Source organism: Rhea americana, unplaced genomic scaffold (genome assembly GCF_003343005.1).
Source record: "Rhea americana isolate MKP2758 unplaced genomic scaffold, rheAme1 scaffold_183, whole genome shotgun sequence".
NCBI classification, from domain to species: Eukaryota; Metazoa; Chordata; class Aves; order Rheiformes; family Rheidae; genus Rhea; species Rhea americana.
Window position 1 is genome coordinate 1,162,429 of NW_028185961.1, and position 144,179 is coordinate 1,306,607.

The window sequence follows — 144,179 nt, forward strand, 5'->3', positions numbered from 1 at the left end:
AGCAAAGTTGTGAGTTGAGTCCAGAAATTTAGCACACTAAGTTCATCTGATTTTTCAACCAAATTCCAAGACTCAAGTCTATCTTCAGCACAACCCCTTGCATGAAGCTCTGTTTTCCAAAGCAGTTATGTTATTTTAACTAGTAAAAACACTCTCTAATGTTTGACAAATTACTTCTGGCACATGTGTCAGCAAACTTGAGGCCAAGAACTAATTGGATAGGAAAGTCAAAAGTACACTTCACAAAAACTTGTGCTGCGGMGCATTATAGTCATTTTGAATCACAGTTGCTTAAACTGTTTCACAAAGGACAGCAAAAAGCTTTTAGAAGTGAAAAATTTCTGACATAACTAACTTGGATGCAGAYAGAAGTGATAAAAACTAATAGCAATTCAGGAGAAAGAACAATAATAGTAAAATGTCAAATAAGATATGTGCTTAAAAAAAAAAAGAACAGTCCCGCACAACCCCGTTTCATCCTTCTCCTTTGGCTAAGACCCAGCAATATACAGCCTAATTAAAGGCACCAGCAACRCAGTCAGGCCTGGAAGTTGCCTTGCAAGCTCCTTCTGGTAAAATGCTAAGTTGAAAAATGCCTTGGCTGAYTTTATTGGTGCTACTCTTAATTTTACATCTCCGTACAAGCTTTTCTCTTGGTGGCAACACCGTATTTCTTTCCCAACATCCCTCCCTCACCAGAATAAAGCAGCTGTACAGAAGGATGCTCTGCCCATGCCAATGCTCTCAGTGAGGCTGCTAGYAGTGAGCTCCAGACTAAAACTGCTTCTGTGCTGGGGGACAGACAGACGTCCTCCAGCACAGCAAATGTTTCAAGGCTGGATGCAGGCAAAGGCAGGAGATGAGCCGGGAGTCGGGTTCAAGAGAAAAGCATCTAGCACCATGAACCTGCCGTCAGAGCGACTCCCTCCAGGGACAGGCCAGTGGTGGCTTATGGTCCTCTGCACAGATCGTACATCCTGGCATCCCATTTGGAACACAAGAACCAAAGAGCCTGGAGTTAAGGGACGCTGCCAACCTCCACAAAAATCACACTTTGGAAAGTGATGCTCCAGCAGACAGGAGGCTGTTGGGGAGCAATGCCCACTCCCTGCTGCTACCCCAGTAGCTCCATCAGAAGTCAACAGTYCTTTCCGTGCTGCACAATGAGAAAATGGCACTTACTGCAGGCAGGCTGAGGTGTCCGAATCTTGGAAACGCAAAAATGATGCCTGCACAGATACTGTTGCCCTTTGCTTGAGCAACAGCAGAAGGCCAGACCTTTTCAGTTGCAGAAGGGAAATCAGTTTGGGGGAAAAAATCTCTATTAACACAGTTTGCTTCAAAGTCTTTTATACCAACCTCCTGCCACACACTTGCAGACATACACATGTAGAGGCAAGGAGCTCTCAGCATCAGGTGAGCGTGGGAGGCAGAGGGGAATGAAACACCGACCCCCAACCTGAGGAGCAGAGTCCAACCACASAGACAGCACCCATCGATGCACATCTAGATAGGTAGAAGAAAAACATGAGCAACTGCTGGCTTGCTTTAGAGACCGGACTAAAAGATGATATTGTGAGCAAATCCTCAAGGAGGCCTCAAAATACTGGAAATTTTTAGGAAAATGTGGTTGAGTCTACAAGTTCAGCCCTGGGGCTCCTGTTCTTCTTTTAAAAACTCCTCTGCTGTAAGAAATGCTGCTACTGCAGTATCAAAATAATGGAAGAAAGGTGGGAAAAGGAAAAAATCCCAGTGGTGCTACAGCTTTCAGCTTTTTTTATCAAGCTCCAGAGTACCTCTGTGGCGTGCTGTGCTGTGGGGTGGCTGAGGGACGGGGGACATGCAAGGAAAGTCCCAACAAAGTAACAAAATAATAACAAAAATGTTATATTAACTTAATGACTTTCACCCTGAAAATCTTCAATATTGAGGGGGGAAACTGCATAGAAGAATGATCCCTGCAAGTTAAGCACCTTTTTTGATGAAATGCAGCCACATTTTCATATACAAATCAATTATTTGGAACAAGAAATGAAGGCTGCTGTAGCCCCCAAGTAGAATATTTTATTCTGAATTGGTAGCTTTGAAAAGGTATGAAGGGTTACTCCAGCGACTTTTCCTATCACAGGACCTCCACATTTGTCATCTCACATCCRTGCTTCTGCCAAACGCCTCTTCAAATTGAGGAGTTCACAAATGTTTGCCAGCGTTCAGCCGAACAAGATGAATTCAGCAGTTTTATTTGCCTGTTTGGTGCACTATTAACCTGAGAACGATCCTTTCCAAATGTGGAGAGAGAAGGCTGATAGAGTCTATTCCTCACCCAGAGGTGATGCAACCCAGAAAGCTCCATAATTCAGTTCATCCTTTCTGAAGGTGCAAAGAAACAAGGTGTTTCACTGGCAGGCTGCTTTGGGCACAAGAGATTTGTTCACGTTTTGCTAAGAGAGGATTGTGGCGGTTTTTTGGCAACACTATCTGTTTTAAATAGCCATACTCACAGAGGAGTTATTTGAGGACTTTTTTTTTTTTAATATTTACACAGGGGAAACTTTGTGGCGAAGCCCTTCGCAAAACTCACCGATATAATTAGGGCTCCAATGATGCCCCAGTGACTTGTGCCTGAAAATAACTGCCAGACCTGGGAGCTGTCCTCCTTCTCTTGCAGGCACACGCRTCGCCACCCGACCTTCACTCTGACAGCCAACTTCTCCTCTTCCTTTCTTGACAGCCGATTCTATCTGCTTCCAGCTTCTCGGTGCATCACTGCCTCCCCTGAGATGCTGTCAGTCACATCCACATCATCTTATGACATTACTCTCTTCACGAGTGTGAAATCGAAGCACCTCCTCACGCCCCTTTCACCACCGTCTTCCTCTCGGGCAGCGTTATCYGCCAGCGCTGCAGGCAGGCCTCCACCCTGTCGGTGCTTCTGGCAGCTGCTTCATTTCTTTCTTTTCTATTTGCAGCTTCCACGTGCCTACACTCACTTTTACCATGTCTGGTGAAGTCACATTTACATTTAGAAGGCAATTCCATTTTGCATGCAAAAAAGTGTAATAAAATGTGCAACTTAATGCTCACTGTGAATGTGAAGTGGTTGCTTGCATCAAACACAAACTGAAGAATTTAAATTAAATCCAGTATCTCCCTATATATGCTATCCTTATGCTAACAGAGAGCGATTGTGTCTAATACAAGATTTATCAAAGTAAACTCGATTCATTTCAGGAAGCGACTCAGCCTATCTGAACTGATACGTTCTGCCAAATACACAGTGTATCAAAAACAAGCTCTTAGGACACTGAACATCCTGATGGCATTTACCGAAAATAATAAATCTTTTCAATCTTACTGATTGAAACTGACTTAATTCCAGCTTGGTCTTCAAATAAAACACTTGGATACAATAAAGTTCCCCRATGTCATCTTAATTATCCTATTTCTAATTCGGTGCTCTAAGGAGACATTCCATAACAATAAAATGTCTTCAAAATTCATACAAAACATGGTCAGGGTCAATCTACAAAGGCAGTAAAACAAGATAAAAACGTACTTGTATTTTCAATCTTGTAACGATAGCAAAATATCCTGAGCATGCTGACAGAGAAGTCAACTATGATCAAATGTAATGAAAGGCATACCGAGCTGAATTGTCCTATGGATAGTTCTGATAAGCAAATACCGCGTGGTATGTGCCCTCAAGAGCTAAAATGCATTCTGAATATTGTATGTATACCTACATATGTCTGGTGCAGTTTTACACGGGAAATAAAGCGGTCAGCAAGTGAGCTGCAGCCCCTTCTAATACATCAGACTTGTGACACTACACTGTTCCCCTCCACCTTCTTCACCGCAACGCAGCTAAATTCTGCAAGTTGACTCCAAATAAGGTAAAAAATTACACTGCACTTTCATGTTAAAAGTTATATTCCAGGCTTAGACCTATGTATTAAGCTCTTAATGGTTAAAAGAGGGGGCGCAAGACAATTCTCAGATTAGTATCTAACACCAGCTAGACGGGTGTAAATGCCCATTATGTCTTGAGCAACCTCTGAAGCTTTATAGCACTGTCAGCCRTGTCAGTCTGCACCACCACCACTGGACTTTTGGTGGCATTGCCTTCACCAGACAGGCAAATAAATAACAACCTTATTTTTAATCAGAAATCCACCCTAAGCTATTAAAGAACTCRAAGTTGAAGAAAACATACTGGTATTTGTACACCTAGCTCTTTTTAAAAACAGCTTCTTTAGCTTAAATCACACAAAGGAATCAGAACAAAGACTCCACTTGGGAAGATCAGCGCCAGGCAATGCCAGACTCGCAGCATATACATGGTCACGCAGTCCTCAAGGTCATTTACGCTCTGACATCTACACTTGCGGATATGGTTTTTCTAACCCTCTTTTCAGCAAATGTGCTCTGCATTTAGCCTATGAATATTCCTTGGCAGAAGCATCATCTCAACCACAAGTTACAGTGCCTTACAAAGTCCAACTGGAGGTGCGGTTTGGTTTGAGATCAAGGCACTCCCATGCACACTAGGTGTTTAAGATCCCACTGTAATCCATAGACACCCAGTCAATGCACCAGAGACCAATTCAGATGACAAACCAGTTGGGGTGGGATCCAGCTGCCCCTCCACGAGTACCTAGCACCATTCCGGATGCCTGAAGGAAGCCCCTTGGCCTTCAGCTGGTGCTCCAGAGCTGCAGAGGTCCTCCCTGAATCACATCATACCTGCCAGCTCCGTGCAGATGTTGCAGATACTGYAGGACATTCCAAACAGCACCAGACCACTATGCTTCAGCAACCAAATCGCCCCTTCAGTGCCTACTTTAGGGTCAGCTGAACTGCTCTATAGGTCTGCTGTCTGTAATGGGAACCGAGATACTTCAGTCTCATGTAGACACCTACTGTGACACCTGTAGTGTTGCCCCAGAGGTGAATCTCTCTATCTCATCATGGAGAGAAGTCCTGCTACTTCCCCGAGAAGGGGCATGGCATGAAAGAAACCAAGAGCACAGAGAGACTCCAGGAGGAACTGCCTAAAAACCACAGTAATTTTTTCTTTCTTGGAAGTTCAAAATGTGTTTTTCTTAGTTTCATTCTCTGAACAGATTGAAAGAGATGACAATATTCCCCTTGGCTACTGCCCTCAAAAATGAGATTGCCCTTGGAGACATGACATTGCCATTTTCAGAACAAGTTCTGATTAAAGGATGAGAGTACGATCCACGGAAAGAAAACGGTTTTCTAGCAGCACACAGCCATAGGCAATGACAACTTTTTGAGGCACCATTTAAGGCAGAACAGAGCACACAACATCTGTAAGCTGATTATAAATCCACTAGTGATCACTAAAGTTGATTAACACCAACCGTTCGACAGCAAAAAGATCTTGCAGTTTTGCAAGGCTGCCAAATCTAAGAGGCACACACATTTCGCAAAACATCTGGTGCTCAACCTTGAGAAACTCTTTGCAACCTCGTGGAAAGGGGTAGAGTGTTTTACAGAAGTGTTTGTATGCTGCATGCTGGAAAATGAGATGTCTGTAAATTCAGTTTTACCAGGTAAGCTACCTGGGATGGAAGTCCTGCACCTGAACACGTGTATTTGTAGACTCAAGGCTTTTCAGGGCCTTAGGAATCCAAAGGAGAGTTATGACTATTGGCCTGGGCATTTGCATTTCCAGTCTAGTTGTAGGATACATACAATTTCACAAAATCCCATTGAAAACACACCTTGAGAAAACTGCATGAACAGTTTCTACCTGAAATTGTTCCCTGTGGTACAACAGGCAAGAAAACCCTAGCTAGACACTTCTTTGTGCACCTCAACCAATTCTTTACTGAACTACAGCTTAGTTTTCAAGGGTCTCAAGGACATATTATGCAGAATTAAAGCTCAATTTCCTATGCAATAGGCTAAAGAGCAACAGTTCCCAGTCATTYTTCCTAACAGAAAAGAAGTCATATCATTTCTTCCCTAGACTTCACTACTTCAGTATTTGCAGTATGGAGGAAAGCAGTGGAAATAGCATTGGCAGCAGTACCCTGAATCACATTACTAGAGTGCACATACGCTGGCATTTTGCTTACAGGCTTCCCAACTTTACTGCAATTTATATGCAGCATTAAGATTTATATATATATATATATAAAAATATATATAAATACATGTATGCGCCAGGGCTGCCTGAAAGGTGCACTGTTGTCCTGTGTTGTTTTCTGTCCCTCRCAGAGGTATTTCTGCTGTGACCCCTCAGTGGGGAGCAGAGGTACTGTCTGTCCTCTGTCCTTCCCCGTGACACCATGTGTTTTAGGCAATTATAGGTCTGCCTAGGTAATAAACTTGGTGCACTTTATGCACTGTCACTGCTACACTTTGCCACTGAAATCCCAATATTTGTGCTATTCCTTCAATTTAGAGACATATCTTGACTGCTTTAATAGAAACCATCAAACACCACAGCTCTAGCAAGGAGACTTGGGAATGTTTAATTTGAAGCCAGCAGTTTGAGAGCCTTCCATCTCAGCAGCTATTTGGGGCTTCATTTTTTGAAAAGTGTGTGTTTGGACAAAAGCTGTCAAAGCAAGAGCAAGAGCTTTAAGTGTAATCTTATTCAAACAGCAGTACATATCAATTACAATCATATAGTCCACCCTGTCCTCCTGACACCGCGCAGACCTAAGTCACTCCTGGAGCAGAAAGTGTGTACAGACTCCCAATCACTGCAGCAAGCAGGATCAATGTCTAAAGAAACGGGTGAAGCAGCCAAATTCTCTCTGCTAGGAAAACATCTCAAGCTTTACTCAGATCATTGGATGTCTGAAGAGAACATACACAATGTACTGGAAGGGCAAGATGCATATTTCATAGCTTCACTAATTTTAAATATATGCAAGGAAGTAGCAGTTACTCCCACGTGACCTCGAGTCAGAGAGAAGTACTACACTGCTGAACATCATATTGGGGTGGTTTGGTCAGATTTATTCTTTCAGACACAGCTAAAGAAAATAGCTGGCGAGGGAGCACTCCAAGAACTGGGGCACGTTGGGCAGCGCCACATCAGTAGCAGTCAAACCCACCCAGGTGTTTGCTGGCACGCTGTGAACCACACTCGAACTGCAGACTTAACACATCCACAGGTTGCAAATAAAACACCCATCCACAAGTTTAATTAAGAGCAAGCAGCAACACCACTTGATTTTTCTGACTATCTTTGTGGCAGCCAGGAGCCACTTTTGCATTTCTGATTTTGGCACTCTGCCTTTGGATGGCCACACGCTGGACGGAGAAAGCTCTATTTCCCCCTGCCACCACAATCSCTGTTCTGCGCTTTGAAAAGAGATGTCAAGGATTTTTCATCTTTTTTGGGTCTTCCCCTCAACAAGGAAACTGAAAGGTACCACTTCCACCTAAGGAAGCAGCAGAGGCCTCCTCAGAGGACTTCCAGGGCATACTTCATCCACCGGGCCAGGAGGGGAGAGCTGAAACACATTTGTCAGAGATGACAGACTAGGCAAAGAAGGCGAAAAAATATATACTTTCGAGTCAGCTAGTGACAGGATAATTAGTTTCTAGGAGCCTTGTTGCTGCTGTTCTCCTCCTAGCGCTGGAGAATTAGCTCTCCTCTGCCGAATGCACGTTGTGAGCTATCAAGCCAGGAGCTGCAGGCTGCCTTTTGCCACCTCAGCCTAGCCTGCAGCAAAACAAAACACGTGAGCAGCCAAAAAAAGGTGGTAAATGCTGCCTGAGCTGCTGTCTCTAGGATCCAGGCAAGATCTGACCTGCTTTCCAGCCTGGGCCAGAGGAAYGTGCTCCCACCCAGAAGCACTGTGACATTGCAAATGAATTTCTTTGCTTGAAATGCTCCAGTGAAAAACATTTCAGGAGAGGAAGATAATGCAGAGACAGTTAACTTAGCAGAATTTTATTTTCAAAAYGATTTGTCTCTGGGAATGCATACACCTGGAAAAGAAGGACCATCAATTGCAAATGCACTTTTTACAGTTTAGTGCAACAGGAACGCAAACCCAGAAGTGATACTGCTGCCTCTCTTGGTCTTCAAAGGCCAGAGCAAACAGAACAGCACTGCAGCACTTGTTTGAAGCTTAGATACCCGGAAGGACTCCTTAATCAAAGAGGCTAAACAACAAATCTCTGAATACAGCTCCTGCTGTATGTATACACACCCCGATTTCAACTTGACTGAAGACAGAAAGAGACAGTTTCTTGAGGAGCCAGGGACATTCAATAAAAACACCGGAACTACATGTTTTGGAGACATGGGAAAGCATGTACCTAAGGCAGTACCTACATTTATACTACAAGAATTTGGGCAAGTCTCCTTAGTCCAAGGCTTTGGTTTCTCAAGCCGTGATCCGAGGGGATGCTAGTCATTTCCAGTTTAATGAAGGCTAATACACACATTGAGGAGGATAGTTCCTTTAAACACAGCTTGAAATATTTCCTGTTTAACCGTAACATACTATAGTTCCTTCTAACGGATTATATAAGCTTGTAACATCCTACTGCTGGAAAGCCACTGTATCTGCTTTTGTTTGCCAGCATATGCACAGAAATGCAAGCATTTATTTTCTGCAGTGGTCCTAATGTAATTGTGCTTTCCCCCAACATCTCACTATTTAAGCCAGAAGATTAAAAACATGTATGTTATAATACATCTTTCTCAGTATACGACATTCAAGGTAGGAAAACCGAAGCTGAAGAGAAAAGGTTGGTCAGAACAAGTTTCTAAACCATATCAGCCAAAAACAAAAGCTGCAAAGAAGAAATCTCTTGTCACCCAAGAGCTGCATTTGCTTCACAGGCTGCCACCGTAGCACCTCACCGTTCATCACTCCACTCGGCACAGGCTCACCAGCAGCCGAGCAGGAGACCTGAACGAAAAATCCAGGTTACCTCAGGAATGGGCGCTGTTAGCTTTCCTTAGCCTTGTCTTCTCAGCCACGGGTCAGTGCCTCACATCCGAGCTCACTCTCCTCCTCYGCAGACCCTGCCTGTACTCAGGCAGAGAAATTAGTCCCCATAGCACATGCTGACCTTTGGGTGGAGAGTACATATGTGGCCCACGTGGTCCGCTGTATGTTCATTTGGGATRCGAACACCTATAGCACAGGCTTTTTCATATAAATTCCTGTTGTAGGGCCACTGTGCCATTTCAAAAACGCATCAAGGAAGGAACGCCCCTTGAATGAATTGAAGGCTAAGGCGGAACCTAAGCAGGTTCCCGCTAGCAGAGCTGCTGTGCCCCCAGAGAAGGACCGCGTCCCACAGCCGCAGCCTAGCGCCACCCCTCTGCATTATGAATTACCCTTGGTGCCCATTTAAGACTTGCTACAGCTGAAGCATTTTTTGCTTTCGATATATTCAAAAAAGTCGTTCTGAGCAGCGTTTTCTACCACCTTTCCAAATACGCACTAAATAGTTATGGGCCACCTATATTTGTAAGTAGGTGTGTACACAGATACATGCACACATAGTATAACCATCACTAGAYGAGATTGAGATGTCTCCAGGTAAAGAGAACTGAGACTGTAATATAATCCAGTAAATTAAATCAAGTCTCTTCCAAGAGGCAGAAGGCACTGATCAGCCTTGAAGATTGCATTTAGTCCCTGTCAAAGATAATGAGATAGGAGATCCACGCAAAGGTCATCAAACGTCTGAAGCACTGGCTCTTGCTTCACATCTCCTAATAACAGATGCACGTTCACTTGATTTTCCTCCGGCAGATGTGCCGGCTGCTGAAGTTAATTGGTGGTGCKCGGAGTTTGTTTCTCTATTGACACAGTAACAGATACTAATGGACTCAATAYTGGGCGTGATGAGGATTAAAATCAGCCCTTAATAGACTTAATTYGCAGAGACTTTCGAACTTTGCTAGATGGCAAGCTATGTAATTTTCTAAGAATTTAAGTGAATGTCAAAAGTAAAATATGTCCTTCCTTGTAGTTCTTCATCTTTATATACAATTGGTATGATTAAGTGTGATTGCCTTTACAACATATAGGCAGGCAACACACTTAGATTTACAGAAATTACAGTCAGAGCTGACGAATCAGGAATGAAAATTACACTCCCCCCTTTTTTCCCCCAGATCCAGCTGGGCTCAAACAGAGCTTCAGCTCTGTGTGGTGCAGGTGCCAAATTCACAGCTCTGTGCTCCTTGGGCAACCTCCTGTATCCCTAGGACTTCCCAACAACATATGTTAGAGCAACCTGGAGCTTCACAGCTCCATCAAGTTTGGCTGAAATTGGCCAAATACTTCAAGAATTATCAGTCCCAATACACAGCACTACTGCACTTTGACCTTTTTCCCTAAGGAAAAAAATTATTAGGCTAAGAAACTGAACTGTTTCCTTCAAGAAATGAAGAAAAGGATTCAGCAGAAGGAAAAAACATAGAAAAAAAGTGACAATGATGAACGAGTCTCCCTCTTTCATGATCCTAGGCTGCACGGCAGGAAAAGTTTGGGGCAGTTCTAGCTTTCTTATTAACAGTGTCAAACCTGTTCATTTTTCTTAATGGAAAGTTAAACATTAAAATGGCTTTTGGACAGAAGAATGCTACTGCATGGCAGGCACAAGGGGGAAGTCTGGAGTGCATGCACATAACAGAGAGAAGGACATAAAATGCTCTATTCTGCACAGCCCTCATTTGAATGTCTTTTCTTTTTTTTTCCAAGTAACCTCCTAGTTTAAAAGAAAAAGTTCAGCGTGGTCTCAGGAATTTACAACATAAAATAGGGAAATCCTGGAGCGGGCAAGTAGGTCTGAATGGCAAGTGTCATTAAAACATATAGTGAGTTGTGCCTTCTACTCAGACAAAATGTGTGACTATGGCAATTAATTAATTTGTGGTTTGCATATAAACATTCCAAGGTATTTTTCATCAATTGTTCAGATTTCTGTAATTTTTTTGCCTCAATTATTTATATTCTGTTGCTCTAAAAGGCTGCTTTTCCTAAAAACGGCTATAAAATACAGAGTAAATCTATCCTGAACACAATTTAATGGATAATTTGTAGGAGAAAATGCTAATTCCTTTGAAAGTTCATTCTACATTTGTAATTTTCCTTTAGGAATTTTCATCTGAGGTTAATGCATTATTCCTGAGTAAAGAGGTTTGTTTGTTTTCCCCAAATTCTTTGTTTTAATATTGAATATTCAGCCCTTTTAATCTAATTAAACATGTTATTCCATTTCCTGACTGCAGTTAAAACTGCATTCCCAGCGCAAGTAATACTGGTTAGGAGTTTCCGTTTCTTAGCAAGAAAGGGCACACAAAGATGTCCTTAGCTGTTCAAAACCCATGTAGCTTATAACCTTCTTCCAAATGGAGAAGACCTATTCCAAGACTGTCCTGCCGCAGGGCTTCAGAGATCAAGCTACTGCTTTCCATGCATGAAGGGAACAACGTTTGGATATTAGGGGAAGCTTAAGTGGGAAAAAATGAAAAAAGGTAACAAAATGCARTTTAAGGACTGCACTTAGCTGACTTCATGGTTTAAGGACACGCAGTGGCCAGGTGCTTGTCTCTGTTTCTGAGCCCCCGTGCATGTTGACCGACTATGGACCGAGGCAGTCATGTAGAAACCAAGGCTTCACAAATTATCCATAATAATGTCATTTCTCAGGTAATACAGAAAGAAAAAAAGAGAATCCAATTTGCGCAGATGGTAAATCCACAGCTTAAATTAAAAGATGGCACTTTATTATCCGAGGTTTAAATTGAGGAATTAAATGCACAGATTTAATAAGCTCCCCCACRATTTTAGTGCCACACCACTCCACTGGGGAAGTGTGGGCTTGGCGGCGGGGAGGAGGATGGAGGTTGAAAGCTAATACAAACCACGTTTTTGTTTTTCCAGTGGCGTAGAAGATAAAACTCCTGCTGCAGGCCATTTAGCAGCCAAACTCYTGACTGCAGCATTCCTATCTGAAAGGAAGTAGTTCCTACAAATGCAAATGACAGTATAGACTAAGTAGACTGCATGAAGCTGCACAATATCAGGATATCACAGATACATACAGCATTCAAAATCCTTCCCCCCACCACCAGCAGAATGATGTTTCCTCACTATTCCTAAAARTAAACTGCTTTAAAACATACACACAGACGTGCAATTCAAAGCAGACCTTTTATGTTTAAAAATAAGGAAGGTGCTTGTTGCACCTTATTGCAGCAGAGACTAAAATCAGTCATTAYCACTTGAGGGATATCTCATTTGGCCCAGCTCTCTAGTAATGTTTTTCCAGTACTGCATTTAGAGTTACTTGCTTTCATTTTCTTGACTGTAGAAGACTGGTAGTCTGAAAGGCATCACCACATTTATAAGCTGAGGGGGAAGGGGAAAAGCAGGACATTTTGGCCATAACGATCTTTATAGACAGCTGGCTGTGATTTTGCGTTGCTGGCATTCAGTAAGAGCAGCACCAGTGACTTCCAAGACTTAGATGGGTYGTACCTGGCTCCTATCTTCAGAGACTTAACTGTTACTGTCTTATGCTCACTCTGACTTTTTTAGAGGGATGGAGGGGCTGCAGCTCTAAAGTGGCAGAATTGCTCCTAGAAATATGCATTCCCTTTCCTTGACTATTGTGGTGATTAAATGCCTCAGTTAAATGCATGAAATTCATTGGAATAAATGTGGCTTCAAGTTTCAGAAATATCTGTGCTATCAGAGATGTTAAACCAAGTTATAAGGGCCCAGCCAGCCACGTGGTGCGCTGGGTGAGGACCTGGAGCTGCTTCCTCCCACAAGAGCACCTCCTTTCTTTGAGTCTCGATACTCTGCTGCACAGAGGACGGCAACAGAGGTGGCCTTCCTCATGCTGAAGCTTTCAAAGAGGTTTATCAAATCACAGACAACATCCAAGACAAGAAAGAAGTCACTCAAAGAGCAAAGAATGTCAAATTTGTCATGCTACTACTACATGATTCAATTAAAGCAGCTGTCTACAATGACAGGTAAAGACTTCAATGTCTCTGTGGTCCAACATTCAAGTGAAGGACACTCTTCAGGAATTTGAGAGAAGTTTACGAAATGGATTTAAAGCAGCAAGGTGGCTTGCAATGTTACTGCCTGAAAGCCAGTGAATTCATTCTGGGGTACCATACAGTACTTCCAAAGCAGGAGACAGAAAAGTGAGAAACCTCACAGACCTTCAACAAGTTCATCAGGTGGATAGAAGTTCCTTATAACATAATCTGTGTTTTTCAAGATTTTACAGAAATGTGAGGCTTTGAAACTAACATTCATTGGGAGTGATAACCACACATACTGCTCTAGCATGCAGCCTACAATCCAATAAAGATTCTTCTTTACAAAAAACTTTATCAAAGTTTTCACAAGGAGTTCATAATGGCACCTTTAAAAACATTCCTCACACAGAAACATACTGTTCGGGAAGCCTGATACAAATAATGAAATGAGAGGCAGACAATAGCTGTCTGTAGAAGGAAAAGAATAATCTCTCGTTTCCTAAAAACAGAGGTGCTTAACGTTGTCTCTTCACCTATCACATTCTCCATCTGCTTTCTGTTTGAGTGCGTGCAGCAGAATACCCAAAGCAGAAATCCATCTAGGTAGTCCTTGTGACTCCTGGCACGAGATTTCTTTCACCATTTTGGCTGAGATACTCAAGGCTTGTGTATATGTTTTTCAGCAGCAAAATGCAGCTTTATTCCCAAGGCTTCGAAAGTAGCATAACTGATTGGGAAGGCACTGCATATTTACGTATGGAATAACAATTGTGTTTGCTCCAGAGCCTCGTGTGTAATTCACACGAGGGCTTTCGGCTTACTCCGTAACTCCTGATCATGCTGGTTGCGTTGTTTGTTATTGCTAGGAGCTTCAAAGGGCTTTGCACGGCAGGCACTAGGTGCTCATCAGTCCCAGAAGCTGACTGCGTGACCGAAGCAAGAAGCGTTTTTGCTACCACGTGGCCAAAAGCAGCCAACAGAAATGCACTTCAAATCTTAGTGAGCGTACAGGCCACTATCCTGTGTCTATCCACTGGCTACCTCTCAAGAAAAGCTATTGTTACCCATGTGAAAACATTCAGGATGGCAAGAATCGTGTAAATCACAGATTAGCAGTGGAGATGGCAGCTACCCATACAGAAGGCAACTGCTGCTCAGACTCACACAGAGGCTCCAACAGCCCAAAACAAGCCCTGTGTTTGCTTTATAGAGATTTAATCTGTCCCCTGTATGTTRCAACCAGTAGAAAATGAAGACTCGCCCTCTTGCTATCAGAATCTCTCATAATTCTTTAACTGGTTAATCACTTTTTCCAAATACAAGCCATGTACTCAAGATCCCTAGCTGTCCAATGTAATCTGTTCACATTATGCCTTTTAGAAATCTCCCCATCTGTACATCCRTCTTGTAAAACGCTACGGGTGTCTTCACTGAACTTTTGCTTGAAGAACTGCAAGCGTTCTGCATCCTAGTATATCAGCAGTGCTCCCAAACTACCCAAAATTTCAGATAAACAGCTAGCTAATTAGATTTTATGGTTTTCAAGCCTGCCCAGTCTTGTTTTACTTCATAACCAATGCTACATTTGATTCTGGTTTAGATATTCACACAGTAACCTGCCACTGTCCTTCCCTTCATTTGCATCTCCTCGGTGAGCAGTACATCACGTGGGCAATCRCACACCACCACGTTCCACATTTGTCTTCACTTGCCCTTTCAGCTCGCTGCCTTTTTCTCCTTAGTGAGACAAATTGTACCAGTTAAAGGACACAGAGAGACAAGCCTTTAATCAAAAGGAGGAAGAGGCTATAGAAGACAGGGAGGAAAGCATTTGTTCATACAGCCAAAGACAGAGCATTTTGGTGAACAGGGAAAACGTGAGATCTTCCTACCACCTTCAGTCTTAGTGGTGGCAGTGGATTCAACATCATGCATAATCTTTCCTGTTCAAGGGCTCTTTAGTACTTCATGTCCTGTTCTTATGAAATTCTATTAAAATCACTGTTTTGCATTCCTAAGGAGCTTATTTGGCTGGGAGCATGCAGTTCTCCTGGGCAATCTCAGCTGAGCAGCAATGGTGTCACTCGGATGTACTAGTCAAGAGGCTTGAGAAAGGACTTCAGGATAAAGCTCTACTAGGGCAAGAGTAGCATTAATTCACTGGATATACAGCCATGTGCTTTAAAAGTCTTCTCTGGTTTACAGTAGGAGTTGGCTGCTGACACCCAAAAATTCAGAGACGAACCTCAGGAGACCTGATGCCACCACCTGTAGGTACCTGCATGCTAGCTAAGGCCTCAGCGTGGATGGAGGGGCTGCAAATTTGGCACTCTGACACCAGTCTAGGGACAGTGTTCACAAGGGAGCTCGGTTCCTTCCCTGGTGAACCTTATGCGTTGGAAAACTCYGGTCTTGGCAAAAACTTGGAGAATATACGCATTATTTTAGCCCAGACTTTCAACACAAGATGTTTTACAAACACTTTTTTCTTTTGCATACCTAAGCCTGCAAGCTTACCTCTCCCCATGTTACAACCCAAACCATCCTAACCAACAACAGAGAGTTTAAAAAGAAAAGAAAGCCTCCTCAAGTTACTTAAGTAAGAAAGTAGCCCAACAGACGTAATGTGACTTAACCATCCCAGGCTCCTAGAGGTGATCCAGCCGCATACTCTGGGCTTTCCCGGTTTCCCCAGTGCCTTCTAGATTTTGAGACTGGAAATACTTATCACGGAACATAATTTCTGCACTGCTGCACTGCGGTGATAGCTGTTCAGCTGTCAAGTACCACTGTCTGCTGTCAATCACCAGATTATATTGAGTCAGGCTACCACCAACGGCAGGAGTCAGAGAGAAAATGAGAAGCAGAGACCGATTTCACACTCCGCCAAAATGAACAAATTTGCGCCAGACCACAAAGCTAATGATTGCTGATGAAGTCTGGCAAGAGAGCGAACAAGTTGATAACTTGACAGTTTGGCAGAACCTGCTAGTATTTGCTGAAGCCTGAGCTGGGCTCACATGGCGTAAATCATTCCTGCCCGAGCTCTCTCCCACCCAATTAGCCATTTTGCAGGAACAAGGAGTCACAGCAGAATACGCGTCGCAGCCAGAATGAGCAACTCCATCTGCAAAAGCCTGAAAAATAAGACGCATGCGAGAGGGAAGATACAGAAAGAGCAAAACAAACTCTCTCTTCTCCTCTCTGCCGCAGACAGACCTGGGCAGGTGGACTGACATCCTTCAATGTCAAAAGCCCCACTTAAATCAACATGCTGTCTTCTGCAGCCTATAAGTAATAGCATTTACCTCTTTAAGCAGTGAAAGTACTGTAACAGGTTATCTCAGTGTCTAAATATTTATGAAAACTAAATCAGTAGTTACAGGCAAAACAGAGGTGAGTTAATGTAAAAATATTTTGGGATACAAACAAGAACTGGTGCTGGTATTAAACAAAGAATAGTGACAGAGATACTCGAGCAAGGGAAAGGTTAACACTTTGAATGCTTAGCCAAACCAGACAGAGAGAGAGAGAGAGAGAAGGAAGAACATTTGTATTAGGGAAAAAGTAGACAACAGGCCTTTACCTTGCTTTCTCTGGAGCAAATGCTTCAAATAAAAATGACAGACATTGTATTTTTGCAGAGTCTGGGCTCACCTACCATTCCTTGAAATGCAAGCATCAAGAAAATCACCATCAAAACCTTGATTAGAATCCATGGCAACGGGCTGAGCCCTAAAGAGCACAATTATGCTCCACTCCTAGAAGCACTAGTGCAGCACACACAGGCAGTTTCTTAGCTGGTGCTAGGAAGGCCAGGAATAACATTGCCCAAAACAAAGCACACTTTCCCTAGACACCTCACCCTTCCAAAAACAGCATTTACTTCAGGTCACTTCTTCACCCAAGAAGGAACCTTCATCCCAAACTCTTTCCCCTGTCCCAGCTTTTAGCCCCTGCTCTGTGCTCCGATTGCRGGAGCCATGCAAGCAATACTAGCAATCAATTCCCATCACACATTTTAACAGATTTTCCATGAAGACAGAGCTTACTTAGGCACAAAATTTCAGACTGGACATTCATAATAAATGTGATCTGCTTAGGAAAAGCACATAAAAAGTGCTCTCCTTTAGATAAGGAAATTACATTTGGTCTAGATGAAGCCATGGTTACTCAGAGGTTTTGGATGTTTCGTGACACTCATGCACAAAGATCTGTTTGCATGTCATAACTTAGCCGATGACAGGCTACAGATAAAATGAACTGCCACCTCCACAGCAGACCCCTCCACTTCTAGGGCTGCCAGCGTATCCGAAAGTCACAGAAGAAGCTTTGTGACTGTTTGCAAAACATTGCTGTTGGGCTGCCAGCACCTCCACATCGGCCCAAAGATCTGAGGCCTCCTCTCCGTCTCCACAGTTTCCYATCTTTATTTCAAACCTTGTTATATCATTTTATTATCCCACATGACCAGGACTCTGAGCTATTGCTACTTATTTAGATGAAAAAGGATGTCTGCTGAACAATTTTAAAGAGAGTTCTTCTCTTCTAGCTACACTTAAAAAAAAATCTGTAGAACATGCGAAAAATAATAGCCTGCTTCTGCCAAGAAGGAACTGTAAGAAAATAAATATTTCTGAGTTGAATTTTTTAAGCTGAATATACACAATAAAACAGTACTCTTCAGCCCATTACTCCCCTGATGGGATCACACATGGCTTGAACTTTTCACTCAAGTCTAAAAGAAATCAGCCAGTTACGACAACTGCTGCATTTGCTCAGTGTCTCAGCTGAAAAATGAGAGAGCTAGGGAGAGGGACAGAGAGACAGGGGAGGAAGCAGCCTTCACAGCTGGAAGGTTCACTTCACAAGTGCATAGGACCTTATTCACTTCCTTGTCCCATGGGCAAAAGCAGCCATGTCTGCACTATTCCTAGCAGACCCACAGCGATAAATATGCTGCTCTTCAGCTTGCTCACCTTCATTAGTCCCTTAAAATTTTTCCTTATTTTTTTCCTCAAATTGTCTTCCTTGTCCCGGCTACCTTGGACACACAAACATATTAGTCTTTGACTCCTTACACATCCCTTGTGGGTCCACATCTGGCCAAGACGACCTCCCGAGGYCCCTTTCAACCTAAATTATTCTATGATTCTGCAATCCAGTAAAAACAAATGAACTTCCTCGCAGCTTATTTTTACTTGAGAACTACTGAATATCACCATTCAAAGTTTTCTGCTGTGGGGGAAGCCTGCTTTAATTTGACTTTTTTTGCTGGACATTAGTTCCAAAGTTTAGCATTGTTAGGAATGCTAAACACATCCTCAGAAAGAAGCTCAACCTCCTTCACAATTCATTATTACAATAGTCAGAATTTTTTCTAGAGACATGTCCCGTGTCTCTTATAAGTACTTGGCATAACCTGGAAAAGTCTATCCTCTAAGACACAGYACATGCATTTTGAAGCAGCCCTCTCTTTTCTAGCATGCATGTTATATAAAGTTTCCTACCTGGAAGCCTAAAGTCCGTCAGTAATAGGACAGGACCAGGATCCCCAGAGCTTCTACAATCACAGCCCTTATCAGTACCACGAAACTCRGTATCAGCTACCACAAAACTCACACAACTTTATCTCCATCTGCATCGCGACTAAAATACAATGCACTGAGAACGATCTAAATGGTTAAAGACAACATGATGCAGCAGGGATTTCAGCGAAATTGCAGTACTGTTTTATTCATTCATCTCCTGACAACCCTCAAAGAGGCCTAAGTTTTCTTTGTTTTTTCTCTCCTAACTTTAACAAGGCAGAAGAGGTCATTTGAGAAATACAAATTGTTACTGTACTAGAAATCCAAGCTCTGAGTTATTTAAATTGGCCTAATCAGACTATGATAATAAAGAACATGTCATACGAACAACTTAAAGCACTTCAAAAAAAAACAAGAAATGGCTGGGCATGGAGATTTCCTCAGAATACATTAGTGATAAGAGTCAACACTTCTATTGAATTTCCTGCGTTATAATATGCATTAATAAATCCCTGTCTTGTTATAATGAGACATTTATCTTCTGGAGGCTGCTAAACCTACATTCAAGATTGGTCACTCTTTCTTTTGTTAAACTGACTAACTACTAGAAGTGATACAGATACAAGTTGCTTATTTTATGGACTTTTCCCTTCCTTGCTCCTTTCTGACACATGCAGGGAACTGGGCATGGCAGTCTTTGGGAAATAAACAGAAGAGATCCACAGAAGACCAGAAGATATTTCCCTTCCTGAGCTTGACTTATCTTCCACAGCCAAAGCAGTACTACGAGTCTCCAAAAATGGTTTCATTTACAAGRAAAGAAGGTTTTCTGATAAGGTAGTTCTAGGTCTCCAATGGGAGACACCATCAGGCAGTTCCCAATCCAGGTTTCTTCTCAGATAGTGCTACTGAGAGGAACCAAATGCAAAACCAAGGGGCTTCCTTCCTCACAGCAGTTGACTCCTCCAGGAGGCACAGCAGCCAAATCTCTCCCCCAGGACTTAGAGCTTGCACAGCACCTTCAAGGTGGTGAAGATGGTCCTCTCCCAATCACTTCTACATGTGCCTTCGCCACTTGGGGCTGTGGGCTACAAGCTGTATCAGAAACGAATCACGTTGTGAAGGAAAGGCCACACAGCTGCTCAACCTTAGGTACAGTAGGAAGAGAGTGCTCCCTCCCTGCAATCTCATACACTTACTCAGCAGGTAATACAGTAGGAGAAACATAAAAGCAAACTAAATAGAAAATGATTTCCAAATAGTTTGGGGGGTTGTTTAAGCTTGGAGAGCTTTTAAAAGCCTGCACTGACATAAATAAGGACCTGTAGCTTTGTACATATAACTAAAACCATAGGGAAGATTTACAGCACAAAAGAAAAAGAATACAATGTACAGGAAGCTGTACTGAAGCATGGCTTCCCACTGATGTCAAAATAACAGCACAAAAGATCRTAACAAAGACTTACTGGTGGGAGGAAGAAAATAAGTCATCTTCATCAAAACTGTACTTAGAAAACTCCAGAAAGTTGCTATGCCTATTAAAGTCAGACATAGAAACAAAATCTCCTTAATTTATTTGAAAAAAAAAACTTCCAAATATGGGAGCAGTGGATCTATGAATGTCTGACTCTGCTGCCAGCCCAAAGCCAGGTGCATCTTCCAGATCCACAGTCATCTTCTCGTCCCAGACAAGTTCTGCAGTGCTCTGTAGATTTAAGCACACTTTTAATTAAACCAGTAGGTTTTTCTCCTAAGGTCTACCATCTCCTGTTATTCTTATTTTAGATGAATCTTTCTCCTGTCTCAATTTACCATTAATCACAAGTCTAAGAAATGATCAAACTTATCCAAAGCAATCAGTTTTGATATTAATATGTTAGGTAATCTTTTCCTGCAGTCACAGCCCAAAGCTACCAGTCATCTGAGAAGGAAAAAGCCGCATGTGATTTCCCTACAAACCTCTGAGCTGTTTTGAGAAAGTGAAAGCACATGTTCATATGTAAAAGCAAACAACCACATCCCCTTGGACAGTGAATCTCAGTTACAGGGAATCTGAGTTTCATATTACCTGGGCTTTACCTATTACCTGGGACTTAGTGCCCGAGATAYTCCAGCCCTCTGCTTCCCTATGTGATAGAGGAGTGACACCAGTCCCCAAAGAGCAACCAAGCAAGCCTTCTGCATCCTTCACACAAAACTATTTGAACATCTGGTTTGAACTTTGTTACGGGATTTCAGCTAGAATTAAAAAAAAATCAACCCAGAGTCAAAGCAGCAGGTGACTTTCCTCTCTCATTCAGCTAGCACATTTATGCAGCCTGTGGAAGACCTGAATTTTGTACCTTTTTCTGCCTGAGATGTGTAAAGGATGGCTTAGCTGTATCTCTAGAGGGTTTTCCAGGCAGCAAGAAGGGTTCTCAAGCACTTCAGAGGATGTGCAATTAAATGGAACACAATTAAGTGGTCATGACCACAGGGAGAGAAGCCCATGTGCCCTAGTAGACTGGGGCATCAGTCTCACTGCTTGTCTATGCGAGTACACTGTACCCCACAGACCTCTCCAACGTGGCCTCAGGGAGACTCACATGCAGCAATTATGAAGTTCACMTGAAAAGTAGAAATTTTCATTCATGCTTCTACTGGAATCAGGCCATTACGAGACTTATTCCAGGAAATCAGCYGGACGATCATGAAGGAGCCCAGACCTCTGAGTGAAACCCATCCATATTCTACAAAATGGACAAATATCCTGCAGAAGGAAGTTGGCTCTGAAGTGCACAACTTGACCTTGTAAATGACGTGTCTAGATTTTTGGATCAGCCCTCTCTCTGCTCAAATAACGTTAAAACAGTAATACGAGAACTTCTTGTTCAACAAATTGCAAGGGAAGAGTAGGGGAAAAAAGCCCTCACTGACGAATGGCGGCACTGGAACAGGCTCTGACCGCCTCCAGATTTTATGGTGCCCCCATAAACATGATCCACAACAGTAATAAAGTCAGACTAATATGATACAAGAAGGACAGCTGCAACAATACGCAGTGGTCAATCATACAMCTGGCCTGACAACTTTATTACTCAATAGCTCATTATTATAACAGGACATTTTAGTACACATAAGATGCTTCAAAGGAGAAAGATGACTACAGGACAAGGTACATTACTAACAGAAATAATTACATCTCACAGTTGTATTTCACTAACGGGAAAAGACAATATCATATCATAAGCTAGAATGACATCTAAACCTTCACTCTGAATCACAACAAGCCCTTCAATATAATATTACAGGAAGCCTTTTGTTTTTCATAATTCCCTGTCACAAAGTTTGACTTTACCTAATGAACTTACCTACACAGAAAACGGTATCTTCATTTTCCTGCAAAGAGTCTTCCTCTGTTCCTTTCTTAACAGATAACATTCTGCAGGCCTACCCAACTAAGCCAAATCATTGCATGCTTTTAAATCTATTTAATATCCTCCCAATCTATTACACTCTGTTACTTTTCATAATTGCCCTCTGAATGTCAAAAAAACAAAACAAAATAAAACAAAATAAAAAAACAGAACTTCAGAAGGATAAAAGAAGAAACCCAAAACCCACATGAAGATCCTCAGTAACGCCAGACCCCCAAAATCTGGCTTTTTCTCCTCCTTTTGTCCCTCTCYCCTCTTACGTGACTTTGCTTTGAGTTTTCTGAAGCTTTCTAGGCACCAAAACACATTATGGTGCAAAGAATTATCTTCTGACTTTTCCCATTAATCCACATTAAAGAACCCATAAGTTTAGCRTTGCTCCTTGCAAAGCCAACTGTGTAATAAAGCTTCAGGGTGGGTTTTTCTCATGAAGTTAATGATCCCTGGACCCGTAAGGATGGAAAGTCATTTCCTCCTGCTGCSTCAGATGTTTTCACAATATAACTTCATTCTGAACAAGGACAGCATATATTTATGCATACCACAAAGGGAAAAAAAGAGATTAGCAGTCTACCACAAGCCATTCAAACCAACAACACCTACTTACCACAGAGCCCTAGCAAATTGGTGTTGTAAAGTACTATACACAAGTGAGGAAGGAAGATGGGTAGGAGGAAAGGGTGGGAAGGAGGAAACAAGACTGAAATTCATCCTTGAATTACAGAATGGGTAAGGTTGGAAGGGCCCTCTGGAGATCATCTGATCCAACCCCTCTGCTCAAGCAGGGTCACCCAGAGCATGTTAGATAGGGTTGCATCCAGGCAGGTTTTGAAYATCTCCAGAGAAGGAGACTCCACAACCTCTCTGGGCAACCTGTTTCAGTGCTAAATTGTTTAGCTGAAGTCAATGGAATGATTTTGGAATGAAGTTATTTCTCTKTAAATGGTTATCACCCCTCCAGGCAACAACAACCTTCTCTTGGGAGCCGCTGGTACTTCAGCGGGACCAAACAGAAACATGCTATTAGGTGCTCAAACACTCGGCAGCCATCTCTGAAGCCCTCAGAGCTTCAGAGCTTCATTTCTGATAGCCAAGGGCAGGAATGGTTCACCGAATTGCTCCTTCTAGAGGCAGACTATCTCAGAGTCTACAAACACGCATCACCACCCTCTTTTTCCCAGACAAGCTTTTAACCCAGTAATATCGTGCATATGTTCTGAGGCTGGTGGTTCATGGGAAACGGGGGATCCCCACAYACATGTTTTATTAGTATTTTACACATTTTATTAGTATTTTATAGTGTTTGTCTTTAATAAGAGAAAGATAAAGCAGTATGAAGATAATTCGTCTATGAAAAGTGAGACTGGTTTAAAAACAAATGACTGTTCATTGTGGCATTAATGTGAAAAATATATTGAGACTGTATCAGACGCAGCTTAYGATATCTCTCTGAAAATAGTCTTTTTGGCCACATGCCTGCCAATCTTCATGCATGTGCTCAGCTTTTACATGCATAAAATAGTTTAACTTATTTCACAGGTGTCACAGAGGCTACTCACATCCGTAAAAATACATCTATGAGCTGCAAGTCCACAGGCAGATGCTTGGCATACCTTGGGGAAGGAGGTCATCAGCACTGAACCCACGTGCTTCTGCACTCAGTGCTGAGCCCAAACAAAACAGAAATGCAAATGGAAACATGTAGAAGTCTGAAGACTGACCGGTTTCAGATGGAACAGGTGAAAAGCTGCCTTTCAAGTAAAGCTCTAAAGAGGGATAGATTTAGCCATACGTTTGCTGCGTTTGGGCCAACCACATTTAATTGCGCTCTCATAGCAGGGCCACAGCTGGGCTCCAGACGAAAATCTAGCCCAAAGGAAATGAGTGATAGAATTCCTGATGATTTCAAGGACTGAAAAACTCACTATATGAATTGAACCTCCTCAGAGTGTGGCAGCCCCTAAGTCTCTTCCTACATCTCCTTGTCTAGCTTAATGGTTTGGACTGAGGAATATCAATCAGCTGCCCTACAGGCAGCAAGAGTCCTCTCCCCCGCTACTATAAGGTTGCAGAGGTAAYGGCCACACTCCTGGAGACATGCGGAATTTCATAGTTTCAGAACATAAAATTAAGCAAAAATCAAAACTACTCCTGTGCCAAGATACTTCTGGATATGACCCAATRGTCCTCCCAGTGAACTAATCATATATTGTTTTAATACCCAGCTCCATCACTATTTAGAATATTAGGACAATACAACAGAGCAAAGCTTCAGCTTTTGAAAATCTGCAGTACTTGTTTCTGACTTTCTAAGCTGCGATAGGAATACACAGGAATAGCAACAGTGAAGAACAGCATACCAGTAGACTGAATGGCCACAAATACTTGACAACGGGTCCCACCTCCCCTACATAAATTCAACTTTTGKATAGCAACTATGATTTCACTGACCTCTGTGAGGAATACTTCAGAATCAGGCTCCRCATCCTAAACACAGCTGAAGCCAAAGTCTCTCTCACAAAACACCATGACCCTATTAACTCAGTAATCTAGAGAGGACTTACTTTGAAACAACATAAAATAAAACGTGCCTATAAATTGCTTCATCATGCCCTGCCTACTACCTTTAGGCATATCTCAATCCACGACACAGAAGATGCATCAATAAAACTGATTCAAGAAATGATAGCAAAATGATTCTTTTTCATCTTTTAAAGAACGCAAATTGCCAGTAAATTCACCATCTTCCTCAGTTCTTTATTTATTCCTCTTTGGTGGAATTTTTCTAGTTGGAATATGTAAGATCAAGTTTCTTTTAAGTTCGTTAACAAAAACAGCAGACAGTCTCTATAAAAACATCAGTCAGAGCAACAACATGTATCTTTTAATTAACCGGTATACCATAAAGTGAAAGGCTGTTACTGCTTTGCAAATGCAAAAGTCAAAACATATTCCTGCAGGGAAAAATTCAGAGATAACTGCTTTCAAATGGTTTTATGTTTTTAAGACAGTTGGATGAGCCTTCATTTAAAATTCCTCAGGGAAAGCCTCACTGCTATYCCAGAGCCTGCACCGTTATTTCACATCTTCCAGTCTAACGCGCCCAGTACTGACTTCTTAAACACATTATAATCTACGTGGGCTGACAGTGAAACATGAAGATACACTGTAGTTAAAGCAGTTTTATTTTGTGCCTAAGTATAGCACATTTATTATTACTACTATTATTATTAAAACAACCACTTCAGCCCCAATGGCTGCGCATCAAAATGGTTTGCTGGGTGACACACAGGCAGCCATCACTGGAAGAGAGAGAAACTGGAGTGAATTGCATCTTACTGTAAAGCCTATGGCAGGACTTGCATTCATTAGGAGCTGCAGCAATTAATAACAAGGAGAATTACAGACATTTGTTTCCCAAGGAACGGTCTGTACTTGTTAACTACGAAGCACCTGACAAGAAACATCCCTGCAAGGAAAAAGAGGCAGACAAAGTGCCGTCAGCTTATCTTTCTCCCCGACGTTAAACGGGGGGAAAATTACTTATGCCTAATATGTTTTGAAAGCGTGCAAGAATCTCAGTAATTGGAAAAATCAATCCACCACTTATTACTCAAAAGGGGCTCAAAAATGCACATGATTCAAGTTAAAATATGCTTGAAAGAAACTGGTGACTGTCCCAGTAAGAAGATGAAACTGTGTTACAGCAGAAGACGGTTATATATTGATGATATTGGCCCAGGAAAGCTTTTACAAAATCTAATAAGAAAAGCTAATAGATAGTATGAAAAAAATGCCCACTTTTTCATCGTTGATTTATGAATTAATGGTATAATATCACCTACATCCATTTTGTTACTGAATTCTGAATGTATGTATTTTCAACAAGACATTCGAAAAAGCGCATTTCTGCATATTGTCACTGCCAAAGCTACATTCATTTATCAAGTGGAGCTACAGTTACTCCAAAAATTCAGGAACTTTAAAAAAAAATCTCAGAAAGAATGATCTGTTTTTCAGTTTGTGATGGAAAAGAAAACACTGAATTTCATCAGTGTTTACATTCACACAGGAATATTCCACCTCAATTACTTGTACAAACGAGGTTATTTTTCTCATGTTTAAGAGATCTGCCTTGATACAAATATCATTATAAACATATCAGAATGCTTAAAGCCAGTACGTTTAGAACATTTGAATATTATCCTAAAAATTGTCTTGCATTTGGAAATGTAGAAAAATGGATCTTTTATTCTAGTTCTTCAGAAAATCATAAATCAGAGGTTAATTGGGAGCGATACTCATCTAAAATAGTCGAACAATAAGCAGCCACGCTGCTTGCTTCAATATTACTGCAGTATACAGCTGCAAAAATATTAACATCTCACCTCCTACACAGCCACCATGAATAGGGAAAATAAAATACACATTCAGAATACTAATCATTGTATGTTTGGACGCATTTTCAGACCACAAAAATCTAAGCATTTTTAAAAACAAGATCAATAAAGCTGAACTGTATAACATCTTCTACCTCTTTCAGAGCTGAAAATGTTAGGTCTCGAATACAAAGCAAGCTGGTGATACACTGAGACAAACCCATGCAAGTGCCCCTAGAGCACAGGTAACTTCTCCGAGGGGCGGCATGACGTCCACCAGGGAGAGACACGACCCAAGAGGGCAGCATAGCCCATAACGAAGGCAGAACAAAGCCAGGACAAGGCTTTATCCTCAGCAAGGTGGAAAAGATGTGGATTTGCTAGCTCCATTTCACATTTTTTTTTTTTTAGGTGGACAAATTAAATCTGTGGTTTGGGCAGCAGTGTGAGAAGATCAAAGTCATTGGGCAGAAGAAATCTTCAAGACATCCTCCCAGGTATGAATCCCAGATAGCTCAGCTTCTCTTGTCTCTTGTAGGTACAAAACTCAAACTCTGGTTTAATCAGAGCAGGCATCAAAAATGCTGCATAATCAGCTAGTTCATGAGATGAAAAGCATCAAGCAGGAACACGCAGGCTTGGGTTCATGAAAACAGCCAACGGTGGTAGGATTCAAAGACATACGGAAGCAGCTCCCACACAAGCCAGAGCTTGGAGAGGGCTGCCTTGGCCAGCCTGGTTGCTGGGAAGAGTGCGAGGCAGGGCAGCTTCCAAGAGATGCAGCTGAACAGTGCCCAAGAGGCTACCCAAATCTCCTCTTGGGTCTTTGCAGCGTCTTGGGTCCCCTTAGCAGGGGTTGAAGAACAATTTCTCATTCCTCAGTTTCATTGCGTTCTTTGCAGGCACGGCTTTCTTCTGCATTAGCTTTCAGATGGTTTCTAGGCAGAAGAGCTGAACAGCTAAATCATAAATGTTTTAAAACACGGGCAACTGCATAACCTTCTTCTGACTCACAGTGGCTGACAAGAGCTAAAGTAAATCTGAAAGCTTTTGATGAGGTGGATTTCCTATGCGAGTGATCTGGCAGGGCTCAACACAGAGATGGGGTATTTCTCCAAGCTCATGTTGGAGGTTGGTTTCTTGACAGGTCGATAACTTGAGGCACAGTCTCCATCACGAAATGATGTTATGAATCTTGAAGCAAGGACAGCGAAGTCTCTTTAAGTTGCTTGCACATGTCCAATCACACCGTAATGGGACTTCAGCAAGCAGAAGCAACCAGGCCTTACTCACTTCTATGCCACACAGCTTTAAAACAGTGGCGGATGGAGCTTTGGAATAGCTCTTTTCCACCAAAAGTTGACCAATCAAGACTGACAACACGGGCCACTCTAACAACATCTCCTTAGCACTGATCTATACTCTATATCCTGCAAATCATCCCAAGCTGCACATCCTGCCTTCATAAGAAGCTTTTATGAGTTCAACCAGAGGTGTTAGCACCTGAAGACAGCCACTAGCAATCTGATATTTATCAAAATTTTGGAACATCTCCATATATATGCTATCACGGCTGAACCCTGGCAGCACAGGAGGCTTTCAGAGAACAACAAGGGGCAGAGAAATGCTCCCAAGCATGCTATTCCTCTGCACCATTCTCTGTTTTCTGTGACTCTGCAGTGAAAAATCAGTAGAGCTTTTCACTAGTATTACCACATGCCACCAAACCATTTATTCGTACATGGCATAACAAGTGCAGGCAAAATCTTAAGAGAAGACTTGGATGTTTTGTGTACGGGAGATTCTCAACAGATCAAGTTGGCCAGTTACTTTCACTAAGGCCAACRTGAATGGGCTCTGCTGCTATATATATGTACATATATATATATATATGCTGGTATATTTATGTATTTTCACATCCTGATAATCCTGTGTTACACGGCCATTCAAGCATAGACTGTGATTATAAAAAAAAGCAACCTTTACTTTCCTGTAATGGGGTTCCCGGGGAGATCTACTCATCTGGCCTCCTGCACGGCTTGTGTCCAAGCAGCTGAACTCTCTCATCGCCCCAGCCAACATGGTCACAAACAGTCTGCGGGCCTAGATTTGTCTCCGTGCTTGACCAGGAGTCATYCAGAAGAAAGTGAGTTGGTGGAAAATGAAGGGAGAGAGGCAGCTGCTAACATGCTACCAGGATGGATGGTTGCAGGGCAGCAGTCAGCCCTGGTGCTGCTTCATTTCCCACACGACCCAGGCATGAGAGAAGAAGGAAATAGCGGAGATGAAGATAGGTTCAATCATTTGCTTCAGCGGCCAAGATACAGTGATATAAATGGTGATATAAAACTTAACGGACGAGGATATAATAGAAAAAAACAGAGAGAAAAGATAGTGAACTCTGATTTGGGAAGGGTACACTTGGAAAAACAGTTAACATGTAAGCACACGAAAACCCAGAGCAAAGGCTTGCCTAAGCATCCTTCATAGTCGCCTTCCTCCACAGTATTTTGAACAACAGGCCACAATTTAGCTGAAGTCTTCTGGCACTATATTGAAAATCATAGTAATATCATCAAAAATAATAAAAGATGCCTTGAAAACTCACATGACTCTTAAAAATCTCTGCCTCCTTCATAGAAAGAAAGCACTCCATAGACTTTTTGAATAGTATATTACTGCCCTTGCTAACTCTTGGACCAAGTATTTTTCATATCTCTAATATTCCTCTGTTTTCAATAACAGCAGAAAATCAGACACAAAAATGTGCAGATTCTGCAAATTCAGTGTTGTTCTACACTTTTTGCTGTTTCCCTCAAAATCAGGCTTTGATATGAAAGAAAATCCTTGTGTTGAGATATATTTACATTACAAAGGCCCTTTACAGTAAAAACACTGGTTTTTTTCTTTTTTCTTTTTTTTTTTTAACTTTGTCATATAGATACCCGCCTCAAGTTAAAAGAAAAAAAAAATAGAAGAAGGAATGATACCCCTCCCCATCCACATCCACTCACGTTAATGAAGTCCTAATTTCAAACATTAGTAGAGACTTTGTAAAAGGTATCATCATAAAACTTAGATTAATTTCCTAGATCACCTTGATTATGGAAAAAGACTTAATTTTTACCAGGGAAGAGAAGAATAAGGACCAATTAATACGGCTTGTCCTGAGAAAGTCTAAYACAGAGCAAATGTGCAGTGTGTTGACTATCCACCACACTTTGGAAGGTCTTATCCAAGAGCTACGTATCATCTTGTCAGATATTTGACTCTGAATTATCCACAGTGAGATGAAAAGAGCACAGCGTAAAGTCACTTCTGCTCCATAACCATGGATGGCACAGAATCTCACCATCATGAATTTTAATAMATTATTTTAATACATTATTCCAGGGAAGCAACTTCAATAGAAGGAAAATCAGCTTGGAAAGGAGATAGCTAATATGCTGCACCTCTCTCCATATGCCACGTACATTGATTTAGGCAACCCCTGACTGATTTGTGGATGGAATAATCGGCAAGATCTCAGGCCACGAACATACATGTTACAACCTACCTCTGCTCGGCAGCAAATGCAGATGGAGAGGAATGACGGCTCCAGCCAACAACACAAGCGTTTCTCTAGGAAGCTCTGTAACACGAGGTTGTTGTTTTCTGAATTGTAAGGGCATTTTCTGGTGGACTTTTGCTGCTATCCAAAGCCCTGTACTTTTTATTTTTACAAAATGATATAATTGGAATCAGATACTTGTAGCACAGACACCATTTCACTTTTACAACACAACAAAGCAAAACTGACGTGCATTGATCTGTCCGGACAGCTTTAATAAAGTAGAATTCCTTCTACAGTGTAATTTCTCTCCTGATTGTGTTACTGTATCTTATTATTTGTATATCACAGAAAGAATATTTTATTCATTCACTACATTAATCGTAACTTTATTGATACAGAGCACCTCACTTTTGTGGTTAATGTGGGACTGAGATCCAGCTCAGAAAAATTTTATATTGAAGACATATTTTCACTTATTTCACTGTAACTGAAAAGCTAGTTGAATTACATCTCTTATCTAACTAGACTTCATGTTATTAGCTCAAGAAGCAGATCTGTCATACAACTTCTATTCATATACCCAGTAAAAATGTATTTTGTTCTTTGGAATGATGAAACAAAAACCCTGAAGTGCATCTGTGCAGCCACCTCCTCAACAATACACTAAACAATTCATATAACCAGCAGCTGTAACACGGATGAAAAATACCAGGAGTCGAGACAGTTCAGAAACATAATATTGCATGAACCAAAAGTATCCCGCAGTGCACAAAGCAAAGAGCAGCAAAGAAGTACGCAGCAGGAGAGAAGCACCTTCGAGACAGGTGCTGGGAAAGGCAGTTCCTCCTAAACGTCCAGCCAACGTCTTGCAGGAACATCCCACGGAAACTACTTCAGCAGCTTGGGGAATGCCAGGTACAGAGATGTATCTTATTATTTGTAGGCCACAGGGGGAATATTTTACTTATTCAGTGACATTAATAGTAACTTTATTATTTATTGTAAGTTATCATTAGCAGCAACACAAGCAGTAGCATACCTGTGGTCATCCCACGTTTTCTCAGTCGGCATTTACTTCCCGTAGCTGCAGACCTCAGGCTCCAACGCTTTTGAAGATGGTTTTTCTCTCTTCAGACAACTACAAACTTCCTCCTGTTGAACGAGAAACAACCTGGATGATGATACCATGCGTTTGGCACTTGCCTAGGTGCCAGGATGCTTTTCTTTACTCTCTTAAGATTTTGCCATACAAGCATGCCATACACACCTAAATCCCACATGACCATCACCTGTTGTTACACAGATCTGTGCTTCAGAAACCCCACTGCCTTCAGGATGGGAGAAAGTCAGTGAGAGCCAGACAAACATTCACATAGGTAAGCTGTTCACTATTTTTCCTAGTGATGTTGTAACTTCCCACTTCCACTGGAGTAGTCAAATATTTATGAAATCTAGATCACCTTTGTAAATAAGGCAGAGCTACATAAATAAATCACTCGAACCTACAGTTTATGCATTCAGTAGAACCATATCTACAACTGCATTGGAAAATTTTTGCTTTAGCCAAGAAAAAGCAGATTAGGACATTATTTAAACTCACTTTTTTGGGGGGGGGGAGGGGAGGTGGAGAAATCTAAACCTTGATATTACCCAGGCTGTAATAGAAGTGATATCTGAAGCAAGAAAAAAGAAGAGATTTGTCTGAAATCCCATAAAATGTTGAAAGCCAGTAGTCATGGTATGTGATCGGGATAGAAAAGTAAGGTGAGAAAATGGATTCCAGTAATACTTCCGCTATGACATCTTCAATCCCTTCATATGCAAAAWGAGATGGACACAAGCCCTTGCACTCTCACATCACTGTCTCCTGGGCCTCCCACACCAACAAAGTGGAAGGTGGTGGTCAAAGAGGGACAACTCATTCCTACCCCAAACTTTCACATGGGCTCACGGTCCTCTTGCCTGTTTTGGCCCCAAGGCAATGCCTAGACTKCCAGAACGTGGTGTGCTGTTTTCTGTACTTGTTTCTTCTTTTGCCGGGTATTTCACTAGATGATACAACAAATGGCTTTTAATTCAAGAGATTTCCCTTTTTAATTGAACTCTGAAATCACTTTAGTCTGCATTTATGCTATCATTAAGAACAAATTTTTTTTCTTCTTGTTAAAAGCCAATTTTGCTCACCCAAAAATAGTTTCTGCCCTTTAGCCCTATGGATTTTGTGTGTATATTTTTCATATTAGCATCTCATGGTTTTAGCCTCAGTAATGATATTCCAGTAATCAGAGACAAACCAGCATGCAAATTGGCACTAGCCAGTTGCCCTCAGTTATCTCATTTACAGCACGACAAAAATTTTACTTTCAGGGAAGGCAAAGGCAACGACGGAGAAACAACTCATGACGCATGGAGCTGTGGCGTGACGCTCTGGCTTTGCAGCCCAGGAGCACCGCCATCACATCAGGCTACGCCACGGCCAGATGCTCATCGTTATTGTCCAAACACAGTCCAGAGGTTGCTTGTTCTGGCTCCTGGTTCACTTCTGGGTCAGCCTCCACAACCAAAGGGAATAATTTCATACCAGCACATCTTTGATTTTAGTGGGAAAGAAAGTGCCACACAGACAGGCCTTAAGGCAGTTTTTCTACTGTGTATTTGTCCTCRCTTTGAAATAGGGTGTTATCTCCAGAGAGCAAGCCTGGCAGCGAATTACCTGTCCCTTTGCCTAGTGTTGACACGGTTTAGGTAACTGGGAACAAGAAATTCAGGATAAAGAGCTTTTCTGCAGCAACATAAGTGGCCATCAGCTAAAAAGGCCTATCAAAGTTGCAACACCCAGCTCTTACTCATTAATTTTCTATAGTCCTGTAAGATCTTGATGCTTTATCAGTGCAGTTTGGATTGTGGATGTCGAACTATGAAATTCTTTGAAATAAAAAGGTGCATCRCCACGCTGCAAGAAGAGGAAGTATCGGCGCCCTGAATGAAAAAGCAGCGTGACTGATGATGGCGTCGGGAATCTGATGCTCTCAAAAACTAGGGCTCTGTATTAAAACAGCCCTTCTGTACTGATAACTTTCAGAAAGGACTATAATAGCATCCTTTCAGCTCAAGCTTTCCATCTCTCCAGATACTTCGTGGCACTCCTAGCTTCAATATCACCTTCCTTTTAATAGCAAGGCTGTGCATTGTAATATCCCTTGTGTTTTGGCAGGGCCAAAAATACTGACACGCGTTGATAGCAGAGACAACGTWTTAAGGCTTGTCAGAGTATTTTTTCAGAAACCACTGTATTTCTACTTTTGATGTAGAAACTCCTTGTGGTCTGAAAAATGATCGTACCAATTGCTAGCAGAGGGGACTTTCTTTGCCCTTGTCAAATGAAAAGGGTAAATAACAGCAGAGCAGGTTGCTGACATGTTATTCCCTATTTACATCAGATGAGCTGTGATTGCGTACACGGGGCTGCTGGTGACCAAGGAGCCGTCAGGAACTGGAGAAGCCCCGCGGCGAAGGTGAAGAGCGGCTTTCTCCTGCTCTGGCCATGTGCTGGCTCTCCCTTTCTGCGCAGGAGGCACATCCTCCCCCAGAACATGCTAAAATGCAAAAAAAAAACAAAAACAAAAAACAAACTGAGACAGCATAACAAGGAGACAGCTGCTTACACACCTGGCCACAGCTGGCTGCTCCAGAGGCTGGTTCGAATCCCGCCTCCACCAAGGACCAGGTCCGGGCTGCTTTGCCCAGCCTCGGGGCGCATCGCGGAGGCAATACGCAAGTGCCCATGCCCATTACTTYAGTCGAATGGCTTTTCATGCTTGTACCAGCATGCGTTTTGACCTACGCACAGTATCCCTGCAACTGCCAGCGAGAGCATTAACAGACAACCAACCAACGCTTTCTCATATAACACCTACAGAACTTGGGGCCTCACGAATTTCCAYGGGATGCCGAGTGGCCTTGGCCTGAAACAGCTGCGTTTTAACCAACTGCAGCAGCAATCAAGARGAAAAGGGGCCTAGAGCTGAGCCATCTTGATAGGGCCATCACCTCCTTGCCAGGAAAACYGGAACGGGGTGCACAGCCAGTGCGACAGCCGGTCAGTGTGGGTGAGCAGAAACAACGTCAGCTGGGATGGAAGAGAAAATAACCCACCCCAGAAACTCGCRGTCTCCCAACTGTGCAGTAGCAGGGGTTCGCACGAGAGGAACGTCTGTGTCTTCATGAAAGAAAACGAGCTCATAAAAATATCTCCTGTTCTCCCTCCCAACCTTTTGTGCTCCTTTTTTCCCTTCTCACCATGCTGGTGAGCCTGAATATTCCCAGAAACGGAGCATCCAGAGTCACGCAGCAATAGCTCAGCAGCACATTTGAGTAACGCTTTTGTTTCAAAGCGCCAGGCCAGCTTTCAGCAAGTTCCGTGAATCTCATGGGATCCACAACCGCTGTCAAAATACAAGCTAGAAGCAAGGGAAAACCCTTTTTCCTTTCCTTTTTTTTCCTCCAATTCAATTTATTCTCTTAATATTCTACATCTATCAGTGTTTTTTGATCTGTTTTTTTTTTCTTTAAGCTTTTCTCAGCTATCCTTACGTCTTCTTCTCTGGCATCCATCTCAAGCAAAGACTGAGGAGGGTGTTTAATGTAACTGGATATAGCAGAAAGAACCAAAACAAGCCAAAGAACAAATGCATATATTAAAATTTTCCCTCCTTCATTTGCTCTCATACCTTCACCACCTGACTATAATAAAGTAACACTAGGTACTAACAATTCCTACAGTGCTCAGCTTCGGTTGGCATTTAACCTGTGAGTCCCCTCTGAACGTGCATGGAAGTAAGCAAAGGTTTGTCACGTCATGACCCACATTTCTGCAGAAATAATCAGCCACTGCCACAGAAGCTTTTTTGAAAATAAAAAAGAAAAAGAAAAAAGGCCAAAATGTACAAAAACTGGTAAGATAAAAGAACCAYTGTATAAATCATATTCTTTGTATTAATGTTATGCATCTTTATTTTCCAGGAATCAAAATAGTGYGCGGTGTGTGTCTTCAGAAATCATAGTCATACTCTGAAATGTTTAATTTACATGCAAATTAGATTCGGGGACCTACCAGTTGCAGATATTCCCTTTTAGTAATAAACTGGCCTTTAAGCTTAACTGAAAAGATAACATTATGGCAACAAGGTTATGGCTGGTCCTGTAGAAGTTCAGTTTTAAAAAGACCTACAGATTTGATTCAGTGAACAGGAATTGTACCTCACAGAAAGAAAAAAAAATCCAGACATGGCAACAATGAAAAATCTTGTTTTCCAAAGCAGCAAACATGAAATGGCTTAATTTTAGAATAAACATAATAAAACTAAGACTTTGAGAATTACAGTTTTCTAATGCACCAATTGTCTAGCTGAAGAAGTCTGTATCCAGCCTTTATTTTTCCAGAAACAAAATGCTGATTCCTTACCCTATTTGGCRTACAAACTCTTAACTTAGCCCAAAACATTTCAGGGAGGCACTACTTGAAATGGTTTCACACTGGTGACAGCTCCAGAGGTACCCAAGAAGGACTTTAGTCACCTCAGGCACTATCATGCCAAGCGTGACGAAGCGCAAGGAAGAACCCCAGACCACAAGCTTCACCGGAAGCGCTGGACTGTGCAGCAGTCGCACCCTGCRAGAGCACTGATACAGTATTTAGCCTTGATCCTCATTTTAACTACTGAAAGTGTGATCTGCATAAAAAGCGTATTTCCTTACGCTGGAAAACTATATACAAGTACACTTTTTCTAATGGTTCACATCAGGTTAGATGAGTAGGAGATACTGAAAAATAAATGTTTTAACTTTACCTACCTCTGGCTCAAGAGGCCTAAATGGAACAGCTCTAAAGACATCTTAAATGTACTATATTAAAAAGGTGCCTATTTTTATTTTAGAGCCCTTTCCGTGGAAACAAGAGGGCACCAGACATCCTGCAAGACCAGGCCTTTCCATCTGGGAGGGACTAAAATCCCATGAATAGTTCCTATTTCATGGACAAGGAAATCATTTTCTGTAACTCCTTCCTCGTGATTTTATACACGTAGGAATACAARATTATAGCTTCATTACATTGTCAAACTATGCGATTACAACGGCAATGTGCATCCAGGGCAAACCTGACTAGAGCCTGTTCATTATAAGGCAAGAATATACTAAAAAATTGCTTTGAAGTCCATGAAAATGCCATGACAAGGTCATAAAGACTCTTTTGCTACACAAGGGGAAAACAATTTGAACGCTACTTGCACAGAGCTTCTTATTGCAAGGGTTTTATGCCAGAAGATTAGTTCAACAAAATGCTTTCCATGTACGGCCACAGGATTTTGCACGCGCACAGTTACTAAACCCGGGTGCGATTTCTACCTCACCGGCGGTGCACGGCTTCCCCCGAAGTGTGGGATGGYAGGAAGGTGATTCCCGTCAAGGGTGTGCAATCAGACCTCTGTTTCAGTGTCAACCTCACGCTAAATTGGCAACAGCCATTTCATGAGGCAGCTGGAGAAGATGGAAATGGTTCTTTCACAGAGGTAGATAACCATACTGTAAATTAACCTCGCAGCCTGAGCGAGTTACCTCTCCAGAGACAGCACTGGCAAACCACACGCTTCAGCAGGGCTTTGCGACGGGAAACTCAGAAGTAGGTAAAACTCATCCGTTTGGGTTTCCAGCTGGGCAGCGGCAAGTTAAATACTCCATTACCAGCCTTCAAAATCGGCTGGCTCTCAAAGACGCTGCTTCTCTGTGAGATGAGCCTCCTAAATGCAGCCTGACCCCATCCGCCTCCAGCCCAGCAGGCAAGCTGCCTGCTGCCGGTGCCGCGCGCAGCACAGCTATGCCACGAGCCGCCAACGTCTTACGGTTTTACCTTCTCATGACCTTGTCGTTTCTTTGGTCTTTAAAACTTTATGCACAGGGAGGGATAAGTTCAGTTGCACAGAAAAGCCATAGTAAGTACCAGGAGAAAAAAAGAAGAAGAAATCCAGCTAGCTAAACACATACAAGTCCGAAAATCTCTGCGACAGCTTTTTGCTAAGTGCCTGTCTTCTCTGCGTGCRTTTCCTAACTCCGTCCCTCCCAACRCCYTCAAGYATGCCATGAGACTTAACGTTACAAAGCTCCTCAGCTGCATTAAGTACTTCAGCAATGTCGCTTCTTAATTATGCGCCAAGCAAAAGAAATCCATTTTTTGGTCTTTCCCTGGATAGAAATCCCATCTGCTATCTTGGCTGTTCTACTCCATGGTRTTTTTTTTCACCAGCTTATCTCTTTTTTCTTTTGAAATGGGGTGACCAAAACTTGACCCTATGTGCAAAACATCATCTCAAAAATACTTCATAAAGCATTAGCACAACACCTCAGAGACAGCAATTTTCCCTTCTAGACCCAAACCAGTATCTTATTAAACAACTTTTGCTGCTGCTACTTACACAGCAGACTGGGGACTTAAAGGTAACAGACCTAGCCCATTTTCCTTCACACAGAATTCAACATCTATGCTTTCTAGGTAGCTCYGTGCCTGCAAATACACTTAGTATCTGCAAATATTACATATGTTAACTTGGGACATCAATTTAAAAAGCAGAGCATTCATAAGAATGGTCGTGAATACTTCTTGTTGGTATTAGAGAAATGCTTSCTGACTTCCACGTGAAACATTAGTTATATTAGGCCATATTACATCAGGAACTGCAATGCCAGGATTTAACTCTCATTCTGTTGCCTGCCATATACAGAGTAAGTTATGATCATAAACTTTTTCCCCCTTCCTCTGATAACACACTGAAATGGAATAACAGGCCATAATATAATTCAGGACCCMGCTTTAAAATCCATCTTGAGCCAACACGGTCTCAGCGTTTCATCTTCTATGAAAGATTAAACTTTCTGATGGAAATTAAATATTCCTATTAAAGGTGTTCATAAGGCAGAAAAGGAGAAATTACAGCAGGCACCGCAGCTGCCTCGGGTGGGGGCAGCATGCAGCCCCAGCCRCAGACGGAGGCCGCGGCTCCTGGGAAGATGCAATCACTTCTTCTCTCAATTCCTCTCTGTCCCTCAAAGCTTGTCCATCACAAAACGGGGATTTGCTTCACTAAGATGTTCCCAGACAGGTACCTCTGTATCACTATCAGCTCTTCTTGTCCTCATTTCATTTCCTGAATAATTTCACAGCTCACTGCTCTGGCCCTCTTGTAATGTTTCCATTTTTTTCATTTTGAAGAGAATTACTGCATTACTAGTGATTTATTAGGATTTTACCTATGGCTAACGATGACCGATCTCAGTAACCTGTTTTTTAAGCTCTCACAAACTATTGATTAGCGCACACGCTCTTCATAGCCCTTGCCTCAGATTCACACACTACATTAACTCATTAATGATTCCTACAGAAGGTGGATAATACTACGATAAATCATTCCAAGCGTCACAAAATGTGCACATAAAGCTCRCAGCCTTGCTCCGCCTGATACCACACGTGACCACGTAAATATGGCTCAYGGCTTGAACTCCTCTACTGCGTCCTCTAGCGAGTAACGTAGCAAACGGACAAATCAGGCAAAAAGGCTCGAGGGTTCACGGGCCCACYTTGATACGGCAAACACCCAATAATGCTGCCGCATCAGCCACAGCGGTAGACCAGGGAAGGAAAAGGACTAACGTCATCTTTGCGTGYGCTCTGCATACGTGGTGAGGCGCAGGGCATTGAAACCACTATCTGGAGCTTCCTGCCTGGATTGCTCTACGACTGGGGGAGAAACAGAGGCACGCGGAGGGCAGCTCCTCCTCCCTCGTCCCTAATCTCGGGTGGGACGGGATGCATCTCCTCCAGAACTGCTCTTCCCTGCAGAGGGAGAGACTGGCCAGCTAGATTAAACCAGCTTCCTGGCCTTCAGCAAGCTCAGTCTGGCTGAAATGAACCTCATTTGCCACGTTCAGCCTTGCTTGCTTGTAGCAGGCACATTCCCCTATGCCACTGAGAAGCAAGTCCTACAATAATAAACACTTTTTTTAAAAATCGGTCCTAGTATACTAAATCTTGGTTATTAAAATAAATCTAAGGATGTTACTGCTATTCAAAAAGTGTTTGAACGGAAAACGCCTATATCCCTTCTCTAAATTTCATCAGAATGCTCCCAGCCTTGCAAATACTCCAGCACATCTGTAAGAGCTAAGCTGGCCTGAAGCTCCACGCGTGCATTTGGCGTGGGACGGAATTGGGGCCTACACGCTCAGCCTTTTATATTAGGCTCTGTTTCACAGTTAGTGAGGCAAAGCAACATGGTCACTGGAAAAATAGCTTTTGGTCCAACATGAAAGAAAATAGCTTTTTGCAGCTTAATACAGTGTACCTCTACTGAACTACAGGGGAAAGTGAAACACAGAATGAGGCAGACCAGCCTTCTTACTGACTTTTACCCCTGCAATCTAAAATTGCTTTTCCTCCAAGAATCCCTGGGCATGTTGGGCAATTACAAACACATCTGGTAAGACATGGAGTTCTTGGAAGTTTTGAGCTTTCTACAAGTTTTTGAACATCAGTGGTGAGATAAAAGCATGCCTCAAAATTGGTTTCCCCTTTGTTGGAAAAGCTGAAGACTAARTTCAGTGATTACCTGGTCTGACCAGCTCGCTGCCACTAATCAGTGCCGCCGTGAGGGCAGGCGGCCAGCACAGCCGTACCTCCAACCCAGCCACAGCTCTTCCCTCCTCTTCCGCAGGAACCAAACTGGAGACACGGTGAGGAACTGAGGGTACAACGGGGATGCTGGAGAGACTGCAGTGAGAGAGTTACAACAGTGGGCAGGAGCTACAAACCTCTCTGAATTTAGGTGTCATTACTTCCACTGTAAACATAACAACAGCTTCAGCTCTTTTCCACTGGAAAAAATGCTATTATGAAGTTGGGACTCCTAATAAGATACAGATTTTTTCTATCACATTACTCTAAATAGATTTCAATAACAACATTCCTCTGATGAACTTCACTTGTAAAAGCAGATTACAAATCACCCAAAGCTAGAACCTGGAGAAGGACTCATGGTTAATGGTGGCACAGCTCCTTCCAGGGAGCTCAGTGTCCTCCCTCAGAGGAAGCTTTCTCTGCCAGAGGCTCTCTTTCGGGAATTATATTTCAGGTAAAATACTGTTACCCATCATTTATGCGGATATGAAGCAGATTAAACATTATGCAATAGAAACAGCTTCGATTCAAGCTGGCCACAAAAGTTGTGATCTTCTTATCTAACTAGCAGACCGTTGTTCCAGGAGTCACAATAGAAAAGCCAAAACTGAAACCTCATGCTCCAGAGCACTATCCCTCCAGCAGCATCTCTCCAGCCCCCTTACCCCGTCGTTTGGTCCTGCCTCTGAGCCCTCCTCCCAGCTGCACCACTGCAAGTTAGGTCAGCTGGCTTATCAAAAAAACAACCAACCAGAAAACCCAACTTTGCTCCCCAAAATACAACCCCTGCATAAAGGTCTGATTTTTACCAYGTGCCTTCCCTGATGAAGCCCCCAAGGCAACTCTGCAAGCGCTGGTGAGGGGCACCAGCTGGAGAGCATCTGGTTCACACCCATGGACCAAGAACCACTGCCAGTATGGCAAGCAGCAGCAGATCGCCGTAGGTCACATGCTTCCAAAAGCCTGGAAACACGAAGATCTCAAAAAGCTTCAAAACACATCTGTGCTCACAGCTGGTGGCTCTGTCTTGGTCAGGAGTTTCATMAGGATCTTCCAACCCAACAGCTATGCCATTGCTCAAGTACTAAACCTAAACTCACCTTATATCTGAGTGCTCCCAGACTTTCCCCAAAGGCAAAGTGCAAATACAAAGACAACATCAAGTCTTTCCTCATAGGAAGATCCTGTACAAAAACCCTTTCTCTGGGAAAGACTGGATCAGCCTCACAGCTCTGGGAAATCTCTCTGACTCCACACTAGACACCTGGGCTTCACTCTCATCCTCCTCCCCATTTTACAATTTGTCAGGGTTGAGTTCACCTTTTCCAAGGGGCTGTGCTTTCTGCTACCAGCTGGTAGAGTTGCTTACCAAGCAGGACACTGCGCCAGAGTTTACCTGCCCTGAATACCTACAGGATCATTTCTGGGCTGTCATCTGAGCTGCTTGAATTATCAGCTTCAAAATTTAATATTGGGAGGTGAAGGACAGCACATTTGCTGAGAGATGGTGTTTTTCTCCAGTTTATCCAGACTTTGGCTGCAACTGGACCTTCTTTATCTGTATCCAAAAAGTCTATTTGTATAAAATTGCATGAACTTCAAATAAGCACAAGGAAGTGAAAAACCATATGGGATATTCAGATGCATGAGGTTACTATCCCACTTAATAAAATATTGATTAAAATATTGTATCCTACAGGGATTTTAATTTTATGTCTCAAAAGGAGGTTAACATATTAAATTTTACTCTATACAAATTAAATGAGGACTTTTGAAAATTCTCAAACTTATCTCCTCAACTAAATAAATTTTCTGACTTTGCACTTGGGGTAATTGTAATAGAGTTTTTGATCCCTAGGTAGATGGATGTAATAGTCCTATAAATCCCAGATTTTCAGCATCTTCAAAGACTATAAAATGTTTATGAGAGAATATGGTTTTAGAGACATCTGGTGGTTATATAATCCTAAGGAGAGAAATCAACACTGAAAGCATTAAACATGAATTCCACTCTTTCAACAAAAGTATCCTGTAAGGAAAGAAAGAGATTAGCTTATCCACTGTCTCTGTGCACACCGAGGTAGATAATTTGCCACAAGAGGTGGCGTTTATCATAACTTGGCAGCTTTGCTCATATTAAAAAAAAAGAAGAAAAAGATTTTTCTCAAGATAAATTAATATATATTTCTTTCATCAGTATTTAAACATTTCACAGTTTAGTTAAGAGTATGACAGGGCAAGAGATTGGAGATACTGAATATTCTAAATACTACTGCTAGAAAAAATCCTTATCTCTGCCTGAATCTTGCTAGCTCGCCTTTTGTTCTAACTTCTGGTGTGCTTTTTCACTTAAAAGTTTGACAACTCCCCAATATACTTTTCTACTTAAATACTTGCCTATAGCTGGAATAGCACAGAAACAAAATAACATCTTTAAACTTTGGATACCGTGAGGCGACACTGAAGACTTGAAGGTTTAATAAGGCTGTAAAGTTAAATCATGAATCCTCATAAATCATTATGACAGTCATTAAAATATGTTATTCATTGACAAAAAAGTGTGTTTTTTCACTTTGCCTCTGAGTACCTGTACTCTTCTTGTTTTTTGATTACAACATCTAAATGTCCTCTGTATCCCTTCAGACCTTCTATTAGGACACACACAATGCAGAATTATTCATTTGGAGACAGCAAATCAAATCCTGCTCCCAGTTGCAAAAAGAAAGAAAAAAGAAAATCTCCACTGAAGCAAAAAAAAATAAAACTCAGTTTGGATTTGAATGACAGCAAAAAAGCTGAATTGGCCTCACCTTAGATACCCTGGACAGCTTTGTGACTGGAAGATGAAAAGAGCCCTCACAAGCCCACACTATAACATAGACCAAAAGTCTTTTAAAGCAAAATAAATAAATAAATAAAAAGATGGAAAATCCGCAGCTCCTGCTCTTGCGGGGGGAGGCCTGCTCCTTTGGCGCCGAGGAGGGGAGGTGGCCCCACGCGCCCATCTGCTGCTCCACTCGCCCGCCACAGCTCTGCTGCTCTGGGCCCGCTGGCAATTTTTCAGGCTATTTTAAGAGCATCTGTTTTATCAGTCCAAGCTTCGCACGGCTTCGCTCCAAACTGCGTCGCTCTTCTCAAGCGTTGTCACTCTTCCTGCACACTGCCTCCTGGCCCTGGTTTGTACGTCTCACAGAACATTTCTACAAGGACTATTTTTGGCCTATCTGAAACGAATTTGGTCTTGACGGCTGAAGTCCCTTGGCCAGCTTCTTGTCGAATGGTAAAACACCGCCTCACAGGATGCCGCGGACTCAGGCACGACAAACTCCAGAGCAAAACCTCAGAGCGCCAAAGAGCAATGATCAGTGCTTGGCTGGTGGTGTTCCCATCCCAAATACCGGCCTGCGCGCGCTCCGCCTGGAGCAACGCTACGACCCGCGTCCGAAAGCGCTCTCACAAGCTTCTGATGTCAGACATTAACACTCGGTGCTGCTCCAAACTAGTATCTCCATGCTTATTTGCAGCCAAAGAATAACTTGGTTTGGGAAGTTGGAAGGAAATCTAATGGGGGGAGGTTGTTTTCCGGGTTTTCTTTTGTTGTTGTTGTCGTTTTTTCCCCCCAGTCCAAGCATGAGGCAGCAGGAACCCTCGTGCACAGGGAGAGGTTTCTCACGCATATTTTTGCATCCTGATCATTCCAAAGCAGTTTTGTCTTAAAACTTTTAACTTCGGATGTAATTTACATGCARTGAGCTGCATTAGTATTTCATTACGTTTGAGATTATACATGTACATAATTCAGGATATTTAAAGTCATGGTTGCTGTAGAAACCATAATTACATTTCTTGTTAAATCATTAAAGTTAACATCATTTATGGAATTGCAAAATAGTATGCGGGAGCAAGGCAAGCGTAGGGCCGTTTTACAGCCCAGCTCTATCCACGCACGTGTACAGCAGGAAATGCAAAATCAGGGCATCTTGAAAGACTTTGAACAACGTCAGGCGCACAAGTCCCACCTCGGGGTCCCATCTCCCCACRGCATGGGGACGGAGCCCACGCTGGAAACCTCTGCGCGCGACGGCCGTGCTCCCGAGGCAGCCGGCAGCGTGGGAATTGCCGTGGAGAGCTCGCTCCCAGCCAGAGCTGATCACTTCRTGTCCCACACGCCCGGGCGCTGCCGTGCTGCCGAAAGGCCAAATCCCACTGGCGGATCCCACTTGGCTCAAAAAAGCCCAGGATTACACACAGGGAACAACTGCTTTCAAAATTGATACTCTGTCACCCCTTGGAAAATCTGATCTTCTTTCCAAACAGTTGTGGGCTGGTATCTCAATCTCAGTCTAGATTAATCATGTCTTATATTCTGAGCCATAACAGAATTAGCATTCAAGTGCACATCACCTAAATCATTACTTAAATTATCATCATTTGTCAGATGAATCCTTGCCTCCCTTTCTAGTGATAATCCACGATTAATTGAAATGTTTTGTAACATGAAACCTGCTGGGAGAAAGCTCAAAAAATTTCAGATAGCCCATATTAAAATGTGCTACTAGATCATCTGTATCGAGGCACGTGAGCCTTATCTGCTGAAGGCCAAAAGTTATTTCAGTGTCAGCAGCTATTTTATATGCTTCATTATACTGCAATTTTCCTTGTAATTTCTGGAGACTTGGACTTGTATTTAAAAAGCATTTGTACAGGGAACAGTTGTTACTGGTATTGACTGAAAAACAAACAGAAGAAGCTACAGAAGACAGAAAATGGCCAGCACATCACYGCAGTTAGGGTTCCCTTCTTGAAGCTCTGTGCATGTGAGTAAGCTTCCTAAAACACAGAGGCAGGCAGCTCGGGAAGCAAAGCACARTTCTCCTCAGGAGGATGGAAAAGGATGAAAAAGCAGAGTATTTCTTCTACCTTCCTGCTGCTGACAGATAAGGAGTGAGAGGACCTGCATTTTATCAGACTCACCAGAACTCATACTAGCTCGGATGATCACACAGTCCTCTCACAGCTGCAACATGAATCGTCTCTCTCTTGTTTCTGCTCTTGGAGCCATCCAAGCTCCAGGTCAACCAGGCATTTCTACTATTTTCCTCTCTTCCTCCTCTGCTTGCAATCCTCGCAGACATGAGAACAGTAGGTTTGTGACCAGACTCTGCCCAGATCTCTCTCACCTCCTTTCCCTTCTGTAACTGGAAGCTGGTGACTTTCAGCACAGAAAGCCAATGCTCTCCTGCTCTGCCACCCATTCCCGTGGGAAGCCCAGTAATCGCTGGCGATATCTTTTCATCCTTTTCTTCTCAAATCATCTGTTCCATGCTCCCCTCTGTCCGCCCGTCCCTCTCCCACCTTTCCAACATCTACACTCCCAAACCCAGCTGTAGCTCCTGCCCAGCGCCAGCCTGCACATCAAGCATAGGCATCCTTGTGTGTTTTCCCACACTGCCTTTGAAAGAGCTTCCRGGAAGACAGTTTCCAGCTATCTTCCTTCAAAACCTTTCGCAACTTGCTCCGGTTCCCACTTGCAACCACCTCAGTAGGATGCTGATATACTGAGCATACCAAATAATTCTCCCTTTTCCCACTGATTTTTTTTTTATCCTGTATTTTGCAACTGTCTACCTGTATCCACCTATTGCCACTTTTCTTGTAATTAGACCAGAGGCTGCCCAGTATCTTAGGTACTACACAGTATAAACTACAAAGTAGCAATCCTAAATGCCAGCTATGACCATTAAAAAAGAGCATGGCCCTGTCCTGTCACCTTCTTCCAGTGCAGGAATTCGAGCAAATCCCCATTCAGAATCRGTGTGCCACCTCAGCATGTATAAATTGTCCATCACCCTGCCGTATCATCACCATCTTCACCTCCAGGGGCATGTGCCCGGCAGAAAAAAGTGATCAATAAGCCACAAACAGAACAAAGTATTTCTACATAGCAATTGCAACACAACAGGAGGAATATGGGAAAAGAGGAAGAAGGAGGAAAAACATTTTAGGCCATTGGCCTTGCAGAGAAGTAATGTGCTTGGAAGCGTGTCCACAGCGGGACTGAAAAGTAACTAAATTCCACACTACAGTCRCTGTGTACACAAGCCATTAATTCAGTTACACCGAGTTTATTCTCAGTGTGGTTGCTCTGCTTCTCCAGAGAATACACAAAGTTATCAAAGCTGTCACGGCACTCAACACAGTCTTTGCACTAGATACAGCTCCGTCAAGTCTTTCAGGCACTGTCCCCAAAAATGTGATGTACCATCTACTTTCTACTGTCTCTCCTAATTATTTCTGATTGATTAACTTCCTTTACCAAATGACTGTTACACTGATTAAATCACAAGGATTAACAGAAAGTCAAACTATACCTTTGAACATGAATCTATAACAATTACAAAGCAAGCTCAAAGGCAAGACATTATTATAGTGAATTTAGGAGCAATTCATCGTCAGCTGTCATTCAGACTTCTGCAGTCTTTGAGCTAATTATTTCAAATTGGGAATGTATCTAGCAGAGATATTTCTGCTGATTAAATGATTGGTTATAATGGCTTTAAAATATAYACTTTAAAACTTTTGGCTGTGCGAAAATGTATTGAACTTTGAAACTTCATTGCAAATTCAAAACTAAAATCTGATTTACATTCTACTAATGTTCCCCAAAGTTACCTGTGAAATTGAGCCCAAGAACAAAAAAAAAACTACTATGAGTATCATATTAATAATACTATAAATGCTTATAGTCTCACTAGATTTTAATTCAGATCTTACACAGGTAAATTAACACGGGACGTACAAGTTTTAAATATGAGAACAGCGAACATGGGAGAATGAAGCATATCCCTGCAGATCTGCGTGCAATACTTCACGCCGTAGGGGTCCATGTCTTTATTAAAGATTAGGGGTCTTCATACACTGTTCTGTGGCTTCCAGCAATGCTGTCAGGTAAACCTTCAAAGTTTAGAGCAAAGCACCACAGATTTGTAAGAATTGTAATTTCATCTTATCCTTACATGCCAGTTCTGTGTTTGGCCCTAAATTTTGTGCTTTTAGAAACTTCTCTCGCTGCCCCTTAGCGGGAAAGGTCCTCAGAGCTACCTTCCTCGAGTGGGTGAGCGCCGTTCAGAAGGCAAGTACATTTTCAAAGCCTGTTAATTAAACATTATCCCTCTKGAATCACAGCTCTGCTGCATCTTCCTACAGACTTGCTTATTAATGTTGTTTTGATGGCAGCATAATAGCCCTAAGAAATTCAGCTAATGATAAAATTCATCTTTTTAGTATTTTTTCACCATTACATATTTATCACTTTTATTTCTATTTGTGCTTAGGTGTCCTGATTTTACTCTCATTTATGATGCTCCTTTGGCTTCTTATGTTCTTGTGGGTTATAAAAACAATATATGAGGGAAATGACAACAAACTAATTTTACAAATGTAATGCATCTAGAGGAGCCTACAAAGTCGTCCTTCCTCATGTATCATTGCTGTTTATGGCATATGAATTTAGACATTAGTTACCGGACCACGTAACTCAAAAAAGTAAAGTATGTCACTTCTATTTAATTTTTGCAGATTTAGTGAAATTTCCTAATCTATCATACAGTATTTAATAACCCAAACATAAGGAAGAGAGAATAATTATTTACCCACATCCTTCAGTAACAGTTTTTCACAAATTACCGATGAGGGAAAAGTCCCCAAACCAGATTATCCTCGGGTTATCTCAATAAAAGCAACTCTTGATCAACAGCTCTCCCAGACCCAGGACACAGATTCCATAATTTATCCTCTCTTAGGTCTTTGCTTTAAATGTCAGAGATTCTTGTCTGGTTTGGATGGGTCTGCAGGGAGCTGCCCCCTTCAGCACTAGGATTCTTAAGATTTACTTAAAAGGATCAGGGAGAAGATGGATAGTCTGCAAATCCCAAGAAAACCTTACCTCAGCTTCAGAGGAAAGTCATATAAATCTCAGAGAGATTAAGYCTGTTTTTGATTTTGTTAGTCAGACCAAAAGCCTTTGCACCTATCTAGCCATCCTTCACCACCTTATATCCATCCCGCTGGAGTCCAACTCCACGCTCATAACCAGGAGAAGACACATCAGCCTCTCCCTCAAAAACACTGGTTTGGATCAACTGGCTGAGGCAAAGCAGGAACTTTGGTCAGGTAAAGATTTCTGTTACTGCCTCTCTCCCCTGCAACATTTCCCATGCCACTTTTCTCTCCGCTTTGATCAGGTCACCAACTGCAATCTTCACATCCGCTCGCCTTAGCCGGAGAGCTTAGATTAGCCTTAGTTCACCTCTCTTRAATGGCTCATAAAAGCAAACACATGGGTCCTATCAGATTTGCCCTAGATAACCATAATGTCTTCTACRACCTTCACCAGCCACATGAATACACCTTGAAATGCTACAGTTACAGAAACAAGGATAAGTGCCACCATRCAGGTCCACACCAACACCTCTGTCCCGCTTCCTCAGATCACGTTTGGAAGGATCAGAACAAATCTGGGTTCAATGCAGCAAAAAGCTTTAGTTTGCCTGTAGCAAATTCATTCAATCCCAYTTTAACCATCTTGTACTTATGGACCTAGTCAAAGCTGGTCATTAATTTCTCTCTGTAGTCCAAAAAGAGAGATAAATTAATGTGGAAAATTCATTCTGCATATCTTATGCAGCTCTCTTACAAAGGCATATACTCATCCTGGAGATATTTCTTTCTCCTCAAGTGGTAACATTTCTCTACTGGTAACACGGGTCATAAAAGCCCTTAGGCAAGAACAAGGCATGTCCTACAGCCTGCGCTGCAACAAGCACACCAGGAAAGGACCATTTCATCTTTCCATGAAAATCAAAATCTTTTCATTTACCAAAACATCTCCTGCATCTAAACTCTCTTTCATTAGTGACTAATCTACCTTCTTCACTTTCTCACACTTGTGCATCACCTCTGAACACAGCCTTCYGAATCTAAAGTAGTCCAGGTCAGGGAGTTACAGTGCAGAGGTGAACTGCAGTGCAGTCTCTTCAACGTATGCCTTCAGTTAGGAGTGACTTTATGATAAACTCTTTTCTTCTGGACTCTTGGCATATTAGGCACATAGRCTTTGTAAAGCAAATTTAGGTTGTGTTGTCTTGGTAGGGAGCCAAATTCCTGGAGCACTTCCTAGATAAATCGAGTTTTTCCACACCAATATCCCATGTCTAGCACTACTTGCCAAGGCACTCATGCTATCAAACACACATTGCACAGAGCATGAMTATCTCTGTGTTTTTTCTCCCATTTGCAGCCCAGCTGTGTGCGCTGAGTATGTCTCATGGGTACTCACACTGTRCACACCTCACGCACCACGAAAGCTGGAACAAGCGCCAGAAACTCCCACCCAGGCTCACTTCCAGTTTTATCCTCATAAATGTGGAGCCAAGGAAATCACAGTGCACTTAGCTGTTTTTCTCTTGGTTTGCAAACATTAAAGTATATTCAGGCATCTAGTAGAACATGACAACTTTCATTACACTAACGATTTCAGTTCGGGTACTGACACAGCGCGAGTCTGAAAGGTGCAGTGCTCTAATATTGCCTCCCTTTCTGCCAGAAGAGTTCAGATCACGGGGCAGGTGCTTTTAACTCCAGTTTTCCAAACGTCGCAACTTCAACAGGAAAGGTTAATGCAATAAAAAGACCACACGCTCCGCATTAGGTTTCTCGCTAATTCTGAAATGTGAAACTTAAAAGGGAAAGGCTTTGGAAAATGATCAATTTAAACCAAAAGCCCCCTTACCGAGGATGTAAAACTCCCTATTGGCCAGACATACGAATTCACCTGCTCTCGCTGACATTGAGCTTTTATGGTGCTCTCATCCCACTTTTATCTAGTGATTTGTTTCAGCGGAAAACTGACCTTTAACCTGCCAGAAGACTGCAAGTTAATGGGAAAAGGGGCTGCAAAGTTCTGTGCTCCTGACAGTTCTTTGAGGAGGACGATCTCATATTTACTTTAATCTACACATTTTATCTTCCTTTCCCCTTTCTTCTTTTTAAGATAGAGTTTAGAAGATGAAGTTATAGGTAAGGAAAAGTTTCAGTCCTTGTGATCTTTAGCTATTGAGATACGAATCTAAACTCATCTCATCAGATGTGAGAATGAGAAGTTCGTATACTTTCCTGTTTGGCTGAATCCCCTACTCAGAAAACAAATGCAAGAGATATTAAAAAAGACTGATTTCATACATGAAGACCTAATAACAATCAATCTATGGGAAGTACATTTTAAAAAAGACTTTATTCCGAGTGTTAAGCTCAACTATTTTTTCTACCAAAAATGCACAGAAAAGTATCACCACAACTAAGGAGAGACGTACAGAGCAGACTTTCTAAAACATGCAATACACATTTTTTCCTAATTCACCCCCAAAGGTCCTACTGTCTCCATTTTCTGCTCTTCTGAGAGAGTTTCTGTTTTGCAAAGAAAAACACAGAAATGTGCCACCATTGCATTCATTCCCTTCTTCCCTAGTGAGGGCAACTTTCGGATAAGACCAAGGGCTTCAACACTTCTCTAACCAAATCTTGGGCAGGTTCCTCCTGCCTCTTCCCCCCGCCAAACCGGGAATCCTGCCTCTTCCCGGTTACATCTTGCATCTTTTCCAAATGGTTCTTTTCTCATGTGTTTTGCAGAAATGCCCTTCTAGTGGAGATAAGCCCATTGCTAAAAGCCTTGATCCTCATCTGTTCACTTTCTACTGCTTCTAGCTTTTCTCAGACCACTAATATCCCTGTTTCTGGCACCACGTTGATTTGTGCTCTAGTGTCCAACCAAGAGCATTAGCTTCCAGACAGCTAGTAGTCTATTCATCTTTTGCTGTACCGCTGCCTGCTGCTCCTGAGAGGCATTCTTCCAGGCTAATGGTGCTCACATCACATACTTTGTCCAAAAAATCACCCTTGTCTTTTTACTAACACCATTATGTTGGCATGCCCCCCACCACCACTTTTTTCTTTTTGGGGGGCATTTTTGGAATTATCTTCTAGGTTTTGCAAACTTTTGAGCTTCATCACTTCATCTAGCATTATAGCTTAGGTCCTTTTTCCTGCAGTATTTTGGATTTCCTGCTACCGTTACAAATTCAAAACACTCCCCATTCTCTATTAGCTTCATTGCTGACTAACTGCTCCATCTTGGTAAACTCTCATTGCTCTGGTGAGGGGTTAATTTTTGATCTCCCGTAGTTTCTCTCTGAGCATCTCTCAGTCTGGTCTCTCATCAGCATCTCTGTTGTCCCTAAATTGCAATTTTCAGCCCTATGTGAGCTGCAAAGGCTCCCAAGTTTCTCTTTTCTTTTTATACTCATCACATAAAAACACCTCTCTCACATTTCTCATTTTTATTTAGACCCTAGTTCTCCACAATTGTCTGTACTGTAGTTTCATCGTTAGTCTCCTCTGTCCGAATTAACTGAAAACAATTTTAAAAAAAAATCAAAACCAATAACTGTCAAACATGGGGCTATTTCTGACTATATACCTTCTTGCCAGGGCGAACCACTTGATGACAGAGGATGAAGCATCATTTCCAGAGGGATTTGAATCTGATGGGGCTTTTACCTGTTTGATTTTTCCAGGTTTCACAATGATTTSTTATTGGTGCGGTGTTTTGCTCTGAAATGAAGAAAGCCAGACTATCTGACAGAGTTTTATTTCACTCAGGAACAAACTGATCAGCACTGCTTTAGGGTGGCCTATGCATAACACACCAAACCTCTCCAGAGTCTTGCAAAAGCCCTTTACAAGTCCAGCTCCCCTAGTTACAAGCTATCTACTGGAATGACTCCTTATTGTTGACAATGTAGATGTCCCCCAGAAATACAGGTTTTTATTTCAGCTATGATTAAAATGCTTGTATAAAGGCTTTCATACAGTTTGTGCATTTTAAAAAGGCTTTTGGTATGCCACAGATGAAASGAAAAAGAGACCGTCACCATTATTTACACTGAGCCTTCTTGGGTCCTTAGCCACAGCAGAGGCCCTGTTTTGGCCACCTCAGTACTTTTAAAGTTCAAAGGATCGTAAGCAGAAGTCACAAAATATATTTAAAATGCAATGCTTTACTGCAATTACCATTAAATATTCATTCCCGAGGCCATCCCATTGCTTATTAATGTTAAGAAATGCTTCTCATCTTTCACATCTTCAGTGGAAGAATGCGAGCAAATGACTCTCTCGCCTGTCCCTAGCGCAATGTACCTGGCTCAGAACAAGCGAGGCAAGGCTACCTGTGAACCTCCACGCGGCCCGGTCATGCCCAGCTCACCGCTGCCCGGCTGCGTTCGCAATGCTGCAGCTATGCTACACAAAGGGCTTTCCAGGGATACGTCCCAAAACTCTTTGCTCCTCGCTAAGGCAAAGCCATCTATGAACCGCTCTGCGGTGCGCCGTGGCAGTCTCTCCAAGACCATCCACATGAGAGRAGACTCCACCTGCGCACTAATGGCTCACGATCTTCACTTCTGTCTGCACCAACCAATATCACTCCGGCACTCAGTACACACGGATGAGGTATTGCTTTCCTCAGTCCCCTCGCTACGGCAGTGAAATGCAAATAAAGCAGGGGAACTAGGGGAGTCTATGGTCTAAAGGCAGATCAGGCAAGGCTCCACACTGACGAGCTGCAAGGCCAACCTGAGTGATGCATAATCATTAAATCATCTCTCACAGGAGGGAGGAAACGGTCATACRCTGCAGGACACGGTAGCAGCATGAGGAAGTCTGTATGCTCTAGCCAAAAGTCTTTATCACAGGAAGGGTCAAGCCCTGCGCAAATACTGCTCAGGTATTTCCTTCGGCTGTTACCAATCTCAGTTTCTTATTTATCAGCTCTGCTCCAGATAGTCCATCTTTCATCCTCTTCTTTCACCCACTCCTCCATACTCCTCCTCCAGCACCTCAGCCTACACTCAGAGTCACCACACCTTCCTCAAAGCTGTCCACTGCAAACGTCTCCAGCTTCCCTGCTCTTTCGTAAGACCTAGCTGCAGCAAAAGGTCCAGCCAAACCCACATACRGCCAAGACAATGAAAAAATATCTTCTATTTTGTTCATTTTGAGAGTTTTCCTTTTTTCTATTTTTTTTCCTATTCTGCATGTGTCTCTGTACTGGCCTGTTCAGAATTTGCTGCGTGTCAGACGGCAAATCCCAATTGCTCAGAAGCAATATTTTTTTCCTGTACAGAAAATCCTCAACAACCATCAGCTAAGAAGAGAGAAAACCTAGATTGAGCAATGACAGGAGGCTGAATCAAGCTGGAGAAGCTTTCTGCTTCAGCGATGAAATTGTTGCCTTCTCCCTCCAAATTTTTATTCCTTGCAGCGACCAAGAGATGCCATCAGAAACAGTGACGCAAGAGGCACAGACCCCTGGTGTGCCCAAGGGACATGGTGATGGATTACCRCCATGGGAGCTGCACTCTGATAGGAGAACGTTGTGTAACACAATGTTAGCACAGGAGCTGAAAAGAGCTTTTATATTGGCACAGCCCTGATGTTTCAGGTGGAGGGATTTTGKTTTGTTTTGTTTCCCCTTAAGCCAAAGCTAAAATGCAGGGGACAAGTATAAAATTTATTTTTCCCTCCTGAATCTACCTTGGATCATAACCACTGGGTGAACAAATGGCTTCTGCATCAAGCTGGGCCTCTCAGAGAGCAGATTTGGACCCGCAAGCTGAAAAATGTTCTCTAAYGCCCTTCCAGAAACCAAGAAAGGCACAAATGGTGTGGCACGAGGAAAAAACGTCTCAGACGCACAGTCGCGGTTTGCCTGGGTTGTCCCTTCTGYTTCGTCTTCACGAAGAGGCCGAGGTCAGCGCTCAGGCTGCAACGCCGCCGCGCGGGAAGAGGCAGCGGCATCGCGTGTCTGCTTTCATAATGCAGCTGCATGGGCTGCGGCTGCTCTGAGGCTAAAAGAAAGACCCCTCAGCCTCTGCCACCTTCCTTATAAACTCTTACAATTCAAGCAGAAATACACTAAAAGAGAACTGGAGTCCAAACTTCGAAGTACCTGCAGGCACAGCTGTACCGAGTTGCTAAGCTATAGGAATTTAACTCCTTGTATTCGTAACAGCCCTGAGTAAGACCTGACGAACAGGGCTAGATATCGTACTACAAATATAAAATTTATGGTTGATATTTCTAGTGCACAAAACTAGGAGATTCTAAATTATGATTTCTATAACAAACCTACTTCACCCCTCGTGTTCTGTATTGCTGAATTACACTTCAGTGCTTTCATATTTCTGCAGCGTTACTGAGTTACAGTGATATGGAACAACGTATTTATCTGCCTTTAGACAGATTCTGTTCTCAAATAGACGAGCATAAATCTGGAGCGTTTTCTCAGGAGTTATACTAATTTAGCTAACAATTGTCTCCAGATCATTAAATTAAATTCCTTTACAAGATAGTACTTTAATTTTAAGTAATATTCTTTAAATTAATATAAATGTGTCTTTGAGTTATATTTTAAATAAGAGCCATTTCAAATGCATTAATTCAATTACCTTGTTTTATAGATATTGAACATTTAGTAGGCTTTTATCAGTGCCAGAAAGCCAGTAGTAAAGCTCCTTCTGGCTACACTCACAGCGAGATTGAAATCTAAATGTGCACATATTTGCATATGTAAGCCATGACTTTAAAAAATAATGCAAATACAATCATTAAAATTCCAAAGATTCTGACAGAATTATAAACTATATATGAGTTTTTTTAAATGCACATTTGTTACAACCTGCATATACTATGCCAAATCTTGCTCCTTGTGAAATCAGCACAACTGAATTCCCGTTTCTCCCAAGAGGAACAAAATTTGGCCTACATTCACTGTTTGCGCAAGAACATTGAAGGGAATGCAGTGTTATGTACCTGTCTGATATAACTTTGTTACCTGAAAGGCATATTTCTTTAAACACACCAACGTGCATCATTTCTCCCTGAAAATTTAATCGGCACTTGAAGTTCACCAGCCAAAGGAGACATTTTTCAAATCTCTAGTTGCACAACCTGTGTCAGAAAAAATTTCAGAAATGCTGAAAYTTCTTACTTTTTGTGCAACTTAATCCCACCCTCTTATATACTCCAAAAAGTAGGAAGAAGCAGCATTAATTTAGTTTAAATCCATCATACAGTGGAGAACAAGTTTTTTGGACGGCAGTGCTTTCCCCCCGCCCCTTTCTTAGGTGAGCGCCTAGTGGCGAGTAAGAGCTCGCACGCCACCCGGGAGAGCCGGGCTCAGCATTCAGGTCCCGCCAACAGTAGCGTCTGTCCTGCGGTTACAAAACAAATTTCTTTTTCCAGCTAGCCATCAAAGTTAAAGCGGCACTTGGCCAAACAGTTACTGACTGTTTTTCAATGGCTACTTTCGCCTCGTGGTGCTTCATATATATTATTTAATACATACATATACACAYGCACACACAAATACACACATACATATGTATATATTTATACGTATAAATATATGTATATATATCAGTGTAGCCTCTACATGAGTGGAAGAAGTGGGTTTGATATAATTTTAAAAAGACTTGCTTCGTTCCTTTGAATAAAGGAGTACAAAGATTGGTGCACATTTAGTAAGGCTAACATAGTCTGTGGAAGAGGGCTGATCGTTGCACACTCAGCGCTCAGATCAGCTGAGTGATGCTTGGTATCAGCCAAGGCTCTGCTTCTGGCTTTAGCGCAGCAATGAAGATGAAGCTCTTTATTCTCATAACTGCTGCAAAAATATTATTCCAAGGCCTAATGCTGCCACTCTACTCAAGCAAACCCCAGATGAAGTGCAGATTTTTATTGTATTCATGTTTGTATAAGAAAAAAAGAAAGTTCATTTTAATTTACTCTGTAAAGCGACAAAACGAACAATGAACATTAGAATACTACAAGGGTTTAGCTATTTCAAAGCCCAAATGGCTCTGGGTTAAYGGATGTTTATTTTTTGCCTGTATAATGAATGCTTCTGAACACACTCAGAGAAAAAGAAGACTATTACCTTTTTAATATTTAATATTTTGCATACACCTATATGGAAACAATTTACCATAGGTATATTTCTGGTAAAAGAGAACAGCTACATTACGAGGCTGAAATGTAGCTTTGATTGCAAAACCTGTTAAACGCTCATGTTTTGCATCCTGAATGTTGACTAAAAAAGTCAACCTCAGAGCCTTGAGATGAAATGTGCATAGAACAGAAAGTAATCAAAMGCAAATACGATTGAAAATCTTGCACAGTGGTACATGCTTAAATGTATTCACACACCAGAATACTTGAGAACTCCTGAAGAAGGCACCTCCTTCCGTGACTCCTGGCTCTTGGGCTCTACAGGCTATTTGCTTTGTTCTGCAATGTTCTCCTTTTCCTACCATTTTGCACACTTAAATGAACCCTTCGGAATATACCGGTTAATTTAGCTATTCCTGCATTATGTGTTTCTAAAATGGTTCTGTTCATTCTTTTAGGTTTGCTAATAAATCATCTTGGCTGCCTGCAGATGCCTGCCAAAATGAGGCAGATTCACGACACTTGAGTTACAAGCATTTATTAATTAGAGAGATCAAAGTGCCACAAGTACATCACATCTAGCCCAAACAGAGTCAGCAAACCATCGCTCAAGCGCACTGCTATAGCACTAGGATAAAGACAGAAAAAGCAGCGTATGTAGCRATGCTCCACTACAAGCCCCCACCACAGCATTAACTTCTGCAATGCTCATCCTCGTTCGTCTGCGCAGCGCGGCCCGTGGATGAAACACAAACCTTTTCCCCTTGACCCAGCCCAGCTACGACGGTCCCGCTTTCAGACGATGGGTACCCGACCTTGAACACTGCAATACCTTGCAAGTGCTCCACGTGGAAAATACTCCTGCGTGGCAATGAACTGCGGTGTTCCCACAGCAATACGGGGCTTAAATCACCCACCAATAAACCGTCACGCCGAGCCCAGGAACGGCTTGTCCAGAGGGCACGTTTCTTCTCCCTTRGCAGGACCAGACACAGTGGGAGGACAAGCCAGGCCCTCACTATCCATCTTCATGGAATAAATCTGTTCTGGAGCAGACAGGGAAGATTTTCCAAGACCTATTGAAAGCCAGTTGAGAGAGCAGATCCCTGCTGGGAGTTGCTAATACCCCTGGATTCCCTCCTAGCCACAGGCGCAGGCTGAGGGACGCTAGCCAACATAGCCCTGCGTGCACAAAAGCCCGAGAACACAAACACTGCAGTGCAGACCTGCTCTCAGACATGAAATGTTCCCTCAGCTCTTTCTAACCCCAAGAGGTATCACTCTGCTTGGAAGTTTCTTTTAAGAAGTGGTGACAAGATATCTGATTTAATTTTTTCTCATCACCTACTCGGTGAAGGCTCCGTGAGCCTTGCTGCACGCAGAAAACACCGGGCAGTAGATGCCGTTACCAGGGACTTGAAATAGTCAATATATCTGCATTCCCACTACGGCACCTCCCTCTGCAACCTCCGGTGTTTCTTTTAAATCCATCACTCCCGCCCTAGATGACGCACTATGGATATAAGTGCGAGACGGGACCCAGCTACCTCCACGGAGAGGAGTATCCTTCGGGTTCACTCATTAAGAAGCCATAAAGATTGGTCATTCGGGCCCGGACTACAGATTTCTGTGGTGAGATTGTTCCTAAATATTTAAATAGCAGCCTGGCAGCAGTTGCTGCATGGTTTTCGAGGTGCTTTGCTCCACGATAGTGACTCACTATCAAGCAGGCGGTCTCTGAGACGGATTTGGAGCTGCTAAACTGGCTAGAGGACAGAGACTCCCTGAGTAGGTGTTTGCATCTTGCACATTAACAGGATAGAAATGATGGCGATCATGACCTGCCAAGAGCATAGAGGATTTTATACATTTACAAGTCAAGAAAACAAGAGGGAAGTTTCTGAGTAGCTTTGAAAGTGGCCTGTCATTGACGTTCACCTTTCACTTTTCCATCAACCAACCCACGCTCCAGGCACCATTTCAGAACCGTTCTTCCTTATATCCAGCTTCCTACATGAACCACACACCTCTGCCTGCATGCACCGCATACCAAAGACATACAAGAAAACTGGGCCTGCACCCAGATGTGCAAACACCATGGAAAGAACTGCACCACTAAACTCAACCTTGCCGCGTATGGTTCCCAACCCACCAGAGCCATCGCGAGCCCAGCCAGTGTCAACCATTTCTACAACAAGCCTTTGCCGGCTTGGCTCATTTTGCCCCAAAGCGGCCCCAAGCCCCTCTTCTCAGTGCCAAGGAGCCCGTGCTGCAGCTGCGCAAAGGCAGCCCGCCTCGCCGCCCCTCCAGCGGCCCCACTCAGCTGGGACCAGTAGCGACGGAAATCATTTTCTCCCATTGTCATCAAGGTTAATTCTCCTATAAGCAAGTAACCTCCACGGACAGGCAGTTCTGCAACTCGGGACACAACAGCGCAGCACGGGCTGCCTCACCATCGCTCTTTCCAAGGACTGGATTTCCAAGGAATCACCTGCTTTTTACGTCCTACTGCTTTTAAGGCTTCGAATTTTTCAAGACCTATTAGGGTACCACCTATACCATCTATATGAATTGCAGACTTCACTTCTGCAGAAAACCTGCTCTCTTGTAATTTTAACGTGATTGAGATACTCATCCCTTCTTCTAATAAACAGTGATGAATAACCCAATTAAATACTTAGTATCAGGGTATTTACGTTTTCATCTGTAATTGTCCTTTCCCCATGCATAAAATGAGATGATTTAGTCTCATGTGGATGTTTACTAATAATTTTCCTTCCTATGTTGACATTTGCAGGGCTATTTGACATTTTATTTTCATGATTTTCTCTTCCAATTATTTTTTATTGGAGCTGCGACTCTGTGTCTTTTATTGGAGGTGTGGAGGGCTATCTGCCAGAAATTCAAGCCCCTGCTGCGTGAGCCTTGTGTCAACATCGCCTTAATGCAACAGGCTTAAATTAAAATTAAAAAAACCCAACCAAATAAAAAGAAAAAGACACCTGAGTTGTTCTGCCAGAGTTATAAGTAAAGACCATGGTTCCATTAACATTAAAAAGCCTTGTTGCTGCAGAAGAACACAGCAACAATAAATGTTATTCCAGTGCAGATGAGGAAACTCCTAAAGAACCAGGGATACTTCTGATCAGTTTGGATTGCCTCTAGAGACAGCATTCAAATATCTTCACTGGTTTTATTTTTTCATTCTCTTCCCCCCAAAAAAATCTCCCTTCGATTTTAATTAACCTAAATTTTACAACTTGAAGAATATTTTTAAAGTTTTGCTCCGCCACCATTTACCAAGTAAATATTCCCAGAGAGACTTCGCAGATTTTTTTCTCCTCGTTTTTTTCAGTAGAATAATTGTTCTCATTACTTTTATTCAAACCAAGAATCACCAGAATTTCCCCATTATTTGCTCTCAAATAGCCTTTTTATCTGCTTCCACATTTTTCTCATAGTCCTTCTCCTTGCAGTTTTAACAGTTACTCACTTGTTTCTCTAATTGGGCAGTGACCTGTTAACTTCCAGGAATATTTTGATTCTTCACTGCCTTAAGGGTAATTTGCAGCCTCTTTTGCAGCCAGTGAAAACAGCATTTGCTCTGTTAGGTGGTGCGGAGGCACTTGCTTTCTTTCCAGGATTCCTTTATCTTCATCATCCGCTTCCTTTGCCTTTTCTAGCACTCTCCGTTTGGTGCTAATTCTTCGTTCTTCAGCCATTTGTATGCCTGCAGTTGGGCACCGTCATTTCCCTGCGGGTAAGTGCTTCCTCTTCCTCCTAAACCTGAACACCTCGCTGCTCAGCCAAAGCAACAGCTTTGTAAGATGGTGGTTTTGCTCTGACATGTATTTCTTTCGCCTGGCCAATTTGGGGCGAGGTGGGTATTTAAGGTAGCAAAAATTGCTTTTTCCTTAGTTTTCTTTCCATAGCAGTGTGTTAGCAAAACTACCTTGTGTCTGCAAAAAGCCATTTCTTGAACACCTTACCACACGGACTCTTGCGTTCCATTCTGCACAGCCATATGTATGTATGTCTGAATTTTCTCAGATCACTCACCAAATATTTCACTTCCCATGAGCTTGCCCATTTTCCCATCATCCTCCTTCCTCTCTCTCCATCTCAGAAACCTGCTCCAAAATCAAAAGAGATTTCAGCCTTAGAAAGGTTGCCTGCAAGGTCTCGGCCTCTTCATTTTATTACTTCATCTCTAAACTCAAACGTATTTTTCTTACTCAATTCTCCTGCTATGCTACGCTTAAATAGACCGCAATCTTTCTCAGTCATGTTCCCCTGGACAACCTTCCTAAATTAATGTGTCATCTGTACAAATTTCAAATCAGTGCAATTTAACATTTCACTGTTCTGTTCATGTTATTCCTTGGGAATTTTCTGTTGTGAAATTTCATAGTAGTATCTGAGATTATCTATATTAAATTAGGTATAAATTATCTCATTTTGATAAAATTTACATTATTATGATCTATCTTATCTGAGTATCTATATTAAAAGTGCATAACTCTTCCTCCAGCTGCATTGATCCAAATTCAGCCTTGCACCAAACACTGCCAGACGCTTTGGAAACAAATCAGGTGCCCCCGGGCTCCTATGTGTCTCTGCTACAGGATTTGATCTTTTGTGAAAAAGGCTGTCTGGAAATGTCTTCTCCCAGAATTTGGTGTTAAGCTCCCTTTTAACTCTTATACTTGAAACACCACAAGTCAGAAGGACCTCTGGGAACATAACCTAAGAGTGTTTTTCTTAGTTCTTGATGGCTTTTAAGTTGTAGTGATGGGATGCCTGGATATAAAGATGATAAATGTCATAGAAATATTTACAAATAAACAGAGAACTATTAAAATCAGCTCTGAATCTGGCACTATAATTAAATGGAAACCAAAAGGGAATCRGGCTGCAGTTCAGCAGCGTGCGTGGAAGGATATCCAGCTGCAAGCACGCAGTCCTTGCAGCACATTCTCAGGACTGAAATGAAGTGTAAAGCTACACGCACTGCCAACCTGAAGTTTTACACGTACAGGTCTTGCGCAGTCTATTAGGTCTCTCTAAGTCTATTACCTTGCAGCACTCTCTGGAGTGGCAAAGCGGTTATCCAGACAGATTTCCAAAACGTCGGAAAATCCAACCCATTTTGTTCAAGCCAGGCAATAACATTCCCTTTCGTTCAGCTGTTAACTGCTGAGGGCCAGTTACTGCTCCTAACGTCCCGCGCTTGTTTTGTTAGAAAGCCACAATACATAAACGTTTCTTCAACCTTGAGATTTCTTAAGACTATGTCTTAGCACCACCCCTAGAGAACATGTAACATAGACTATCTGACAGTAATTTTCACATCAATTTAAATTTCCTGTTTACCCCTGGATAATTTATTAAGATCCAAGGTTTATCTTTTTACTCATACCATTTACAAGGCACGTTTCCCCTTGAGTGAGGCTTAAAATCATAAGATCCCTAAAGGTTTAAGGATTTGTGTTTAAAGGGCATTTAATTCCAGAACTTTCACTTCTGCAAGTAATCTGAAGTCACATGATCTCTAACTTTTATTCTTTAATATATAGTAGAAGGATTTTCTCATTTTTTCACTCCTGTTCAGACTTCACATCGCAGAGTAGGGGTTGGGGACTAGCATAAATACTTGCAGGTAAATTCCAAAGTCACAAATCTAATGTGATTTTTTTTTCTGAACCTTCCTCGCTCACTGATCATCTCTTGATTTATTTACTGTGAATCACAAGTAATGAAGAGTTTGTTGTTCCATATATATCACGCTTCAGACTGAGCATATTGTCTTGTCTCACTTGTTTGCAAAGCGATTTGCTTTGGCACAGTTTTTAAAAAGTATGGGTTATTTTGCCACTTACATTATGTTCTTTCTGAGATGTTATCTATGCTTTCTGTCTGCTTGTTGGCTTTACATCACCTACTTTGACTTTCTCTGTATCTGAAAAATCACTGCTGAACAGCCATATGTTTTTGTTGCTACAAGCATCAAGCCAGAAGTTTAGGTCAGAGATGAGATCAGTACAAGAGCTTTCAAGAATGCAAAAATTGTAAAATCAACAGCAGCAAGATCCAAGCTCTAAAGCTTTTTTTCTTAAAATTAAGAATTTAAAGAAGAATTTCTTAAAATTAAGAAATTTTTCTTAAAATATTTCTGAATCCTCTTAGATGTGCACTTTCAACTTCACACAAAATTAGCCACTCTGAATATCCAAATAAACATCACCGTTGCTTTTTTGCTTTTGAAATACCTGAATCAAGTGGTTCAAGGTTTCTTGTGCAAAATTTGCATTTCATCTCTAAAGGGGAATGAGTTTTTTCCATTCATCTTAAAATTCCCTGCACTGCAGGCAAACTTTAAGCACTCCAGACTCCTCCCTCCCTATTAATAATAGCTATAACGCAGGGGCATGCACGCTGTCCAGGGAGCGCAGTTAATTAGCGGTACTAACATTAGAATTTTATTTGTGTTTATTTGGGGAATGTCCTTCCCCAAAAGCTTGCAAGCCAAGCTGAAAGGCAGCTCAGGCGAAGCAGAGGCGGACAGGAAGCGATGAGGCAGTTTTGGCCGGTGTGCTGTCCAGTTTTCCATACGAATGGCAGAAATAAAGAGGACCATGAATTTCTTCAATAAAGAAACTAAAGTCGCTTGTTCCTGTAAGGGTGAAGGTAGCACCTTTAGCTAAGAAGATAGGAAAATTGAAAGTGGGAAAACAAACTTGCCACGGAGGAATCCACCCTGGCATTGAGGTTTCTATCTGGGCTTCCCTGGAACACGGGGACCTGCCACAGCACACCAGCTCCAGGGACCAGGGAAGGGGGAAAGGAGGAGGGGGAAGAAGGATCATGATTAGAGGAAGGAAAATGAGAGCACTGAGAAGAGATCAGGGAAGAGGAAAGACCTTACTGGCAACACTGGGTTGGGTGTCCAAGCCAGGGTGAGCTGGTGCGAGCCGGGAGCAGGTGACATCCTCGGCGTGGGAAATTAAAAGCACTAAGGGTTATCGAGGGAACCTACGATGAGCAAGGGAAAAAAAGGCACGCACTCCTATCTGGACAGGAGGAACAGACACGCACCAAAAAGTGACAAAAACTGCAGTGAACCTTCAGCCAAAACTCATCATTTTCAACCCCATACACTGGGTAGCATCTGGACATTGCATCCCTGCCATGGACTCGATTAGATGCTGAATTCATTTCAGGATTATCTGCTTTATGAAAAGAGCCAAGATTATTAGTATACTTCAATTAGGTTTTACATTAGTCTTTCTTTCAGGCTGAATTAACCATAGATTCAGCTGACGCTTTCCTCCTAGAGGAGTTTCAGACTTTCAAATCGCGTGCAACCGGTAGGTCAGGGTGGCAGGGGTTGGAGATCTCTGGGGAGCTCTGGGGCAGGTAAAAGGTGCAGAGACTGCTTATAGCTTTGGCAGAGCAAGTACCTTGCAGCTGTAATGAAGTTATGTCAGCTGAAAAAAAGTCATTCAGAAGAATCCTTCTTACCACCTTAACTGCTGTAGAGAAAATTAAAATAATAAATCATTCTTTGACAGGAAGCAATTTTAAAAAGCAGTTTTAGTTTTGGACTCCGACGACCGTCATGAGGTTTCTGCACACCTTTCACAATGCAATTTAGTAGAATGACACTTCATATAAACAACAGAAAAATTAAGGGGGTTGAAGTCTGACAACTCCAATCCAGACGAAGAGATCACTGTAGTTAGTAAGATTTTAAAATAGTTTAGCTTGTCTCTTTCTGCTCATACATCTACAAAATCAGAAGCACCTTTCACCATGAACCTACCTCTGTGGGCTGACTGGGAAACGAAACCTGCTGATGGTTTGAAACGCACCCAATTAAGTATAGACAGCCTGATTAGTTACCAGGAAACCACAACACTACCCAGTTTGCAGCTATCATAACTAAATGGATTACATGCTCTCTTTATTTACGTATCAGTACAATACCGATCAACCTGGCTCACAGCTCCTGCGCTGCACTATTGCACACCAAACGAAAAAAGTTATCCAAACTTTGGCATAGCAATATGTTCCCTGGCAAAAGATTCACGCAGCATTTTTTTAAACCTATTTCCAAACACTGAGCTAACTTACAAAAAGAATTCAGAAAACAGCATCTAAGTGTCCTTATAAAAAAGTGGCTTTTAGTTTCAGGCAAAAAGAACTGTGCAGATAGCAGGGAAAAACTTTCTCAAGCCGTGGAGAGCAGAGTTTCATGAATCTAGGCAAGCTACGGTATTGCTGGGTGTCATAGTGTGCATAAGCTGGACTGCAATATTTGCACAGGACGTGCTCGCCGCCTGCAGCAAACGCAAAATATTCAGCTTTTGCTTATCCTAGGAACGGGTTTAATTTAAATTAAACAATCTGGTTTAGGGGTTGGTTTCATGCAAGGTCTCGACATTGAGCTAGAATGGGCTGCAAAGCCCCATGCAGGGCCCAGGCCCCCTGAAGGATGCTGCAGCGGGCAGTGAAGGGAGAAGAAAGACCTTGAAGCCTCACTGATACAGAAAGTCGACTGGCAACCGGTCCTGCTATAATGAAGGTGTGTTTAGCTCTGTATGGAGAGGAAACAGCTTCTGGCCAGATAAAAAGTAGCCTGAATAGGCAGAGATAAGAAGCTAAACTGAAGACTCAGAAGTGGACATAGGTATATGGCTAAGCACATCCCACAGGTTTGGCCAACTCAGGGCCCCACCACAAATTCTGAAGAACATTTTAATAAGAAATTTGGTAGGAAAAAAGACATATACATGGGGCTATCGTGATATTATGTTCCTTACCCTCAGCTGCAACTGTTCCAGGACATTTCCCTTAATAAGCAGTGTTAATGCTACATTATGCCTTCCTTTACAGTCCCTAACTCATTGAATGGGGAATGACTAGGGAAACATTTATGTAAACATTATAAAAACTGTCAGCAACATCAGCTCTTCTTTTACCTCTAGCATTTAAAAAGGTTACRGGTTGTCGTTTTCTGCGTATTGTAAGCAGAGCTAAAAGTTTACTACTGCTATATTCTGTGATATTGCCTGGTGTCTGTGAGGTAGTTTGATAAGGTTACTAACTAATACTGTAAAACCTTTTGAGTCACATCACAGGAGGAAAAACTCTATGCTCAACACCTGAAAAGAGCCACAACTTTGATGATAATCCAGAAGGGAATTAAGAGGCAGCAGGGGAGAGAGGCTACAAATCACTTAGTTATGCACAGTGGGGACAAAAGGAGCAGTGAGATTATTTCACACACTCTTTGCACCCAGTAGTCTTCGGCACTATCAGAAACAACCACAGTTTCCCAGCATTTTAAAGAACTGTTGCCATTGCTTCAGTGACACGGTGACACAACCCAGAGTAGAAGCCATCCACATTTTATGTGCTCTGCATACACATAACTGCTTTCAGCACGTGCTGCTGCATACTTACTTGTCCATGTGGATGCACAATGACACTCACCTGCACCGTTGCAGCCTCAAACGCACGTGAAGCGTGCACCCAAAGGACTGCCGGGATGCACCATTACTCTGCGCCTGTCATTTCTTAGATGTTTATGGGCCACATTCGTGCATAAGGTCTGGCTGCTTTGCTTCACTCTAGTGGCACAAAGCAATTGTAAAGCTTGCTTACTTGCTCAGCTAAATTGAATTTACTGCACCTTTGAATTGCCAGGGCATGGAAAAGCAGCTGGAGTCTACCAGCAAGTTTGGCCCGGTGCTTCCCGCAAAAGCGGTGTGTGCACCAAGGAAGACCTGCTTACACCATATACTGTGTTCCTGCTATCAACTCTTCTCTCTCAGGCTGCCCTTATTAAAATGCCTTTACATTCTCTGGGCGATATTTTACCCATCATATTTGCAAAATCTTTCCTCTCCTTTTTGCTTCATCTAGAAATCTTTCATCTTATGACAAATATTTGTGAACTGACAGACAAACCCCTGGCTGTGTGTACTCAGCAAAACACCCTGGTGTACCACCTGGTAATTATATTAAAAATCTAAACTGAATTGCCTCAGGAGAACTTATTTCTTCAGCGAGAATCAAATAGCAACTGCTAAAACCGGGCTGTACCCATGAACTTCAGTTAATATATTTTACTTGAAATTCACTGTTCAGTATAGTTTAGTCGGGTTGAAAGTAAGAAAAAAAAAAGTTTAAGTGTTTTGAAGGGGAATATTTCATACTGTTTTTCCCCTCATTCTCTTCTGCAAGCCACTTGCTCGTGTGCACATCCTTAAGGTGCAGGGGAGCAACGCAAGAGCCGGAGCACTGCCGTGTTTCTCAGCAGCTTGCAGAAGTCTCCAGGGCCCCAGCCTGCAGTGGCCAGCTACTGGGGAAGACAGGCTCAGAGCAAGAAAAAAGAAGAGAGGAAGGAGAAGGGAAAGTAATTTCCATTGCCTGCATTTTCTAGAGATATAAATTTATTTTCCAAGAAGGCTTCTTATGTATTTATGGGCCTGAATTTATAGTCCATACCTGACAAAGCCGGTATTGGCTTCAGCCAGAGTTTTGTTTGTTTAAGGAGGGCAGGATGAAATAAGATGGGATCGATTTTTGAGCATACTCCATCAGCGCTCAAAAATTTTGTGCACCAGCATTAATACATTTTGCTACCATACTACGTAGAATTTTTTTAATGATAAATGTACCTCTTSAGGGCCTGATAACTGATTGTTTTCATTCAACAAGGTTCACTCCTACTCCTTGTGAAGGCCAACTACTTTTAGTGAGAATGCTACGTAAAATACAATGTGCCAGAAAGAGAGAGCAGCTGAGGCGCTGAATGAGGAGGGTGACCGTGTACCGCCAGCTTGCTCTGGCCACTACTTTGGTGAGCTTTATGAAACCAAGCTGCTACACCTCCTTATTTCAGTGTTGAGCTGTAGAGCTGCCAGCACCACTCAGCACTTAGCTCACAAGAAATATGTAGATGGTCGAGAGTCCTCCCCTAAGAAATGACACCACTTAAAATGTCATCAGCCTGTATGGCTCTTTACCCTGCATTAAAAGTATATGCAAGAATTGGTGCTGCGAGACAATGTTTCTCCTCAGCAGCTTATGGATTAGAACTGGGACAATAACTCAGGAGAGACAAAGCCCTTCTACTTCAATTGAGAGCTTTGGTGCCAGGCGAGAAGAGGATGTTCAACGACAGTGTCAACCACCTTGTTGCTTGCACACATAAATGAAGTCATTCAACAGAGGCAGCTGTGCAGTGGAACGAGCTGAACCTAACGGCACAGCCATCTCCAAACCTAATGTAACGGTCCTTGAAAAGACCCACTTCTGAGAGTCTGAACAGCAAAGCACCCTACTGATTTTTCTAAATCACAGTGTGCTTTACAAGAAAGAAGGAAGATGTCAAGACCCCAAAGAACACCAGTGGATAAGTTTATGTGACAAATGGAGCACACTTAGAAAAAAAACTTGATCTGCATTAAAAGTCATTTCTGAAGGATTTGTTGAGTACTACATCTTGCCTCACAACCCAATCAGGTATACGTCTGGAAGAGATGAGCTGACGAGCTGCATGTCATGGGAAGAAATGAGCTGTGAGCGCAGCCTTGGGAAGATATTRGCATGACAACTGAGCCTGTTCTGGCCGCAGAAGAGGTTCACTCTTTCTGCTCATTTCCTCATCATTTAGAGGAGCAGGTTTCCATTAATAATAGCACTGAAAAATCATTTAAATCACTGGTGAATACTTTTGTTTATAACATTTTGATGCATTGTTTTAGTAGAGCACCAATATACGGTACCTCATCGCATGAGGTTAAATCTCATTTGGATGTTGAGCATTTGCATTGCCTTTTTATCATCTGATATACTGTGCTTCAAAATATTTGCTGTTTTCATTCMTTTTTCAGTTGCCAAAAAACTCTGATTAATAACCTTACCCGCTCTGCTGCCCCAGTGAGCCGGACAACGCAACTCCCGCCAGGTCAGATCACGTGGCTCCATTTCACTGCATCGCAGTAATAAGCTTCCCAATTAAAAACGTAGCCCTCAGTGATGAATAGATGGTATAAAAGTAGTCAGCACCTGTACAGAGGAAAAATGAGATTTGCTGCAATAAAAACTTTTTCTTTTTGATATTTCTTCAGAAAAATTATAAACCAGGAAAAGCAAAGTAGAAAAAAAGAAAGACATGACATTTCTGCATCTGCTTCAAACGCCTAAGAGTAGAATAACATATGGCATTTGGTTAAGACTTCTGCTCTAGATCATTTATATAGCATCCTCAGTAATTCTCATCTCAGCTGGAATAAATAGTTCCAGATACAGCTCACTGGTGTATATATAGCTTCTAGAGATGTATCAGCCATGATAATAACATGAAGTGAGTTTTAATTTGATTACTTTATGCACTGAAATATAGTATTTTCTAGAAAAAATAAAAAGCTCAGTTTTTACTTTTCTACTCTACAGTTGCATTCAGCAGAAACATTGCAATATATTTAAATACCTATGGACAGGTGTTATTTTTGGGACAGCTAGCTGTTGAATTCCTTGCAGGTCCAGTCGAGCCAGCTTCAGAGCACAAGGCAAGACTCTCATCCAGCCTTAGCAGACGGAGCAGTATCTCCAGTAGCAGAATGGACTTGCAATCACATCGAGCACAGATAACATGCTTAGAGACAAATGCTCTCCTACATCTCTCTGATGTGCTTTATACCTTAGCATTATCACATACCCTGAGGCATAAARTGATCAAGCTAATTATTTTTCTTGCTTTACATCATACTATACTGTATTCTGCTTTTACAAGAGATTATGATCATTACTCTGTGTAAAACTACACCTTCCCAAATGCTCTTGCAGCCTGTTCAATCCGCTGAAGCTTTATTCCTGTGCTGCCCAACAGCCTCAACCAGATTATCAGCCCCCATTTTCTAATATCCTTGATCTAGTTCAAACACACTCATCATGTCAATTCTGAGGCTTTTCTCAGAAATAAATAACCGCAGTCTTGTAAACAGCTTGATGTCCAAGCACCTTCATCTCATATCCCACAGCTGCCGTAAACCAGAGCCAGTACATCCGGCAGCGCTAACTTAGATCAGCGGCTCGATTAGAAAACCAAGAGCCTTCCTCACTCATCAAATTTAGTAGACTACGGGTGTTATAGCCATAGGGGCAGGTATCCCAGCRCGTTACCTCCTTAGCACTGCGTTCTAACTGGCACGGACCACAGTACTTGCCATAATGTGGAAGAGGGGACAGGCMACTTGGGAGAATTATAGGAATGCAGTCAGAGTATGTAGAGATGCGGCGAGGAAGGCTAAGGCCCAGCTGGAATCAAGTCTGGCAAGGGATGTCAAGGACAACAGGAAGGGCTTCTTCAGATACATCAGGAGCCAGAGGAGGACTAGGGAAAATGTGGACCCGCTACTGAATGGGGCAGGGGCCCTGGTGACAAGGGATACAGAGAAGGCAGAATTACTGAATGCCTTCTTTGCTTCAGTCTTCACTGCTTCACTCCAGTCTTCAAGAAGGGCAAGGAGGAGGACCCAGGCAGCTAGAGGCCAGTCAGCCTCACCTCCGCCCCTGGAAAGGTGATGGAACAGCTCATTCTGGATRTCATCTCCAGACATACGGAGGAAAAGAAGGTGATCAGGAGTAGCCAGCATGGATTCACCAAGGGGAAATCCTGCTTAACCAATCTGCCAGCCTTCTCTGAYGGAATGACTGGCTGGGGAGACGAGGGGAGAGCAGTGGACATTGTGTACCTTGACTTCAACAAGGCCTTTGACACTGTCTCCCATAACATCCTCCTAGATAAGCTYTGGAAGTGTGGGTTAGAYGAGTGGACAGTGAGGTGGATTGAGAACTGGCCGAAAGGCAGAGCTCAGASRGTCGTCATCAGCGGCATGGAGTCCAGCTGGAGGCCTCTGGTTAGTGGCGTCCCCCAGGGCTCAGTACTGGGTCCCATCCTGTTCAGCTTCTTCATYRMTGACCTGCATAAGGGGACAGAGTGCCTCCTCAGCAAGTTTGCTGATGATTCCAAGCTGGGAGGAGTGGCTGACACACCTGAGGGCTGTGCTGCCATTCAGAGAGACCTGGACAGGCTGGAGAGCTGGGCAGAGAGGAACCTCATGAGGTTCAGCAAGGGCAAGTGCAGAGTCCTGCACCYAGGGARAAATAACCCTAGGCACCGGTACAAGCTGGGGGCCGACCTTCTGGAGAGCAGCTCTGCAGAGAAGAATCTGGGAGTGCTGGTGGATGACAAGTTGACTATGAGCCAGCAATGTGCCCTTGTGGCCAGGAAGGCCAATGGTCTCCTGGGGTGCATTAGGAAGGCTGTTGCCAGCAGGTCGAGGGAGGTGATSCTGCCCCTCTACTCAGCCCTGGGGAGGCCTCATCTCGAGTACTGTGTCCAGTTCTGGGCTCCCCAGGACAAGAGAGGCATGGAGCTACTGGAGAGAGTCCAGCGTAGGGCTACAACGATGATCAGAGGGCTGGAGCACCTGCCCTATGAGGAACGGCTGTGAGAGCTGGGCCTCTGCAGCCTGGGGAAGAGAAGACTGAGGGGGGATCTCATCAATGTGTACAAGTACCTGAAGGGAAGGTGTCAAGGGGACGGGGCCAAACTCTTTTCACTTGTCCCGTGTGACAGGACAAGAGGCAACAGGCAAAAACTGAACGAGAGGAAGTTCTGCCTGACCATGAGGGGGAATTTTTTCCCTGTGAGAGTGACGGAGCACTGGCACAGGTTGCCCAGAGAGGTTGTGGAGTCTCCTTCTCTGCCTGGATGCAACCCTGTCTAACATGCTGTAGGTGACCCTGCTGAGCGGGGAGGTTGGACTAGATGATCTCCAGAGGTCCCTTCCAACCTTACTGATTCTATGATTCTTTTATAAAGGGAGGGAGTTGGGTTTATCAATCCAATAGCATAGCACGTGCACTAAAGGAAAGAGAAGATGACACTGACTGGGATATCAGTTCCTCGCATTGCACAGCAAGGAAAGGCAGGGTAGGGGGAGATCAGCACAGAAATTTCCCAGAAAACTTTGACAGGAGGGAGGAAAAAAGCTGTTTTGGAAGTCAAAGGAAGATTTGCAAGAGGTTAAAATTCACAGCAACAGTTTTTCACAATTCATAGCCATTTCCTATTAATTTGTGAGTAATGCCATGTTTTGAAGGCACTGCACAAAAACATACTTCAAACTTTGAACATTYCAAAGCTTTCCACAGTGAATGGAGCAAAGCTCCTGCAGGTTTCCAGCAGCGTTGGGCAAAGTCTGTCTTCGGTCTCCTGCCAGACCTGTAGACTTCTGAGCGTTTTCTCTTGGACTTTATTGCTAACAGCCTGCTGTAGGCGGTCTCCTCTCTGCTTGCAAACACCATTTCTTTGCAGAACCTGTCTGAATTACATCCTATTTCAAACTTACCATTACCTGACTGTTGATACTGGAAATAATCTAAGATAGCCTCAAATTGTTCATTGCAAATTTAGGAAGCTGCACTGCTATTTGAGGACGGTGATTTACTTGTTCATGGCCACTTCTCTGTCAGACATCTGAACATCAAAAACAAGAGCAGCAAGAAACAAATCCTATATGCTGACCTCAAACTGACAGCAAAACACTGCCCAATGCATCTCCGCATGCCCTGGAAGATTGCTTTCCAAAACGAGCACCTCAATATACTATAAATTTTAGAAGATGGTTGTCTGACATTTGATTTGATATCTTCATTTTATTTTCTATGGCAAGAGGAATAGRTTTCTATTTTTGAAATCCTCACTTTATTCAAGCAGTTCCCCTGAAGTCACAGGGGTGCTTCTCGCATGTATCACAGTTGCAGAATTGTATTATATAGCTCTGAAGAAATATGGAAAGAAACTGTAACTGTAGGAAATTTGTAAAGGGAGCAAGGAAAAAGACATATGTTTTTAAGCAGGAGAATGAAGGACATGCAAAAAGCAAAAGCATTACGGTCAAGCTAATGCTTCATGGAGACTTCTTTGCGCTGACTTGTAACATTTTGAGTGCGAACAAGAAGCTGAGTATTCATTTTTATTAAAGGCTCTGGCTTGATGAGAGTTACTGAACACACACTCCTCGACCTCCCTTTAAAACTTTTCTTAACACTCACCGTTTCTATAACACACATACGCTCCTTTTGAGATTTTCGGTAATTTGCTCTGCTGCCTTCCATCRGCAGAATTTAGCTTCCTTCCCTGCCAGACTCATTGGCTCATCACATGCCACCCCCCATCATGGGGTGGCCCAGGTCACACGTGCACAGAAATGTCACTGGTTACAAGCTTAATCCRTATTTGTGTGTTCAGAGAGAAACAATCAGATGGGAAAGGAATGCTACGTGGGCAATTAGATCCCCGCTTCCATTCAAAGATGGCAGTAGAAACATCCAGTTCCGCTTCGTTCCCCGTGTCACAATGTAGACAAACCCCCAAGAAGAAAGCTTAAGTCGGTCATGTCTAGGACAAGCCCAACGGCTTTAATTCAATTAAGAAGAAATGTCACTGATTTCAGTGATGAAGCATCTGATTTCCCATCTTCTTTTATTACTAAAAAGTCAAATAAGCTTCTCGGTAGTATATATTACCTCTCTCTTCAAATCTGAAAGCCAGGTTTGCAGAAATAGAAACAATTCTTTCCTGCTATTGTAACTTTGGTTTTACCCCAGAACACTGGAGGCAATTTAGATAAACAAATCACTGTAACTGCATTTGCTGTTGTTGCATTTTTCTTTTTCTTCAAAGCTGATTTCAGCATTTTTTGATGGCACATTTTATTGACCAGYAAAGAAACATCCTGAAATACATTTCATCTGCCTCATATTGATCTAAGTCAAGTCTGGCAATCATTTAAAATCAGACATTTTACAGTCTGCTAGAACAACAAACAATTGCTTTGTGCACAAGTTGGTGTATCACAAGGACACAAAAAAAAGAAAATAAAAAAAAAATACCCCAAATCCACAAACAGTGGGCAAAGTCCTTTCAGACCAAACTCCATAAGCAGAAACTAACCTTCAAAGCATTGAATCTCTGCAAGCTGTCAAAGCCAGCTGATGAGTGAAAACTCCAAAACATGCCTTAGAGATTTGAGGAGATTAATCTATTWAGTTTATCCAAGGAAAGGTTAAGTGATGACTTCGTGCCAGCCTGTTGCTACCTATGTGGGAAACAAAAGTTTCACAAAAGGTGGYCTTTTCATCTAGCATTCAAAGATACCAAGAAGATTCAGTGCAGCTTAACAAACCCAGTCTAGAAATAAAGCCCAGTTTGAAAGAGTGGCWTAACTGCCAACTAAATGAGGTGTCCCATGTTGCAGTGGCTTCTCCACAACTAGGATTGCCTCCAAAAAAGGTGCTCCGTGCACCAGTGCTTTCAAAACTTCTTCAATTAGTGGTGTCCTGAAAGTTTTGCAAAGAAGTGATAACACCAGATAAAATTAGGTCCTCACATATTTTCTCATTCATTTAAATACCTTTTTCTGCTTAATYTGTACCTTGCATGATCTACTTTTCCCATTCCTGCTTTCATTAAATCATAAAGAAAAGAATACACTGGGGGAAGATCACGCATTGAAACTTCTGTCATTCTTGTAAGTGAAGCCACAAAGAAAAACGTCTTGCATGTTAATCATTTTTGAAGCTTCATAATTGTTTTCTGATGAAAGCTGATGATGATGTGATGGCTCTCTGAAGACATATCCAGCAAAATGATTTTTTTCTGTTACCTTACACATAAACTATAAGCCTGATGAACAGCCCCATCCTCTAGCAACTATTTTCCACTACAGCCCTGTAAGTGAAATTTATATTGCACAAAGCCCTAAGCACCACATAAGCACACTCAAAATTAGATACTAAAGGGCAAATCCTGCTTCCTCCTTAACCATCTCTGGCCAAGGAAGCAATGAGTCCATACCAAGAGAGATAAGGGTTTGGCTCATYTTCATAGGTGTCACATCCATCCATCCATCCATCCAGCACAGAGCTAGCATTGACTGCACAACCATATTGGTTATTTATATTAACAAATCAGATTTTCCAAAGCAGGTGTTCACACAGAAACCATTCCCACCTTTAAGAGTTTTACCCCAAAATTGTGTTAATTTCACCCATACATGTAAGAGCATTTGGTCCTTACATATAAAATTGAAGCAAGTTTCTAAAGGTTTTGTTCAGTATAGGAAGGGCTACATGGAGCACTAACAGTTAATATTGTAGCACACTGTGCTACTTCAATTGCTGAAAGAGGTTTGAAAAGTTCATAAACTTGCTAATAAGGATGTTTTCTCATCAACYGTCGTTAGATCACATTTGTGAAGTCACGTTATGATGCCAAAACAACGTGCGATCGGAGATGCTCGTTAGACTGCGTGTCTAACGTCAGTAATAGAGACCGTTTGACTTACTCTTTGCCGCTTCCACCACAAAAGCACAAAACATTTGCTACGGTGACTTCAGCGAGCTATTTAAAAGGATAGACCTAACTAAACACCAGGTCTCGCCCTTATCCACCGGTCRGTCTGCCTCAAGTTCTCTTTCTCGGCCTCGCAGAAGCACCCGATSGGAAGTTCGGAAAAGAGGCCGTAGCCGTCGAGATGCTAACGCACGGCTCCCAAGCACAGACATCACCTGAGGTACCACCTCCCCAGCACCAGCAGACTCAGATAGCTAGGGAAAGACATGCAGTGCCCTGAAGCTCTCCCGCACTGCATCCATTCCAACAGCGACAAGAGGTCAGGTTGTAGCGAGAACGACAAAGTAAGGCTCCAGCAGACAAGTCTGCTGCGGCAATAACCCATTGCACCTTCCTCATCACCTCTGGCATGACTGCGAGAGCACCGCTTCGCAAATCACCCTAGGCTAACCGATTGCCAATATACATGCATCAGCAAATTGTCATTAACGWCTGCAACGTGCTGTGATGTTGATTCCTTGATTCCACGGTGCCAGATGGCGCTTTGAAAATGATGCTGACTCACAGAAGAAAGAGGAGTAATGAGGTACTCARCTACTAATAATTTAGCTTGACTCTAAATCCCCAAGTGGCATTGTATTCCAGCAAATATCCCACAATACCCATCAAGTAAAGAACTAGAAGGCATAGAGCTGAGCAGCAGCAAAACGCATCACAACTACCTAATGTTTTGTGCTGTGCTATCAAAGGGCTATTTTGCTTAACAGATGTGGAAAGAAAGGAAGCAACGTTATCAGAAACGAGGAAGACACATTCACGCTCCTTTGGGGACAATCCAAAAGCGTAGGCAAATCTTGGCTGGGTATCACAAGCAAAAGGGTAAAACCTGAACTTGGTGGCTTCCAAGGATTAGGATTTCACTCTCACTTCCTTCCAAAAGGGAAATCCCTTCTGATTCCCTACCATCACTCCCCCTAAGAGCAATTAGTGTTTTCAGTCCTTAACTCTTCAGAGGGTGGGCCCTAAGTCTGTCAACCCTTTCAGATTTAGCATCGAAGTCCTCCATGCCCAAATACTTACAACTCCAACAGTATTTTCACGTTTTAGCTTTCAAGTGCAACTTGGGATCACACAAACATTCCCAGAGTTGAAATATATTTTCTGACCCAGTCCTATTCTGTTGTATGTGGCATACTGGAAATTTTATCCAGAATTTCGGCTGCACAACCTATGTGATGACCTATGTATATTTTTACACAGGTCAGCCTACTTTAAGAAGAATGAATATCCTCTCTTTATTTTGCTTTTTTTCAACACTTGTTAGTAAAGTTCCCTGCRTAAGCCAGGGCATACTTTTTATGCTTAGGATTTTTCCAGTTTCTAAATAGATAGGCTGCACTATCAAAGATGATCTTGCTTTCCTAAAGTTACAGGATATCCATTAGCACATTTCTATTGCCGTCTCAGCAGCATGGGTAGCGTTTTTGTTCCAGCAGCTTTCAAAACCACAGGGAAGGCATTGTTTTATACCTAAAACTGTGTCCAATGAGTGATTTATTACAATTAATGCAAATGATTTAAAGCAGATTTAAAAGAGTAATAAGTGCCTACACTAAATCAAGTGTGCTAATTATTTGAAGACAATCTAATTATTTTGACATGCAAATGGAGGTTTATGTGAACATAGAGTCAGGAAACAGAGGATGATCTTGTAGATACAGACAAATAACTAATAATATTCCAGAACAGCCTTTTYGGGTTAAGAAAAATCAAGCTATTTAAAATTAAACGGATTTCTATTTAAATCTTAACTTCACTTTCCAGTGGACTATATTAGTAAAGAAACAGCTCACATTAACAACAAAGAAAGCATTCAGAGAAGTACTCATGGGACAATTAGTAAACGCAATGATAGACTCAGTCTTGCAGAAAGGTAAGGGGGAATTTTGCCTAAGGATGGCCAAGTTAGACACYAGGTATTTGATACAGCAGCCTCCTAGACTGATGTATGTCTACAGAGTTGCCCCCAAAATCAGTTCGCTTTCTATTGCCGGGACTGCAAAACAAGGCAGAAGGGAAGGAGCGGGTGGCTCGGCTCAGGCAGGGACCTGCTACGGCTCCCTGGCTTTTGGGCTGCAGTTGCGCTATATCCAGGCAGGTTGAAGCAGGGAGATACTTCATTTAAGTTCCCCAGGAAAACCAGATATAAACACAGCTTAACTTTGAATATCAGAAAAGCATGAAATTATCACTTCCTGGTATACAKGGAAAAGTTGAGCAGGGGAGAAGAAAAATCAGGCTATTGAGGGATCATACAGGTGATAACATGGAAGGTGGCATTGCCAAGACCAGCTCATGGAAATTGAAGACAGGAGACTGAAATCTCAGAGCTGTAACAAGGTTCACAGGAACACGTGAAGCGGAAGGAAGGGAAAAGTCAAGAAGCAGGTGCTGCTCAAAAAGGAAAGCAGAGGGCAGCAAGAGGAACTGAATTTGGCAAAAGTAACATTTCTGATGGCTCCGCCACAATTTGATGCAGGGAAAGGCATGAGAGAAGAGGCCTCGGGATGAGGGCTGTTGTGGAAGTAGGGTTCAACAGAGAAACAATTCTCTTGGGACAGAGAAGTCGTGAACAACTGAGATCACTCCAGACCCCGCGACGACAGATTTCCTCTAGTAATGTTAATGATGCAGTTGAGTTTCTTGTAAAGTAACRAGTTCCTTTTTACAAAATCCTCCAAAAACATCCGAAGTCTAGGAAAACATTGCTGTTTGCAAAACTAGTCTTCAGCTAGGGAAAGCATGCACCGCTTGCGAGGAAATGTGAGAAAAATTACAGATAGCAGCAATGCTTCCCCTCATCGTGACCATCCTCGCCAGTATTGTCCTACTTCTTCAGACAATTGGCATCATCAATAAAACCTTGACAGCAAGGAGCACACAAGAAGCTGGGCAAATTACTTTTACCCAAAAGTCTTCCATTCAAGGAGAAAAAAAAATACATACATATATCAGCCTAGTTTTAAGAGTGAGCAAATACTGACATCAAGTGGTGGAATAAATCTCCCTTCCCKATTCCCTGTAGGGTTTCTCTCAGTCTGAAACAGTACCTTGTACCATCATTCCATCTTCAACAGTCCTCTGAAGGTAACGACCATTAAGTGAGTACTTTACCTAGCACTGCTCTGCTGAAGAGTGTAGTTGGCTCCAGTTGAAGGGGGGCGAGAGGAAAAGAATTAAAGAGTGCATTTCACATGTTTGCCAGGAGAAGCGTGCTCACTCCCTTGAGAGCTGCCTGTCATAACTCATAACCACATCCAGTTTAAGGGATGATGTGCATTTTGCTTAGTTAGCTTACAGCGATTAGCAATGATCATTAACAGCAAGAGGCAATAGTTAAAAATGAGAGCAACTAATGAATCTGACCCAAATTAGAGATATTAGATTTAGGAACGTATCACAGCAAGTGCTTCCAGGAAATAATAGCTACTGGGCTGTCTTCTCCAACATGTTTCAATTTACTTCATTCAAAATACTTCATTCCGAGCATTATTAACACCTYGGACCTTCATCAAGATCTGCATCTTATATCAGAAAAGGGTTACTCACCCATTTTGCACCAGTGATGCACATCKGGATAATCCACATCTGGATTATTGTGTCTAGTTTGGGGTTCTGAAGTAGGAGAAAGTTATTGAGGCACCAGAGCAAGGCTAGCCACCAAGATGGTCAGGGCTGGCATAGCACATACAAGCAGAGGCTGAGAGCTAGGTTTGCTTAACCATCAGAAAAGGGATCTTAACACAGAAAACTTCTAAACTGGAAAAAAAAATCACACTGATGGTTGCCGAACATGGGGACCCCAGAGAGACTGTGAAACCCCCACCCTTAGAGACAGGCGACCAGACACAGCCCTGAACAACCTGGTCTAACTTTGAAGCTGGAGCAAACTTCAAAGCTGATCTGCTTTGCATGAGCAGTTGCAGATGACCTCCAGAGGTCTCATCCTGCCCAACCAAAATTATTCTGTGGTTCTCTCATCTGTGATACCTGCTTGGTTGTGATGATATTTAACAAACATCCCCCGCTCCAAATACATGTCTGCTTCAGGTATTTCCCTACAGAAAAGAAAAATAGCCTAATGCATAAATAGACTAACAAACCACCTGAAAATAGGCCATTTTAAGAAATGTATGAGTACTATGGTTATAGATTCCAAAGTCTCTACGCCGAGGGAGAAACATTAAACTAAACATGAAGGAAACATACTGTACTGAAAATATAGTCTTCTCACAAAGGTGAATTGCGTTGTCTGGCATTAATCTGGCGRTCTGTTTACTCCTTTTTTCTCTATGCTTATATACCTATCTCTGTGCTAYAGCTGTATATAAAATACGCTACTAACATGTCTCAGAGCTACACCAGAAATATGTGTATAGAGAATCCACACTGAAAGAAGTTAACCCCTGGCACTACCTGCTTTGCATAGTGACAAGACGGAGGAATGTAACCCATGCACATATAATTGCTGTACAGGCAGACGCAGCTCCCTTCCCGAGACCTCCATTCCCTGTTTTTCTTGCCGTCTTCCTGGTCAGGCTCCAACTGTTCAAYTACTGCATCTTACCCAAGCTTTGATTCTCCCATACTTCATGGGTTTTCAAGGTGATTCTCTGCAAACCAGAGGAGAAGGTGAGCTAGAGACTTCTCAGTCTCTGCTCCCTGCGTGACCTCAGCTGCACCAAGCTTGTCGTTGCAAATGAATCGACAGCAGAGACTCCACTTCAGCAAACGGCCTTCAAAAGCAACAACGAGCCACATCACGGCTGCAGCTACGGACATACATTACCTGCTCTTAAAAARGCATAGTTTACTGGTGGGTACGTAATTACAATGCAATCTTACTCCAGAGACAAAATGTCTGTAACACTGCAGATGCAGTCTTTGGTATGAGTGATGACTCTTTAATGAGTCCTTTACAACATGCAATTGGTAGCGCAAATAATGGCTCAGTTATATACAAAACATCTTTTCAGCACAATAAAAATGTTCTCTTCTGTGTTCCCACTGTGAGAGATGTCCTGTTTAATTGCACTTGAAATGTGAAAATATTTTAAATTTTTGCATAATAAGCAAAATAGAAATGTTGTGTAATAAGCAAATGCCACCCCCTGGAGGGGAAAAAAAAAAACAAAAAAAACCCAGCAGTCTAGCAGAACACTTTGTATTAGGGTAAGAAAGTAAGAAATAAGTTAATTTTTCTGGTAATTATGAACAATAAAACACATTATTTGCTAATACAGGATGATACATGTCAGCATTTGTTAAGGAATATAGCAATACATCATGCACAAATTGAACTTGTAAAGTTTCTTCCCCAACTTTCCCACACCATGAAATAACAATTAAAACTACTAACATCCGTTAGCGGGATTCCTAGGCTGTTAGGATAAACTTTCAAGACAGATTACTGATCTTTCCTACATCATTCTGCATTATACACAGCCACATAACACCGTAAACTCAGAAAATCTCAATAACAGGAAATCACCGGAGGAGGTCTGGATTTTAATCTCCAAATCATCCATCATTCATTCCAAAGATGACGATAAGTGATAGCTATTCTATCCAAAATTCCCTACCATAACTCTTTCATTTATTCCAAACAGAACTTAAACCAGAAAACGTTTCACTAAAATCAAGTAAAGTGGGCATCCACAGCGTGGATTGCAAAAGGACAATTTCTGCAGGACGAGCGACCTTGCTTCTTTGCAGCGAATAATTTTTCATTATGCACATTCTCAAACACATTACTGTTATTCAACAGCTTAAAATAAACTCTTATTTTCATTTTTGGCTATACTTTGTTAGGTTGCTTGAGAACATGAGACCTACAAGCCTTACTGGAACTGCTTTTGCGACCCTTTGCCTTCCTTTTTCACTTATTTACTTACCAAAACCAAAAATGATGCATCTTAACAAAACATTTCACATCACTCTTGAAATTCTTCAAGTCCATTGTTCCAGGTAATGTTGTAATAGGTTGTGCTCCTCTGTGGCACTCCTCTACCACATCTATTTTCAGATGCACTGAATAAAATAATGCAAATCCCCAAGGCAAATTCCTTGTTAATGATACCTAGCTTATCCTAGTTTTTCCTGTACAACTCAGCATTTTGTTTAGCACTATTTTCTAAACTTCCTTCTTTTCTTCCTGTCACAAGAGAGATAACACCGGAAGTACCAATATAGTGTATTAGCTTTGATAAAAAACATCCATTTCCAAGGGAGATAATATTACGATTACAAATTGTACAAAGTGACTACCTTGTAACTGCCCGTCCTTTACAGGAGACRAGCAGAATAATCTCCATTTAGCAGGACAACGGGGAGAGGACCTGGTCTTAAACAAGTACACAGTCATTTAAACACAAAACTCCTGCACATCCTATGAGTTAACTACATAAATCTTTGTAAGAAAAAGAGAAAAAATTCTCAAGACTCCTGGAGGGCGCTCAGTAGCTCTCTGGTTTTGCATAGTTGAAAAACAGAGCTTGGGTGAGAGGTAAAGTGTGCATGGGGGAATGGTTATCCTTTATTAAAAAAAGAAAAAGAAAGAAAGAAAATATTCTGAAAACTGTCTTTAGGATGGATTAGCTCTTCCTATGCACGGAAGGAAATTGCTGGAAGGGACTGCACGAAGTTTGAAGATGAACAAATTAGACTTGATCAAAGGCTCTCCCAGCATGGTACCAAGATTTTGAAGAACACTTATCAGATCTTTTCCTCGGGACTCTTTAAAAATAGATGGTTAAAAGTAGCCTTGTGAATATATAGATAGTTGGGAACAAACTGGTATTTGAAAAACTACTTATGTCAGACAAGGTGTTCATGTAAACTCAGTGCAGGAATACAAAAGCCTGGTTATTATCCTTCTTCTAGAGCTTGTAATAAGCTCTTTGTGACTTAAAAAAAAGTGTTATATAACAGTCATAAGTTAAAGGTACAGCTTCTTTGAGATGAAAAAAGTTTCTTAAGAAAATGTGGTCTTTCTGTGTGTGTGGAGAGCAGACTTTTCTTTTAAACACAGTTGCTACATCCCTTTTTGTTACCTTTTTTGCCTTTAGTTTTAGGTTCAGCTGGGCTCTGGCCTTTCCAATCTTCTCCCTTAGTGCCTGAGCAAGGCTTTTGCACTCCTCTGTCACATACTGCTCCTTCCAGTTCTCTTTTGCTCTCTTTTTGCATTTTAGTTCATCTCAAAGCTCCTGCTTACCCAAGCAAACCTGCTCCTCAAATTAACAGCAGCTCTTAATCAGTTTTCTTTAAAAATCAGCAAACTCTCCCAGGCACCCTTCTTCATTCAGCCTAGTGATTTCCTCAAAGAAGCCCAAATCTGCTTTCTTGAAATCCAGGGTCCTCACTCTGTTGCTCACCTTCCCAGCCCTCTCCGAATCCTGAATTCAGTCATCACCTGGTGGCTGCTGCAGGCTCTGCTTAAGGAAGATTTAAAGTTTAGGGCTGTTTCATGTTTTCCCCTTCTCCAAATTTAAGTGAACTCCTTCAGAGAAGGAGTTAGGTCTAAAGATATCAGGCATCAACACAACTTTGGCTGCTGAATGTCCATTCTGATGTATGTTGCACATTAAAAAGCAGTTAAGCAACTGCACCCCAAATCACCAACAGATTGTTCTCTAATCGTATGAAGAAARATACTGGAAATACGTTATGTCAAATTTCTCTTAGATATCAAAATWGTTTCTGAAATCAATAAAAATTCTGTAGCCTGTTCCCAAAGTTATTTGTATGCCAGATAGTAACCTGAACAAATTTTCACTGCWGTTCATCCTTCAGAAAGGCAAGTTTAAATAGGAATGGTGACAGTATTGTTTAACTGCAGCACAGTTATAATTATGAAAGATTTAAAGTAYCACTGGAATGAGAGTTCATAAAGAAAAATGTTCTTAAGATGCTAATGGAAAAGCTTGACTTTTCTTTATCATGACCAAAAATAGCACGTTAGAGATCATGAAATACCACAGACCTTTTTTAATTGGCGGTGATCTTCTATAAAAGGTTCATCCTGGTCTATAATAATTGGGCTCAAAGTCCCTTTAAGCTAATACTAGGAATGGTGTTTTTATGGTTTCTTACAAAATGTGACACTTCTCCACCTGAAGCTTTAGTGGGACTCTGCAGGGGAGCGAAACAGAGAAGACTCTAATTTAAAACTAATTAAARATCAGTCATTCCACATGATCAGTAATTGTGCTCTGTTGAGGCGACATTTGTTTTCCAGCCTCGTACAATGACATGAATATGGAAAAGCTCCAAATTACACTCCGGTATAATGATAGGTTTTGCTGCTACCGGTTCACAAATGAAGCAATGTGATACACAAATCATGATTGTCAAATAGCATTTTAATGCTTCTGAGCAGCCCTAGGTTAAGTAGGTTTCCAAAAGCTTAAGGTCCATGAGAATTAGCAGAAGGATCATAACTAGCTTTGCCTTCTTCATCTACATTACAAGATGTCAGAGTTAGATTAGCCAAAAAGGAGAAGGAACTACTCTTCCTCCACCCAAAGCAACACAATTTTCAAAGAAAAAAAAATTCACTGGTTCCAAGTTAATTAAAGATTTAAAACCTTCTTGCTTGGCCTTGATGTTGTAGGAAAAGCACKTAACACACAAGCAAATTACATTGCTCCTTGCAGGCATCACCTTGTCCTTTCCTCTCTCTCAGCATGCTCCTAACCCAGAACAAATTGAGTCCCTCGAAGCAGTCAGACTACAAGACAAGAAAAACTCAGGCCAAGCCCTGGCTTGGGATTCAAAGTTCCAGTCTTGAACACAGTTCCTTGTCCTACCCTGGAAATACTGTCTCGTACTTCGATGTGACAGGGTTTCCCATCAGCCAAATGGGCGCACCACTACTWCTGTACCCGACAGATGTGTTTAAAAACATCCCTAACCGTGAGCTACCTTGATGCTAGGTACTTGGAGCCCAGGTATGAATTTGAAGCCTACTCTATGGGACTTCATACAGCCCCAAAATAGAGACATTGCCAAAACATTTGAGTGATACATTAATAAGTCAAAACAGTAAACAAAAGTAGTAAACCAATTTCTCATACTCAAAAGCCTATGTTACAGTTGCCTCTGGGAATAAGGCAATCAATTTGGGTAAAAAATGATCCCAGCTCAAAGTTAGCAACMAAACAGAACTTAAATGCCACTCACACAAACATACCGGGGTAAAAGCGCCCAAGAAATCATCCCAACTTCATTTGAAGTATCTGAAAACTTTCCATGTAAAATCTGACAAAGGCAAAGCCTCCATTTTTGAAGGCACAGATAACAAGATAACYCGCGTCACTAGACTTAAATCGCTACCTCCCTAGTCAGAATCATGCAAAATCACCACAGAAACAGCAAAGCTGAAGGCAGCCTTTGCCAAAGACGTGTTGAATTACAATGCCTGGAGTAAGCTCCGTTAGTGGTCGTGTTCCAATACRAGAACAGACCAGAGCAAGAGAAATAAAGCAAAATTAAATGGATTTAAACTTATTTCTATTGAATCGGGCACATATGCTAGTAGTTCAGATAAGAAGTGCTTCAATAAAACTAACAATTGGAAAAAGGGGTAGGATCATTATTACCRTGATGTTCCTCTACGTGTGAGGCACTACATCTCTGCGTGACTAACAAGGCCTGACTACAATAAATGTCTGACCACTGCTAGTATGCGTTACCACCCTGAGAGACATTAGGATTTATATCAGAATAGACGATCGCAAAGGTCCCCTTGGCCTTAAAAATCAATAGTGCTTGTGTGRGAAGGAAATTTCTTTCTCTGCACAACACATTCCAAACAGTTTGCAAGCAAGCAGAGAGACTGAGAGCTTGAAACAAAACGGGGTTCGTTTCTACGGCCTGACAGACATTTTCTACATTAGCATACTTTCTCTAAGGCATTAGCTGGAGAACTCCTATCCAGATAAATGCACAGCTGAATAAAAGTAAGAGAAAAGCCGAACACTTTGTTATCCTTTGCTCGTACACTGACCTCACTAGAAACTTCTCAGTTTCTCTGGATAGGAAATGTGACACTCACTTCATTGCAAGAACTCCCTTGTGGCCAGGTTACATGAAACTCAAATTGGGGGCAAATTTGCTGAAATATCCTGGGTGAGATGCCTCCACTTGGATTTTGCTACAACCAACTGTGAAAACCTTGCTTGCAGCCTGAAAGGCAACTTTGCCTTTCTATTTGAAATTTAGACCAAGTTGGTCAGCATCTCCAGGCAGCTTTGTGTTTGGCATTTTTTTTTCCCCCCAAGACATCCGAGGGAAAAAAAATGATTTTTCTTTTATTGCTTCCTTCCGTAGTTCACTTTCCCTTCCTGCAACTGTTTTCACTTTATATTCTTGTTATATTCCAATGCTGTGCCAATTTTTCCCCCTTTCCTTACCTTCCTTTAAGTGAAAGTAATTAATAATGAATGGCAAAACTACAGAAAAAAGCCCATTAGTCTAAAAAACGGGCTCAGAAAATGTATTCTCCAGCTGGACAGGGGAGGGCTGTCTGTGGAGAAGACAGCAGTTCAGAATAACCCAACCCCCCCACAGCTGCAAAGAGAAACAGGAATCCTGCTGCTTCCCAGGCACTGGGAGTCAGCAGGATACCTCCATGGGACAGCCCCACCACCATGACAGCCTTGTGGGCCTCGCATGGTCCTTTGGAGGTACGTTTCTCACTGTACTGTTCTTTCCCAGGCCAAAACGCGCTAGATGCGATGCTGCTGCAGCTCCCCGTGGTCGCGTGTTCAATGCTGCCGCCCGCAGCTTYCACCAGCGAGGGACCTAGCAGAAACATCTCAGCAGAGCACCTTGTCCTCGCCAGCGTCCCGTGCAGCTCCTGCCACCACTAAAGCGGCTTGTACCCCCACTGTTGACCACCGGCAGCAACCGTAGCAGCACCCCGCGGACCTCCGCTTGCTGTTTCTGCCTACCAACAGGTGCTTGAGTGTTGCGTTAGGTAAGACCTTATGCATGAAGTCCATCTGCTGCATGCCCTGATGTAGATTAGGGCTGTAGGGGTAGTTAAATACCCYAGTCTAAACTCCTTGCATAGGCAGTTCTAAGCTACAAGCAGGATTGCATTAGCATTTTTGACTTGACTTTATTTTTTTAAGCTATTACTATAAAACACTAACTGCAAAGAAAAACAAACAGCATTGGGGGAAATATTTAAAAACAATGGCCCCGTTGAGATTGCCAAAARGGCTATTTTAAGAGGCTCAGCAATACCATTTTTCATATTTCAGCACATTTTCACCAAGCTACTCCTTTATATTTCCTGAATTTATGTGCTATTCTTATCAAGATAAGAGCCAACAAAATCACTAAGACCATAATGATATAGAAAAGTCATCTGAATTAAATTAGGACACTGCAGCCGATTTATTTCATTTTTAGAAAACTTGTATATTTATCACATACTATATTAAGGCAGAAATACCCGCTCGTGCTTAGTATTCATTCCTAGAATCCTAGCAGTCTGCAGAGTGAATTATTAGATTTCTTTCACTAAAGACAAATTCCCATTACACACGTTCTTGCAAACTCTTAGGTATTATCAGTATTATTACTATTTTATGGGCATTTCCACTGATATTAGCCAAAACAATAGTTTTGTCTATGCAGTTACTGGTAGGACTGGGCCTAGAAAAAGTAAACTAATTTTAGAAGAGCAACATAATCTTAATTAAAAGGCACCTAACTGGATTCAGATTCAACCAAGCTCAACCCAACCCTGCCAAGCCAACCTTTAAAGGCTGGCCCATTCCCACGTGTAACATACTATTACAGAATTATACAACCTTAGRGAGCCTCTGAGCAAGTATATGCTTTTTCTTCTTTCTTTTTTTAAGGTTTTGTTTGAAGTTTTTTGACTATAACTTTCAAAACCAAATAAGTGATTCATAAACTGAATTCTTTTCAATGCAAACAACATCCAAGTTACATGCCAAAGGAGAAAAGGACTTATACACGAGTGGAAAACTTATATATGGGTGCGCGGTTCAGGAGCTTTCAGCCTTGGAAATATCTGCTTTGTTATCTAAGTAAGGAAGCAAAGAAAACAACTGCCCAAATCCTTCTTACTCCACACATTCAATTAAATGTATCAGTGGCAATATCAGACTCATTTTCTAGCATCTTGGGAACAAAAGAGTTAATACAACCAGTCAGGAAACTSTTCTTGCTCTTCAGGTGGAAGCATGCAGGTTGGAGGTCCAAACGGGAGGATGAAGATGAAGGAAAGGAACAGAGAAACCTGAAAGCAGAAGACCTCCGTGGTGGTACAATAACAGCTCCCGCTATCAGCCTGAGTGGTGTTAGAGGATTAGAAAATGCCATTAACAAGTGGGACTTGAATATCAAATCYTAGGGATCAGCCTCCTTTCCTAAAGTCCAAAAACTAGATTTATAGCTGATACATACTAAMTAGGTTAAATATTGAAAGTTCGGAGTTCTTCATGTAATATAACACAACCAATTTATCTGTTAAAAATGTAAAAACAAGAAATGGAATATCACTTTGGAGAATAAGAAAATCACAGCAACTACCTTACATCAAAGACCTAGATCACAACAAGTATTCAAAGGAGCAAAAGCAAGCAGCAGAAAGATTAATGGAAGTTTCTGTAACTTTCCTAAACTACTTTTTACAAACATTTCATCCTTGTTTTAATCACCCTCTCCCAAACTCAGCAAACTACGAGTGCACTTACACTAATGAGTCCCTCTAACACCTTTCCTTGCCAAGCTAAGGGCCTTTTATTTATTTATTAAAAAAAAAAAAAAAAAAGAAAGAAAGAAAGAAAGAAAGAAAGAAAAGAAAAAAAAGAAAAAAAGGGTCATTTCTTTAATATAAGGTTAATGCCTGCAAAGATTGCATTAAGTTCAGCTTAGGCTAAGTGCCCATAGTCTTCAGCTGTGGGTCACAGTTGTATCCAGCTTTCAACAGAAGCAATCTGGCTGGTATTAAGCACTATTAGGAGGATTTTAACATAGCTATAGCTCATAATAGCAACATTACATCTGTAGAACTAATACCAGTAGGTAAGRCACACTGTAAAAATTTGCATCATGTCATTCAACCATTTTGCAATTAAATCTCAATGGTGTCTCTCATGCTTGTACTACACCAAGACCAGCTTAGACGTACCATTCCTAAGCCGCGCTAAAGTGCCAGAATCTTCTCAGCAAAACAGTACAGAAATATGGCCAGGAATATCATATTTAAGCATGTTTTTCATTGTTCCTTTTATGGGATATTTGACAACCCAAATGCATGCATGKGATATTTTCCTTATTTTTTCCTACAGCTAAATATTGATAAAGAATCCCAATCCAGTGTCTGGCACACAGTCTCTTTGGCTATATTGAATTTTGAAGGCTTTCAAAAGTTGAARAATTACTAGACCTGCCAACAGCATGTTATATTTATCAACTGACTGTCTCCAAGAAAATGAACTTGCCATTCTGACAGAAATTGTCTAGTTTGGGAGGTGTGATTAGACTTTAACTATTGGTGTAGAAATGACATTCTGTCTTCCAGTCCATWGCTTTCCAGCCCAAAGGTTTATTCATGGACTATAGATTATATAACACCTTARAAATGAACTGTGGGTGTAACAACCGCTTCTCAGAAAATCATATCTGATTGCATGTTTTGAGTAAAAAAAAATCACTTCTGCATGAAAGTCTGCATTATTATGAATCTTTATCTCAGTCAAAGCCTTAAAAGGAGYACGTGGCTGCTGAACAGTAAATGAACTGAGCCTCTTAGTTTGCATTTTTATGAGGAATAAAAATCTTGCCATGTATATGAAGCCCAGAGACATGCYAGAGGAGCAGGAACTGTACAGCCATGAGCTAGAGAGACTCAGTGGGGAAACCAGGGTCTCTGTTTTTCCACAGCTCTCTCACACAGGGAGAGGCAGATTTCAAAGTTCAGTGATCACCATCTACACCTGATCACAGCACATAAAAGTGAAGAGCCAGGGCCAGCTTAAAGGTCAAGGTGAGCCTCTCCTCAAGAGCAGCTGAGGGCAGTAAATAAAAGCACATTGGAAATCACTTAACATTTACAGTTCAGCTGTAATAGCTGTGTCTTACTGTATCTGGCAGAGCCAAGTGATCTATTGCTCCCAGGCTCTATATGAAGACAAGGAGGCAGCTCTTCTCTCTGTGCAGACAACAGCCAAGGCCAGGCCTGGGAAGAGCAGCACAGACCGCCTCTACCAATATTCAGGGCTCTCCTTTGGTGCCTGCTAACCACCCCCCCGCCAACGCCTACAGCCCACGTCCCCATCTGCTCARCCTTTTAAAGGTGCTACAGGAGCATTAAGGATGAGAGATGGCAAAGAGGCTCTCCTGACCACCTAGGCAAATCCAACCGGGTGAGTGCTGCCCCTCACAAAGCCAGAGGTTAGCTGAAAGGCCGGGTTCAAACCCAGATTTCCTACACTGGATGGCTTTAAATCATTTTCTTGTTTTAATGAAGGTACGTATTATGATTAAAGTGTAAAATGGCCCATTGTAAGARATGCACCAGAAGTACTGCAGAAGCAGAGGGTGGGCAGGAGGGAAGAGAGCCCTGTGCAGCATCTCAACACCATATCCCAGCAGATGCTCGCTGTTCTCTCTGGGCATCGTACGCTCAGCTTCTGGGAAAAGCTGTCACCGTGCTTTCTGCCAGGGTAGCAAGTGCCACTTTTGACCACGGACTATCAAGGGCTCCAGGGGATACCACACTTCATTACAGCAGAGCCGATACCAGCACACCTGCTAAGACCTACTGCACTCCACGGGCTCTCCAAGCTCTACTGGAGCTCTGTATTTTCATATCTTCCTCATTCTATGGAAAGTCATAAGAAATAAAATATTTTTTGCAGACTAGAAGAGAACAGATCCCAGTTGTGATCGTGCCTATCTCAAATAACCAAGGAATAAAATGTAAAAAGGCTAGAGTTATTAATCTGCCATACCCTGCATGACAGCTCTTGGTGATATTGTCGCATAACTCATTTTCCATCACAACAGCTAATCTTTCATAAGGCTAATACCTAAACACTAATGTTTTTGTTAGGCTAAAAAAAAGTACCAAGCCAGGTATGTATTACATAATCTCTACCTTGGAATGAAAGAAACGTGATTGCTTTCATTAACCTTTCGTTCTTATAAAGGGGCAAAAAATCAATAACAAATTTATTCAGGCAAGTGAAAGGCAATTTCGAGCAATTTCACAAGGGATTTCATTTCCATTGCCTTTTTCCTCCCACAATTTCTAATAAAAAATAGTATGATTTGTCCAAATGTAAGACAAATACAATAGCCAAGATACTGTCAGCTTCTCAAAGACACAGAACGAAACCTCCTTTTTACAGCTAGATAATTGTCTTACTAAAAATATCGCATTTTTTGAATCCTAAGCAATTCTGTAAGGCAATGTCTTATTGACAACCTGTGAAACGCTTTGTTACCCAGAACTGCACTGTTTTTTCCTTAAATAAAGCAGCTATGATACATATTTTTTTCCTATGACAAATTAAGTAATTTCTTTCCAGTGCACTTTGCCCTTTCRTGCTATGAACAGAGATTTAAATTACATGGATTTTGATACACTTTCCAACCTTGCTACTTCTGTCGCATAGTCCATGGCATTTTGCCTTTTAAAAAAATCATTCTGAATTCACTTTCCAAAACGCCTGACAAAAACAATGATAAAAAACATCAAGATAGTCTTCAGCGGCTCCATTTTCCACAGAGGATAAGAGTGCTGAAGCAGCATAATACATTATTAATAACTGTTCAATCCATGACTTCACTTCACCTCTTTTCTCAAGTCCTCTGCCTCTGCGTATCCTTCCAGCAGACCCTGCCGGGGGCCGCGGGAGCTCCCCGTGCCACAGGGCCAGGCAGCCAGGGCTTGTCCCCGGGGGACGAGCTGAGACCGGGCTGGGCCATCAGCCTGCAGGTCAGGGTCTGGGTCAGGCCAGTGAAGCATCTGTGGCTACAGCATCCTTTAAAAAAACCTTAAAACTAAGTGATTTCTGTGAGCATCCTTATTCTACAGGTGCTTCTTTATTACAGCCATTCATTTTCTATTGATTTTGATTCCTTTCCCCACTCTTATGACAGCAACGTGCTTGAGGGCATTCACAATTAGTTTAAAGTGCAAAAGCTTTAGGAAAGTTGTAAACTGCTTTACGCAACATATTCCAATTTTTCTAGAAAGTTTAGCTGAGTCTGAGTGCCAGGTTCCCACATATCCGCGTTCCCCCGCTCACAAACTACCAAAAGTTCTCAAACTCGCAGGAAAAGATGTCAGTGTCTGACAAGCACACAAATTCTGGTGCAAATTCTGGGTATTTAAATTCTATTTACACAATAATAAATGCTGCACCAAATCTGAGTGTTTTGGTGCTCTTTTATAACCAACGTCTATCTTGTTCACTCACATTTTGTGGGGGGAGGGGGGCGGAACAGGGCTTGTAAKGTTTGGAAACGGGCAGTTTTTCTGCACAAAGTATTATGGAAGCCAAAGCAAGCTAAGCGCTGCAGCGTCACCTTGAAGTCCTAAATCTACACTGCCTTTAAGCACACATTTCTTTTCGGTAAGGCTATGCCCAAGCACTTTGTATAAACAGGTTTTAGCCTTTTACTTAATGAATTAGTCATATTTTTCTCTTGGGTAGTGAGAATGGTGAGGTCTGAACAGCCTCATCCAGTTGTCACTAGTCCTATTAGACAAGAAAAATACAACAGAAATGAGGAAAAAGGAGACTTCCTGTAAGACAGTGATGATCTTGGCAGGGCAGTAATACTAGAGAGACACTAAAAATGCTAATAACTCACTTTGCATAGGAGCTTATCAAGAACAAAAAAAAACATTATTTGGGTTTATTCATTTTAAGTTAAATTATAACACACAAGAAGATGAAACATGTTACGGAGACAAAAAGCAGTCAGTTAGATAGAGGGAACTAATTCCAGTAGATGTCTGCAATCTAGAAAAAAAATACTGTATTATTATATTATTGTGTTATTAGGATGTAAAGTAATTCACCCTCACCTAGAAGCAGGGAAAAAGTAGGTAGCAAGGAAACATTCTAGGGAAAATTCTAGTTTTTGTTGGTGCTCATACAGAATTTTTTTAGAAAGAAAACAGAAATATCTGAAAGTACAGAACATGCTTTTTAAAAAGGTCTCTCTTTTCTCTCAAGAAACTGTTTGGATCCCCAGTTGTGAGGAACCTGCCTTTGAGAGGCCAATAATCTACAAGGACAAATCTACTGTTAACTATAGTTAAGTGGGTTAATTAAAAAAATAAAATTTTAAAATACTGATTTTAAKTATTTATTGAGGAACTTCAAGGAAACATACAGAAAGACCCATGAAGATTAATATTTTTATACTTCTAAATGTACACTCCTAGGATCAGATAAGTTGAAGCTGTATTACACTACGGTTTTCCCTTAAGATAAGATGACCCGTTTTCCAGACGAAGGAGGAGCCAAAGATCTCATCAGTCTGTACTTGAAGTATGCGATATGGTGCATTGGCACTGTCAAGCAAGAAATGGAGATTTGCCAGGGAGTCGGCAAACAGGCACACGTCCAGATTGGAATTTGGCTGGGAGTTCAGATAAGGGATTACACAACATTTTCTGCTGTAGAAACCCACCCAGCACGCCTATATATTTGACAGCAACCAGAGTCACCGAAGCAGGACAGCTCCAGGCTTCGACAGACTGGTGCTGCCTGGGAGCAGCCACGGTCCAGGGGATTAGCAGAAGTGTTCAGCAGGAACTGAGCTGCTGTTAGCCAACATCCAAACCATTAACTTGTTCATCCTTTATGTCAGCTTCCAAATTCGTCACTTTAATACTGGGTGCCAATATTSAAACCCAACTTTCCCAGATTTTCTGATATACGCACCTTTTGCCACCCATTTGGGACAAGTTAGATCTGTCCTCACACTTTCGGACTAGAAAGACTAGTATGTTTAAGCCAGAGGACTGGAAAGGATCACAGACGACCACCAACCCTGCCATGACCTCTTACAGCAACACAGGATTGACAATATCTGTTATCTGTGAGAGCAGCTTGTCTAATTTATCCTTAAAGAACTACAGCAATGGAAATGCTACATTTTTGCATAACAGCCTCTTCTAGGGAGACTTCTTTTCCATGCAGTCAAAAACCAAGACTTTCTCTTGCTGTGCTTCAATCCTTTTATCTCTTAGCACTACCCACCTTGACTAAGGAGAATATTTTGCTATTTATGACCTCTTAAAACTACTCAGTAGTGTCCCTAGCCCAAACAGATCCCCCCACCCTATCCCCGCTTCAGTCATATTAAACACCAGACTATATGTACAGGTCACTTACTTTCTCACTGGTGGTAATTTTTCTTCTTCCAAAGCAAGGAGAGTTTTAAATTACACTGTGAATTTCCATGCTTTTGGGGGTGCTGACACTCTTCTCGAATTGATGTTAATCAAACTCTCAAGTCCCTCATCRGGATATCTGCACATTTATTGTAGGTAATCTATCCTGCAAATTTTTTTGCTCTAATTACATAAAAGCAGCATCTCTTCTAGTACTTCAGGCAGACTTCYGTCTTTCCCTCTTCTTACTCCTACCAGTTCTCCAATAAGCCAAAACTGCCAACTAGTTCCTCATCACATCAAGATCTACAGAACTTGTCTCCTTCTCTGGGATTAGGTCCTGCTGCATCATCCAAACCCTTTCATTTCCAGTCTTGTGCATATCCTCCAGCTGGCTCAGCTGTACGTTCAAGTGGTCTGCTTCCATTCTGCTTCATAGTACACCAAACACATTACAGAGATTAGATTTTAGGCCCTCCAGATATTGCTATGACTAATTTCAGATTATCCAGGCTTTCCAAAAGCTCCTCTAGCATGTACAAAACCTTCCAGTGAACAGTATTGAATTTGCTGCCATTCAACATGCCCCGCCATCCGAGAATCAGGGCTTTGTAGCCTRGCTTACGGATATACGAAATATTCCAGCAGCTCTGTGCCCCACCACTCACAGCAGCGGAGGCTCAGAGGTGAGCATCAGATGAAGACCACGTATACTGTACTCTTCCCAGGCAAATCCTCAGCACATTGCTTTGCATATGCCAGCATTAAAATACACCTTACTTTTTAACTGTACAGTCATTGCAAAAGTCTTTCTGCAGCTCCTTGGAGTCAGCTTTCCAAATACCTACCTGCGTGTTTGATTCCTCCCATTCTCCCCCACCTATTCACTCGCACGCCCAGTGCAGCGGATAATGGTGAAACGAGTGCCTTTGTGATCCAGCAAAATGAAGGACAGCGCTTAAAACTACCACTTTCAACAAAGCTTAACAAAAAAAAAAATCTGCTTAGACTAAACATGACATGTTTACGTGCTGTTCAGTGCCAAGCAGAACACCAGGACAAGCTCATTTCTGGCCCCTCTCATTGCACCTGAAGTACACAAGTAAAGTTCCTCCGTTTGCATCGCAGCCAGTTGAAGACATTAGTGAGTTCTTGTTTAAATACAGACAGCAATTAAATCATTTTACGATACGAGCATAAGCTAGRCTTCTTTTCCCATGCCAAAATGAATAACAGCTGGCATCCAGAATTAATCAATTACTCCTCTTTTTGCAGTTCAGATTCAAACTAAGTTTCTTTTCTCATTCACCATTTTGGGAAGCACCTAAAAACTCTTAAAACATCCCTTATGTTGAAGGTTTTTGGAGCTAACAGAGGTAGTTAGCAGCTATTCAGGGAGAAAAAGGTCATGTTTTTTGGCTTAGAGGTTACTCCCAGACAAAAGGCCAACTAAACGTCAGAGAAAAGCACGTTTTGCTACACAGACGCACAAAGCGGAACATGAACACTCTTCAAACCCCTGTGCACGGAAATGCCATCATTTAGGGCCTACGGTGCAAGCAACAAGATGACAACGCTTGCAAACCTTGGCTTTCTTACTGAACACATGGATTAACTTGGGTCTTTTAAGGAAAAGGAGCTGCGTAAGAGGGTGATGCATTAACACATTACCGGAACCCAACAATATCAGCACGGGGATGGCTCTCTCAGAAGTTCATTATCATTGCAAGACACACATAGTTATACTTATGATCTAAACTTCTGCCCATCTCCACTTCCCATTCCTCGAGCATCTAAAACTTCCTCTGATCCAAACATGATACAAAAGGGCAGGTTTCTTGGTGCACCTCTTTTTAAATTGTTTTACAAACACGTATTATTGTAACATATAAATATCTATTATACAATAAATATGTATTGCATATATATGTTTTTGTATTACAATATTTATAAAGCTGATTTATTCACCACCCTGTGCACATTTTTCTGTGCAAAATGCTTGCAGAAATAGCCCTCTAGCATGCATTCATAATGACTGCAACATAGGACTGGAGCACAGGATGACTGAATTTGTGCCCTAGAAAAGCCAGGTACAGGTCTAACTGTTTTGCCACAGAGAACTCCTTACAGTGGGGGAAAAAAAATAACCATTCAGGAGAAAGAATGCATTTTGGAGCTAATACTAAGCAAAGCCTACTCAAAAAAGGATTTTCAGCATACTTATGCAAATCGAGATCTGTAGGAAAAAGGAAACGCCCGGAAACATGAGGATGCTTGGGGTAATTCAGACTTCATCACAGCAAACACATTCTGGGCACCTGCTGCGTGCTGGCGCTCTCCAGGGCTGTGACGCACCCGCAGAGCGCTCCCCGGCACCCCAAGGGCTGTTTTCCCCTCTCGCTAAAGAGGGGGGCACCTCACATTCCCAAACATCCAGTAGCTTTAAAAAAAWWTTTAATAATTTTTTTTAATTAAAAATCTGTTTGTTCATCTGCCAACATTTTCCCTGTTTCTTTTTCCACTTTCTTGCTTTGCAGCATCTGCTCTTGTCAGAAATTCATTGGGAAATTAATCATCTAAGAAGCGATGCCTCAAGTGGCATTAATTCTGAATTTGGAAGTAATTTGGAAGAAATTTGGGATTAACTTCCAAATTATTTGCTTCATTAGCTATAGCACTGTACCTTGTTCGCCTTTGAAAAATTCCAGGGACAAACCTGTTGAATCGTGCATATTAAACGCAAGATGCTTGCTAACCCGAGACAGAAAACAGTATTTTAAAATCTGGTATGCTTCAACATGTACCTCAATGAAAGGAAAGGGCCTTACTCTGATTTGCTTTTCTTGCATGGGTCAATTCCATGGTCATACAACATTTTTAAACTTAAAATTATTTAATTSCCTAATTTCTACTGATTGAGTTTAGCTATCCACGTCTGACATTGTAAACCTCATACAGTCTGACAGCATACCTCAGTTTTCTTCATAGTCAGCCACAGGTATATTCAGTAAATTTTATATTTCTAAGTGTATTCTGAGACATATTTTGAAATAGTCGGTGGTGCAGCCTTGGAAAATTTTTAGCCAAAAGCCCTGACATCTTGTCCCTCCCTATATGAGCAAAGTGCTAGAAAGTGCTTCCTAATCCAAGAAATTTTTAATAAAATGTTAGTACATTTTATTAATGGAAATGGAGTCATGGAAATCGCTAACAGTCCATTTTAAAATCAAAAGGGATTTTTTTTACTCCCCTTGAGGAAGTCTGACTCTTTTACACTGTGTGGATTTACATACTGAATATTCAGTGTCAGTTATACAGCTCTCCTCAGTGCCAAAAACAAGTCATTAATTTACTGTTTTTTCCTTTTAGTTACCAAGTTAGACAAATGTATTTTCTGCTTGCTTTGAATAGGAAAGAGACGAGTTAACTTGACTTTCAAACCACATCACTGCCACCAAGGTTGAACTTTTCCAGGCAGAACGGTCTATAGCGCAAACGGCCGTTTTCCCGATTTACGTCTCATCGCCCTTACGCGGCGGAAGACACGCGGGTATCCTGCGGTGGGCATCCACACGTGCCTTAGATTCTTCCCTTACCTACAGCCAGCTTTCCTACAAAGGAGAGATTATCATTTCAACTGGTCTATACTGATTCGGTCAGCGTAGAGTTGGTCTACTTCCAAAGCAGAACATTTCCTGGAACTGGCAGTAGAAGCAAGTCTTTGAGTTTCTTCCTATTCYTGTAACTGTTTCTCTGCTATACTTTATCTGACACTCTGCTACTTTCGAGCTTATTCTACTCTTCACTTATCAGTCACGTTGACTCTGTACTTGCAACGTCTGCAGGAATAATTCCCTTCTTTGTCATGTTATTTTTGATCTCTGCATCATAAAATGCAAAGATTTTCAYGTGATTCACAGAGATGCTGTGAATTTCCTACGTGCGTTTCATTTCGAAAGTGTTAATCTAGTATCTAGTTTGGCATCAGATTTGAATATTTATATGCCTTCTCTTTATTTTCACCACCAGAAATATGAGTTTTAATCATTTCAGTCCCCAGGGCAGTGGCACAGCCTCTCTCCATTTCCAGCTGAGCCTCCTGGGAGTCACATGTTTGCGATCCCTCCCAAGCCCAGCAGGTATTTCGATAGAAGGAAAGGCCCATCTGCGCTGCCCTATTTGGATGGAGACTCCTACAGACCGGTGGCGCACGACCCCCAAAAGACGCTCCCCCAGCACGCGGCACAGTCAGAGCATCTTCCAGCAGGACTCTCCACCCTCCCGACCGCGGCTTGTTATAAAGAGCAGCTCAGCCCTCTCCTCTGCTCAACTGGCTTTTCCTYACTCAGAAATGATTTACATTCCCAGGAACTTTTCCATGATTCTTTGTAACAGAAGGCCTGAGCACTGAAGACACTGCAGCAAGGTTGGGTGACCTGTTGCTCCTTAGGGGAAAGGAAAGGAAGCAATTTTAAACTTAAATTTTTATAAAGCAATTTTAAAGACCACCAGGTTTCAATAATAACTCTTTCTTACGGGTTAGGCTTAGGGACACAACAGGGCAGGATCTCTGCCGTTTTCAGTGACRGCACCAGATCTTTGGGGAAGTCCGATGGGGCCGGTTTCGATCCGGCTCTCCGCTCTGAGCTCTTCCTCATCACAGCATGGCCARCACAGGCCTAACAGTAAACACCAGCACAGGGTAGCCCAGCAACACATCRGCACTTTTCTTTCACGACTTCTCTGTGCTACTGCTGAGATGCTGCYGTGAAGCTGCACTTCAATCGCTGGAAACAACTGTCACTGCCACAGCAGCAAGCTACTAACAAGCTGAAGCCAATACCTGCAAAAGCTAAASGAGAGGGATTTAAATAGGTGATCGAAAGAACCAACCTGTAAAACCCAGACCTTTGTCTTCCTCTATACCTCTCAGGAATAAGCTTTTGCATTTCAAGAGACCTTCAGTCACTGAATCCAGCTGCCAGAAATAAGAAAATGCAACTAATCCCAGAGACTTAATGAGGAACAGCAGTAATTTGAGGAAAAAGCAAAACAAGAGACAGCGTTAAAACTTCACAGATGTAAGTCACCGGGCAGAACTGAGAGAGGCATTGTAACAGCCATGAAGACTAGCATTTTCCTGCAAGAGTTATAGAACCGCTTTTCCAGGTCTGTCTTGCGTCATCTTAAATGACCACTTACACAGCAACACCCGAGTGTCACATCTCCCAAAGCTGCTGTTAAAAGAAAAGGCTTTTCCCTGAAGGCACGCCAGGAAATACAACTCTGGCTTTTGTACTACCTCACCGAATTTGTTTTGGTCAGTTGAGGGCATGGTTTACTGTTCTAGTTGCAGAATAAGATTTTTTATATTTCAGCACTRGATAATTTAGACATTGGATTCACAGCTCTGCAATGAAACCTTTACRCTTTTTTAGATTATGAGTACTTACAGGTGGCACAAGGACTTGCCTGCAAGACAGTCTAAGCCAGGAAAAAAGATGAAGAAGGTCAGAAACTGAAACTTAGGTCTTCTATTTCACACTTGCTTCTTTTTCTTTAAAGAAGTATCATACCAGTATTTGGATAATGCTTGCTATTTCACCAATTATTCCGTAAAAGAGTGAATTAAGCTAGGCTGTCAGACAGTTAAATAACCAGCAGCCAATTAGTGCTTTAGAAGTAGCACAGATGTGCTCTTTTCTCAGCATCAGGAAATCCACCTCAGAGAATGAAATTCTTGCTGTCCTCTAGTAGGACCTCAAATAGAGCCTGCAGCTCTGCTCAACCCTTTGAATCACAACAAATGCCCAGTTATTCCTCCCAAAGCCGGGAGAGCAAGAAAATGCTAATCCCTGTGCACACACGCAGGCATCTACCTGCAATATGGTTGCCAGAAAGTGACTGTTGACCAAGAGTGTGAGCGTAAAGCTGGGAAACTATCCAAGCACCCCTTCAAATTCCCCGAGCTGTAGTGTCATGATAAGATATTACAAGATGCTTACTAAAAAAAGTTAGGAATTTAGTAGGAAAACTGTACGCTCAGAATACTACGTATCCTGCTTTAAAGTGGCTTTGTAGACAGTGGCTTGAGAGCGGGTTCACAGGGGTGACAGCAGAAAACGTGTCTCCTGGTGACCAGGGACGACCGAGGAAGCTCTCCAGGGCAGCACTGAAGATACCCTACCTCCAAGCATTCCCTGAGATGCCTCCTGCTGAACCCRGACCATTATATCTTTCACACTAAACTTGCTAAGGGGCTGACTGACCTGCGTTTCATCATCTGTGTCCCAATTTCTGCAGAATCCCCTTTTCTTTTTTTTAAACTCTATCTTTTGTGAAGTTGGCGGGTATTACCGTTTTGCAGTTAGCACAAGGGAGTGGATGCATGTAATCCTGCATACATTAAAAAGACCAGAGATCAGAGGTGTACTGCTATCACTAATGCATGCTCGTAATATCAAGGTTAATGCAACCCCATTCAATATTTTGAGAGATAAATCAGTGTAATGGAGCAAAAAAAGAGGAGTTCAAAAGGCCARATATAAACAATAGACAATTTATACCATTTTTTATTAAAGGAATATCAATTTTCCAACCACTGATCGCAATGATCACAGGTTTTGTTGTTGCAATGCAAGTGAAATACTGCATGCTGATTAAAAGCATGTCTGCAGCACACAATGGAAAACACTGTCAGCATTTACTACATTCCCCAATTTTTAACTGAGAAAACAACAGATGAACTGCAGAACAATAAGCCCAAGCATACCTGATGAAATACCACTTCTTCAAATTCAATGACAAAAAAAATCTCAACTTAACTGTCAGTGCTTTTAGAGAGAGACCTATCTTTTCCCTCACTCCAAGCCATAAATTCTCTAGAGATTTCATCATTTGACCTCCCGGTGGAGGATTTGTGGCCTTTGCACAATAAATCAATAGCATGATATGAAACACTGGCTCACTGCRCAAGCTTCTCCAAAATGACATGTTCAAGAAAAACTGGATTTGCTAGATAGGGACTCTCTATTTTCCCTTTTGGGATAGATAGCATCTCACACTCCACATCACTTCCAGTTTAACCGGAGTCCATTAACAGAGAAACTACCTAAATTCTCAATGACCGCCATAGAAAAGCCGAAACAGAAATGGGGACTAAGATAGAGTGCGAGAATTCAAGGCAACGCACCTGGCCTCTGGAAATCTGGGTTCGGGTCCACACTGTTGCTGCCTAAGACATCTTGCCAGATTTCAAACAAGATACTAGCCCTGCCTGCATCTCTGCTCMCCTCCGTACTGCCGGACATGCTCATCCTTCACCTCTCCCTTCTAGGCTGCAAAGCAGTGGACGAAAGGAGCCATCTCTTCTGAAGGTCTGGACAGACCCTGMGGGCTTCAACGCTGCAAACAAGTACCGCTTACAAAGCCACTTCTACCTCCCTCCCATCTTTGCACTTAAAGCAGCTCTGACTAGTGGAGCTGTGGCAGTGTCRCACTCACTGTTTGAAGCAATATATGAAAGGAAGAGATCAAGTCAGAAATTGGGACAGAATTAGAAAATAYTTGTCTGTGTTCTGCCCTTAGAAGKGCAGCCATCTTTCACCCCTTCCAAAAGCAAAACTCTTGTCCATGAGAAAAGGGGGACTTTGACTTCTGTAGGCTTGGAAGCCCTTTYTTGCACTGATAGCAAAAAATGTCACAAATACACAGCAATTGGTAAGAACGCGTCTGGCAAGAGTATTTCTAATCATCTCCAGCAAAAGCAGAGCACAATCTTTTCTCCCTACACTTCTTCTACAGATCACGCTTGATATCCAAACACATTGACTGAAAAAACATTTCAGTCAACTTTCCAGTTCAGAAAGCTCCAAACCTACCACTAACTGGTAACTGGTAACACCTGGTAGCGATGAGGTATCCTGCAGGAGATCAGTCATCATTAGCACTGCAGCCTGAAGCTTACACAGTTCCAACTAACAAGATATGCTTGTCAGAACTCATCTCAGACATCCAGCTAGAACAGTGCAAGAGCTAGCTGGCCTGGGTAGGAACACGCAGAAGGTGACCCGACGGCGCAGGAACGTCAAAGTTGACTCCACCGTGCTTCAGTAAACATCAGGCCAACAGCAATTCAGCACCTTTCRTGAGCACCAAGACAAGAAAAGCAAGAACCTGGGTAACAATACCTCTGGAGAGCTCATTAAACACTGTCGGCTTTGTCCTTTTTCATGGCAAAAATAGGCATCTAAAATGAAAATTCCAGTTTATGGACCAGTAATTTTTGTTTTGGGGGGAACTTGGAGAACCTGAGTTCAGATTTATTTGCCAGGCTTTAGTCAGCTGTACATCTCATTGCCAACTGCAAGTTAGGTCATTCTATTCAATTAAAATCAAAAAGTGCAGTTCGCTCATCAAAATCTACAAYTAAGTTTTTAATAAAGAGATTGTTATTGCCATGCTGTAATAGCAGGTCTTCAGATTTTTAGTGCTTTCTATGTTAGCTAACCAAAACTATTTCCCAATACCTGATTTTTACTTTCAGATGTAGGCTGTACAATTGAATTTCACTATCTATTGAAAGGAATGAGCTTTTATACAGCAGACTGAGTGAGAAAAATGATGTTTTCCTGCCAGAAAGAGTACAGATCAAAATTCAAGCAAGCCAAACTGCATTCCGTATTTGACCAGCTGGACAAGTACTGTCGCTTGGAGCCAAGCACGGAGCCCCTAACTTGCTGACCACCTTCCACGTGTATTCCACCGAGAGGAGCAGAGCCATTTGTAGAACAAGGTACTGCTTCAAAAATCAAAATCTCCTGCCCAGCTTCTCTTTCCTTCCCTGTTAACAGCAGCAGCACTGCTTCTTTTCTCCCACATTTAAGCTTCCTTCCATTWTTTGTCCTGTACCTTCACATTAGAAGTTTTTCAGCCTTCATCTCCCCAGAAATATCTCCAGCGCTTAATATACTGCAGGCTGGGTCTTGCCAGCACTGTTAAACAACTAAAAGAGAAGAAACCCCTTTCCCAACGCATCAGAAGTCTGCAGAGAGCACAGTCATCGACACAGCCTATATGCAATTTGCTGCTTCCAGGGCTCCTCTCAAAGCTTTGAAATGTCAAGCTGTTTTTCCCCGACGCTCTTACATCATTTATGCTCCCTGCCAAAGGGGTCACCCACTACTCCTCTTCCTTTCATTCCCATCCTTGTCTCTTTTACTTGGACCCTGATCTGTCTAAAAATCTCCTCTCTTCCTCTGTGTGCCTAATTAATAATTTTTCTCTGTGGCTCCTATTGAACATGTAGCTGCCCTGTCATCTCCCCACTCGCTCTCAGCTAGAACCGTCAGTGGGGACTGAAAAATCTCTTTTAACTCAATAAAATAAAAAGTGCATACTGTTATTTTAGCTGTGATGACTTAGGTTTGCTRCCTAGAGAAACAAATCTGCCACAAACATGCTCAGAGAGCTTATAAATAGCACACCACRCCATACCTGCAGTACGTCCCATGCCAATATACACGGTATATGAAAAAAAAAATCATGAGGGAAGGTAACACCTGCATGGAAAAAGTGAACAAAGAATGAACTTCAGTAAGAAAAACTTAAACCAGCAAAGAATTTAAATACTTTATGGTTGCCAATTAATTTTGTTTTAAAGAACTYATGGCTTCCATTTGGCCTTTTTTCCCTACACAAAATGCTCTCATCAAAAACTCTCCAGTAAATTGCTCATCATTTTCCATGCTTCCGCTCAGCACTGGAGCAATGAAACAACAGTCCATTTCAGCAAATGAGCATTTATTCTCTCTAACAACAATGTATTCCTATTCCATTCTTATTCCTAGGGGCTGCACTATCAGATGRCAAACCTACACCTCCACATGCAGCCCTCCAGTATTTATTAAGAGGTTATAAGGAAAATCAGTGGGTTYCTTTTCATGTTTGCAGGCTTGTACCAAGGAAACATTGGACTTAGGAGGTTCACGAAATCCCGTATGCAACACTTGAGTGGCACTGCTGGAATCCCACTTCTATGTGCCTCTTGTCAGTACCAAAGGCTCTGGGGATTTGGGAAGGTTGGGGGAAAGAGAAGGTTGGTTTGGGTTTTTGGTTTGTTTTAAATTCTATCACTTGGCTCTAAGAGTCAAGTCAGACTCAAAAGCCTTGGTCTTGGAAATCAAGGATCCCCAAAAACRCTTWTGCCCATGACAGATGGTAAGGTGGRATTTTGGAATGAGGGGAAGGTTCAAATTACTATTTTAAAAAAGGACACATGCACCAATTTGGATTTAGCAGCGTAATCAGCCTCTAAGTTTTGCAGGCATTCCAATATAACAGGCTTATAGCACTGCCAATTGAATAAAAGTGCACAGTTTCTAAATTGCAGTGTAATACCAGCTGTTACAAGTATTTAGATACATGCATATAGGTGACATCTAATATGCAGAAATGGTCTGTAATTGGATTAAACATTTTTGCACATTTAAACAGCACACRTGCACAACATGTTGTTCGGTCATCCATTACTGTTTATTTGCATGCATCTATTAAAAAAGAAAAATCCAGGTTTAGAAGAACCCCTAAAAGTTCCAGATATAATTTTCTACTAATCAAAAACTCCTAGATAGCATGCAGAACTTGCAGTTTCTCCATCAGCCTTTTTCTCACGCTAAGGTCCCTCCTAAAAGGATAATCCCCAGACACCCCTAAAACACCTCCAGCACCACCTCAACTCCTCCTCTACAAGGGTGCTGGGCATGCTCACCACAGATTCAAGTTCAGACAAATATTTAAACCAGAAATGTAAGTATTTTTAAAGATGTGCCCTCACTGAACACCTGGCAGGCAAATTCAGCAATTCTCCCCACTAGTGTGGAAGGCTTTAACTAGTGGCACTGCATTTTAGCCCGTGGCATTTCACAGGGAAATCACAGAAAAACTCCTCATGCTACAGCGACGCACAACACGAGYGGTAGATGTAAAACACGGCACCCTGGCAATTGGTTTTGAACTCGAACAACGATCCGCAACGGCGTAAGCAAGCAACTCCCGTGCTCCGAAGCGAGGGCTGGCACCGCCAAACAGCATCACGCCCCTGGGAAAGAGCTGCTGGAGCCCTTAAGTGATGCAAACCGCCTCTCTTATGGTGTCTTAAATACCTGGTTTACAACATTGAGCGTCAACAGTTGTAGAGCCCCAGAGTTGACAGCAGCTTTTTTTTCAAGCTTCSCCATGAAGCTCGGCCAGAGCATCAGCATTTTCTGGGGAGCATCCACCCCTCGAGGAACTAACCGTGTCTCCTGCTTCTCCTCGTGCAAAGCGACTCCAGGGATGGCTGAAAGGAGCTTAACGCACAACAGGCGCCTCCCAAGCGGAAATACCGCAGTCACCCCAGASCGTAGTGCATACATCAAACGTGCACAGTAAATCACAGCTCACAACCTTATTTCAGAGAATTTAGCTCTAACCTGGGAAAAGGAATAAGAGTGACAGACRTATTGGCACATACCTATAGCTCAGCACTGCAAGGCCCCAAATTTCAGTGGGGAAGCTGGGCAGCCAGCGCTCTGGGACCTCTGCGTCCCAGGGCCAGCTTCATCAAACTCTTCCCCCAGCTCTMAAACGCTCCCTCATCCACCATAAGTCTCCCATTTGCACTTCCAGGCTAGGCTTTTTCCTGTATGAAATATTTACTAAGCCAATGCACTGTGGTTAGCCACAATTCACTAAGAAATACTCAATGCAACAAATTCAATCATTCACGGAAATGAAATGAATAGCACCAAAGCTGGGGTACGTGCCTAGTGAGCGCTTCACATTTTGGAAGAAAAAACACAAGCTGCTGGCTAGATAAACCATATTCTTATTATTTGTGGGTCATCTGAAAATGATTCTGGACTGAGTTGCAGTTTTAGATGAACTGTATACTCCATGTTAATTTGTGTTGATTTTAACAAATAAGAATATGCAATAAACTCAAGGAGAAGAAACAAATAGTCACTGCAGCTCTTTGCTCATTCTGGTTCACTTATCTACAGGATACAAAAATTAGAAACAACGACAACAAAAAACAGCTAAAGGCTAGCTCTTGGCAGAACACATTTTGTATTTGCATTTGCTGCCAAGCAAGAAGTTGAGGTGCAAGTTTAAAAACCAGCTTCGCTCATTCCCACTGTTTGTAAGACGGGAGCAAAGTTCTCCGGTGGGAAAGCTCTCACAAAAAGCAACTCATATGACATATTTTTCACTCTGAAGTGTGATGCAACTGCTATGACATACAATTTTGAGATACAGTCTCAACTGCAAAAAAGATACATACCACAGAAACACAGATGATAGGGCTGGAARAGGTCTCAGGAGGTCCATTAGTCCGTCATCCTGAACTGATACAATCAGTTAATCACCTACAGTTAGTCCAGAAGTCTTTTACTTTAATGTGGACTCTATGGGAAGGCAATTTCTTAATGCTATTTGATAGCTTTTTGTGTTAACATATATTCTGCTCACTCTAAACGAATAAAAAGCTCTCTAGAGCTTTAAAACAGAACCTTTGCAGTGATTTTTGTCCTGATCAGTTTTTCCAAGGTGATATGGCCAACATAATTTTGCACAGGATGAATGACCAAGAGAATATATTTTTGAATTCTCCGTAMCGCTGTTAGTGGTCCTCAGAGCACACATACCTAATTAAGCATCTGCTTCCAGCCACGCTGCAATGTTGCCTCAGCCCRGCCCTCCACGACTGGCACCTTCTCATCCATTTTACATCATTCTAAGATAATGCTTGGGTGCAATTACTGAAATTCGTAATATCACACTACCAGTTGCATACAGATCATCATTCTTTCCCTGAGCCACTACAAGGATTTCCAGGAGGGAAACTGTTTCAGAATTAGTGCATCCCAAGAATTAGCACTACAAATACAAGAGAAAGAGTATGGTAGGATCCTGGCTTGTTCAGAGCCTTGAAGTGGGCTATAAAGCTCTCCAAGGAGCTGTGTTTTATTTGAATGAGAAAGTAGAAGAGTGTTTTGTTTGTTTAAGTGAGAACATGGAAGCAATCAGCAAAGACAGGAACAGGACTCGATTGTTGACACAGGGGAACAACTGTCAACACTGGGCAGCACTCGCAGTTTTACATGGGTTTGTCCACTGAAAGCATGACATTTGTAGAGAGTCACCACTCCTCACACAGGTAGGAAACACTTGCAGAAACCTCAGAACAAGAGTGTTCCACAGCTCTCGGAGGAAAAAAGCAGATACTGATTTCTGCAACAGAAAAACCTGCAGGGAATTTGCTCATCAGTCACTGTTAGCTGTGTTCATTGTGGCCACGCATGGGCCAGAAACAAGAGCAGACTAGGTTTTGGGCAGCTGCTGCCCGAGGCTGGGGGCAGAGCAGGGCCCCATGTGCAAGCAGAGGAGCCGTGTTGCACAACAAACCCGCCAAGCTCTGCAGAAAGGGTAGTATTAAAATCTACAGGTTTTTAGAACTCAGTTACTCGCCAGAATTCTGTGGTGTGCTTAACTCTTAACAGCCAAAACACAGCTGGGTTTCCAGTATATGTAGTAAGTGCTCAGGATGTGAGACCTATGACTAGTGATGATCACAGCTAGCTGATCTTGAGCAAATATAGCACACAGATATGGTGGATATAATGTTTACTAACATTTAATTAGCAAGGATTAGATGTTTCATTTGAAGTCTGATCTCAATGCCGTGGATTTTATAATAATACCAAAATGGAACAATTCAAACTTCTTAAGTTATGTGCAATCTCATAAATCCTCTGGAAATATATAGACTATATATATTAGCTGCATCCCAGGACCAAAGTCCCCTCACCACTCCTGACCTAAAGGAAGAACCAGCAAGGTAAAAAAAATTTACATCACTGTTTCTCTCCTGGTAGAGATAATTTGCCTTACAGGAAAGACACAGGGACTGAGCTGTTGTGAAACAGCGAGCATTAATCTGGTCCTAACCTCTCTCTTCCTCAAGTCTCTCCAGCCAAACAACAAACATAGATTTGTAACTGCATTCAATAACTTACTTGATCAGTAAGAGTGAAACAACGCTGCAAAATGAGACTGCAAGTTTGGCAGATTCCATCAAGCCTTCAGAAGGTTTGGGGAGTTTTGCCTCTCAAAAAGCATTGTCTTGTCATGCTGAAATACTCTGTCGAAGCAGCTTAGTAGACAACTTTTACTTGAACATAAATAATAAAAATGAGATGCCTAGATATGTCAAAGCAGAGACAAGCACTTGGCCCTAACCCCAGCTCTGCTTCTTTCAAAATCATCGAGTTCCCACTGCCCTCAAACAGGAGCTCTGTCAACACCCAACATCTCTGTAAATCTCATCTTTAACACCTGTTTACATTCCAGAGGTATCTAGGCAAAAATAGGAACTATTCGCTCAGCAGATCAACCCTGTCGAGTTTGTTTTAGCATTTCACCTGCTTCATTTAGTGATAAAACCAAGCTATTACTCCCTTTTTCTCCCAGTGATACTAGGACTATAATATAGCTTTAAGAGACAATATCCCACCAATAGGAGTCCTATTCTGGCTTCTCTAGCAGCACCAGTCCTCCCCATTACAGGTCAGCTGTTGTGCCAGTTTCCTCATTCATTTACATTGGAGAAATCCCATCAAAGATGACAAATCTGCAAAAGATGCAAAGAAGGGAGAGCTCTTCCTTGCATAATCCGTATTATAATAATCAGTCATTTTAAAAGTTGATATTCAAGAGGATAAATGAATTAGAACAAAAATAGCAGAGAAATTACTGTAGCACAAAACATGCAAACTCTCCCTGCTGCCTTTCATTTGAGAGGAATAACATTTCTTAGCAAAAACCTGCTACTTAACTGATTGCAAAGCATACTTCTAAGTATGATTCATACTCCAGGAGGAAATTTTGTTCTGGAAATCTAGCATATTATGATCTGCAGCCAAACACACCGTTAAATATTAAGTTTGGAACTAATGCCAAAACATACCTCCAAGGATGCTCTCTGTTAATGTCACAGCAGAGCCCAAAGCAGAGATCCTGCTGGCTGGCCTCTAAGTGTCCCTTTTTCCTATTTCTTTAGTGCAGTTTGGAATTTGGAATTCTTAGCAAAGTCAACGCAGATGGAAACAGCTTAAATGCCATATCCAGCTGCACAAACCTTTTGGAAACCCAGGAATCACTTTTGCAAAGAGCAGCAGGATCAAGCACTCATCACTGCTGCTGCTCGGACCCATCTCGCTCACAGGGACGGGCACGTTTTCTCAGCAGCTCTTTCAGGATAAACCATCTCAGACACACACCTTGCACGCTCAACACTGGGTAGAAATGACCCTTGAATTATATAACTTTTTTACTACTGGGGAAAGCTATTGGTAAGAACAGCCTTTAGAGCAAACTTATTTATGTTCTTATTGCATTAAATAATACCTTTGCACTTCAGACCTAATATAAATTGCTCCAAAAAAGTCAATTAATTTAGCTTGAGAAATAGCAACAGGTTTTTCTCTAGTCTCCCTCTTGCTCTGGTTTAAGGCAATGATACAACTTTTGCCAACTCCATAAAGATCAGAGCAAAGCAAATGCTGAGAGTGCTTGAAAGCCTCGCGTATGTGTTGCATTCCTATGCCTTTGTGGCACTACCACGTATGTTCACCTATGCTTTCTCACTTGAAACATTCGCTACCATTTAAGCTGAAATTAGCATGTAAGACAGCTAATGTTTTTAATCAAACTATTATATCCCAGGAAAGTTTAAGATGCCTATACTTACATTTTCATGTAAATGYGCGTTGGGATCTAGAGACTACTACCTGCTCACTATGCTGTTTCATGGAAATTGAAATTGCAAATATGTTTACACATTCAAAGTCTAAAATCCAGCTCTAGTCTTAAATCAGCAAAACACTGCATTCAATGCAATCATTTATAAAACTATAAAAATAATGTATATTATAAATGCTGGAAATGTGAGTGCTATACTTTGCTTTTTTAAAACACTGTAGTTTTGTAGGGCAGCATAGGGAACACAGCAATGGGAAAGAATACAGCTTTATAACCCTTTTAAGTTTTGTTTGGTTGCAATCAGAAAAACATAAAACAACACATTAAGGTTTGGCCTAGGAAGAATATCAATTCAGACACAATAGCTGTTTGCACTGCTGAAAAGTTGCAATTCTTGTAAATGAAGTGTAACAGCAGTAATTGTGTTTCTCTGAGTGAGCTAAGAGGCAAATGGTGCGTGAATCAATAATGATGTGGCTTGTTCACCATTTATCTCTCTGCATGATCCACAGGAAATCCAATCGCATAATTACATTATTCACAGTCTGTCGAGGGCACAGAATAACTGGATCCTACTAGTGTGTCTAGCTACCCCAATTGCAGAGGGCAGACACCTGYGATGGCAGATCTGGCAGTCCCTCAGCCAAAGCTCCCGCTAGTCACAGTATCACGCTCCCTGAAGCTAAGGGCGCTGCAAAGGAGGACTTCATTTCTGCTATCAGTGAACCAATTCCTATGAATATCATTTTCATCATTTGAAATTTTTGGAAGGCTTCAACGTCCTTAGCTGCTATAAAGCTGTTACTGTGGCTGTTACCAATATGTCTGTGGGTGTTAGAAATTAGGTTGCTGGGAATGAGTTAGGACACAGACACCGGTACAATAACCTGATTATAAATGCCCCCATTTACACATCTGAGGAAGCTCCAGGGTACAGGAAAAAAGTCTGCAAGCCTAGACTCTAAAATGACCATTAAACACTGGTCATGCAACTATGCCAGAAAGGATGAAATTTGATGTTGGCGACCAACAAGCACTTGGTTTTGATGGTTTACATCACCGCTGAAGGGCACATCTTATAGAGTTTACCAGTTTCTATTGCATCATTTCCAAGATCTCCATCTAGGCCAGTCTGGGAATGGGATGGCAACGCCACATTCCGTGACAAGTCCAAGATGGCAGTGCCCCTTTTTAAAAAGTTTTTTCATTCCCTGATTGCATCCCAGAGGGAGAGGAGTTTGGGTAATGGTGCCCACTGGTCCTGTCCAGCATTCGGCCCCTTGCTCAGTGAGCTGCACGGACAATCCCCTATTCTCACTGTAAAATATTCATCTCCAGAACTGACATGAAACCATGAAAACCAATCCTGTATATAAATGATTAAAAAAAAAAAAAAAAAAAAAAAAAAGAAAGAAAAAAGAAAAAGAAAGACACTGATGCAGTTAATTTGAACAGAAAGCAAACAGTAGGTCTACTTCTTTCCAATTTGACTCAAATGGAGCAGTTACTGCCAGATGCAGCTAAAACTCCAAGAGTTTCTTAGCCAAGAGGGCTGCCAGGCTGCCGTCCCTTTTCCACGAATCAAAGCCTTCAAATTCCGCGCCTGGCTGTCAGAGGGCATCTGCAGTTCAAACCTCTTTGCTGTGCTAAACTGCCTACTGTTCTCTCTCTCAGAAATGAGTCAAAAACAACCCGGAAAAACTCATCTCAAATCATTTCCTTCATTCATCATAGCATAAGAGTATTCCCAAAGAAGCTGCTCTGCCACGGACCAGGAAATGTCTCCTGGAGGCACAAAAAGATGGGTTACAGGTCCCCATGTTTATGAAACAGGAAGAAATTTATTGCCTTACACAACTTCCTCTGCCAGGGGATTACCATGTCAGTAGCTGACCTGTGGAAAAGTGATATTGCAGTGTGCTATAGCTAAAGGTAGTTACTTTTATCAACAGGATGGATTAGAGTTGCATTATATGAAAGGAGGATAAGAGTAAAATCTTATATTGTGACATTAACTTGGTTTTATTACTAGCCCTGAAGGAACATACAAGGCTTGGGCAGAGGCTGGGGGTGAAAAAAAAAAATCAAGCAAACACTGAAAAACAGTAACAGAGGCTAACGCATGGATGAAGACTTAGAAAATTTAAAATCAGAAGACAGGAAATTCTTTTTAAAGACATCAAAACAATTTATGTATTTCTAATACAGTCCTACTCTAACACAATCATTACTAGAGAAGAGCTAAACTGCTTTATTATTCAGCATATTGTTAATCAAAGACATAAAGAGTAGATAATAGAAGGAATGAGGAATTGTGTTTTGAGGCCATACCAAGAATCACCTCCTGAAGGTCAAGTTTCCCCCACAAGCACACGTTTCAAGATAAGCTATTACTGTGAAGTAAATATTTATCTGTTGACAATAATACTAAGACACCACTGTTCCAGGCTTTCTCAGGATATTACCTGGCATTACCTGTGAAAAGGATGCCCAGGGAACTAGGATGCACATGTAAACCAAATATTTCTCTATCACAACTAATGGCAGCAAGATTAAAAGGGGAGGCAGCATCTTACAACAGGCAAGATTCTTCACTGCAGTCCAGTGAGGTTATAAAAATGAAGGAAGAGACAAAATGTCAGATTTACCTGTTCTGCACCTAAAATCATCCTAAAATGCTGTGTTTTTTTTTTTTTTTTTTAATTACCCCAGTAGCTTCCTTTATTGCCACAGACTCCTATGAAGTCCTTTGCATGGCCGCCTTCTTAAAACAATAGATTCCACCTTTATTACCAATACACTGTAACATTCACCAAAAGTGACACCGACCAAGAAATCCAAAAGCTGGTATGGAAGCTCAAAAACCAAGCAAAACTAAAGAGTAGTTTACAGAATTATTCAACTATTTTTCCCAGCATACTTCTCTCAGGAACAGATCTGAGGGTCAAAGTCTACAGAAAGGAGCATCATGAGTTGTACCAAAAACTGGCACACAACGTAACACCCATCTGTAGGCACGTCCATCCTGCCCAAAGYAATTCACAATATTCCTTTTCCCCAAACATTAACTAACATCAAAACAAACAGCACCAGGCCCTCCACCAGATTTGTCTGGGACTGGTCAAAAGGAAGTTTTTGTTACCATTTCATTTATGTTTTGCAGTCTCTCTAGGAAGATGACTGAAAAGACACTGCTATGTTGACAAATCCTCACCGAGAAGTATTTGCAACATAAAATGTTTTACCATAAGCAGCAAGATCATTATGGTTCTTGTTACATTTGCAGCACCCCTCAGGATAGTTTAATACTGTAAAATAATGCTTTGACAAATAGCCATTACCAAAACTGTAATTCAATCAGTCTTTTAAAAGACTGTGAGAGCTGACGCACACTGGATTTATTCATGCCATCACATCCTACTATTAAATTTCCGCCACTGATACAACTTTGGCCGAGACATCATCATTTACAATGCCTCCAGCGCTTAGAAAGATTAAAAATTTAAACAACATGAATCTGGATGAAGACAGCGCCTACTACATATCCGATGCACCACTGTGTGTAATATGCAGTGGGTACATATGTCATCTCAGCACAAAGAGCCAATGGAAAGCAGGGGAAATTAGGTTCTTCCCAAACTGAGGGGCGGGGGGAGGGTGAATAAAAAAGCAGTTGCTATTCCACTTGCTTTTTAGCATGAAATATTCAGTAGATGCACAGTGCTAGCAGGGTGCAAGTACTTACAGACCACTCCCCAAAAGGCAAACCAGCAGTAAGATCAATGTCCCTCACAGCAGACAGGTAACAGGGCCCCTTCCTTGCATCCAAGCGTGCTTTGCAACAAGGATCATTCTGCTGGGAAAGTCATGGGGTTTGAAGACTAGGGAGGTTTTTTTAGCGCTTTTTGAGCAGGGAGGGTTGCATGGTTTTGTTTTTTATTCTCTGGGGCATACAAGAGTCTACAGCATAGTTTTACCTTCTATTTATTTCCCAGCATAACGTATTTTGGGAGGAATTGTGTATGAAGTGTTCAGCCCAGACTGAGAGGACTCTGGCTCAGCCTGGCACCAACAAGGAAGCCAGGGCTTCCTTCATCACTGCTGCAAGAAGCTGCGATAGATGTGAAATAGGGGAGGACCACTGCATTTTGCACTGCCCTGTTTCAGTAAGATGGTCTACATTCTGTGTATATTCACAAATCCTGCTGCTTCTCTCCCGTGGTCTTCTCACACGTATCCATTACGGATTTTAGAGCATGATCGTTCCAAGCCAGCATGGGAACAGTGTCCTTGTTTTCATGTCTACACCAGACTAGGCACTCTCATGGATAAGCACGGCCTCCATGCCCAGAGCAAGAGCAGAGCATCTCTGCCATGCGGGGAGGCTCCTGCAACCATGTACCAGATGCAAGAGGTCCCAAGACACCTCAGAGTAAAAGCAKCTGAGTGACATTTTTCCAAAATGCTTCTTCTGAAAACATGGCTTTGACTGCTTGAAAAAGCCTTGTCAAAGCCAAGCATTTGTTTTAAAATTTTGGAGTCAAAAATATCGGTCTATGACAGAGACAAAACTGGACATGCACATGCACAAAGGGAGGTCACTGGACTGAAGAAAGTACTCCCATAAGAAAGCAGAAATGGATTTGTATGCAAGAAATTTTCACTCTTGTAATTTTGTATACCACCCAGCTCCTTTTAAAGCCAGAATAAAGGCATAAAATAACTGCCACTCCCCTCAAAAGTGGTAGATACTCCTTGCACTAAAAAGTTGGTCAGCAGAAACTCAACCAATACCACCACCTTGAAAGTCCCGAAGCTCCCAGCAACTCCCGGCTACTATCAGAAGCGGACATGAACTTTTAGGTTGAGCCAGCACAGTCACCCTGAAGTTTTAATGCATTCCAAGCAGAGGACATCAGTATCTGTAGGACTTAACTGCAAGCACACAAAAGACAGCATGGCTTAAGGCAAAAAGCTAATGCGAMTATAACTCACTCTTGCACAGATGCGTGTGGCAAATGCTGCGGCGTGCCAATCCCCTTGTGCGGTGAGTTGTTACAGCCCATGGCTACAGACTGCAGGCTCTGCAGTTCAAGCTCCAGCAGCATGTCATTTTTCAGGCTATCAAAAACTCAGCTCAACTAACAGGTCATTTATATGTGGGTCTAAACACGATGAGGTTCAGTTGCTCAGGGCTACAGTCTTGTGGGAAAGATAACACTTTAAATTACTTAAATCAATGCAGAGGAAGGCTTAGAAGCACCCGAGTAAAATAGTTATAAGCAGACCACGTCCAACTTAGTTTAAGACATGCTAAATAAGGCCAATATGAAAAAGAATAAACTGAAGGAAGTAAAATTGAAATCAACAAGTATTTTCACTAGCAGAAGCTAGCAAAACCAATACAGATGYAAGATAGCTTCTGCGAGGTATAAAACAATGTCCTCTGACACTGGTTCGATGTTCACATGGAAGCTCCCACCACACGGTTAAAGGAAAGGGCAGAGTGAGTCACACATCGCCACCTGGGATGAAAACAGAGTCAACGGAAGAGCTCTCGATTACCCCATCAGTGAAAGAGCAATGGAAAGCAAAGCAATGGGCTCTGAAGTCCATTATTTAACACAATAATGCTTATTGGCCCAAAAAACAATAATATTAGCTCCRATAAGATCGTATTGTGCTGAAGATGGTATTGTGTTCTGTTTTTATTACAGAAATATCTGATAGGTATTTAAGAGATTTAAAAAATCCTGGAAGAGCTTCTTGAAAAATAAGATGATATTTCAGTCCTCAGCATTGTAATCAAGTGCTGAAATTCAAGCAATAAATGCACATTCTCTCTATCAGCAATACCAGATCAAGCTGTTCATCTGCCTTGGTATTGTGATGAAGCAAGAAATAACTTATCATTCATCTACTTAAGCTGTACCAACATGAGGAGGGAGGCGTGTTTATTTCTGCTTATAAATATGTGGACAGTTAATATTAAAAAAAGAAGTCCTTTAAACTCCCCTGGACAATTTACTCTGAATACAGTGAAAAGCCCAATGCACAGTAGAGATGTGTAATTTGGAAAAGATAGAGTGCTTTGTGCATTAGGGTCCCTCTCCATCATCTCATCTTCCTTTTGCTTTTGTTCCCCATGCAGCAAATTTGTATTCTAGGCACTGTTGCTCAAGCAGCACATACCCAGGTATTATTGGTGCCAGAAAAAGAAAAGTTCACACCTGAACTCAAAATAAACAGTCTCCTAAACATTTATAGCAGGTGTTTGTATGCCACTTAACAACAGGTCCAAGATACCATAACCCCATTCAAAACTGCCTTTAGCATAGCCACATTTGGGTTCAGTCCCTCCCAAAACTGATGCAGGCATGAGTTAAACTCATAYCTCAACACAAAATCAGAGTCCAAAGTCAACCGCAACAGCTACTGCCATAGCGTCTCCCTACAACTGCCCCGCTGCCCACCGATGTTGTCTTTTCTCCAGCGAGGGCAAGCGAGTGTCCTTTAGGACTGCACCAGGCCAGCATATTAAGCTAAAGATGATGTGATTTCAGTTTATCATCAGGCATTAAGCTGAAGGTCACTGCAGGCGCAGAGCTGGAAACCAGGGTGGTCATTTCCATGATGGTGGGCCAAGGGGTTGGGTGGGCAAAGGGCACCTTCCCGCCAGCCAAGAGCTTTTGTCATCTCACAGACATAGCATTCAGACGTAAAAGCTGATTTAGGACTCACTGCAGGTTTCAGTACTGARGTATTACAGTAAGATTTTGTTACAGAAGATTTTCAGCATACTCGTGAATACCTCTGACATTCTGAATTAYTTTGCAGTAACTTTATCCATCTTCCCTTTAAAATATGCATAACCCAGGAATACCCTTATTGGATTACATTAATTGCATGCTATTTTTGTTTCCAACCCATGTTACTATTTAGAGTAACTATGTAAAAAAAAATAAAGTAAAATAAACCAAAGACTGCAGAAGGAGAACCTTTGCTGCAATGTTTTTGTTCACATTTTAGCTTCCTAAGGCCAAATTGTATTAAAGATTAGAGGACTTAATTCATTTTCATTATCGTCTTCTAAGAGAAGTTGTGTGTCCTAATGCTGTGTTACTTTCAGGAAACTGTCTTCCAGAAATCTGCTTAACTGTCATGTCTCTGTAGCTCAGGTTATTTAAAAAGCACCCTGTTTGCTCTAGGAGGTTGCAGATGGTGATTACAGRTTCACAGCAGAGAAATCCATGAGGGTTACAAAATACAGAGAAACTTCTTCCGACTTGGGAAAAACTCTGCAGAGGAGCCAGGAAGCCACAAACGGTTGGAGGATGTGGGAGGAACGTAGGGGGCGGGGACAGCAGAGAGAAGATGGAAAGTATTTTTATGCTTCTTTTTTTTCCATCCTCTTCCCTCGGTATCCAAGAGGCATCCACTTTTGACCACTGTCAGAGAAAGGCTCTCAGACAGGGTCGGACTTGGTCTGGTCCTGATCAGCTGGATCCCACATTTTTATGTTACGTTTAGCACAGGTTTGGGAAAGCGAGATGGAATCTGTTTCCCATATTGAGCCAAACGTTAATTAAGACCCRGTTGCAGCATCTGTTGCTTGAGATTGCACCCAAAGGGGAAAAAAGAGAGAATGAAGACTGGGAAATGAAAGCCAGACTGTTTCCAGAAAACAAAACAGATCTACCTTATTTAATTGAAGAAATTACTTGCTTACATTCTTGCCAGAGAGCAATGCTGAAAAGGCAGGTCCCTAGCTCAAATACCTGAACAGAAATTCATTTTCTTGAAATTCCTCTGCTGAGGATATCTTGGGCAGGCCGTGTTGCTGCACACACCATGTAGGGATGCGTATGGTATCAACGAGTGCAAACGGCCTCTGCCACGCTGACGTTAAGCACGAGGCTGCGTTACTGCACAGTTCTCCATTACAGCCCCTCAACGGGGCTGCTGCTGCTGAAGCAACTGTCACCCACCAAAAAGTGACCAGGCAGCTTCACAGAAAGCACCTATTTAATCTACGCAGCAGTAAGACCATCCACGGAAGGATTTGACCAAGTGCTGCTAATGGAGCACCGACTCTTCCCTTTGCCACTCATTTTCCTTCTCTGTCTCCCGACTGCTTGTGAACGGACACATACAAAACCAATGATAGGCAAGAGCCCTTCATTTCTGAACACCCAGAAGTAAACATCTCCAAAATCCCGGTGCAYCGGCCTTGCCACAACCCCACTAATGAAGCTGAAGACACAGGCTGAACTAAATTGGATACCTGAATTTGGGACCCAGTCATATGGCAATGCTGCAGGCTTTCAACTTGAGCGTGATTCACAAGGCGACAGCGGGGAAACCAAATGCTCCTCACGCGTGGGAAGAAGAGGCAACAGAGGCAAATTCAGCACACCCAGGTGGGAGGAGAGCAGCTGAAAGCAGGTGTTGCTCCTAGCAAACACTGAAAGCAGATTTAACTCTGCCAGTGAACTAAAATTTAATTTCTAGCCATGACAAAAGAATCAAAATCCACAGCTCATCTCATCARTAAACCTGCAGCTTGACTTTCCTGGGCCCATTTTTGAAGGCACAGGAGTTTACCTCTTCACCCAAGATCTGCGGTGGCTGCACTCCTCAACGTCACTCCTCGCCAAAGACGTAAGACAGGATAATAAACCACTGGGTATCAGCAAGCTCCAAAAGGTGTTACAGAAAGCAAGGAGAACCAGGGTCTCAGACTGCCAGGAGACTCCTACCAGAGGCTTGCAGCTGCAAATTCAAACCACTTTCTCTCCTAGGTAAAAATACTAGCCCAGTACCTGCTTACAACTTASCCACTTTTCTTCCCTCCCCTCACTTTCAAGTGTATCAAAATGAAAGATAAACACAATCTTTATGCAGTATTCTGAGAAAGTGCATTAGGAATGTAAAATATAGACTTTCTACACTGCCCAGTATTTTTCACATCACCTAAATCAACAACAGGAAACATAAGATTGCTGGCAATGTTGTACCTAGCTTCACTCAGACCTCTGAAAAATAATCACCACAAATAAACCAGCTAGGAAGAAAAGCCAGCCTCTGGAATAAAAATAATCACAAGAAAAAAAACAGACTGCGCAAGCTATTCATCTGAGACAAGCAGGAAGAGAGAACAGGGCATGCAGCAAAGCCTCAAAACATACATTTGTGAGCAGGAGGAACAGAGGAAAAATAACTGTCCCTCAACTCGCCCTCACAGCTTCCACTTCAAGAAGCTTTATGTATGTAAATTGAGAACAAAAACCTAAAACTGTTTCTAGTGTTTATTATTTGTTTCCATTTCATTGCATCGAGCTGTTAAAACTCTCATTTCCCAGAAAAATCTCGGTTTAAGTCATGTCGTCATCTCCATCTATTTCCTGCATAAATTAAGTGACATCAGCGAASATTTCCAATGGAAGAGGTTGATAGTCTGTATTAGCACCAAGGACACGCAGCTTTCTTAAGGAATAAGAAATTACAACTTAAGTACCATTTTTGAGTCAACTTTTGCCTCTGACAAGCACTAAGGCGATACTAGGTTAGAGATATACCAGGTATTCTTAAGTGATGCTAGTTCCATGTCAAACACCTAGCCGGGAGTGGTGGGGAGCCTGTGACACTTTTGGAGGCTGCTCACCGTGATGCAACTACCCAGCAACTCAAGCTCAAAAGTTCATTTTTACACAGGCCTCCAAACAGCCACCAAATACTAATGATATTCATTCAAGCTCCAATGACCTCAAGTTTATAAAATTTCAAATCGCAATCCCATGAACAAGCCRTCACAATCAAATATATTTTTTATTGTAACTGTTTCCAGGCTGCCATTCCCTAGTTTCATAGCTTTGACTGCAAGGAACATACCAAGTCATTCCATTGAGATAGGTTACTCAGAGCCAGGGGAAAAATAATAATAAAAAAAGAACAATRAGAATTTTCACTGAGAAATACATTTTGCAGAAACTTCTAAGTTTCAGAGGACCATAGAGGGAAATTCAGCTTTTAGAAGTTCAGGATCAGTTCAAATTTCAGAAGTTATCTTAACACAAATGTTGGCTAAATAGTTTCAGAAACTTATAAAATATATTTTATACATTTCTAAAGGCATGTGTTAGGAAAAATGCATTTCAGTTTTCATATACAGATACTTAGGGTACCAAATTTACTTCTTACTAATATTTCCTGCCATCCTACCTGTTGAAGTAAATTCACTTCCATTTCCCACTAACAGGTATTTACATTACACATGAAAAAATAGAAGCCTGCAATTACTGTTAATTAATACTGTATGTGTAATGAAATTCATATCCTATCTTCTGCTATATGTGGGATTATTATGGATTCTATGACCTTTCAGCTCATGTCCCAATGGCTCTAAAACAAATCAGATTTGATGAATGCAGTAAAATAACTTTCACCTTTCATGTACAGCTAATAAATTATTCTAGGGAGCACTGCAGCAGCAGGGCAATAATTCCACCCTCATCCACAACCAGCAGAGCAGCAGGACTGATGCATAAACACACTAAGCATGCAAGATTCCAGAGCTGCTGAAGGCCACGGCAAAAATACCCAGCGTATGCAAGGTGTCTGACAAGGCATCGGAGAAGAGAAGAAATAGGACAGAAAATACATTTTTAACCAAATGGRAAATATTATGAAGACCTAGCAGTTGGACCAAAGGATTGTGTTCAGCAGCTATGTGCTCCATGGGGTTGTTCATCGAATGTAATTGCTCTGCCTTCAAAAAAGGAAAAATAATGGCTTGCATTATTCATTTACCGTTTACAGAGAATAATTACATTTAAAAGCACTGAAAGGTCCTATCGCTCCTCTCTCAGATCTCCAACTTAATGTTTGCCAAGATTTATACAACAATTCAACTTGAATAAGCAAAGATTGACAGCTGAGTAAACTGCAGCAAGCAGAATATTTTGGAAGAATCTGAAAAAACCTACATCATTCCAAAAGTGCTAGCTGGTAACCCTGGAAAGGTTGGAGAACAGAGATCAACAAGAGCATTTGCCTATTAGCTGTTAAGAAAATAAAGCCATGAATTCTTAGAGTAATTTCAGGCAGTTATACTGCATGTCACATACATCAAGGGCTCTTTCAGAATGAATCATATGCACATTCCTATATTGTCAAGGATTACAAACCCTGAAATGGAAACTAAGACCTCCGTTATTTGCTGTATCAATGTTTTCGCAGACACAAATTTCATGGAAAACAGCAACATTTTAAGAATTAGATGCCAGACTTCTCAAACAAAGCTATTTCTTCCTGGACACTACTRTCTATATGTGCTGTTATCAAGCCTAAGTGATGATTGCAAACTCAATAAAACATGAGACGATATTCATCTTATCATTACGGGCACTTTTTTCTTCTGCTTCATCAGGTTTCAAGGTGAATAAAGAATAACAGCAGCTAACTACGAATGCCATTTTATTAATGGCTTCTCCAAGGATAACAGAGGTTTTCAGTGCAACAAAGTCAGCAATAAACTTCCACTGCTGTTACGTCTTTAGCTGCTGGGTTTTCTGCAATTTATGTCGGGTCCTTATCGCATAAAAACAGAAGCAATCAGGCCAAGTAAAGCRGAATTACACAACCTAAAAGCCTTAATATTCTTTGTCAGACAGCTCCTAGGAACCCGTTGGGCTTGGAGGAATTAGTCTGCCGTTATTGGCATATTAATTGCAAAGAGGCAGGGGACGTTCCCAGAGATTTGTCTATGGAATCATTTCTGAAAGCCACTTGTTCCAGATTAGCCTCAAAAGGGATTTTTAAACAACAACTTCACTGTTTAATATGCACAAAAACAAAGAATGATATTCAAACCTACCCTTGTCTGTTTACTTTGCGTTCCTTTGATTTCTCGATGGCTTTTGGTCACTGTAAAAAGAAAAGAAAGAAGAAATTAAACAAGCTTTAAACCTTGGGCCACAGCCTACTTCTGAGCTGGTCAAAATCCTCAGCAGCCCTAGTGAGATCAGTAGCTTCCATACAAACGAGATTAATACTGGATGCTTTCAGATAGATTTAATACTGTTCTGGGAGGATAGAGGGTTTCATTCACATAATATTCTTTTAGCCTTAGAGCAATGAATGCAACTACAAACAAGGTGGTGATCGGACAGGAAATGCATTTGAACCCTTAGCCATGTAATCAAAAATAATGAAGGTCTAATTACAATTTAGCAAGTTTTGTGATAATCACCATACATCATAGATTTTAACTACAATACTTGTAGCAGAAACAATGATTAAGATGTGCTAAAAGTCCCATCCCTCTTTCTCTCATCTAGGAATCTGAAAACAACAAATTAGGGATACCATAATGAGGGAAATTAAGGGATTAAGGGATGAGGGAAATTATTAATGAGGTGGTTTTGTAAATCCTACTGACATTTGAAATTATATTTGACATACAATTCTATTATTTACTCACAATTACTTGATCAGCTCTGAAAGACATATGTAGATACAGATTTCTGAGTCTTAAGTTTGTTTTTGCTTCTTTTTAAACTGTGTCTTTTATTGGCATGGTTTTAACTTAGATATGCTGCCTAGCTGAACCAAAGATTTACCGACAATCTATTAATATCTGCCCTCAACAGATTCAGAGATTTGCACCTTTGTTCAAGGTAACCTACTTCAGAGCAGTATTACAATTCATATGCACTTTTTTCCTGTGAAAGTTAAGTTCCAGATCAAAACAAAACAAAAAAAAAACAAACAAAAAAAATCATTTGTGTCTAGGCTCTGTAGAAGGAGATAGTCCAATTTTAAGCACAAAATGCATGGATTGCATATGTCAAAGTGTAGTATTCCTGCCTTGAAAATCACCAAAGACCAAGTTCTGCTTGTAAGGATCTCTCTCCACTTGCAAACAGCAGGTCATAAAAGGAACTTGAACAATGAGTAACGAAGGCACATTCTTTAAAATTTTAATAGCTACCAGGAAACAGCTATGACAGAAAATGAATATATTTAAATAGAAAAAATATATATATAAAAACTAAAGTAAAAAAAAAATCTAAGCATCTGAAAGGTTACAGAACCAACAGGTAGCAGCAGGTTCATAAAGAATTAGTCCTGCCAGGCATCTTACATTTAATAGAGATACAAAACTAATGGCTGAGGGGAAAGAATCAACTATCTTATATTTAGATATACTGGACAGTCTGAAGAAATTCTCGGAAATTAATTCAAACTGACAGGAATGAAACATGGGCATACAGTCTAAAAGCTACATCAGAACTATAACATATGAAAAACACAAAGAAAAATAATATTGTAACTCATTTTAAGATCTTCATGATGTGGAAAAGTAGTAACAGAACTTGATATTAAATATGTAGGAGTTGCAAGGTTAGTCAAAGGAGAGGGAGGAAGAAAAGGGATCCAGAGATAGGAATACTAGCTGAAGATAAAATAAAACTCTCAATGGAAAAATGTGAAAATCCTGTTCCTCCAAAAATCAACATGAATTCTGCAACGATCAAGATTATGTCAGTACACAGCAGACAATAATTTGTTGCAACTTTGCAGTGCTGCGTACTTCCGATATGAAAATAGGCTAATCAAATTCTTCAGTGCCTCTGCAAAGGCACTGAAGAACATCAAAAACCAATACTAGGACTGTCACAGCAAACCACAGCTGTCCCATAAATTCCTACCGCTGTATTTCCAGGATCACAACGACAGCCTAAAAAGAGCTGAGCTATCAGCAACATAGCAGAACTGGCCGGAGGAAATGTTTTAGAGAGCTCACTTTGGTTTGATGTTCCTCTGCAAGGCAATGATCGCACAGCAGAGACGGGAACACCTATGAGCATTCGAAGAATATTAGTAGATCAAGAAACAAAAGTTGTTTTGCGGGCCATCAAATGAAGACAATAAAAGAAAACATCTGGGATTCCAGGGAAAGCTTTGCAATTATATAATCTATCATTGAACAGGAAAGTCTCCTGAGAGAAAGCTACAAAGCTCCCACGCTTACATTTTCTGTCCCCAAAGCTTTAAGCATTGCAAGAAAGGAAAACACATTCTCATTTTCCTTGGAGGCTGTTGGCCTAAGTACACTCTGGCATCCTTCTCCATCTTCAATATCTGCAATCCTTCTTGAAGGAGAGGTAGAATGAGAGGCAGAGAGAAGACTGCTAGGAGACTCTATGTGAAGGAGGACCATGGGGGGGAAAACAGGAAAGAACTAATTAAACACAAGGGGGGGGGGGAAAAGGAAGAAATGAGAATTGAGAGGCTTAAAGCCATATCTCCACCTATCCTATAATCCTGCACTGCCAGTCACTACACAACCAAATTGCGTTACTTGGCGCTTAAAGTTTACATGCCTTTTATGCATGAAAAGCCATTTTTTGAAGCATTTTTGGAAGTTGCTCTCTGAGAATTTATGATGCTCTCAGCAATTTGTCTACAACCACAAGATGAAATCCTGGAGACAGAAATAGGACCTAACTCAATGTCACAAGACAGATCTAGTTTTCTAGAGGGTAAATAGCACCGTGTTCGGACTTGTAGATAAGACCTTACAGAACCAAACGGAGGAGGTCTGGACAGCRGTAACGCTGCTGAGAGTGATCTTTCTCCTTGAGCAGCACACATTAAAGGAGCTCACRTAGAAATCTGCAGCTTCACTGCACTATAAATTATGAAACCAAACTAATTTTAACAGAAAACGATGCTTCTAGGAGATTAAGATACGCTTGAGCATGTTCATCCGCTGGAATATAGCGTATATGACTGGAAACCCACCCAGTTCATACAGAAAAGTCCGCAGGACAGCATCCGTCTCCACGGTGTCCCACAGCAATCTGCAAATTTTTGCACGGGAGATGGCAGCAACAAGCCTTCTTGTCAAGCAAATGAGCAAACACCTCCCCCTCAAGGCAAAATTTTAGCCAGACAAAAAACAAGAAAAAAGGCTCCTACCAAACTTAAAAGCAGCTTCATGGTTCAGACATCTTATCTAGATGGGCTTCCCAGTCTAAAAAATATCTTCAATTTATAAAGCCAGAAGTAGATAGCATGATGTTTAAATCTGACATGCTGCACATGAGATTTCCCAGAATTAAGTCTAGTTTGTGTTAGAATCATATCTTACAGAAGAAAAAGGCAATTTTTTTTAATAACCAGTGATGGAAAATTCTTTACAATGAAGAGCAAATGTTCCTAAATCATAATCATTTGCTCAGCAGAGGGGGGGGGGGAAGACTTTTCTACTGTACTGTCAGGTATCTGTTCTTAGAGATAGTTATAAACTATCAAGTCACTCCTCAAATYCCTCTTTACTAAACTAAGCAGATTGAACTCCTTGAGTCTCTTAAGGCAATCCTTGGCAGCTCGCCGGTCCAGCGCTCCTGACCCATCTGAGCGCCTGCTCGTTTTCAGCTTGCTGCCTGGATCAGCACCCCAGGGCAGGCTCCTAAGGGCCACACAGGGCAAAGTAAAGTCTTCCTATTCCCATCTTGCATGTTGCATGTGCAGCTACAGATCATATTGGCTCTCTTTTTTTCTCAATTCATTTTTCTAATTTCACATTTAGTCTTATTAGAAGGTATTGTATACCCAATTTACCAAACAACCCAGATGGCACCRAATCAATGACCTAATCTCCTCATCAGTTGTCGCTCCAATTTTCCACCAGATTAGAAGTGACATTAGGTGACAATTTTGTGTGTCATCTGAAAATTTCTCCATTGCTAGTGATCCTACCAGGGTTTTTTTCCTCCTCAAGTCATTGATTTAACCATAAACCATCATARAGACACAGCACAAATTGTGTGAAACCCTGCCAGGAAAGCACTCAGAACTTAGAGGTTAATGATGACTGTATTTAATCACGACCTCTGCAGTCCCACCTGGTAGCCAGCTTTTAACACATTGGACTGTTAGTTTCTTAATCTTAGTATCATGACATAGCAAGTTGAACATGCCACAGAAATCCAAATATTTTATATCAAAAGCATTATGATCAATTTTCTTCTACACATTCGTTTGCATCAAAGAAATTTCTCATCTTGTATTTGTTCATGACATGTACCAATACTCCATGGTTGTAACTAAAAGTGGGGTCAAGTAGGCCTAGAGGAACCTAAATCTTCTCCTGAGTCTTCTTAAGCGATATTCAAAAGATTAATATCAGCCTCCTGTACTTCCTCCACATTTCAACATACACTAAAAATAAAACCTCAAAAAAGCAAGCCAGTTCAAGTCAGAAGTGTTTTCGCCTACTGCCTTATAATGCAAACCACTAGCTTACAAATGATGGTCGGCTGTTCAATGTCCTGCTGGCATATGGCTGCTTAAYAGATGACAGAGAGATAGCACTGAACTTCAGGCAATGAGCAACCCTACATTAAGCACCCACATACACTTTCTTGCCCCCAGATAAACGGCTCACCGCTAAACAAAAGGCCAGCCAATGCAGAAAAATCCCTGCCAAATAGCTCACACCATCCAAGCTGACTCGCATCATTCATCCGCATGCCCGTAATATTGGTAAAACCAGAGTGGAAACGCATTAATCACCATCTTTATTTGGTATGACCACATCATCACCTGGCTGTTCCTCAGATACAGATCTGAAGTACTCATTAGGCACATGATTCTGCACAATGCTGCTAAAAAATATCATGGCTATTTAATAAGAGTACAAGCACCGGTTTCACCAGCACGTTCTTTTCTTCTCGACTGTAAGCTTTGGGGGTGTATGGTGAGACAGTCTTCAACGGTTCCAAATATCACTTATTTTTTCCATTTACACACCTTCTTCCAACTCACTTGGCTAATAGTCTCTGTCACCTTTGCAACAGGTCTTTCAACATACTAGAATTGTAATTGGTTGGACTTATTCTCTGCACATCACAAATCCAATCAAGTTATGGTATTCACATCTAACCTCAATTCCACATTTCAAATTCCACGTTTCATTTTTAACCTGTCAGAGCAGGTTTTCGCCCCCATTAGAAATAGTGTTTTGAACTGAAATATTTTCTCCTATAAATTTTCAAYTCCATAGTGGTTCAACTCCTCTACCCAGGCATCAGGGACCCAACACAGCTGCTCCAACTCTTCCTTCAGGGATGGGCTCCCACTCCACACCTCACCTCCAACCAGGGAGAGGAAGAGTCTCAAATCCACCTCTGAAAGGGTGCTGGCCCTTCAATAGCTATTAGAGATGATTTATTTCTAATTACCAGGGACCCAGGTATGCTAATGCCTTTCTTGACAGTGCACTTGCCCTCTTCTCCAATTCAGACCTTGTGAAACAGGTCAGACTCAGGGGGTTTAATATTCTAATCATACAAATTTTTTCATCCAATTTCAGCAAAAGCACCATCATGGTWATGCTCATATATGAGCTCTTCCAGGCTACCTGGCCTATTTTTCAAGGTTCCTAGCACTGATAATTGAGATAGTTAGAAATTTTCTTCTCTCCATATGCTTTTGTGTCTTAAATAATTTTGTTTTTAASATCTTAATTTTGTGCTAAATGAACACTCATTAGTTCCCTGCATTCTCTCTTTCTGCACAAGTTTAATGCTCGACTGACTCTGCCCTTTCTCTTTGCAAAGATCAGCTTTCCTACTTGAAAAAGAGGCCAGCCAAACCAAATACGGGCTTCCCAGGGATAATGGGTCACCATAGCACAAAATTCCTTCTGAAAACTAACATGCTCCTTGCCTTAAGGAATTTTGAGATATTTCCCCATTAAATTGTTGACACAGCTCAAATACTTAAGTTGGACATCTTCCACAACATATAGCACAGCAGCTCCTCAGCAGATGTCCTCAAGAACAAAAATAAATAAATAAATAAATAAAAATAATCACAAGCTTCAGGTATTCATGCAACTTGCAAACTTCATAGGGACATTTAAACCCATAAGAGCTYGTGCTCACAGCCCTGTGGCTAGATGAGACTCGTTTCATTATTCTTCAAGGTTCACTGAGGAGAGGTAGAACGTCCACACAGAGCCACCTTTCTTCAGGTGGACACTTCCCAAACCCAGTGAAACTGAGTGACTAACACCTACACTCAGTGCATGGATTTATTGTCCATTCAAATCCAGACAGTTTGCTTTTGAAGATGCTTCATAAAAGCAAGAGGCATATGAAGTATCAGTCCAAGCTTTGAAACACATCCGATCTTTTCCAGATACAGAAAAATTTTAGATACAGAAAACAGAAAACTGTTCTAGATATAACTTGACACAAACAAACCTAAAAATAACTGAAGAGTACGAAGCTGCACCCTCATTAGTGTTTTGTTTTAGAGCTTTCACCATTAAGCTACAAGAGAGCTGCAGGAATGTCACTGCAAAGCACGCTTTCAAAATGCTTTATGCAAAGAGTCTCCTTCTTGACCAACACTGCCTCGAAAACCAGCAATTTTAACTCTGATGACAGACATTGAATTAGAAAACAGAAACCAGGAGCACAGCTAGCCCTGTGCCAGGGAACTAGCCCYGAGCTGCCACACAGGGCAGCCGAGGGGACCTTGCTGTTATTCACGTGCTAACGGTGCTGGGAACAGGGCAACAAACCACACGACTGTATCGGGGGCTCCAATTTAACAGGACACTGGATGATAAAACAGAATTAGTTCCAACCAAACAACAAATGAGTATTTCAAGGTGCCCCAGGGCAGCTTAGCGTGGCCCATGTCCCTCCAGCTCTAGAGGGCAGAACAGCGACCTCCAGGTACCTCCTTTGCAGCAGACAGGACACAGATGTAAGGGCTGCTGCTAATCCGCTGTGCAGCTGGAGGCTTTCTGGCTCTATTGAGTGAGATTTATTGCGCAAAAGGGCCTTGTACAGACTGAAAAACGATAACTTCTCACTTGAGGTTTGATTTAACTCACTTCCAGGAGCTGACCTGTTCCAGCCATTCACATCCTAACATAGAAATAAAGAGCAGCCCTGGCATCACGGCGACAGCAAGAAGAAATACATTTAGTGCCCTGACCGAGTACATGCTGTAAACTTTGCTGACAACAAGTGTTAGACGCCTAGACTCACCCACATTCAAACTCAGCCTTCATACGTAAACTAAAAACCTACAGGTGTGTCACGGTGGCCTTGGCTTTCTCCAAATCATAGATTTGGAAGAATAAGAAGGTAATGAAGCCCTAGAAAGAAAAACTCCTAGAGTAGTAGCAATAGAGAAATACAACAGCAATCTTGTCTCACAACTGAGAATATAGACTGAAAATAAGTTAAAGGTCTTCCGTAAAAAGGACAGTCTATAGCTGAGAAAAGGAAAACAGAGATAGGAGGGAAACAGAGAAGAATTTATGGCATAGAAATATTGTTATTTCGTGGCTGCGACATATCAAGAGATTGAAGGAGAAAGGTGGACTAAATATTAAGAGAGAAAAGCATATTTCTGATGTCACCGACACCACTAACCCCCAAAAAATAAATAAATAAATCAGTGAAGACAACAGCATCTACAGCAAGTAGCAAGCAGAAAAGTATAGTCAAAATAACACACATGATTGATGACACATCCTCTTTTTTCTAAAGGTATCTTTAGGCACTAATGACAGATTCCGATCAAGTAAGCCTTAGACGTACAGATTAAAAAAACAAACATTAGCCCAACTGCTGAAACTCAGCTCCTCTCCTCCTGTGCTCTGAGCCACAGGCAAGGCAGCGGACCTTGAGCTCCCCTATCTGCTGGCGCTAAAGACAGATGTGATTAAAAGCCTGAGTGTCATTAGTTGCTGCCACCAGGACTAACAGATTACTGCTTGGGCTGCTGAAATTGAAAAGCGAATAGCTAGAGAAGCTGGGCTCAGGAAGCCGCCCCCATACTATACGCAGAGCGGGAGGATCCCAGTATGCTGATTAGGAAACACAATAAAAATTAAATTGCTTGTACATTATACTCCCCCACGTGAGTTTTGGGAGGAAGAGGTCTTTCATTTAAGGGGATGAAGAGAGAGAGAATTACTGGGCCTAGAAAACAGACTTTTTTTTCTCTTTTACCTTATTTCATGTTAAAGTATTCTAGCAGGATGAATTAATAATGCATATGTACATCAGGCTTTGTGATTTCTTATTGCATTAAGCTGCCAGTAGGTTGGTAGTAATAGGTTTGGAGTATTGATTTATTTTGCTTTGAACTTCATTATCAGCACTGTAAGCGAATATCCATTTTTATCGGGCAGAAGTCTAACATATTGTTCAGCAGAGGAGTAAAATTTATTTTAGTCGCCACTGAGCTGTGCATGAACCCTATTAAAATAGACCAAATTTGTTTACTTAACAGTGTATATCAAAAGCCCCAAAGGATTTCATATTCTATTTACAGTAATACAGATTTAAGGCCCAATCCCGGACAAGCTTTCCTCCATGTGGATCAACTCCCCTCTGAATTTCAACTGCAAGATGAAAACCCTATAATGCCCAAACATTTTAGATGGTATRTAATACTTCTGGTGATAAAAAGTAGCTTTTAAACAACAAAAAAACTTAAGCAGTAATATTTCATGCAGCTCTTGACTGCTACTACTTTTAGTATCTAGAGCAGCATTTTGCAAAAGTTTTAATCCAAGAATCACCTAAGTTGGGGTAAGAGAGCAGGCAGTGGAGGAAAGCCCAAGGAAATTTCCAGTGCTGCCACAGTGGTTCCTCATTTGCAGGAAACTAAAGCTTAGGTGAAACTCTGTGTATCCATTACCTTTATTTTCTCCTGTATGATTTATTTTCTTGCTTACACACRTGAGAATAAGTGCAAGTAAATGAGGAAGAGGGTCCCCCCCACACACACACAGYTTCACAGCTTGCCTTTTGCAATCTRATTTACTATTTGTGGTCCATGAATCTTCTGGCTGAAGAACCTCTTGCTAAGTTGCTAAGTTTACTCCATTGCATTAAGCTGGACATTCTTTTATAACTTGAATTAATTGGGGATCYGAATTCACTAAGCTGGCCTATGCGTCTGCTGAGCAGAGCCCGCGGAGTTTTATGCTACCTTACAGATAACAGATGGAAACTTCAGACCTTTTCTCTACCTAAACTTGAATGAAACCATTTTGTCTCGGAGATTTAAAAAATGTGTATATATAGATATATACATACAAGGGGAAGAGAAGTTCTGTCTCCTTAAAACATTCCTGGGCCCAGGGAAGGTAGAGCAGGCAAAGGCCAAATCCCCAAAGATCAAGACACTTATGATAGCACTACTGTTCAAGACAAGCTAAATCCCCAATCACAATTTTTAAGTACTAAAGGTAAGCATGTGCCTGAAGATCAAGGTCTTAAAGTGACACCAAGAACTAGGCTACAGGTATTACCTACCCCTGCTGATTTCCTTAGGTTTTCTTGATAGATAACCTGAGGCATTGCTCCTCAAAAACTTCTGAATCATGCATTAGACACGCATTAGTTTGCTAACACAGTATACGGTGCTAACATTGCTGTACTTCTGCAAGTGTGCCATTTCACAGACACTGTATTGTTTGTTTCCCCTTAGAATAAAGGAAAATAAAAGGGTGATAGACTAACTGAATTATTTGCAAGCTCACTCTTTTGCATACTTACACTGGCCTCGGCTAGTCACCCGTGGCAGGTGCCGGCTCCTCTCCCAGCCGGCAGGATGCRACATTCCTGCTCGTCTCCCTGCCGCGGCATCTGGCCAGCTGCTCCCTGAAGTGCCACGAAAGTGCACGACCGTAGCAACACGAGCCACCCATCATGTTCTGCTTCGCTTGCAGCACGAGCCAATCGCTTGCAGGATATCGTGCAGCTCGTGAAAAAAACCTTTGGACAATTTCACAGCAATTAAAACTGGTAATTGCACCAAACCCCTCTTTTCCCGCTTCATTTAACGCATTGCTTTCTGAAGCAACCTGCCTATGCCCAACAGTTCATAACCRGGAAGTCCGTCACAACAAAGCTTTCCAAAGCATTTCTCTCCTCATTATGCAAGACCAAATTTTTTGTTTTGTTGTTTTAAACCACTGTTCTTTACACCTTGCTTAGAAATAAATTAGAGACTTGCCTAAAGAAGCAGAGGAGCCAGCAGGACAGCACAGAGAACTTAAATGGCAAGTGCTCGGTGACAAAGGAATAAAACACTCCTTTTGCCCTTTTTTTTTTGTTGTTGTTGATTGCCCACTTGGTGGCAGTCTTTAGTTAGCAGGTGGTCTTCTCGGGGTCGAGGTATAAGGAATAGGTAGAGGCCTTCCAACTGACTACTGGTGTCAGTGGGTTCGTTTTAAATCACTGCCAAGCCTCATAGCGCGCCTGACGTCCGTCAAAAGCTTTCAAAGCCAGAGGAGCTGAGAGATCCGCGGCACAAAGCCAGCAGCCCACGTGGGAGCCTTTAACTGAACATTTTAGGGTTCTTAAGCCCTGGGACAAAATAGCAGATGGGTGTTCAAGCAACAGCAGAGGTGGCTTCAAAAGCAGATAAATCTAGTACTTCAATAAACTAGGGTGACACTGGGGCACTTTAGAGAATTGGTTTTGAGCATTCCTGTAGAGACTTGCACAAAGGCACCTACCCTTGAGCTACAAAGATAGACAAAATATTTGTAATGCAATTACAGCTAAACAGCCCAAAGCCAAGCCGCTTAAATACCAGTCTGAAGCTTGTATTGCCAAGGTATCTTTCAAATAGTAAAATGAATATTCAAGTTGGCATTAAAGTGCACTAAAAAGATTCTTCTGAAGCAAACAATCGCCGCCTTCTCCCTATTATGCACTTTTCCGTAAAATATAAGGCAGTCTACTGAAACATGAAAAAAATTCTGGGTATCTTCCCCTCAATCAGTCTTAAAACATCTAAGGTCAGAGGCCTCTACACACTTGCCAGGTATTTCCAGGCACCTGCTACACCTGGACTAACAACTCCGATACACRCAAGTTTGCCTATCCCTTTTCTCGTCTCAATTACAAGGCTTTTGGTTCTTAAATCAGCAAAAAGCTACTTTCAGGCTACCCCACAGCCCTGCTTTCAATGAAGCATGCACATTTTCTTGTTTGCTACAAGTTGTTCTGCATAGCACAATCAGTGACTGACAATATACAAGTAACACTGCTCCAACATCGCTTCAAATGCCAGCTAACAGTCTTGTTTCATCACTTGACACCATTGACAATACCTAGAAGAAAATAAATACTTCCAAACAACRCTTAGCTACCACAGCACAAAGCAGAAGCACAGAAGAAATACAAGTGTCCTTCAAAATGGCAAATATCAGTTCTTTTTAGAAAGCTGCGCGCTCGTTGTTAGTTGCTTCTTCATTTCTTTTTAAAAAACTATAAAAATTAAGTACAGTAGGTAAACTTCTTGCTTGTAATTTCATTACAACTTGGACGCTGTCATTAAAAAGCACAATAAAAAGGTGAAATAAATTCTCCTWTCAATTTAACCTCAGAGTAAACCTTCCAGCTGCTGCAAATCTGAGGAGTCCTGGTCTCTGCCATGCAGTGTTTGGGCACGCGTTGAGCTGTCACCACTTCACTTCAGATATACATGGCTGGGAACTGCTGCATGTCTCAGAGTAGCACGACATTTGCATTTGCCAGATGATTTGCAATAGAGCACATCCTTTGGAAAGTGCAGCTTTGTGCAGCACTGAAAAGGCCCTTTTCTCTACCTCTGGATATCAGCAACTAATATCTGATATTGGTCATATTTATTTCCCATGCAATTAACCTCATTTCACATTTCTGTTTTCTGTTTCCTTTTGATTCATTAATAGCACCTCTTCCTTTTGACCATTCAGCATCATTAAAGGCAACACTACTGAGATTCTCTAACTATGCTTGGATTCTGGTTATCAACTCAAAGAAAGAAGATGAATGTACTTTGATGTAATTATTTCTTAAATTGAAGCATGGTGAGGCATTATTAAAAAGATATTTATTTCCACAAGATACCTGACAGGTTAAAGAGACTGAATTAATTCAAGAACAGAAGCCACAATAATACTCAAATAGGGTCAAAACTTGTAGACTTTTGACAAGGAAATATTTATTTTTTATTATTAAGTGTTGAGATTTTYCCCCCTTTATGATTTCTGCTTTTCAGGAGTTTGGTAACAGCTTTTACTGAATAAATATTTTACAATCCTTTTTGTTATTCAGTTATCATCACTTTTCTTACTTTAAATTAGCACTCGAAGACAGGTCAGAAAATGCACAGAAATATTTTCTACTTGAATGGATACAGCTATGAGTGTTGCAGGCCACCGAACCCTGGAAAATGCAGAAGAAATTTAAGGCATCTGTTCCAGGCCCTTAAACCTACAAATCCTGGCTAAGGACATATCACTAGCTTGCAGGTAACATATAGGAAGCACYGTAAGACAGGGACAGAAAAAAAACATTCCTGATCTTTCCACAGCACATCAAAAGTATACATAGGAGAAGAGAGTGAGGGTCCCTCCAGCATGGTAGAGAAAAGCAAGAGGAGTCTATTTTTGCAAGATCTGTGATGAGATTTTTTTTTTTCGGTCTGCTAATAAGAACTTATCAGGGAAGGAATTGCAAGACTGAGATCAAATATTTGATCAGCCAGTATTTCTACCATATTTCAGTGAATTTAAACTCCATTGCCTACTTCTATTTCTCTCATACCTTCGCACTTCAGCAGAGGTTTGGACTCAAACTCCTCCATGGCGTAGGGCAGATGTCTTGCACAAAGGTGGCTAAAACCCACCTGAACACAGTAAATTTTTAAGTAAGTAGCCAAAGAAATAGGCCTCTCCGTGTTAACATTCACAGCTTGAGAGCATTACCAGAGGTCCTGCTGGCCCTCTTCAATAGCTGCCTCCTCACACAATGGTGTTTTTCTTCATTTACTCTTGCTATGACACTCAAAGAGAGCAAAAAAATGAGCTAACATCCTGAAGTTCATTTCCAGTTCACTGCAGGTACCACAGAAACATCACCACAAATGCAGAGGGGAAGCTYCTATCAGCACAGAACTGATGTTATTAAAAATAGCCAGAAAACCTCTGGCCCAGAAACAGTATGATTCAGTAAGTCATGCCAGGCTCGTAGCGCCCACCAGGAGCAGGGCAGCTGGTCAGACCACCTTCACGATCGCTGCCAAGCACCGCTTCATACAGCAATGGCTTGGAATCAGCCAAAAAAATTAAAAAAAAAAAAAAAAAAACACACACCACACCTGTCCTCACAAGCAAAAAATCACGTTTCACATCACATTAAACATCAAGCTGAACTTGTAAACGCAAAGCATGGATTCGGTCGCAGAGCGGCCGTTTGGCTCTCTGCTCTTGTTAACTTATTTTTGCTCTCTTCAAACCCTGTACTGAGCTGATGTTCCTTAAATTGCCAACTCCCTACATTTCCTCCCAGTAAGGTCAGGACTGCACAGGCAATACAGAGATACACCTCAGCAACAGTGGTAACGTCTTCGCCTGCCCGTGGACAAATTAGAGGCAGGAAGAGGTTGTTCCGTCTTTCTGGTTGACGGCCTCAAAAGCACCGGTCTTGCTGTTCCTGAGCACGTGGATGTCTGAGTGAAATCCCATGCAAAGGCTGAGCTGTTCATGGTATTAAAGGAGAACAAAAACCTGTTTCCATTCCACCTACAATGTGCRCAAGACTAATGCTGCAGTATTTGCTCTAACTGGTTTAACCTGAAGATGAATTCAGACCAGACTATGGCATCTGTTAATAACTCAACCCTGATGAATACACATTAGTTCTGCCAATCAAAAGAATACAAGCTTCTGAAAATCAAAAGAATAAAAGCTTCTGAAAATCTCCCACGCTTTCTCATTGGTCCCTCATCTAACAAGCCGAGCATTTGATAGAAGAGACACTACTAAGACAACCACTTTCACAAACTGCAAGGACCTCTCCTGAATATTATTAAAAATACTAAGTCGGGCTTGATTTATCTTAGTATCTTYAACCTTGAATTATAAAAGTATGCAAAACTATCTCCTAAAGAATGTTTTATTACAGTAGGAGACATTATTACTACACAGTATCCCAATCAATGTTATAAATGAGGAAAGCCTCATTACTTTTGAATGTTAACCTTTCTAAATGCATTTCTAGGCAACAGAGTAGACCAAGAACAAAGACTTTGATAATAAAAATCCAGAAAAATGGAATAAGAAAAAAAACTTCATCTTCCATTTATCACAAGTCAATTGCATGAAGTTGTATTGTGTAACTGCATGAGATTACTCAGTGTATAAAGTGAAGAGTGAAATATTATATTATCAAAAAAATGTCAGAGTAAGCACTGCACCAACTATGGATTACTCTCATCCAGCTTYGTGCAACCTTCCTGCATCCAAGGAGGACACCAGTACGCTGACATCCGCCCCCTCAATCTCCAACCTAACGTTCAGGCTTTCCTCATACAAGATACTCAGTCTTATCCCTGTGAGGTATTCACATACGCGCAAGAAGGCATGCTACACTCATCGATACTCTTCAGAGAGCACAGGCACACGTTCTGGCTGCACGTGGAACTGGAAAAGCTATCCCTGTTCTCCCAYGCTGAAGCCATACAGAGAAGATCCAGGTCTGCAGTCCCGACAGCAGGGCAGAGAGGGGTGGGAGCCCCTCTGCCGAGCGGGGACAAGCAGAGGGTGGCTAGAGAGCAAATGTGAGCCTGGAAGTCAGAAAAGAACATCTCGCTCCAAAAAGTTAAGTGACCAAGGGGTAACAAATGCAAAACATGGTCATTTCAAGACTGCCAAACCATAGCATCTTAGCAGTGGTTTAAGCTTTCAAAAACTATTTCATTTAACAGATGCGCTGTCAGCCGCCTTCACACCAGCAGCTATGTTGCTTTCTGTTGTTAAATGACAAAAAGAAATTGACTTTAAGAGYCCTAAGATCATATCCCTAAGCACTCCTTTCCTGCACATATTTGGTTTGTTTCCCCTGATAACAATTCAAGTTCCCCCTGCCCCCAACTCCAAAAYCTTATTCCAAAATGCTCTGAATTCCACACTCGGATGCTACTCCTACAACACAACAAGGCAAAATACTTTTAAGGAAGATCATTTCTCTGTAACATTTTGGAGGTTGTTTGAAGCACAGGAGTTTGAAATACAGCAATATCCAAAACAGGAAAAAGCAGGCACAGTGGAAGCAGCTGATGTTGTATGTCCCAGTGCTCTGGGCTACCYTGTGCACAAGTGATCTCYAATCACATTGTCCAAGTTAGGAGCTCCCATAACGGATTTAGAAAGTATATCCTGCCCATGAAAGTTCAAATCACAACACAAGCCTGATTTGATGCTAAAACAGACAAAAAAATACTGCAGATATAATTGACAAAATACCACTACACACAGACAAATTTATAYAGGATATTTTTTAAAGTAAGCCATACTCTAAATATCATACAAAATATTTCAGCTAAAATGTATTTTTTCCCCCTTTGGAGGTCTTTGAAGCATCACACTCAGGAGAACTGAATAATTAGGAGCTGCTTAATTCAGAGAAAAGGAGATAAAAAAAAGAAAAGGACAGGCTACAAAAACGGTTGTTGCACAAAGGAAAAGAATAATCTGTCCTCAGTGGCTTTTGTGGTAAGGCAAGAGAATTTGCTTCAAGTAGCAAGGAAAATCTAAGCCAGACAAAACTTTCCAAGAGTTTCAGCCAGACCTGCCAGGCAGCACTGTGAAGAGTAAGGGCAGACAGGTGAAAGATAAACAAACAAAAAGTGAAYCCCAGACACCTGAAATAGCATCCCYGATACCTATCTGGAGGCCGAGGCATCATGAGCATGCTGCCCCACCAGACAAGAAAGCAGCAGCGCAGTTCGTCAACTCCTGATGACCTGCCAGACCAAAAGCACCTGAGGGGGATGCTAACTCTACTGAGAGCTTGAGCCACCGAGCAGGGCTGAGACCAGGTGACCAAGAAGCCACAATCTCRGAGGAGGAGAGGAGGAAGGGGCTGAAAACAAGAGCCTGAACCAAAAAGTGCAAGTTTCAGATGATGCTCCATCTACAAAGGCCTAACCCCAGGGACTGAGGCACTTCTGGGGAGCGCAGGATGCTTCTCTTTGCCTTTTGCTAAACGCCATGGTTCTTCCCACTTGAGATGCAAGTAACCACCTTCTTATCTGCAAAACTCAACATTTCACAGGTAAAACTTTAGATAACAACTTTTTAATGCATCTGTCATGAGTGCCTTGTCAGCGGTAGAAGTCATATTTAAATGTTGGACTCTGTAAAAGCAGGGATGGGAGGGAGCAAACAAGAAACAAAATGTTTCTTGTTTTTCTTCCAAAATGATTCTGTTTAAGTTTTAAAGTGCAGCATTATTCCATTTGCAATTTGAGTCAAAAATTAATGTTTCATCTGATGCAAAATTCTACCTTTCACAGCTGGAAATGCTTTAGAACTTACCTTATTAAAAAACCCTATGAAAACCATGCTCATTTCCAGATTGCAATTAAAAAAAATCCAAAACATTAAATCTGCAAAATCTAAATGTAAATGGTCTGAGAAACAGTTTCAATTTTTTGCTCCATTCTACCTCCATTTAATTCAAAAATCCCAGAACAGTAAGTTGCATCTTACGTGGATGAACCTTTTCTTCTAGCTGTAAGCAAAATGATTTAATGGGACCCATGACTACCTGGCACTGAAAATATGACTGATTTACAGAAGTTGACCCAGGTATAGTGCAGAAAATTTAAGTCTAATGAATATTTCCAGCAACTTGCTTGCAATTTTTATTCTTGAGTACAAGGCTTGTGCTCCTTCCAAACRTCTCACAAAAAAACGTGAATGTTAAAAATCACTGTAATGAGAGTGTAAAATGGGCTGTTGAAAATATATCATCCCTATAAGTTCATGCTATGACTTACATTTGTTATCCTTGCTAATGTAAAATAGCAGTAAAAAAAAAAAAGCTCTTGTCAGAATAGGGCAGAATACAGAGCGATTCTAACTATAACCTTGTTGCTTTTTTCAGTCAAATATACATGAGTGAGATTTCTGATTTATAGTAGAAAGCTGAACTCCACATAAATAAAGAACATTTTTCAAAGTAGGAAGTAAGACTGAAGAGAATGTTATCTTCCATCAACAAAATGTTATTAACAGTATTATCTGACATTGAACTCCAAGAGAGTCACAGCGCTTGTAAGGATAAAAATCAGACATTTATGTTGCTTCTGTAATTTCAAGATTCATATTTAGAGAAAGCGAAGCAAATGTTACGTGATTTAACTTGAATATCTTTACATAACATAATAAAAGAATCCGAGCTGCTTACACAAGAGGTTGTCACCTCCTGCAAGTTCACAGGTTCCCTCGGTGGTGCCACGCAAAACCAGCGGTTAATCCAGGGCCGAGTATCAACCTGGAGGTGATCACTCCACTGTCCAAAAACTAGCAGGGTTTGAACTAACCTTAAAGCTGGAAGTGTTGCAGAACACTGCAGGGCGTGCAGCTGCGATTTCAACGCCTGTGACAAGGGCCATTAACTTCACGTCCCCGTGGGAAACCGCCACACGAGGACTTGTTCGGGTCCACCTTCCCAGCTCACATCCTACTTTCCCCGAAGTGCATCACTCAACCACCATTGCTCAGAGGCCTTGCAAATTATTATAGTAAATATATGGTTTTCTCCAATATAAACCACAATCAGATATAGAATCAGAATGACAAACAATGGGATTTTTAGTTTATTTAACATACCAAACACCAACTGCATGCAAAACCTCTCCCCTGACTGGGTTCCCGGTGAGGAATTCTGCCCAAAACATTTTCAGAATAATGGCAACAGAACAGGATACAAAAGCTCATCTGCTAATGATGATAACCGTCCACATAAGGAGAAACTTACTTTATGAGTTGCATGTACTTTTCCCTTGTTTGTTCATACATTTGTGCACCAAATGCCCATTTCGGCACGTGTGGAAAGAGTTTTGTCAGTTCTATTCACTGTGCAAGCACCTGAAAACCTGGCTCAGATGCACGCATGTCACTTTGCTATGATAAAACTTCTTCCAAAAATCACATTCGTCTATTTTCTGCATCTGATTGCAGAGACTTCCTGAATATTTCACTTGCAATACTCTCTGCTTCAAAGCAAATTCAAACTCATTTTTAATAGCATAACCCGATATATTTAAGCATGAGTATGTCAGTTTAAACCTTAACTATAGGCCCAATCACCATGATATAAAATGACGCTGGAGTCATATTGCACATGCCTAACAGCAGCATTGTCCTCTGGTCCCAGGCTCTCATTTTCCCTTTCACTGAAGTACAACAGGCCTCAGAGAAGATTTAATACACACAAATTGCTAGTATAGCTATTTCTGCACTAATACCTCTTATTAGATTTGTCACCATCAGCTAACGATTCTCTGRGACCATTTACATGTTTATTTCTTTTTCAGCCGGCTTTCACCAAAGCTGCAAAAGTTTATCTTTTGTCTGGTAATAGTAATAATCTCTTCTTTCCCATTACTCACAAAATTTAYGTAACTTACTGCTAATAACTCAGAGTATCACAATTATACAACCATGGTTTTGTTCATTTTCTTTTCCAATATATATTTTTCTGCCAGGTATCAGATTACACATTAAATAAACCTGAATATTTATGCAGGCTTAAATCAGCAAGATTCCCTTAGCCTTTTTCCTTAATCACAGGAGACTGCAAAATGCYATGCAGAGCAGAAGGCTTCCAGCACCTCATGCGCAGGAGGAGAACACGGGAACAGGAAAATTGCTCACTGCACTTGTAAGAAAGCCACCAAGCGGGCACGTACTTATTTTTCTACTTTTTATTTTCCAAAAACAGACGGGAAAGAGACAGACAAAAAGAGCAACATGCAGAAAGAGCCTGCTCACTGTCAGTTTGCAAGGGGCCATCTGCTCTTTAGGAGACATGCTAGATGCACAGTAAACTGAGATTTAGGTTTCAGATGTAATTAAAGACAAAGCAGTGTCACTACACGCCTCCCCGGAGCACCTCCTGCTCCAGCCTACTAAAGACTGGACTTCCAAAACGCTAGAAAACTTTAAATATGCTGTAAATTTGCCTCAAAAAAAACTTCCAAAAAACAAAGTTCCTCAAAGCCTTTTATTCASAAGGCTGCAACAAGAAGAAAATAGCCGTAGCATCGCTCCCTGTGATACCACCCACACCTCTCCCAGTATTACCAAAAATAAATAGCAAAGGTGAGAGATGAGAGCCATTGACAACCACTCACTTTAGTAAGTCAGAACCCTCAAAAAWTTTATGTTATGTGCAGTTAAGTTCAGAAATAGCTGGCTGGCCTTATAACACATCAGCGATCTCATGGCTATATAATGATAGGTCATTAGTAGATGACGCAGAAGAGGCTGCACAGATGCATGTAGATTTTGTTTACCCTTATTAAATGATTCRGAACCATGAAAGCTATGCAAGGAGAGCTTTCAGAAATCATAAATCCCTAACAAAGCCAGAATGCACTGTTCCTGGCCYGTTTCCTTCCCCTCCTAGCCTAAGTGAGGGGCTTTTCCATGTGGCCTGAACCATGTGGCCTTGGATACAGGGGAAACAGAAGTATTTAGTGGGGTATAGCACCCAGTTAACAGATTCACTATCCMCTTGCCATTAAACCAGGTGCCACCRCCAGCATGCCCCAGGGACCGCCGGGTAGTGCTCTGCCCCTGCGCCCGTCTCAGCCCCTTCGCTGAGCCGCAGCATCAGCTCATATGTTAATGAAACATGCTGCRCAGAGGCGCCTGGACAGGAGCCGTGTATTCGGCAGGTTACCAGCTGCAGAAATGGGATTGGATGCAGCAGTATGGAAACCTTTTGGAGCGACGACATGTAAGGGGTGACCAAACCCCTTCTTCTGTCTCTAAGTATACAGGAAAAAAAAATCCTGTCCCCAAGCCACTGAAGCATCTGAAACGAGCTTGAAGTTTAGAGTATGCATATCTGCAAGCACCTCCTGCCAGTCAAATGACAAAAGCAGAAGCCAGGCACCAAATTTAGACCTTCCCCCCCCACCACCCTCTTTTTTTTTTTTCTTCACATTAGTACTCAAAAAGCAGGGCAAGTTTAGTAGGTGCAATGAAGATTAGACTACACTTCATGGYGCTGCCTGAAACACTATTATTACACCAGAAATATCAAAAACTGAGAAAGAAYTTAAGCTTTATTGCTATTCTATTTTAATGCATCATAAAAGAGAAAGTTTACCCGGGAGGAAGCAGAGCCTGAAACATTGCTACTCATTAGCCATCTTCATATGGCAAAATAATATCAATCTGTATGAGATAATTTTGCACTTCCTTATAATAAATTGGTACATAAAATGTACCAACATGCCTACAGCTAGAGGCAGGTCTGCTCTGGACACACTCCTCCTTTCTCTAACCACGATACCACTACCTTGCAAGACCCCAAACTAAAGTCACTTCATCAACTGTTGTCCACGTGAATTTGAGCCACAGAGGTTGAACTGAAAAATCTACGGATAGTTTAATTTACTTGCATAATAACATGAATTTGTCCCCATACTCTCCACTCCTGTCCATTAAATAAAATGGTTTGCTCACAGAAAGGATTAAATAAATATCAATTTTGTTGCCTCACACAGAACAAAAGCAATTYCTCAGAAGTATACTCAAAATGCCATACTGTGTATTAGTCACCTGTGATATTTGCTATTATAGATCTATGCCATTAATTTTCACATTAAACATTAACAATAGTAGCAGTAAGAAGCTTTACAGCAAGTAGTTCCTGTGCTTGTTCAGCAGTTTCTTAGAAATGGTACATCTGTGCTGTTTAATCTCAGGACTACAGCAATCACCTAAAAAAAAAGCAGGGCATATCTATTTTGCCTTTCCTTTGATTTAAACACCATTACTTTTTGGTTTCTCAGCAAACAAACTGCAGCTCTATAGTGTATAGGGTAGAGAACTAGCATGCAAGATGCACCAAAATGAACTACTTGCCATTCATGTCTTACTGCTCCTGAAAAAGCATCTCACATTTCTGTGAGCAAACCTGCAGTCACACAGTGACTATTTTTACAAGGGCCAAATTTGCCATCCAGCTTACCTGCAGCAGTAAAGAATTTATAGCAAGGGGATTTTAATCTGTTCCTARTATTTTATTTATTGAAGATAATTCAATGAAATGTCAGTCCACAGATAAAATCCAAACGCAGTAACTTTGCRTAACACATTTAGTCTTAATGGCTGCATTCAATTGCCTGTTGTTTTTGGACCACACTTGGTAAAGTAAGTGTTTTCTAGTAAGTTTGTTCCAGCCATTAAAACATCATTACAACACTAATGCATAGTAGCTTATTCCATTAATTCTTCTCTTAAATATAGAATTAATTTTATTACATGGCAGTTGAAACAAGTATCCCTGACACCACCGCTTGAGCTGTTAATGACTCTGCTCATTTCAAAAATCATTTGGCAGTCATTTCTTCTCAGATTTTCCCTCCTCTGTATGAAAAATARCAAATACTTCATCCTGTCCAGAGTTGGCAGAAATCACCACCACYGAAGCATTCATTAATTCACTCAAACTAGTCAGGAGCTTCCCTTCCATGAGGCTAGGAGCAGAAGCTGGGGCACWTGTGATATTAAGGCAGCTAACATATAAAATATTTCATCAATAACTCTGCAACRAAACATCATCCTGAGTCTACATTTAGGCAAAGTCACACATTTGACTTAATTCACTGAGATATKGAGCAAAATATTTTGATCGAATATTTACTGATGGAATGGGGTCAACTGAAATTATTTATGGAATAAGCATATGATACTTGTTTCGAACTGCTTGAGAAAGAACAAAGAGAGAAGAGACTGAATTGTGGAAGTTAAAACTTTAGAAATAAAAAAACTCAAAATTCTGAAAATATGCTATTTCAACATTTGCCTAAGTGAAATACTTCTATCTTTTAATTTCAAACTACATTTCACTTCAAAATTTACCGTGCCAACTCTTCTAAAGTAAAAAGACTGTATTCCTTTCCAGTCTATTCCTACCTCAGCCTGTGATTTTCCCCTCCTGTTTCCTAAGCCCACAGTATCAGTTTATTCAGTGCTGGGGAGGGGTATTACCCCCTGCCCTTTCCATCCCTCTGGCCTCCTTTGCAGAGGCAAAAACCTCCATCAGTGGTAGTCTGAGGGCCCAGCCTCATCCCTGCCAAATTCAATGGCAAAATTTCCTTTTCAGCCTTCTATGGCATTTGATATTCTCACTACCCTTTCACCTCCCTGATGTTATTCATCACTCATGTCAGCAGCCCTTGGCCTTTCTTAAATTTTCACAGCTACCAATAAGATTTTTTTTTCCTCTCCTTTTTCGTATTTGCCCTGAGAGGCGCATCATGGATAGCGAACGTAYGAAATGGCGCTGAAGAAAAATCCAAAGTTTCAAACAAGTAGCTAGATTATTCCTTACACATTAAATTAGAAACTTCRTATCTGCTCTGGAGATATCACATCAAAGCTGCCAATGAAAATGGTTTCTTATTAGCCTTTAAGTAAAATTTTTATCCTGAATTATCACAGCAAGTAGTTGAAACCAAAAGGATTTAATAAGCACTCCAAACTGCAGGTCAGGCTCCTCACCGAGCCCTTAATTGGAATATAAGGGACTCTGCAGAACAGCAGGCTCTGCGCCGAGGACATCTGCACCTCGGCCTCGATGGTGGCAAAACACGTTAAACTATTTCCACTAAGTTCCAATTTTATTTGATCCTAGACACCTAGAAGACTTCTCAAAAGAAAAATAAAACTCCCAACTCAAACTCTCTCTCCTCCTTTTCCATGCAACTCTAATGCAGCTYATAAGTTGTATTGCTCCATATTTAYTTACACCATACRTATTTTGGCATTTCTGCTGTGAATTCCCACACTTCTCACCTACAGCATAATTTCCTTTACRAAATACAAACTTGCCACCAGCCCACGTCCAAAGCCAGCTCCCTCAGAGGGGGTCGCTCCCACAGCAGACAAGGTCCAGCCTTGCTCCACYGGCCTCTTCCCCCTTCAGCCACAGAGGGGTCTTCTCCAGTCCCAGGAGATGCTCCAGGGATGTCCTCCTTCATCACAGYGTGGGCAGGAGATGGTTTGTTATCATTCCTACACCAAGCCTTTCGCATGCCTGAGTTACCCCTCAGAGCATTTCACCACCTTTTAAGCATGTTCAGCTACAAACATGCTGGGTGGTTTYTCCCCCCGCAACACCAAGTACCAGCATAGGACAACATGCACACCAACAACAACACATCAAGGACCAAAATCTTAAAGCATCCTTCCTCCAAAACACACCCTTAAGGTGACCATAGGGCATCATCATTGCTAGTGCTTCCTCAGGTCCTCTCAGGAAAGACCGCCTAAAGCTTCAGATTGAGAAGAAAACATTGACACAGCRAGTTTTCTGCATAGCATTAATAGCTGGAAAGAGTCAAATCTTGCCCCCCTTAGTTTTTAAGGAGGGGTTAAGATAACAGCAGAATATTCTCCGTTTCTCAGCCTGCATGTTATCACACAACACACTCTGCCGCCTTCCTGATTTCACCCTGGTGCAATGAGCCCACAATTGCACCATGCTGGGTTGCTGCAGGCGAATTTGGGTATGCTGCAGCAGAYGACCCGAAGCCCAAAGCTGTCCCCACGGCTGCCCTTTCTCACCTGAGAGTTGCCAGAACCTCTGCTTTCTGCACAAAAGGTTGGTTTTGTTGGATGTTGGTTTTCTACCCAGGCACCTCGCAACAACAACGTTTAACAACCCA